Raw genomic sequence first — 139,390 nt, 5'->3', positions numbered from 1 at the left:
GTGTTTGAGTTCTGGATATATCCCAAACAACTGGTATCAGAGCTTGTTCTTGACAAAGAGGGTGTTTGATCCAAACTCAAAAATCAATGTTCTCAAAACGTGTTTTTGACCATACCACCGTGTAGAGGACAACCGGACGAATCCACTGGTGAAACTCCGGCGAAGAACCGACGTCGTGCATGCCCGCACAGACTGTCCACGCGCATCAACGCGCCTCACGCGCGACACGCTCCTTCTTCACCCGTTTCTCTGCAAAACGGGTCGGGTCTGACCCGCCACGTCGGCAAAGTCAGCCGGTCAGCGTCCACGTCATCTGCCACGTCATCTGCCACGTCATCCTATCTGGGGTTTGATCCAGTGCACCGCAGACGGTAATCGTCTGACACGTGGCTACATCATCACCGTTGAGGGGTTTTAATCTGGTGTGACGCAGGAACTAATCATCTGACACGTGGCTGAATCAAGACCGTTTCTGAGTTTTGATCTGGTGCGACTCAGGCTCTAATCTTGTGACACGTGGCTGAATCTACACCGTTACTAAGTTCTGATCAGGTCTGACGCAGGCTCTAATCTGCGGACACGTGGCTTAATCTGCACCGTTAGTGAGTTTTGATCCGGTGTGACGCAGGCTGTAATCTACTGACACGTGTCTTCATCAGAACCGTTTTTGAGTTTTTATCCGGTGTGACGCAGGCGGTACTCTGTCTGACACGCGGCTGCATCTGAACCGTCCGTTAATCCAAAACTTTAATTGCTAAAATCTGATCCATCCGAAGTCCGATTGGGGTGATCTCAGTGTCATTTCCAAGGTTTGTGGCCGTTCCGGACACATCTGTAAGGTCAGATTTGGGAAATTCGAATCGGAAAATTCGTAAAAATGACAGATGAAATAAAGGCTGCTGGAATTGAAAAATTTGACGGAACAGATTTTGGATACTGGAAAATGCAAATTGAGGATTATTTATATGGGAAGAAACTTCATCTTCCGTTATTGGGAAGCAAACCAGAAAAGATGGAAGCAGAAGAATGGCAACTTCTTGATAGACAAGTTCTGGGCATTATCCGGCTATCGTTATCAAGAAGAGTTGCTCACAATGTTACGAAAGAAAAATCCACTGCAAAATTGATGGAAGCCTTATCTGGGATGTATGAGAAGCCATCAGCAAATAATAAAGTGCACCTGATGAAAAAGTTGTTCAACTTGAAGATGGTTGAAAACACTTCTGTGACACAACACCTCAACAACTTTAATACCATCACAAATCAATTGTCATCTGTTGAAATTGAGTTTGATGATGAGATTCGTGCACTCATCTTGCTAGCTTCACTTCCAAGCAGTTGGGAAGGCATGAGGACAGCCGTGAGCAATTCAGCTGGAAAATCCAAACTAAAGTATGATGACATTCGAGACTTGATTTTGGCTGAAGAAATGCGAAGGAAAGACTCGGGTGAAAGTTCAAGCTCAGGATCAGCTCTCAACATCAACACTCGAGGGAGGAGACACGATAGAGGCTCATCCAGAGGCAGATCAAAATCCAGATACAGAAGTAAAAGCAAGTTTGGATCCAGAAAGCAGGTTGAATGTTGGAATTGTGGCAAACCTGGTCATTTCAGTAGGAATTGCACAAAACCGAAGAAACCTGAAGCTGACTCTGCAAACGCTACCACAGATGATGTACAAGATGCTTTAATTCTTGCTGTGCAAAGTCAAATTGATGAGTGGATTCTTGATTCTGGTGCTTCATTCCACTGTACACCACACAATGAAATGCTGTAAAATTATGTTGGAGGAGATCATGGTGTAGTCTATCTGGCCGATGGAACACCACTGAAGATTGTGGGTATAGGAGATGTGCAAATCAAGACTATGAATGGATCTATATGGACCTTGCAGAATGTAAGGCATGTTCCTGAATTGAAGAAAAAGTTGATCTCTGTCGGACAACTTGATGATAGTGGTCATTCAATACTTTTTGCTGGAGGAATGTGGAAAGTATCAAAGGGAGCAATGGTTTTAGCTCGTGGAAAGAAAACCGGCACCCTGTATATGACCACAAGATTTGCAGACATCATTGCCTCAACTGAAGCAGAAAATCAAGCACATCTATGGCATTGTAGACTTGGCCATATGAGTCAAAAGGGGATGAAGATACTTCAGTCGAAAGGAAAGCTGTCAGAGTTAAAAAATGTCGATCTAGACATTTGTGAAAGCTGTGTTCTTGGAAAACAGAAGAAGGTCAGTTTCTTGAAGGTTGGCAGGACCTTAAGACCAAGCAAGCTAGAACTGGTACACACAGATTTATGGGGACCGTCTCCAGTAGCATCTCTTGGAGGTTCTCGATATTATGTGACTTTTATTGATGATTTCAGCAGGAAGGTATGGGTTTACTTTCTGAAAAATAAATCTGATGTGTTTGAAACATTCAAGAAATGGAAGGCTATGGTTGAGACTGAATCAGGTCTAAAGTTGAAATGCTTGAGATCTGATAATGGAGGAGAATACATTGATGGAGGTTTCAAGGAGTATTGTGCTGTCAATGGTATCAGAATGGAGAAGACCGTTCCAGGCACACCGCAACAGAATGGCGTTGCTGAACGGATGAACAGGACCATCAATGAACGAGCTAGAAGCATGAGGTTGCATTCTGGGTTACCTCAAACATTCTGGGCTGATGCAGTTCATACCGCAGTTTACTTGATCAACCGTGGACCATCAGTTCCTTTGGAATTCAGACTGCCCGAGGAAGTATGGAGAGGAAAAGAGGTACAACTCTCTCATTTGAAGGTCTTTGGGTGTGTTTCCTATGTTCACATAGATTCTGATGCTCGCAACAAGTTAGAAGCCAAATCCAAGAAATGTTTCTTCATTGGCTATGGAGATGAAGAATTTGGATTTCGGTTCTGGGATGATCAGAACAGAAAGATTATCAGAAGCAGGAACGTGATCTTCAATGAGAAAGTTATGTATAAAGACAGATCAAGTGGAGAAACAGAGATGGCTAATTCAGATACAAGTCCACCAAGATCTGAATTCATAAGATTAGAAGGGCTTCCCGATGTTACTAAGGAGAACAACAATCAAGAGTCTTTACAAGAAGACTCAAGCACATTTGTGCCCACTTCCACACAAGAAGATGCTGAGCAACTTGAACCAGCTGTTCGCAGGTCTTCGAGGACGATAAAGCCCCCGCAACGGTTCACACTTTTACTGAATTATATTTTGTTGACAGATGGTGGTGAACCGTTATCGTATAAAGAATCCTTACAAGATGGAAACTCAAGCAAGTGGGAGTTAGCCATGAAGGATGAGATGAGTTCGTTGTTGAAGAACAAGACTTGGGAGCTAACAACATTACCTGAAGGAAAGAAGGCCTTGCAAAATAAGTGGGTCTACAGAGTGAAGACTGAGCATGACGGAAGCAAACGGTTCAAGGCAAGACTTGTTGTCAAAGGGTTTCAACAGAAGAAAGGCATTGACTACTCTGAGATTTTTTCTCCAGTTGTGAAGCTCACAACAATCAGAGTTGTTCTGGGGATAGTAGCTGCAGAAAATTTACATCTGGAACAGTTAGATGTAAAAACAGCATTCCTTCATGGTGACTTGGAGGAAGATATTTACATGCAACAGCCAGAGGGGTTTGAAATGCAAGGAAAGGAGAATCAAGTTTGCAAGCTACAGAAAAGCCTATACGGTTTGAAGCAAGCTCCAAGACAATGGTACAAGAAGTTTGACAACTTCATGTGCAGTTCCGGGTATACAAGATGCCAAGCTGATCATTGTTGCTATGTCAAACATTTTGACAACTCCTACATCATTCTACTATTATATGTAGATGATATGTTGATTGCAGGATCCAGCATTGAGGAGATTGATAAGCTGAAACAGCAGTTGTCGAAGCAGTTTGAAATGAAGGATCTGGGAGCTGCTAAACAAATACTTGGCATGAGAATCATCAGAGATAAAGACAAAGGCATACTAAAGCTCTCACAAACAGAGTATGTCAAGAAGGTTCTCAGCAGGTTTAGTATGGATAATGCTAAACCAGTAAGTACACCACTGGGGAATCATTTCAAGCTCAGCAAAGATCAGTCACCAAGAACTGAGCTAGAAAGTGGATACATGGATAAGATTCCATACGCCTCAGCTATCGGCTCTTTGATGTATGCTATGGTCTGTACCAGACCAGACATTGCCCATGCAGTGGGAGTTGTAAGCCGATATATGAGCAATCCTGGAAAGCAGCATTGGGAGGCGGTGAAATGGATCATGAGGTACTTAAAAGGTTCATCGGAAACTTGTCTCAGTTTCACAGCTGGTGGTTTGAAACTTGAAGGTTTTGTAGATGCTGATCTAGCAGGAGATGTTGATAGCAGAAAGAGCACTACAGGATATGTTTATACTCTAGGAGGTACTGCTGTTTCCTGGAGTTCTACCTTGCAAAAGATTGTTGCTCTTTCAACAACAGAAGCTGAATATGTTGCAGTCTCAGAATCTGCAAAAGAGATAGTATGGTTGCAGAGTTTCTTGAAAGAATTGGGCAAGTTGAATGGAAAAGGTACTTTGTATAGCGACAGTCAGAGTGCAATCTTCCTTGCCAAGAATCCAGCATTTCACTCGAGGACGAAGCATATTCAGATCAAATATCACTTCATCCGACAACTGCTGGACGACGAGCAACTAATGCTAGAAAAGATCTGTGGAAGCAAGAATCCAGCTGACATGTTAACCAAAGGAGTTACACTTGAGAAACTGAAGTTGTGCAAAACTTCAGTTGGTCTTCAAGGATAAAAAAGGATTTCATTGTTTGTCTCCAAGTGGGAGATTGTTAGCATTATGGAGACAAACAAACCCCACCATGTGCAAGTGGAATTCTAGTCTCCCACTTAGCACATGGTGGAGGACACCCCCCACTCCCACCTTGTATAATTATATGTGTTCTGTGTAGTGTAGTGAGTGAACTGAAGCTGCGAGAGAAACACAGAGAGAGTTGTTTGAAACACAGAGAGAAGAGAGAGCTTGAGTGTAGAGTTGAGTTGAGAACATTCTCCTCCTCTTGTTGTTGTATTATTTCTTTGTAAGCTTGATTAATACAACTAGTAGCTCCGTGGAGTAGGCAAGTTGCCGAACCACGTAAATTGTGTGTGTTTGAGTTCTGGATATATCCCAAACAGTAACTACTATACAATCAACTAGTTTTAACTCTTATTAATTATTATTTTTTCTTCAATCTCTTTAAGCCTTCAATTTTAGTTGTTAACGATACATTTATACGAGTTTATGTATAGCATAAACTTGAAAGCAAATCTAAGTTTTAGACACTTCTTTGCTGGGTCACCATGTACTAGTTTTTAGAGATTTGACATGTCAAATACTTGAAACCTGTACCTAAGCCCAAGCAACAAACACCTGAGCCGCATTTTGTGCTTGAACGCCAAGAGCTCCCATGTAGAATGTAAGCATGACCTTACCAGGACTGTAAATGCAATAAGCAGGACAATGCCATTTGGTACTACAATTTCTAAGCAAAGAACAAGGGGCTTTGCCTGGACAAGAACTAATTACAAGCAGACTCTAACGTTCAACTGTTGGTCTCGTATTGGTAATCAGGCAAACGCCACTCCAGATTAGGCAACAGGGTTTCCCTCCTCCATTTCACGAACTTTTTCATGTTATTTCTAATGCGATTCGGATCTAACTCTTCCAAATTGGACTCACCAGGGTTGTCTCCAGAGATATTCCTGATAAACAATCGTTTGATCTCATCAAGTGTGTCTACTACTACTTTCATATTTAACCTCTCAACGGGTGACTCTGAAGTGCACATCAGAGCCAATCTCATAATATCCGATGAACATGTGGTTTTAGCATGGAAGTATTCTTCCTCATTCTGTAATAAACAAGGATCAACTACTCTTTCTATTTCACTGGGTAATGTCTCCATGATCCAACTTCTCAAGCTCATTTCTCCTCCAAACATTTCATCCGTCGGCTTCTTCCCTGTGAAAGTTTCCATCAACAAAATACCAAAACTGTACACATCTGTTTCTGTCGAAACAATTCCATGAATACCATATTCTGCATTTAAATAGAGTTAATCATAAGAAGGAGCCCATAAGCTAGCAGCATAAACACGGAAGATGATTCATGAAGCAGAAGCATTACCTGGTGCCACATATCCAATTGTGCCAAGAAAGAGGCTTGGTCCTGAAGAATTATGTTGACCATCTCGTTTTAAGAACTGGGAAATGCTAAAATCACTCAAACGTGAAATCATATCTTCATCTAGGAGAATGTTGCTGGGCTTTAAATCACCATGAATAATAATCCTTGAACAACCAGAATGAAGGTATTCTAAGGCTGATGCCGTGTTTATCATTATGTCGAGTCTTTGTAGGATATCCAGACTGTAGTTGTGAGTATAAAGCCACTTGTCGAGGCTCCCGTTAACCATGTACTCTATTACTAAGGCTTTAAAATTAACAGCATTAGAGCTGCAAAAAATTGTGATGATATTGGGATGACAGGCATTGCACATCACTTCACGCTCAACTTCAAAACTCCTACAACAAACTTCATTTTCAGCATCGAAAACCTTTATTGCGACAATCTTCCCATCACGAAGTGTTCCTTTGTATACTGAGCCAAAACTCCCCCTCCCAAGGAGATTGCCTTCACCAAATCTATCTGTTGCTTGCTCAAGGTCTCGGTATGTAAACCTTGTATTGACCAGGTTCGGACGGACATTCTTGTTTGGGCATCTTAACCATATGAATATAAATAATGCTGCCATTGTAGCTGCAATTAATGGTAAAATCAATTCCAGAAGGAACACGAGGGTTACTGTTGATCCTCGGAGAGCATAAGTTTTGCAAGGTGGAACATGTAGGCGTGGTGAACCGCAAAGTCCATTGTTCATCACGTATGACTGAGCTGAGAACTTTCTGAAAGGTCCCTCACTAGGAATTTCTCCCTGTAGTACATTGAAAGACACATTAAAATATTTGAGATGCAAGAGTGTCTCTAAGGACTTGGGAATAAGTCCAGAAAGACTGTTAAGAGAGAGATCCAAGAACTCCAAGCTTACTGCAAAACTAAGTGACCCAGGAATAGGACCTTGCAATCTATTTGTAGCCAAGGAGAGATAAGCTAGATTCTTAAGGTCCCATGTGCTGTTTGGAATTTGACCTGATAACTGATTCCTTGACAAATCAATTTCTACCGCGACCATCAGTTGTCTGAATACTAACGGGAGAGACCCGCTGAGAAAGTTTGACGACAGGTTGAGAACCAGAATACCTGCAAGGTTCCCCAAGGACAAGGGTATTGTGGAAGTGAAGTTATTGGAGCTTAAGTTGAGATGTCTTAAAGTTGTCAGATTACCCAAGCATTCAGGGATAGATCCGGAAAGCTTATTACCACCCAAGGATAAGTGAAACAAGCTGTCCGAGTGGCAAAGGTTATCTGTGATATTTCCCTCTAGTTGATTACCTTGGAGATTCAAAAGTTGGAGATTTGTCAATCTTTCAGTTGCAGTTGGAACTACACTGGTCAGTTCGTTGTTCGCCAAGCTCAAAGCTATCAGGCTGCTTAAATTGCCGATTGTATTAGGAATGTTGCCCTTAAGGTTGCATTCGTCTGCCCAAAACTGTTCAAGTGAGGAAGAGAGATTTCCAAAGGAAATTGGAAGGGTGGTATTGAGGGGATTAACTGACAAATATATCCTTCTCAGATTCTTGCAATTTTCCAATGCAGAGAGAATACTTAACTGTGGTGTAGAAGACTCGCTCGTCAAATGGTTATTGGCTAGATTGAGCACTTGAAGTTGTCTCAGGTTACCAAGTGTCCCAGGAATAAGACCAGTAAATGAATTGTTGGACAAGTCCACGACAGCGAGAGTAGATGCATTGGAGATGGAGCTAGGAATTGTTCCCTCGAGTTCATTTCCCCCTAGACGAAGCTCCCTTAGGTTAGGCATGAAAAGGCCCATGGTTGGAGGAAGACTCCCTGAAAGCAAATTTGCATACATCCCAATAACTTCAATTGCCGATATATTGAAGAGCGCGGATGGAACATTGCCAATTAAAGCATTGTCGTCGATTCTCAATGTTTTCAGGTTGGAAAGGCCACCCAATTCAGGTGGTAATACACCTGCCATAATCAGAATATCAAGGCACAATATCAAGTTTTTTTCACTGAAACTCAATAGAACTAATCAAAACAAGTTAAGTTAGAAAGGGCCAGTTTGGCTTGATCTCACCTGTCAAGTTGTTTTCACTGAGATTTATCTCCTCAATCATTGTACAGTTTCCAATAGTTCTTGGAATGCTTCCTGCAAATTCACCAAATCCATCTTTCTCAAGCACTAGAAGAAAATTTCTGGATAAATAAATGATGAGAGCCTATTAATCAAAGATCAGTATATAGAAGATGCCGGTGAATTTGCAGACATTTTGAGTTTCATAATAATGTTCTGTTTCTAAAGACTAGTCTTATTAACAATGTCCACGGTCATAATCCAGATACAAAAGCTAAAGTACCCTACCAAGTCCAGAATGGAAACAAGCACTGCACCTAGAGTTGGTAGAATAACTGTTGAAGATATTTTCAGAGATAAATTCTAATAGGTTCGTAGGCAAGTCCCTTGATAAGAAACAGATTATGGATACCATTTGGCTAGAATCAGGTATGGCCAATGTGAATAATAAGATCAAACCTTGACATATCATTTTGTAGTGCACTTTAGTGCATCTACTTAAAGGCACAAATATCTCAATAATAGATGTTGAAAGAAGAATTCTGAATTCTGAATTCTGTAAAAGGTTACGAGTCCTATAGTCCTCTTGCAAAGTATTTGACATGAAACACCTTCTGGAGCATAGTTACATAGGATGCATAATGCATCTACTGCAGAATCTATGGCAATGTCTATATCCAACACAATTAAGGACATGCTTAAAAATTAAAAAAGAAATGGCAGGAGCATACCACTGAGTCGATTCCTGGAGAAATAGATCCCTCGTAATTCAGGGAGATGATTGAAAATATCCGTTGGGATTTCACCCGATAGCTCATTGAATCTTAGATCAATTGTATACAGTGAAGATCTGCTGAAGATGCTGGAGGGCATGAAACCATGAAGCTGGTTGTAACTGATATTGATTGTTTGCAATGAGGATATATTCAATAATGATAAAGGTAAATTGCCTGAGAAAAAGTTGGCTTCTAGCAGCAAGCTTTTGAGTTCAGGCAAGGAACCTAAGCTTGGAGGAATGTCTCCGGTGAATGAGTTGAATCCGAAGTCAAGATACTCCAGGTGAAGCAAGTTAGCTAACTCATTAGGCAGGGATCCTTGGAAAGTGTTGTTTCTAATGGATAGGAAAGCAAGGAATGAAAGGTTTCCAATCTCTGAGGGGATGTAGCCAGAAAGACTCATGTGAGAAAGATTCAAGCCACTCACTCGGTAGCGCGGAGCACCACAAGCGACACCAATCCAGCTGCATACAGAGGCAGTGGTGGACCAGTTGTTTGCCAAGACGTTATGAGGGTCAGTAAGATGGGCTTTAAGAGCTAGAAGAGCAGTTTGATCGGCTGTAATATTAGTTACTTCCATTGCACTGTAAGCCATGGTAACTAGCAACAAGAAAGATGTAATGAAATTAAGAAAGCAAGTTCCCTTCATGGATTTGAGGATGGAATTAGGACAGGAAGGAAAAAAAGATGTTGAAAGTAATTGACAGGTCTTGAATAGCGATTTATATAGCAAGAGTTGGGAAGGAAACTGTCGGGGAAGGTTCATCCTGAAGGCCTTTAACCTATATATGCTATTATTACATTTCTCTTGGGAAGAAGTTAGAAGCAACAGGAAAAGGTTAAGAGCAGGGGAAGAAAGTTCATGGAAGGCGAGCAAGAAATTCTTGTCCATCATTTAAAACGTCATGGTCCTTCCACGCAGAAAATTTTCGAATACCATAACCTAAGCCTAACTTTTCTATGTGCCTGCTTACTATTGTGTTTTTAATTGTGTTTAAAAGTATTTTATGTTTTTCTTAAAAAATATATTAAATTAATTTTTTAGTATGTTTTTGATGGTTTTAATGTATTGATATTAAAAATTAAAAAAATATATAATATTAAAAATACTGTGCATTACATTAATGAAGCCGCCTTGCTTTTATGCAACCAATCTACAAGAAATAAAGCTAACATAACCGCGTTGATTTATGTAGCCAAACTAATGCAATGGGGACGACGAAAAAGCAAAGTCTTCGCTTCATGACATTGACTTTAATTTATGTTGAAATCCATTTCAATGGAAATTCTAAAAAAGACCTTGTGGAGATTTGAATTTCATCTGTTTAATTTTGATAAATCTCATTATAATAAGTAGACCTATTCAAGATTTCATTATTTTAATTTTAATTTTCATCTTTATTTTTTATTTTAGATTTTTTGTGCAAATATTTTTTTTCCTTTTATTATTTAGTATTTAATTTGCTAAAAATCATGCTTTATTATTTTTTCATATATGATACTTATGGTTTAATAAATTGGATCACGAATTTAAAATTTTAATATAAATTAATATTTTTTATTTTATTTTATTGTTCAATATTTTTTTAAAACAATTATCTTTGTGGTTTTCTTTATTTTTTTGTTAAATTATCTTAATTTTATAATCTAAACCATAAATTTTTTAAATTAGTCTAAATTGAATTACCATTTATTATCTAAGTTACATATCTATTAAACTATTTTAGGTTAACTTAAAATGTTTTTTATTTAATTTATATTTTTATATAAAAAAATTATTAAGATATCACGATTTAGAAAATATCTTTATTATCTATTTTATTTTTTAATTAAAATAAAATAAAGTTAAAAAAAACCTCACAGAGATTTTTGAATATATATTTGAAAATATATTAAACTAAAATATATTTTAATATTAATATATTAAAACAATTAAAAAAAAAAAAGAGTATGAATTTTTTTTAAAAGACCACCAAAAAAAAAAAAACTTTGCCGTGTCTGAGCCCAATTCTTCTAAGATAATGAAGCCGCGTTGCTTTATAGTTTATGCAACCAAACGACAAGACAAATTAAAGTTCAAATAATTGCGTTGATTTACGTGCCAAACAAATGTCATGGGCTGAGTAATAGCGTGTTTCACAAAACATTATGATAGCGATTTTTTAAAAATATATTAAAATAATATTTTTATTTTAAAATTTATTTTTTATATTGAATATTAAAATGATTTAAAAATATTAAAAAATTAATTTAAATTTATTGAATTTTTAATAGAGGAAAAAGAAATCACATAATTACTTAGTATTTTCACAAACTAAAATTAATTGGCTATTTGTTGATGTATTAAGGACTTAATCAAAATAAAAATAAAGATGGAGGATCTAATCAAGATTGCCCTTATAAGATTATTACTTTTTAATTGAGGGTTTCCTTAAAAAAAATGGTTTGTTTTTTACTATTATTATTTTTTTCATTAAAAAAAGGGCAGTGAAGAGTTTAGTTTTAATGTCTAGTGGAAATATGATTATGATTATTTTTTAAAATATTTTTTTATTTAGAAAAATATATTTGTAATATTTTTTATTTTTTTAAAAATTATTTTTAATATTAATATATTAAAAAAAATTAAAATAAAAAAAAATCAAAACCTTATAGAAACGCTTTTCAAACACACAAGCACCTTTTATTGTCGTCGGAGCCAGAGGTGCCAGGAATAAGCAAGAAAAACTGATAGGCTTATCCAAAAGAGAGAGAAAAGGAAAGTAAGAGAGAGGGAGAGAGAGAGAGGTTGAAGAAGGAAGAAGAAGCATCATATGGCTGAAGCTGCCGTTTCCTTTTTACTTGAAAGGCTTGCTGATCTGTTTGATGAACTTGAATTTCACACCGACGTCCATAAAGAAGTTGAGCGGTTACAAGATGAACTCAGGAGGATCCGTTGCTTCTTAAGAGATGCCGACGCAAAGCAAGATGAAGATGAAAGAGTGCGTAATTGGGTGTCTGATATCAGAGACGTGGCTTATGATGCTGAAGATCTCATAGACAGGTTTATCATGAACAATGATCCTCTGAAGAAGAAGAAGAATCATTTTATCAAGAAATGCACTTCCTATGTCAAAGGATGGAAACAGAGGTCCAAGATTGCTGAGGATCTTATGGCCATCCGTTCAAGACTTCAAGACATCTCAGCCAGCCGTGAAACTTATGGCATCCAAAATGTTGGAGAGGGGACTACTGCAGCAGGTGAGACTCTGAGGAAGTTGAGAAGATCGTCTCCTCGCGGTGAGGAAAGGGATATTGTTGGCTTGGAGGATGACACGGCTAAACTGGTGGACCAACTTCTTCAGATGGGGGATCATTGGAGTGCTGTTTCGATAGTTGGAATGGGCGGTATTGGTAAAACCACTCTTGGTATAAAGATATATAATCATAGTGGTGTCAGGGCTCGCTTTCCTTCCCGTGCTTGGATATGTGTATCACAGGAGTTTAGTGCAAGAGATGTTCTGCAGCGAGTCATAAGACAAATTGCATCGCCGAGAGAAAGGCTTGAAACTTTGACAGATGAAGAGTTGGAGGACTTGGTGTATGAAAATTTACGGAGGAAACGCTATCTGGTTGTTTTGGATGATATCTGGAGCACCAATGCCTGGGATTGCCTTAAAAAGGCCTTTCCTGTAGACAGAAGTAACGGTAGCAGATTGTTGCTCACGACTCGGAACAAGAATGTCGCTCTTCATGTAGATCCTCAAACTACTCCCTACGATTTGGGATTTCTAAGCAAGCAGAATAGCTGGGAGTTGTTCTGCAAGAAAACATTTATTGATGGCACAGACACAAGTTGCTCTCCAATATTGGAGGAAATCGGGAGAGAGATTGTGGAGAGATGTGCTGGTTTACCACTTGCCATCATTGTAATTGGAGGCTTACTTTCAAGAAAAAAGAGGCCGAATGAATGGGAAAGAATTCTTAACAACATGGACTCTCATTTTGCTCGACACCCAAATGGCGTTGCGGCAATACTTGCTTTGAGTTACAACGACTTGCCATATTACTTGAAATCTTGTTTTCTTTATTTAGGCCTTTTCCCAGAAGATTGTACTATTCAGGCACACAAATTGTTTCGGCTATGGGTGGCAGAGGGTTTGATTCCACATCAAGAACTAAGAGGGGAGGATGTAGCAGAGGATTACTTGAATGAGCTAATTGAGAGAAACATGGTTCAGATGGAAGGAATGAGTGTCAATGGGAGGGTCAAGCAATGCCGTTTGCACGATCTGCTGCGAGACCTCTCCATCTCCAAGGCAAAGACGGAGAATTTTCTCCAGATTCCTGGTAATGAAAATATCCCATCTTTGACTAGATGTCGTCGCCATCCTATCTATTCTGATTCTCATTTATCTTGTGTGGAACGTCTTAGTCCACATCTTCGTTCACTCCTGTTCTTTAGAGTTGTTAGTCGTGTTCGTTACAGATATTTTATCGGCAGAAACGTCTATGGTTTCTGCGAATTATCGGGTGTCAAATTCGATTATATTACCAGGAATTTCAAACTGCTAAGAATTCTTGAGTTGGAGGGTATATCATGTAGCAGCATCCCAAGTACAATTGGTGAACTGATACATTTGAGTTACCTGGGATTGAAGGAGACTAACATACAAGTGCTTCCATCAACATTAGGCTCTCTGTGCAACCTGCAGACTCTTGATATTGCTGGGAATCTCCATCTTAGGATAATTCCTGATGTCATTTGCAACATGAAAAATTTGAGACATCTTTACATGTGTGGGCATTCTGGTGGGCACCTGAGGATAGACACCCTCAAGCATTTACAGACACTGACAGAGATAGATGTCAGCAGATGGAAGCAGAACAACACTGCAGATCTAGTCAGTCTTCGAAAATTAGGAATAAGAGGAAACCTGTGCTCAGACACCATTAAGATATTTGATTCCATTTCGGCACTCTTGCAACTTCGATCTCTCTATCTTCGTGCTGAAGGTGCTGAATTTCCATCACTTGTTCAACTCGGTTCTCTTCGCTCTCTCATCAAGCTGCATTTGAGAGGGGGGATATCACAGCTGCCCAGCCAGCAAGATTTTCCACCAAATCTCTCCCAGTTAACATTAGAACACACCCAGCTTGAACAAGAATCAATAGAGATACTAGAGAAGCTGCCAAAATTATCAATTCTCAGGTTTAAAGCAGAGTCTTATAGCAAAGAAAAACTAACAATCTCTGCCGATGGGTTTCCTCAACTGGAGTTCCTAGAGTTTAACAGCTTGGAATCCCTGCATGAATTCAAAATAGAAGAAAATGCAGTGCCAAGGCTTGAAAGCTTCCTAATTGTCAACTGCAAGGGGCTAAGGATGCTCCCTGAAGAGATGACATTTGTGGCCACTCTCCATAAGTTGGTTATTGAAGAGATGCCCAAAGTCTTTGTAGATAGGCTTCAAGGAGAAGATCTTCATAAAGTGCAGCACATTCCTTTGATCAAATTTATATGAATAGGCTGTTAGCAGGGTATCTGATGACATTATTGGTTTCTCGGCAGCAATGTCATAACTTCGCTTTGCAATATACTAAGGGGCGTTGGTTACCCGTTGAGGTCCTCGACTTCCACAACTTAGTTTTTCAGTTTTCCAGATGATTCATCTAGACCTGCCAGCATGTCTATAGCATACACATTTTCTCTCATTTTAATCTGTAGGTAGACTATGCATGCTACCTTTTTCATCCATTTTCTGCTTCTTTGGTTGTAGGAATTAACAATGCATGCATTCTCACTAATGTCTTAGCACTTAAACATCATAATTACACGAGGGGCAGGCATTTTTCTTACAGCAGGTAAATCCAATTTCTTTAAGGAAAAGGGCTCACAACCCAGAAATGTCAAGAGGCATTAAGCCTAATACATTTCAGTGCTCGCTCCTTTTGGCATGGAAATAACACAACAGCCTCACTATTCTTCCTCCACTGTGTATCTTCATGTCCAAATGCAGATCACTGCCATGTAAAATTAATCACAAAAGGCTATTATGCTTTTGAAAGCATCCAACTTCACTACTTATGTTGAGTTTTTTTCTTCCTCAACATGATATATGTTGACAACATACAATTGTTTAAAACTTAAAAGGTAGCCCGAGGATATCACCAAACCGTCAAATCACAAAAAAGAACAATTTTTAACAATTTTTTGTTAATCAAAATTGCACCGACCGTAAAATGCCAGCCTTAAGACCAAGAAAAGCCATCATAATAAAACCCCTTCCGCCATTGACAGACCCTCCAGAAGTTGGAATAGCAGAAGCAGGATTGTTGCTCTTTGAAGAAGATCGAGGAAGAGTCCCCCTGGCTGTGCTTTGGGAGCGCTGACATGCAAATGAGCAAGGAAGATTTTGACAGCTGCAACACGACCAGTGTTGTGAGGACATTTGGGACAAGGTACTTTCTCTTTGGGGTAAGAGGTTACTTTGTCTAGGAGGAGTGAAGCTTCAGGTAAATTTAGAAGGCAAAGCTATAGCCATTCAATTTTTTTACAAGGAAACATTAATTCATTATGCCAAAAACAAATACCAAAATGTAAAAACACCCAGAAAATCCCCGACCACAAATTTCTCGTCATGTGCCCATATATCAAGGTCAGTACTTATGTCCAAGCCTCATCACCTATCATGAGATGGCCCAAAATAAACAAAGAGAAGAGAGGGAAAAAAGGCCCAACTAGGCCCAGAACAAAGGGAGGAGAGAAGGGGAGAGGAGAAAGCGAAAAGGAATAGGATCAACCGGTCCAAACAAAAAAAAAAAAAAAAAAAAGAGAGAGAGAGGAAAGAAGTAGAGGGAGAGAGGAAAAAAACAAAAAGTCCAACCGGACTCAACACCCCAAGCCCAATGTAGCCCAACAACCAGGAAAGGAAAGATAAAAAAAAGGAAGGAGAAGCACGGGTGGAAACTGAGAAAAAGAGAGAGGAAAATAAAAAGAGAAAAGAAAAACGGGTTATTGGAGCCTCACAATAACTTTTTATTATTATTACAAGCATTATTTTAATATAAAATAAGTATTCTTGTGAAGGCAAAACCAACTACACAAAAAAATATCAAATGAAGAATGAAGCGAAGCTCACGTGTCACCTAAATATTGAGCATTCATTGATGGTTGGAATACACAAATCAAACCCAATTTCTTCCTTTTTTTTCATTTCAATTCTTGATTCTTTAATAATTCTTCATTGCTTTTTTTTTTAACCCAAACAAATCCAACAAAAGAGAGAAGAAGAAAAGAAAGCCAACCTTGGAAAATGACAATAGCTCGCACCTCTTTTTTTTTCTTTTTTTTTTTGTTGTCTTCAACAAGTCTTTTTTTTCCCTTAAACTCATAAACTAAAATGTAAATAAAATAAAATTTTGAACTAAAATATATAATCGTTACACTAAAAGGACCTAAAAGGATTTTGGACAAGTCTTAAGGCTAGAAGGCGCTAACCAAATTTATTTTTTAAAAATAAAAATTGTTATTTTCCTTTTTTTTAATTAATTTTTGGTCCTTTAATTTTAAATCTCTTACAAAAAAACAAAGTCATTTTTTTTTTGCACAAAAATGAGCACAAATTCAAAATTAGAATATTTTTTGAGACCATAGTAACTTTAAAGAAATCAAATAAAAATAAATTATGAATTTCAGACTCAAATAAATACAATATCAAGAACTAAAAAAATGAAAGTAAAAATAAATTAAAGAACCAAAAAAAAAAAGCAAGCCATCGAGCAAAACATAAGAGACTTCGCGAGGGGATCAACAGTAAAACAAGGAGAAATTGATATCTTCTTAATTATTATTATTTCCCTAAAAAATAATGATATTTGGTTTTATCACATTCTTAAAAAAAAAAAAAAAAAACATCACACTCATAACATCTAATATATTCTTTACTTAAATTGGTACGTGTAAAATAAATTTATTTTTCTATCTAATTAAAGGAACAAAACTCAGACATCGTTTTACTTGACTCGTGGCACTTAATTTTATGAATAAAATAAATAACAATTAAACATAGAAATACATATATCTTGGTGGAATGCTATCATCACATAGTCGTAGATGCTCTTAACATTTGGCGGAATGATAACAATCCATGTATTTCTATATTTCTTTATATATATATAGCATAGTATTCGGTGCCAAGGGGCGGACCTACGACAAACTTTGTGGGTGAGCTTGGCACCCCCAAGCTTGCTGGAGGGCATGTACCTAATACCTAAGCATAATACAACTACCGGTGATCATTACGATTGTGTATATTCTTGACTTTGAAGCATTAACTCTCATTCGTTAACTTCCAGAACATTAAAAGAAGTGGAGTTTTGTTGATTTCTGGGAACATTCTCTAACTCTAAACGTGGAAACTAGCCAGGTGCGTTGTAGACGGTCCAAGTTCACGAAGATGCATAGAATTTCCGCTATATATATAAATTTTGTCTTCAGAGTTTTCAAAAGTCTTAATTTTAGTCTTTAAATCTTCAATTTCTCATTAAAAGCATGCATTTAGCCCCTCTAAAAATGAATCACCCATTCAAACATATTTAACACGGAAGCACTGACTCCCTCCCTCTTTCTGCTCTGGAAAATTGTACAACGCCGAGGAAGGAAGTATGATTCGTATCGATGTTCCTTTCAGACCAGTCATCAGCAGGGGAGACTAGTCTAGGTTTGGGGTGGGTTGGTCCAATGGGCTAATGCTCTGGCACCCACCTGTCTTAAAATGATAGGAGAAAAGGTCCATGGCTGTTGGCCTGTAGTTTGACAATCGTACCACTGTATAGACTTGAGGTGTGGACGTCTTTTTCGCTGGAACAACACAAGCCCACCACGAGCCTTATAATCTTGCCGCCGGCTGACACAAACCGGGCCTTTTCTCTCTGCGATCTACACAGTCAATATAACGTTAGACCGTAAGTGTTGACTATTTCTTTTCTGGCATGGAATTAGCGACCGCTACAGCCCAAAATTGGGGTCTAAATGGGCTGGAATTTGACAAAAAATGGATAACGCTTTCCAATTGAAGCGATGTTGTCTGGGCTTTCTTCATCGTTGTTGAATATCAAACCAAATTATCGCAGCCATGGTTTGAAAACTTACCTCCATCATTGTCGTTTTGTCAATGAGATTGTAGAATCTAATAAAAATAAAAATAAAAGTAAAAAAAGAGAGGTTATATTCCGAATATGAACTGATTAATTGGATTAAAATGTATACAGTCAAAGTGAAGAATCCAACTAAGAAATTAAAGATTATTGAGGAATGTGATGTACAAAAAAATAGGTTAGGATTGCATCAGATAAGATAAATACACAATAAAATAATATCATAAAGAAAATGATCATATGATAGAAAAAATTTTGTTGCCTAATCCTGTTTTGTTTTATATGCCAAATTAACAATTGAAAATGACTTGAAATTAGGAAAACTGAAGAAATGATTAACAAATCAATTGGTTTTTAAGTGAGAATTAATGCATCTTTTATTTGGTCAAGCTAGCCATTGAAATGCTTGTTGCTGTTGTTATGGAAAGAATATATTTCTCCAAAACCAGAGTGTGAGCACGGTTTCACGAAGAATCTTATAAAGACCTTACATTGCCAAGTATATATATATTTGAAGGGAAATTAGTTTATTTATTTTCCTTTTTTATTTAATTCCACTCCTGATAACCATTTTTCCTGCAAAACTTCCTCTAAGAGGACATCATCTCATGTCCATGTTGCTTGTAGTAATGGTATAGGACGACCAGGAATTTAATGGCAAAGGATGATATAATTATGGCTCTGAAAAATATACTTGGAAAATAGTATAATCTCGTGACTAATAAAAAAATTTGAACTGTGGTTTTTCCTCGTCTTTTCTAGAGAAGTTTATAATAAATTATTTCTTAATTGAAAATCTGGTGCTCCTCATGGCCTTTTTTTACTCTTTCCTCGCATGTAATGAGTGGAATTTCTCCAAAACCTCCCCCCACTTGCTAGATTTTTTATAGCCAAAATGGGATCTTACTAAGCCCATCGTTGCTACGTGATGACATGCTCGCACCATTGATCAATGCCTAACTTTTTAATCCAAGCACACCAAGCTTGTACATAATTGAAATTTGAAATTTATCATATTCCACAAGTCTTCCACCTTTTAGATTGAAGCCTATTTGGGTGAATGGAAGACACTTTATTATTTAAAATACATCAATCTGCTTTATAGCCATACAAATTCAATTTTTAAATGATGGTAATATTGTGATCACGTTACACATGGTAGTGGTTTTATCTTATAATGAACTTTTCTCCATCCATCAAAGCATTCTAGTCAAATTTAAAGATCATTCTTGTGTTTTTAAGCCATATAATGATAGTTCAATTGATAATCAACAATATCCTGACTAATAAAAAAAGCTCTTTTCTTTTAAATTTCCTTGAGTAATTACTAAATAGGTCAGAACAATAACAATAACCCTAACTGATAAAATCGTAAAAAATTTAAGGTTGAATTGAGTTTTTCATGGATGTATTTGGATTAAAGTGTATGGGCTTGAAAGTAGATTTTATCTTTAAATTTGATTATTTATGTAAAAACAAGTTTTTCTTCTAAATATGAGACTTTTTAATATTTAAGTTAGTAAATATAAGAGGAGATAATAATGTAAAAAAAGAAAAACATAGAGAAAATATATTTGCTAAATAAATTGGAGTGAGATCCTTGGACGAGTTTGAATACTTGAATGTTTTACTTGGTAACTACTGATATTTATAGATCCTAGTCACGTAGTGCTCACTGTAGATTTGTGGTGCTCGTTGTGTCTTTGACAAAGAGGTTAAAGTTAGTGGGTAGTTTACTCTGACTTGTTAGAAATTAAAAAACACAAAAAGATGCATGCCTCATATTGCATTGGACATCTGATCATGTAGTGAGTCGACGTGGGTTAAGCCATCTGAGTCAAGCCCGAACAACTAAAAAGCTAGCGATTATCGACCACACAGCTAAGTTATTTCTTTTATAAAAACAAGTGTGGACTATCGCCAACTATATTTATGAAAAGGCGTTTCTACAAGACCTAAGGGAAATTCCAAAGGTCAATATTAGCCTTGCAATAATACGTACCCTTTGAACAATAATACTGTATATTTTTAAGATAAAAAGCAATAATATCTATCTATCCCTACCTCTGTATCTAATTTGGCCCTCAACTGTAAGAACTCATGTTCGTTCACAACTCTCTCTCTCTCTCTCTCTCTCTCTCTCTCTCTCTCTCTCTCATTTTCAGGATAATTGCATGGAACCTTCCTGCACTGCACAGCAGAGACTTAGCTTCCTTTCAAAAAATATCTTAATTTCCACAGCTTTCCAAGTTACTTCTGGTCTTAATGCCAAGATTAATTAGTTAGGCCTCTTAACATTTATATGTTCGGTCCCTCACGAAAGACCCGTCGACGTTCTTACAGATAAACTTTCCTTAAATTACCAAATAAACACAGATTAAGCAGCTTAATTTCGTACAAATTAAACACGAACAGAAACCTCGATGGTCATAAAAGTCAGCATGAACCCTTGATTTCATATTGTTGACTGGCGTTGTGCTGTCTTTCATGAACACGTGGTCTCTCCTCCTCCACCATTCACATTTTCCAGCAACTAGAAATAGCATGGCATCTTCCAAAGAAGAACCCTGTTGCCAATCAAGATCCATTTTCCTCTTCCTTTCATCTCTTCTCATCCCTAATATTAGCGTAGATAAATCTTAGTACATGATACATATATAGGAAATCGTTGATCAATGTAAATTATATGTATGTTTTCAATCAAATAATATTTGCATTAAATTACATCAATCAAATTCTTTATTTAACTGGAGACCTTGACGGTATAAATTTTATCATGAAATAATAAATAAAATGTTTCTAGTTTAGGAGCCTGTGAATATTTCTCTTTTGTACATCTCTTAATATTTTGATTTCTAGTTTTTTAATGATAAATAAACTGGTTTTATTAATAATAATTAAAAAATCAACCACTGCTTATTAAATAATAAATATTTATTTCTCCTAGCTAGCTAGCTATGTGGCGGCCACGCTACAAAAACCATATTTTTCTCAGGTCAGACGAGAAGGCATGGTGCGAGCCATGCATCTATTTTTCTTAATCTGTTTTGTTTTTTGTGAACTGATTAATTGTCATTATTTAAAATTTTTCATATAAAAGAAAGGCGTCGTTGTAGAAGCCATCAAGGAATAATTAATTGCTAATGTGTTCTTAGCATAAATATATATAATTGATTCCGTGAGCCAAGAGAACTCCCCAGCCTATATGTGCCATGCCCACACTCAATAAGCTTCAGTGTCCTTTAGTGCATGCAAATTGCCACCAAGGAAATTAACGATGCAAACAAGGGAAAATATCAAGGGCGGGGGAGCAAGCCAAGAGAAATATTAACAAGGCAAAGCTTTCTTGTCCTTTATGCTGCTGCCATTTTTCTGATGCTTATTTTGTAATTAATAATCAGTTTTTTTAATACTGAGGCCGCCGACGTCGATCGAGCCCTATTTATGACGTTTTTGAATGGAAAATCACAAGAGTCAAGACAATACGAATCCTCATTGAATATTAATTATAGCAGTCACAGACTCGCATTTTCCAGTGGGTGCAATGGAAGATTCAATGAAATGGGAGAGCTCTGAAGTTGCACAATGAGAATGTGATGACAAATTGGGGTAGATTTTCTAGAAGTTCGGCCTAGTTTTTTAAAGTTAAAATAATAATATTAATGTATCAAAACGATTTAATAATATAATTATTTTTTTAAAAAAATTAAAATTTTAGGAGATGCTATTTTAATGACATTCTCAACCATATCTTTTTAGAATGTTTTTGTTTTTGTGGTGGCTTCTACTTATAGGATAGATTTAAAAAAAAAAAGTGCGTTCACAGAAGCACAATTGAAAAACTAACTTCATATAGTAATTTATTGAGAGAAACCTTGGATTCCACAAATTAATGATATGAATCTCCTGCATCTAATATTTTTAGGGGAAAGGCAATGATGTCACGAGGATATTCATTAAGAAGTTCGTTATTGGTTGCGATACTAATTAATGAAATTTTAATTTTAATTAAACCACTATTAACTAGTTTTGTATATTAACTATTGGATTTGTGATGTGATTAGATGATATGTTTTAAGTTTAAAATTATATATAATTATCATAAGATTTTATTATCATGAACCAACAATAACTAATCCTTTAACAAGGTTTTTTTTATATATATAATAAAAATATCTATTAATCGAATCTTTATTTTTACGGGATTGGCTAATTGTTTGCTTTTCATATTAATTATATTTCATTTAGAACTCGAATTTAAAAAATTATTATAAAAAATAATTGATTTCTCATGAATATATCAATTATTATTTTTTAAAAGTGGAATGGAAAGAGAGTTGATTGTGATACAAGAAAGTTGATTTGGCAAATCTTTGATGACTTAGATAATGTTGTAGTTAGAAAATGTTTTTGAAAAATTTTAAATTTTTTTATTTTTATTTTAAATTAATATGTTTTTAAAGTTTTTATATCATTTTAATATGTTGATGTTAAAAATAATTTTTAAAAAATAAAAAATATATTATTTTAATATAAAAAAATATTTTAAAAAATAATCATTATTATATTTTTCCGCACCCAGTTAGCATCCACAAACGTCCATATTTATAAATGAATTGATATGTAAAGCCATTTCTCACTTAGCAAAAAAACCAAAATGGGAAACGCCCATTTTGTCAAACAATTAGCATCTTGTGGATGACTTCGTCGCCATTTTCATATTCTTGTTAGCAGATACTTTTCAAGATGAGCACATCAAGATCGTTTTTCTCTCTAGTCATAAGATATGATCAATATTGATCTCCGGTCACCTTTTAATTATTTTTGGTATAATTAATATTTTTAAAATTTATTTCTTAGCTGTTAAGATAATTAATGTTTAGATTTTAAAGAGTTCTTGGACAAGTCCAATGTGCAATATGACGAAAACAAGCATAAGAGCTAGAGTCTACAGAGCCTTCAAATTAGGACCATAAAATGCTACTTTTGTTGTTTTAATTGTTTTCCAATTTTAATTTTAATTTTAATTAATTTTTCTACTTAGCCCATTTTCTACATTCGTGATGTTACGTAAAAAGGAATACAAAATCACTAATATTCTTTCACAAGAAATAATCACCAAATAGTTGCTTTCTTCTACCATTCAAAGATATTGACTTGGACCAAAATTCTCTTTTCACACCCTATAAGAAGGTTACATAACAAGCACAATCGAATGATGAAGTACATATATTGAGTTATCGGAAGGGAAATGGAGTTGGATAGGTTGATTACTACTTCAAATGATTTTGAAGCAGATGATGATGATGATGATATCATGGCCCCTGGGTTTCGGTTTCATCCGACGGACGAAGAGCTTGTAGGATTTTATCTTAAAAGGAAAGTAGAGAAGAAACTTATCAGGATTGATCTCATCAAACACATTGATGTCTACAAATACGAGCCGTGGGATCTTCCAAGTATGCATTCTCTTGCACTCTTGCTCCTTCGTTCACTGATTCAACTATTTATTAATTTGTAACTATTTGTATGAAATGCAAAACTGTTATTTGAACACCATTAAATTCATTAGTAGAACTGTAATTTTGCAGTTTTGGTCTCAAAGATGCACATAAAATCTGCAGTTGTTCTTTAATGATGAAATTGTTCTTAACTCTATGAAGTTTATCATCTCATTCTGTACAATTGTTGCAGAAGACAAGCAATTCATGTCATTAAACTGCAACAATTTCCTTGATGAATTTACTCATTGCCCTTATTTTTGTGAACGTACAGAAGAGGCTAGCTTTAGTGCTGGAGAAAGGGAGTGGTACTTCTTCTGTAGAAGAGGAAGAAAGTACAAGAACAGCGTAAGACCTAATAGGGTCACAAATTCTGGATTTTGGAAAGCTACAGGTATCGACAAGCCAATATATTCTGTCGGGAAACTCCATTACTGCATTGGCCTGAAAAAATCTCTAGTCTATTACCGAGGAAGTGCCGGAAAAGGCACGAAAACAGACTGGATGATGCACGAATTTCGCCTTCCTGCTAGTGAAAATACTGCCAATCTCACCAATCCTGACGACTGTAATATTCATGAAGCAGTAAGATTCATTATTCATTCTTGTATATTTTACTATTTAAAAATTGGAGATGCTTAGTTCATTCGGTTTTTGATGGTTTTTATTCCTGTTTCTTGATGTTACAGGAAGTCTGGACTCTTTGTCGAATATTCCAGCGAGAAACTCCCTTTAACAAAAAATACTTCTCATCAAAACAGAAGTATGTTAGTGATTCAAGTTCTAGCCCTTGTGAATCAGACAATCATAGGCACGCTGATGAAAGCTTCGAGGTCTCAGCAGTTGATAATAATGTGAACATTGAAAGTAGAGCTACCAGTGATCAATATACCTGCGGAAATAATAACCAGTTGTTTGCGGCCCAGCTGAGTTTAAGAAACCAAGTTCCATTTACAACACCATATCTAAGCTTTTCCGATCAAAACAGAGACCAACTTTTTGGAGATGATAACTGGGATGAGCTCAGACCAATGGTTGAGTTTGCTCTTGACCCATCAATGCTATATAGTATTAATTAGATATATAGACGTAGGGTAGACTATATTGCTGGTCCTATTTCCTTTCTCTTGCAAAGAAAAGTCAGTCATGGTTTTGGTTTTTGAAACACAGTGTGGGGAAGGGAAGGGGTGGGGTGGGATTCGACGAACGTACATAGGGTGGCGCACCCCAATGATCCTCCGTTTGTACCGAGACGATCAGGCTGCTTCTTTTTATACTCCTATCTCTTTTAATTTGCTTGCTAGTGTAATTTCCCTTCAGTTTTCTTCATTCCCCACCACACCCTCATCACTCTCGCTCTCTCTTTTTAATCTGGATTCGTATTCATATATATATAATGGGAAAAGCTAAAGCTGTAGAGTTGCAGCTCCTCTTTGTAAATGGAAGACTCGTTTGTTGGAAGGGATGAATGGAAGGAAGGAAGGATGGGAAGAGAAGAGGATGTATAAACTACTATCTATTTAATTATTTGGTTAACAGGGGGGGAAAAAAATTTGAAAATCAAGCGTTAAGAATATAGGATGAGAACAGATCCATCCAAATTGAGAGAGTTGATAAATGTAAGGTAAATTAAAAGTATTAAGAATTACATGTAATTAAAGATAAAATTGAAAATATCCTTCGAATCATCACTGAAAGTTTCTATCCTTCTTTCCAATCAAAATAGACAACTCGATGACTACAAATAAACACAACGTGTATTGTTACCAATTTTCTTCCTTTTCTTTTAGAAAACATACCAGTGAAGAAGCCGCAATTATCTCGTAATCATGTGACTTTTACAAAATACTTGGAATCATTAAGCTATATTGATTCATGAAGGAAACCAAGAGATTTATCAAGTATCATACAAATCAATCATAATCATGGTAATAGATCATGAAAATTTAGTATGACGAGTCATGCAAGTTCACATTGAGCATGCTACTATCTTAGATTAAGGTAAAATATTAGATTGCTTTGAGAATAAAAACAATAAATAAATTATGTCATGGATCTTCGGGTAAGCACATAGCAGAGCTGCCACCAAAGGGGGGAGCAAAGTCGAGAACTTCGAGGTTTATCAAGTTAAATTACATTCTCTTTTCCGACTCAATTAGGCACCATCAAGTTGCTTTACAAAACAATAATATATATTGTTGGGATAGGAAGGAAAATCCAGTCACTCATTTTGCTTAAACAAAACAGAGAGTAAACAAAAACCAGCTCCCAACAAAGCAAAACTGGGGGCAGCATAAACAATTAAATCTATAACCTAAAACCATTGACAAACCCAATTCTTTTCTTAACCATAATACGTGAGAATATTTGCTTAAAGCACTAATCTGTCACCCTCTGAAACTTCATGCTTCCTTCATCCAACATTGTGATATCCTTCCTCTTTTTGGATAACTTGGCTGGATTCTCGAAACCATTTTGCTCGTCAGTAAACTGAGCAGCTGTGCGAGCCCGTAATTCTTCCAAGCTCTCACCTTCCTTCGCTCTCTCCAAAACCTGAAAATTTGAGCGGTAGTGATATATGTTTGCTCCTTGTGTTTGGATAAAAAACATAGTTTACTACATTTTCAGACAACTCTTACCAGGTGCCGACCATACAGATGGGTGCTTGAGAGTGCTTGAAGTGCGTTCTGTGCCTCTTGCTTTGTGACGTATTCCACAAATGCAAAGCCTCTGTGGTTTCCAAACTTCATTGGCAACCTTAAGCTCTTAATCTGCACTTTACCCAACTTGAATTAAAAATCAACATCAACATAATCTAATTGGGATAAGAAAGATGATTCATTGCCTGGTGCACATAAAATCAGCATGAAGGAAGAAATCCTAAATGCTACTTATTTGTATGTACAATTTGATATAAGCGTACTTTGTTCTATCATACAATATCCCTTCACTCTTTGTTGCACTGTGTTCATAAGGAGGCAAATGAAGGAAACTGAAACAACCAAAAACTAATGCAAAAGCCGTTGAATAAAAGCACAAGCTACCACCAAATATCCAAACACAGTTTGACAATGATTTGTTTAAATAGTAGAGCTTCTCCCCTAATATTACTTAACCTTGGTCCTAGACTGGCACTACATGCATTGGAGTCATGTGCACGCATTCTAATTTTCTGAAACAAAATAATCACCTGGCCAAATGGGCCAAATAGCTGTCTCAGATCTTTCTCTGTTGCCTCAAAAGCTACATTTCTCACAAGTAGTTTTGTGGAACTCTTATCCTTTCCAGCCTTTTTCACTGCATGCTCATCCTTCTTCGCATGGCAGAGTTGCAAAATAAGAGCATGGCCATCCAAAACAGTTCCCTGAACAAGAGATTGGAAAAACAAAGGTGAGCAAAAACAGCAGTAGATTTCAACAAATATATGCTATGTCTGGATTTGTTATTACCTGTAGATCTCTGCAGATATTTGTAGCTGTTTCCACGGAATCAAACTCTATAAAGCCAAAGCCCATTGAAACATTCTTCCCTTTTTTCATGTGCTTCTTTATCTGCAAATGAAATGAAATCCAGCATAAGAGTGACATAGAATTTACTGTACATGCAAGGTTACTAGGATCTAGATTGTTACCCTGACACTTTGGATTCTCCCTTCTTTCATGTGTTCACTAAAGTGCTTTTTCAAACTTTCATCAGCCGTCTTGAAATTCAGGTTCTTGACAAATAAAGATCGTGACTGAAGCAAAACAGGCAACAAAACAAAGAATGATAAATATTGAATAAAGTTGGAAGTTGAAACCACAGAAACAATAATCAACGTAGAATCCATAATTTTTGTGTTATTTATATAATTCACAACCTTGCAGTAGTATAATTCCTAAATTGAATGAGAATGATTTGCAGTATCTATAATTATGGAAAAAGAAAAGAAAGGAAAAGAAAACAAATGCAGAGGAGAAACATTAAATGCCTCACCTCGATTCTGTCAGGATCAATATCCATTTCAGATATTCCTTCCACACTTTGCTCCAGTATCACCCTCTTGGCATCATGTTCACCCACAGCTGCATCACTTTTTTCATCACTCTTGGAGGTTGAGCTTTGACTAAGGATATTGGCAGGAGCCCACTCCAAATATAATGGAACACCCCTATATCATAACAAAGAAGTGAGAGTTACATTTCCAACTTAAACTGCAAACCTGGAGAAACAGCTTTTGAAAGTTCCAACAAGTCTTCTTTTCAACAACTTCAAAGTAGACAAGATATACTCACTTGTACTGCTTGTATGCTAAACCTTTGAAAGCAGCACGGGCTTCAGATGGTTCAAGGAACACAACCTGAAATATCATGGCATGGAAAAATGATAAAAGGACAAACAAAAACAAGCCTAACTAAGACTTAATTAATTCCAATAGTTTTTTTTATATTTAATTTTAAGCTCATGCACTGAATTTTTTTAAAAAAATTCTTCTAACAACAAAAGAGAGGGAAAGGCTTAACCAAATTAAACCAAGCCAAACAAAGTACCAACAGTATCAAAAAGTGCTTCCAAACTTTTTTAAGCACTATTATTAACTCTTCTACTACCCCAGAATTTGTTCCTGTCATCCCTAAAAGCGTCATCCACCCAAGAAAATTCAGCAGTATAGAACATGGCCAGACAAAGTAAAATGACAACTCAAAATCATCAAGTCAACTGATGAGAACTTAACAGAACGTTTGCAATTTAATCACTGTGCTTGATATCCATCCCAATACTATGCCATTATCTTAGCACAACCAACTTCCCCAACAGTGTTTCCATCCAGCAGTATCTCCAAACCACAAAGCAATAACCTGGATGTATAAAAAAACAAAAGGTTTTGCAAAACAGAAAACCAAGTCTTGCATTGCCTTACTTCTTTCCATCCAACTGCTAGTTGCTTAATATCCTCATTTTATAGCAGAATACATTAGAAACACCATGCGCGCGCACAAAATGAAAGAGGCATGGCCCAATATACACATGCACATGTAATATCTACACTTCAAGCCTATAGAAATCCTAGCATTGATCTTGTAAGAATGAAGAAGAGTAAGATAAAATGTGGTTCATTAAAACCTATAGGAAAATGTGAAATTCAGAAAAATGTACCAGGGCCAATGTTTTTGTTGGAGGGAGAATAATTTTGTCCAAACTCCCGAATTTCCCAAATTTCTCAGCTAGTTCAACCTCAGAAGAGCCATATGGCAAGTTCTTTACTAAAAGAACATGGTTACTTCTTTTCGTGCCATCTTTTTTCCCTGCAGCAATTTCCTCTAAAGCTGCAATGTTGACACCAGCATTTGTGAGCGCCTTTTTGGTCTCTGCAATCACTTGAGTTTCTCCCAAAGCAACACGTACAGCAAGATCATCAGCTTCGCGGTCAAGTAAGTCACTCTTACTCACACCATGTCTCCTAGCAATGTTTTCAATGACCTGTTTACAGCAGAAGAGGAAAAAACAAGGCGAATTTACATTTATCTCACCCTTTGCCAGTGATAAACCAGGGGAAAAATATACCCTGTCAGATATAACATACTGTATCATGGTGGAAGAAAAAACTATTCCATGCTCTTGTATCTCCGCTGGCTTCAGCTGCCTTCTTTTCTTCCTGTCTCCGCTGTTTCAAAGTTTTTGAACCTTGGCTCAGGAGATCGCTGGTCCTACAATGTAAGAGAGTACGCAGTGCCGACTCAAGCCAATTAATTGGAAAGCAAATTGGTGGTCACAAGAGACAAACAAACATTAATGCTTCTTACTCTTGCTTGTTTGATAGTTTTTGTTTTGCAGGCATGACATGCAATAATCTGCCCTGAAAAATTGAATTGTCTAATTCTTCCAATGCCCTGCATAAGAATATGGATTTATTGATCCAAAAAACTTACCCTCAGGCCACAAGTACGAACCAGATACAGCTTTAAAACAAAGTACCTTGCTGCAGACTCTGGAAGTGTGTAGTGAATGTATGCGAGTCCCTTGGAACGTTTTGTATCTTTATCAACAACAAGATGGACCTGTGAAATGTTACCAAATTTGCTGAAATGCTCTTCCAGCTCATCCTCACTGTTATAGTAAACACATGATAAAACTTAAAAAGCAGCAAATAAAAACTAGCACACTTTGAACAGAAATGGAACCTTAGCTACTCACAAACAGTGATTTACATGCCCTCTAAAGGAAATTAGTAGTCAAATGCACATGTAAAAAAGGCACTAGCATGCTTACATTGCTGTATATGGCAGATTGCGGACAAAAAGACGACAAGTCTCAAGAATTTCCTCTTTCTCATCTTTTAAAGTTGAAGATGGGTTCTCATGGTCTTCAGCACAGGTATCTTCAGCAACCTCTGCTTGTGCTACATTCCCCCTCTGAAGGCTTTCATTAGAGAAATCACTGTCTACATCTTTGTCATTACTGTTGTTGTTGTCGTCGTCGTCGTCACTTCCACCACTTTCACTTTCAGAATCTGACAATTCTTTCTTCACTCTACTCCTGAAGTAATCCATATCTGAAACAGCCTCATCACGTGCAGGATCATTTGACTCTTCATCTGTATCACTATTGCCTTCATCTATCTCAACTTCCACTGGAACCGACTTCTCCTTGCCTTCTTTCTTTCCTTGACTTCCCTTCTTGCCAACTTCACCATTTATATCAGCCGTGTGAGAAACTATAGAGTCATTTTCCCATAATTTCGACTTGGCACGTGGCTGCATGACCTGAAGAAATTCTTGTAATCGAGGATCATCAATCTCATTGCCCTTTCCATTCTCCTTCTTCTTCTTCTTCTCATCTCCAGCTCCCTTGACGTCTAAGCTTTTGGAACCAGTAACATTATTCTCATCTTCACTCAATTTCTCTTCTTTCTTTTTAGAATACCTACTCCATGGTCGAGGAATATCCGCGTCCCCAACTTTACGAGCAATCTATAACCAAAACAAAAAAAAGGGTTTATTCTAACTCAAATTCTACTCAATTGGACTACTCCTACATCAATAATTCAGCCAAATTTGCGCTCTAATTAAACTTCAAATGCTAAAGCTACAAACTTTACAGTGAACAACTGAACACATCCAAATAAAACACAGAAAAAAAAAACCCACCTCACAAACAATTCTACAAGTATCAAGGTAAGATTTATTGAAGTATTTGATAGCGTCTTCAGCTTCACGGTCTGTCCGGAACCCAACAAAAGCAAATTGCCTGCTCTTACCATCTCTAAAACCCCAAAAATAAAATAAAACCCAACATTAAAAAACAATCATCTACAAAACAGTATTATCATTACCATTATTATTCAAAAAACAAAAACTAACATCAAAAAATTGAAAAAAAAAAGAGGCGTGATAATAACAAATCATTACGCAGTTCTCATAAGCTTAGCATCAGTAACTTCTCCTTTCTGTGAAAAAAATTCTCTCAATCTATCCTCTGCTACATATTTTGGTAAGTTCTTCACGCATATTCTTGACCTAAATAAACAAATTCAATCAGAAAAATTTCAAATTTAAATTCAATTATCAACAAAATTATAAGCTGAGAAACTGAATCAAAATCTACCATAAAAAAAGAAGAAGAAAAAATGCGAATTATAACAGAAAGAACAGTGCCTACATGCTTCCTTTTCTTTCTAAAGCTCAGGTTTTGAAAAATAGGCGTTCTTTTGGTTGCTAGAGAGCAGCAGCGAAAGAGTGAGAGAAAGAGATGCCGGTGGTTTTGTAATTTAAGGTACGGAAACGGGGCGGGTTATGTTTGTGCGGGTATGAGTCGACCGGGTCTACAATATAATCACTTGTTGAAAACTACATTTTACTCCCTATAGATTTTCAGATGATCTACTTTGTCCTGTATTTTTTTATTTTTTTAATATTAATCCTAATGTTTTTGAAAATTTTCAATACGATTTTTGTTTTTTAATTTTGTTTTTTAAAGGAGGGGCATAAATCCTACGAGCTAGAAGCTAGCTATTGCATTGAAAAAAAAGGTAGACCAGTGCAGCTTAGATTGTTAAGCTACCAATATATATATATAGACTAAAAAAATCATTCCAAAAATCAAAAATCAACTTGAAATAAAAAATTAACTCAAGCTCAAATTTATTTTTTTATAAATTTTAAAGTTAAAAAAAATACATAATATGAGCTCTCCTCATCAAAAAACTACTTAATATAAATATTGTTTGTTTTAATAGTCTAAATACGATATTAATACTCTTTTTTTTCTTCGCTCGGAATTCCAACAATCTCTCTTTTCCTCTCTCAATCAAGAAGTAAAAAATAACAAAAATAAAAGTTTTATATCAAAATTGAATTACAAAAATATTGATATGTTGAAATTATATAATTTGTATGATTTTTAAAGTTCAAGGATCAAAGTGTATCTTTGTAAAATTTATAACACTACTCATGTTTGGTGTCATTTTTATTTCGGTCCTTTTTTTTAATCCCTCCCTTTCATAAGAAATTAAAATCAATTAATTTTTATTTGGGATTAAATCATTGAAAAAAAAATCAAATTAAAAAAAAAAATAAAAAAATCCTGCACAATTAATCTTCTACAACAATACATGAGAGACAGTACTAAAGCCTTGCATCATGAAAAACTCAGGCTTTGAGAGTTATATTTAATAATTATAATGCTGTTTTCTTGGGGTCAAACGGCAAGAAAACGGTAATGATAAGACTCTTCTCCTCACATTGAGCATTGTAACTTCAGGAAAGAAGCATAGAATACTATGAAATATTATGTAGACTTTCTTTCCATAAAATTAGGAACACTCATTTTAATTTTCAGGTTTAATAACTAGCTAAACATTAATTTTATTCTTGATAAAAAAAATAAATATTAAAGAAACCACTGATTTTATTGATGAGACGAAAATTCTTTACATGGTAGAGAGGAGGTACGAAAAACAAATAATGATATATTGTGTACCTAATGTGACTATTCATCACTAAAATCGAGACCATCTTTTGTTAATAACATATTCAGAAACTATTTCAGAAGTGCAGCTGCATCAAGCTCATTCCCTTGTTGTAGTGTCCTCAAGCAAGAATTCGCCCATGTCATTTCCATCTTCACAGCAGTATAAGGTACCAGCTCAATTTCAAGCACACTTCCAATCGATTCTACGCTCTGAGGATTCCCCCCGAACGCATCAGAATAGAAGTCATAACGTAGATATTTTTCATTTTGTGGCTGAACCATGCTTGTCCATTGTGTAATATCTTGTTGAGGCTGTGGATTTCCATAGAACACGTCAGAACTGAAGTCATTGTATGGATACTGATTTTTTAGTGGCTGAACCGTGCTCATCCTTTCTGTAAACTCTTGTTGAGAACACTGTAGATTTCCCCGGAATGCTTCAGAACTGAAGCCATTGCATGTATACTGATTATTTTGTGGCTGAACCGTGCTCATCACTTCTGTAAACTCTTGTTGAGAGCACTGTGGATTTCCCCAGGATGCTTCAGAACTGAAGCCATTGCATGTATACTGATTATTTTGTGGCTGAACCGTGCTCATCTCTTCTGTAAACTCTTGTTGAGAGCACTGTGGATTTCCCCAGGATGCTTCAGAACTGAAGCCATTGCATGTATACTGATTATTTTGTGGCTGAACCGTGCTCATTACTTCTGTAAACTCTTGTTGAGAGTACTGTGGATTTCTCCAGGATGCTGCAGAACTGAAGCCATTGCATGTATACTGATTATTTTGTGGCTGAACCATGCTCATCACTTGTGGAAGATCTTGTTGAGACTGTGGATTTCCAGAGAATGAGTCATAATTGAAGCCATTGCATGTATACTGATTATTTTGTGGCTGAACCATGCTCATCACTTGTGGAAGATCTTGTTGAGACTGTGGATTTCCAGAGAATGCGTCAGAATTGAAGCCATTGCATGTATACTGATTATTTTGTGGCTGAACCATGCTCATCACTTGTGGAAGATCTTGTTGAGACTGTGGATTTCCAGAGAATGCGTCAGAATTGAAGCCATTGCATTTATACTGATTATTTTGTGGCTGAACCATGCTCATCACTTGTGGAAGATCTTGTTGAGGCTCTGTGAGATCATTATGACCCCCTGGTAGATTCCTTGTAGTTACAGATGCTGAGGAGACTAGTACTGCCGGAACTGTAAAAGTAGATGCTGAGGAGACTAGTACTGCCGGAACTGTAAAAGTAGATGCTGAGGAGATTAGTGCGGGAACGGAAGGAGGAGATGCCGAGGAGATCAATGATGGAACTGAAGGAGACGCCGCAGAGAGCAGTGCTGGTACGGAAGGAGGAGGCGATACCGAAGAGACCAGTGCCGGCAGAGCTGAAGTAGTAGAATGCTTTTCATACTTTATGTGAGAAACAACATAATCTTGATCCTGTAAGAGCATAATTAAGGAACAAATTAAGAACGAGATTTTATAATTGATCACCTATCATTACTATGTGTTTCCATTATCTCTATTGAATCTAAAATCAAAGTAAGGGTGCGCATGCATACATGTTCAATCCTGTGGCCTAATAGACATACGATTAATTTCAATACCAACACGTACACTGCTACGAAGTTCAACACGTGAGCAATGCAACATGCAAATCTTTTCTAATGCAGCTGATCTATATATATATATGGTTTAGTACTCGAACTTTTTACTAGAAGTTTATGGATCTTGAAACCCTAGAAAGGATTTGAGTGGGGATTTATACCCCGATTTAAGTACATCTTGTTGAAGGATAACAATAACCAAGGATAGAGCATGCTTTGATTGTCCTCGATCGGTAGTTAATTAATTTTCCATGCCATACCATTAAGAACCCTAGGCTGGCGAGTTTCAAATATATACCAGTAAGCAACAAATTAATTAAACGCGTGTATGCATGTTTAACAAGGCTAAACAGAACCGTAGCAAAAACAACTTGACAAGATTAATAAAGAAAGAGAAATCTTACTGGTGATTCGATGCCGTGAAGAAGGTCAGAAGCAAGTTGATATTCATCCATAAGCACTTTGCCATTGATCTCAAAGCCAATGCTGCTCTTCGGAATGAACCTAAAAGCTCTCTTAGAGCCAACCTGCATGTCGTGTCCATTGCTGCGAACGTAAATCTCTTTCGTCTTCTGGGTTCCTTTCCACGTACCGCTCTTTGAAACTCTATCTTTATTTGATCCTCCATGCCCTTTTTTCTTCAACTTTGTGAAGCAATAAATATCGTGTTCTTCGCTTTTTTTCAACATTTCCCACCATTCCTCTGCGTTGTTATTATAAAGATCACATTCGATGATTGAATCGCAGGGAAGGGGTTTGCTTTTCACTTTCTTCAACAGATAATGAATAAGCAACTCTATGGAACTGGGTTTAAATCTATACCCTACTGCGGTTCTAGTACTTTCCATCGTGAAGCGCTTTCGCCTTGTGAAAGTTATTTTTTCTTCTTCTTCTTTACTGAGTAGCGGTGTTTATATATGAAAAAAGAGTTCTATTCCAGTTACGATAAGGAATCCCTTTATAAATGGATCGCAAAGGCCAACTTCATGATGCAGACTCATAAGATTCTCCACTCCTTATTGGGCTGGGTCTTAACAAGTTTCACATGTTAAAAATAATAATAATAGTAATTATGACTGAGCCCTTGTAGTTTAAGGAGGTTAATTAATTAGTCCATGTAGTATATGTTGACTATAGTTTAATAGTTCTTTGTTTAAAAAATGTGCTCTTTCCCAATCAAATTCCCCTCCTCAGCTACTTATCTTTCATTTTTGCGAACCTTCATAAAGAAAAAAAAAACAAATGAATTGATGAAATAGAATTGATGAAAGGATTAAGTTATTAAAGGACGTCACAACATACTTGGTTTAACTTCAAGGACTAAATTAATTAACTATAAAATAAAATTTGATTTCTTAATTCCAGCAAGATATTAATGATAAAGAAAACCAATTTACAATAACTATTGAATCTCTCTAGCTCAATATGTTATCAACGTACTGTTAATTTTTTATTCATCAAATAAAAAGTTTTTTTCTTTTTTTTGGGTTCAATTCAAAATTCGGTTGGGAAGTTTTCAAGGGCGTTAGGTTGTTGCGAGATTCCTGATGATAAATCCAGAAGTCGGCATCAATTCAATAAATGTTAATATGTATTATTATAATGCTATTTTTTAGTAATAATTAGAGAATAAAGTATAATAGATGGAGATAGTCATATATTAATTAATGACAAAAAAAAAATTATTATGACTGAGCTCTTGTAGTTTAACGAAATTAATTAATTAGTCCATATAGTATATGTTGACTATTTATAGTTTAATAGTTCATTTGCGAACCTTGATATAAAAAAAACAAATAAATTAATAAAATAGAATTGATGAAAGGATTAAGTTATTAAAGGGCATAACAACATACTTGGTTTAACTTCAAGGACTAAATTAATTAAATATAAAATAAAATTTGATTTCTTAATTCCAGTAAGGTATTGAATGATAAAGAAAACCAATTTGTAATAACTATTGAATCTCTCTAGCTCAATATGTTATCAACGTACTCTTATTTTTTTATTCATCAAATAAAAAGTTTTTTTTTTTTTTTTTTTTTTTTTGGGTTCAATTCAAATAACGTTGTTGCGAGATTCCTGATGACAAATCCAGATACCACGGGGGTTAAAAGTTTATTCATCAAATAATAGATGGAGATAGTCATGTATTAATTAATGAGATAGTCATGTATTAATTAATGAGATAGGAGATAGTCATGTATTAATTAATGAGATAGTCATGTATTAATTTTTTTTTTCATGTATTAATTAATGAGATGGTCATGTATTAATTAATTATGTTTCTATTTTTTTTAAAATCAAGATTTATTTGGGGTTGAAAATAAAAATTAAAAGAACAAGAATCATATTTATTAAAGAACAAAACCACATGCCCCGTTTAGAATTTGGCGTGGAAATATCCAGTTCTCAACATTCAATTTTTCTATGTTTTTGGTTACTATTATTTTATTCGCATCGATCCCAAACATTATTTTCAACTTAAAATTGCTAAATACCCCCTCAGGGGTCTGATTTTTTAAACTACTTTGTTAAACTCTTTCTAAAATAGTGAATGGCCCTTTTAAAAAAAAATTATAATGCCTCAAAGAAAGTATTATAATTTTTTTTTCTTATATTTTATATAGAGACATATTTATATAAATTTTTTTTTTATTAGCAATAAGAATTAAATTTTAATATAAATAAATAAAAACATTTAAGAATATAAATATTTGTTTCTATCTTTTGAATTTACTAGAAAGATTGCTTCCTATTATTTTTTATTGTTAATATTTTTTTTAGAATTATGCTTTTTTTTTTTTTTTATTTTAACTTTATTTTTTTAAGCATTGAATAATATATTTTTTTAAATAAAAAATATATAACAATATTAAAATTTTATTTTTCATATCAAAAATTCAAAATTATTAAAAAAATTAATTTGAAAAAAACAAATTAAATTTTAAAAAAAAAAACATATTTAGAACACAAAAACTTATACACTTCGAACTTGCAACACTTTTTTTCCAAATTAGATCTCCAACCTATAACACGTCTTTCAATTGGGTCTCCAAATTATATTTTTAAACCAACCCAACAATATGATATCATTCTCTCACTTACATTATGAGATTATTTGAAAACGCGATTAATATTATGTTTTTTCAAAAAAAATTATTTTTTTAATTATATATTTTATGTTTTTAGATCATTTTGATGTATTGATTTTAAAAATAATTTTTTATACAAATTATTATTTTAAAATATTTTAAAATAAAAAATATTTTAAACTATAACCACTATCAACCTTAAACATAATCTATATAACATGTTGCATTTGTCTTGCAATTTAAAGGAATCGAAATCACCTTAAATTTGAAAGTGAAGGACTTGATTTTATCCAATTTAACGTAGAGGTTTATAGTTTAAACACCAAGCATCTTTTTATTTTTATATTTTAAATTTTAAAAAATTATATTTTTTATTTTAAATTAATTTTTAAATTATTTTAATATGTTGATATTAAAAATAATTTTTAAAACATAAAAATATATTATTTTAATATATTATCAAAAAAAACTTTAAAAAACAATATTTACTCCATTTACAAACATTCTTTAAATCACTCAAATTGAGTTCGGTGAAAAATGATATTTTCATTTTCAACCCATTGAATAACACAAAATTTATACTTGGATCATAACACAAATATCTATTGAGTATAATACGATATAACTTGTGGTTTTTTTAAATAGAAAAGAAAAGGGCATGTATAACCTTAAATATGATATATAAATAAATAAGTTATTTGATGAAAAAAAAATTTGTAATTGGGGCGGATGCTGGAATAAATGCAAAGTCTACACACACACGTAGTATGTACATGTATAGACAAGGGATCACTATTTTACAGATCTAATGAATTGTAACAGTATTCGGATTTTGGGGTCTTTACTTCTAATAAAATGCACTAGATTAGTATGAGTTGACAATCTATATATATATAAAACGGGGTATCGAAAAATAAGTAATTTCTGCTGGGCCATTATACATTTGTTTTAGTTTCATTGAGGTTTTTATTAACTGAAATTTATCTGACTCAGGCCCACATGACCGGTCAATTGAAATACTCCCAACACTCTACCTTAGTCATATATTCCATACATCACAGGCAGTCGTTCTTGTAAGTACACAGCAACTAACGTTCAGGCACGGACAGCAGAAAGTCAATGTCTTCCTCGTTCTTGCCATCGACATCTTTTGCAACTCAAAGACGAACATCCCAGAAATTAGGAAACCCAATAACTGCCGGACCCCTTGATCCGTGTATAACTCCTGCTCCAAGTCCCAGACCCATCTTTCAGTTTCTAGCTTTTGGATTGATTATATTCCTCGCCTTGCTTCAGTTACTACCCGCCACTCATTTTCGAGACCCTTTCGACCCTTTTAGAAACTGGGCTCCTCTCCATTCTAATCCTTCTTCTCCAGTTAAGTTTAGTTTATACTCATTTTTTTTATATAGTTGGAAACTTTTTTTGTACCTGTGTAGTGATCATGATTGATGCTTTATTGTGTGTGTACTTGTGACTAAATAGTTCTGTTTTTTACTTTTACATTTTTTATGGTTATAGTTGAGAGAATTAAGGGATGCAAGAAATGCTGATGGAGGTGGAGATGATGGAATGGTGCATGTTGTTTCATGGATGGATTGTTTAGACCTCAGAGCTCTTGCAGTTCTGGCAAATTCAACTCTGTCAAGCTCAAGGTTTGTTTCAACTTATGGAAGATGATCCTTCCATTGCTGTCAATTTAGTAACTGATTTATGGATAATCCTTGTATTGTTAGTGTTGAAAAAGGGCTTAATCTAGCTACTGCAAATTTTCAACACGGGATGTTATATCCTTTGCATGTTTATTGTCTGTATCAATATTTTAATTTCATACTGTGTATTAGAGTTAATTGTTTTACCTTTTTCATTGGCTTATTCAATTGCTTGTTATTCTTTCTAGTGGGAGTTTAAACTTGGTGCAAAAGGCTTGTTATTATGTTTTGTTGATCTCGTTTCTCTTTTCTTGTTGATGATGATCAGCCATCCAGATTTGGTTTTCTTTCATTTCTTTATTCCCGGAGGGAATGAAGACAAAGTGTCTTTCTATAAGTTGAAGGTCTTGTTTCCACATTCAAACCTTGAAATTCATGGGTAAGTACGTCTATTACTATTATATTTTAAAACTTAACAATTCACTCGGAGAGGGTGTAATCTGTTCAATTGTAATGATGTTGTGGTGAAATATTGTAGGCAAGAGCAGATTAAAGAAATAATGAGGACTGTTTTTTCTGGGGGACAATATGCTGAACCCAGTTATGAGGAAATAGTACCTTTTATCATACCCACTGTGCACAATTTCTTGAGAAAATTCATATATGTCTCTGCGAATGTAATTATGAAGGTTAGCTCTATACGTTTAGTAGTCGCCTCTTGTTTTCTGTATTGCTAGTGTTTATAGTGTTTTTTCCCTGCTTTGTTTATCTTTTTGATGAAATGGGGTATTCTTTTGAAATGTAGAAATGAGCGCAAATGAAGCTGTAGAAAAAAATAATCTAAACTGGTTGTGATTTTCACTAGGATAAGTGGCATCAAGATTTAGGCTTTTTTTTTGTCAGAGGATAATTCATGATATTATAAGCGGCAACAGAGTATTTATCCAGATGATATTTGTCCTGAAAGATCAGTGTCATCAAGTTCCTTTACTTCTAATGCAGGCTAGAGTTGAAGAACTAATTGGAGTTGACTTGAACAACTATGCCATAGCAACAGCTGAAGACTGCTCCCAAAGATTAAAAAATTATGTGAATTTAGATGTGTTGCATGCTATTCAGAGATCGGCTTCAAAGGCATGGGTATCTGAGACACCTTATGCTAAGGATTCTTGTTTGCCAGACTTTAGCGTACTAGTTATTAATGCGAGGAAATTAGAAAAAGATTTTGTCGAGATCGTCTTATGGTGGAGCAAAGCTCTGAATTTGAGGGAAAGGTTTCAAATTCTCCTCTATTTCAGATTTCCTTTCTACATTTATGAATCTGACATGGTACCAGTTCACCTTTGTCTATTTAGGAGACTGTTGACTTGGTGAATAAAATTTTTTGAGCAATGTGTTTTTTTACCAGTAGGAATCTGAATGTTTAAGGGTTTGTGATTATTTCATCAGTTTGTCGAGTGGTGAGATTGAACAATTGCAATATAAAAGGAATTCAGGATTAACTTTAACATTCTATGGAGTGTTGATGCACTTTTAAGTTTCATTTATGAAAACAACAGGGCCATTTTGGCAGGGTGGTACATAAAATGTCAAACGAAAACAGTGGATAAAGCTTCTAAATGCTGTTATGTTTCGTACTTTATTATCACCTGGCCTCATACTGTTTCATTTGTTTCTGATTGCTAGAGAACATCTATTATTTTATGGAATCACTCATCACTCATCACTCCCCCCCCCCCTTTTTTTTCTTTTTTTTTTGGTCTTGGGTTATTTGCAGGACCAGTAAAAAAAATTTAGCCGTTGCATTAGCACTCTACAATAGTTATCTCAAGCTTTCTTCATCTTGGCTGGTCAAGGATTTCTCATCATCCCAAGTTAACAACAGTATGATTATCCACTACGATGGGCCCAAGACTAGTTGTAAGGAATCCATCAATGGCACTGCCTCGGAATACAGTCATGGCGCTGTCTGGACTCAGTACCTTCCTTCAACCTCAGATCGAATCTTGGGCAGCTAGGATATGTACCTCTGTAACAATGCAGAAGTAGGGCATGGGATGAAATTCGCCTTGAGATGTATCATAAGGCACTTGATGTTGTAAGTCAGATTGAACATGAAAATGTACGTCTTTGAGATAATTGAACATTTAATTTTTTTTCTTTGCTCTGATGTAATTGATACATATCTAATATGAATGGAAATTTTCTCCACAGTAAAATCGTTCTTTTGTTGTAGAAATTAGCCATTTTATGAAGGAATTTGGTTACAAGTTTCTCTCATAGGAGCAGGTTAGAAGCATAACTGTTGTATACTTTGGCTCTTATCTACTAGTATCAATTTTGACTTGAGCTGTTGAAGATTATTTGAGATTAAGAATCCTGTTAGTAGCACAGCATGATAGGTCTGAAGTTTCTGGAAAAATACATGTTCATCTGATGGGATGAGATTCTTGTGTTTAGGTAGCTAAATCATTGTGCACCTGGATAATTTAATGCTCGGTTCACTAGAGAAAACTATCTGTCATCTGATTTTCTGATGGTTATCTTTCATGATGCTTGAAACATCATGTGGAGTTTCCTTGAGGTCAAACAGTAAAAATCAAGACAAGAAAACAGTTAGTCCGAGATAGTCGAGATAAATCCAGGAAAGGAAGCATAGACTGCCATGCAATGTGTTTAGTGCAGTAAGAACTTCAGCCTGATTCTTCTGGATTTTTATTTGAGCTTAGGGATTGTTTAAAAAAAAATTTAAATAAAAGGAAGTAGCCGTTGGTTCCAAGGTCCTGTCTTCAATTGTTTTTATTTCCCTACAAGCTTCGCAAGTTTTATCCATTTTGTCTTCTCTTAGTCCCATTGGAATCCATTTCACAGCCGGTAAGCGTGGCCGCAATCAAATCATATTATAATCATTAAAGTCCCATCTGCTCTGCTGATTTTCGTAATTCTGGGGGAGATACTTCTTCATCTTCGGTTGATGCTTACCTATTATGTCGTAACCAGAGCCCATACTATAGTGGCATTAAAATAATTCTTAAACAGATATCTAAAGAAAGTGCAATGGAATGGTAGAAAGAAATGTTTTTATTCAAGGACATAAATAGCAAAATGATGAAAACACTAAAAACATATTATTTGATGCTGACCTGCAGACTTACTGTCCTTCTACACCCGGCACCATTGACTACAATGTTAAGCTTTGTTTAATAATGCAGCAGCCATGAAATTTGAGGATTTATGATGGCTAAATTACTAAACATATCTTGTATTTTGTATTTTGAGCAAGATAATACTTTATACATATAAAAGCATGAAATATTACAAGTTTGTCATCCAACATGTGTTATGATATTATCCAAAACGCTCTTGTTTTATAATAAAAAGCCACTTTATTTCAACAGAATTTCTTAGCAGGGGGTGATAGGATCGATGAACTTCCACATGTGGACGTTTATACCGCGAGTTCAACATCTCAGATTCGGAGGAAAGTTTACAAGATCTGGCTCGCAGATCTAGAGGGAGTTCACAGTATACTAAATTAACTAACTTGCCGTTTTTTGATACAGACGCTAGCTTACTTTATTTTGCAGTAACCGTGTGTCTTTCTTAGTATTTTCACGTTGTGTTGATCGACTTCGAAAATTTCGAAGGCATGCATAAACAAAGCTGACATTTATTATATTCAGATGAGAGAGTTACGCCGCATGTGTGAAGCCCAGTCAAAGGCCTGCAAGCTCCAACAAAGTTCTGAATTTTGAGTTGGTGTTGTCTTTCTCAGAAAAGATTAGTGATGGTGAAAGTTTAAAAATTGATAAAAGTATGGAAAATCTCAATAAGCAAAGAAATGGTTAATTTAAAAGGCAGACATTTCCAATTTGATGTGGGATGTTATCAGCACCCACTGTTTCATGTTAGAGTTCTGACAAAGTTTGGATGGAGACAAGTTGCACTCACTTGGCTATTAAAATCATTAGGGCTGGTCTTGAAAATTCTGGTTTTGGTGATGGTGAAATGAAAAGGCACTTTATATTTTCTTATAGTTGAAGTTCTGTTTTCTATATCATTCTGCGTTAACAGAAATTTGTGTAGCGAGAATGATGCGGGAATCATGTAGGAGACCAAAGGGGAAGGTAAGATGGAGCAAACTGTATTCATTTTCATGCTTTAGACCGCAAACATTCGATTCTGATCTGCTCAGGAGTTCATTGGTCAGCCAGGATTTTCTCGGGTGATTTTCTGCAATGAACCTCAACTGCACAAGAGAAAACCTTACAAGTACACAAACAACTCGGTATCCACAAGAAAGTACAATGCTGTCACTTTTCTACCCAAAGCACTTTTAGAGTTCCGCAGAGTTGCCAATTTGTCTTTTCTTTTGACAGCAGCGTTGTCTTTCACTTCTTTGGATCCTGTTAAACCTGTAAATTTTGATTGCTCCATTGGTATTTATGGTGGGAATCAGCATGCTCAAAGAGGCTGTTGAAGATTGTTATAGGTTTCCGCAGGTAACTTGAAGCAAAACATAGCATGAATTCTGATTTTCTACTCGTATCATTTGACAGTTCTCATTTCTCATCAATTATTATCTGTCACTTTATTTTCCATCACCCTGACATTTCAGAATTTTTATATTCTTACTTTAAAGTGAAATTTAGATAGATTTTCATGCTCTGTTGTGCTATCATTAATTCTCCGCAGGACTTGAACGTGAACACTCGAACTGTAAAGGCTCGTGCAGGAAATGGCTTGTTTGTGGATAAATTGTGGAGTGGACTTTCGGTAGGAGATGTTGTTAAGGTTAACAAGGATGAATACTTCCCGAGTGATCTTCTTTTGCTGTCTTCAAGCTATGAAGATGGTGTTTGTTATGTGGAGACTATGAACCTTGATGGAGAAACGAATCTGAAAGTCAAGAGATGTTTAGAGGTCACACTTGATCTGAATGAGGATGCCAAGTTCAGTGAACTCAAAGCTACTATCCGTTGTGAGGATCCCAATCCAAGCCTTTACAATTTCGTGGGGGAATTTAGAGTTTGATAACAAAAAGTACCCCTTGAGCCCTTCTCAAGTACTTCTAAGAGATTCAAAACTTCGAAACACCGATTATGTATATGGAGTTGTGATCTTCAGCTGGCATGATACAAAAGTGGTAAGGAATTCCACAACGGTGGTACCTTCTTTTGGAAGATTCTGATCCTCTCTTCAATTCGTCAAAGCCCGTGAAATCAGGTTTTCTACAGTTCACAAGGGCTCTCATATTTCTCTGTATGTCTCCATCGAAGCTGTCAAAAGTTCTAGAAGCTATGTTCATTAACAAGGATCTACAAATGTATGATGAAGCAACCTGTAAGTCTGTCCAAGCTTGAACTTCAAAATTGATTAAAGAACTTCGGTCAATTAGAAATCATTGTGTCAGATAAAACCGGAACTTTGACTTGTAATCACATGGAACTTCAAATTTGATTGAAGAACTTCGATAGGCTTGCAGAAAATGGTAGGGCATAGCAAGAATCAACAACTTCACACCTTTCAAATTATGCAGAAGATGGATTTCGAACTCTAGCATTTGCTTACCGAACACTTGAGCATGCCGAGTACGAACATTGAAACTCACTATTTACGCAGGCAAAGACGACAATAGGTCCTGAGAGAAGAATTACTGGATCAAGCAACCGAAAAAAATAGAAAAATAACTAATTCTGTTGGGGGTTGCTTCTGTCAAAGACAAGTTGCAGAAAGAGGTTAGCTTTCTCTCTTTCTGAGTGAGTACATGCGAGGGATTGAAAGTTAAACATTTTGTTTTAAGGAACTGATGCATCATTCTTGACTTCTACATTAGGTTCCAGGATGCATAGATAAACTTGATCAAGCGGGGATGAAAATATGGCTGCTCACTGGTGACACGAAGGAAACTGCAATAACTATCGGGCGAGGTTTATGAACGTTTCTTAAGAGAGAAAAGTCCCTAAAGGAAAAGAGAAGAAACGTGGAGATCATCCTAAAGTGTATCATTTTTTCCCTGTTCTGCAGATTTTCTCGCAGCTTGCATCTGCAGAACATGAAACAGTTCCATGTATGTTTGAGCAAAGAAGCTGAGTCTAACAACTTCAAAGAGAGATGCTATTAACAGCTTTTTTCCATTTGTGCACCATCTCAAAACTGAGAAATCAGTGGAAAAGATAACATAATGGTCATGCAAACTCCAAATACAATTAATGAGGAGCTCTTCTTTTCCTTGCCGTGTCTTCCTGTGAACTTGGTTGGTAATTGCAGATTTTCTTTGGTACTAATAGATTGCCTTCTCCTTGTATTTCAGGCTATGAAAGAGGATATTGTGCATCAGATTGAAAGTTCTTGCCAAGAAACCGATACAGATTCACCCTTTGCTTTGGTGGTGGATGGAAGAGCTCTCGAAATTGCTTTGAAACTCGATGAGAAGGACCAGTCCTTCATTTCTTTTTAAATTTATTTTCAAAATTCAATTATACACCATGTTTTAGCCAAGATAGGAAACTATTTTTTCTTCCTTGTAAGAAATAAAGGAAAACCTTGGTATAATCACTAACCTATATGTCTCCATCCTTAACGGAGTCCCAAAATAAAATATTTTATCAATTTAGTCCCGAATCTTTCAGACATTTCTCAATTGGAATTTTCTATCAATGTTTACTTGACATGTCTATGCACATTATGCTATAAAACGATGCTGTTTGAAAAACTTGTCCAAGAAAATGATAGATATTGATAAAAGGATCCAATTGAGAAATGTCCAAGACGTTTATCGGAGCTAATTGATACATTAGTTTGTTTAGGGACTCAGATGATAATAAAGTGGCTAATTTTAGGTTTTAATAAAATGATTTTAAGGAGAGAAAAAATATATATTCTAATTTAACGGGCTGCAACTGTCTAGCTGCCATAACCTAAACGCCTATGTTTCCTCTCTTCCCAGCTCCTTAGGGTTTGCTCGCTACCTCAGAACCACCCCACCGCCATCTCCTCCACCCGCGGAAGCATCCGGAGCTAAACAATCACAAACCCTCTCACATGGATAACAGAGGAGAAACTTTGGTTGATAACAGTCCCGAAGACATACGCTGGCTCTGTAACCTGTCAGAATCGGAGCTTGTAAGTTAAACATGGATTTTCTCATTTATTTCTTGCTCGTATAATTCATGATGAATTAAATAGCTTTATTTTTTTAATTTCTGCTCGCAGGATATGCTTATTAGGTTAAAATCATTAGTTCTTCATCGGGCAAAGGTACTCGGTCATGATGAACTTGCCAAGAAATTCGATTCGCCGACGCTTCGAGCCGTCGGTATTTTTTATGCTCTTTTTTTCTTTTGTTTTTAATTAATTTTTATCGATTGTAAATTGATATGGAGTTATGGTGAACTGTTGAAAGTTTAATTCAGAAAATAATTTATGTGACGGGAAGTTGCGCTGAGCCAGCTAAGTGTCTGTCCGGGTTTTATTTGACCTGCGCCAGAGTTTCTCACCATAAAAAAAAAAAAAAAATCATGCATGCTGTGCAATTGTTGCATTTCAGTCGTGTGTGTGAAACATCTGTGCTGAAAATTTGATTCTAACTCACCACGCATGTATTGTATCCATGGCTGGAATGCGATGCTCATGATATGTGTGACTATTGCTATTGTTGCTCTGAGGTCTTTCTTGTTAGGTTGTCTTATTCATTTGTTTGTTTGGTGTACAGGATTCATTTTTATTAGCGTTTGTACTCTGTTTGACTTGTTCTCAATGGCAATTGACATTAGAACTGGAGTAAAATGTTGTGAGATTAATTTGATGGCCACATTGTTAGAGCTTGAGATGCTTAATGTTATGTGGCCCTAACTTGCATTCTAGTGTCATTTATGACCTCTGCTACATCCTCCAAACCCAATTAGTAGTTGAGAATCCACTGAATCTTCTAGCCCTTTAGGGATTACATTGCGGTGCTCGTCTCTATAAGCTTGTGAACACAAAAATGATGTCCAGATTCCAATAAAAAAATTGATTATTGTGACCCTCTGATTGTGTTAGGTGTTTGATATGATTAAAAATGAAGGGTAACTAAGTATGATGAAAATTGGTCACTGAGTGTTGCAGTTGTAAATTTTTCAGGCTGCCAAGAAACTGCATGGCTCAAGTCCTAAAACTGCAATTGCGAATCACTCTTGATCATTTGCTTAGAATTCTTCTTTGGCAGCTCCAACACTAAAAAAATGTCCTTACATGCCAAATATAATGACAGAATGTCTGCATCATTCCCCTGGATGAATGCACCTTCCTTGTAACTTGAATCAATTCTGTGAAGTTTTCAACTTTTATAGTGGCTAAGAAAGGTTTTCTCTGAGCCATGTGCAGGGCTCTTTTTGATGGAATATCTGAAAGGAAAGGTTAAAGATTTATCACATGTTCAAGGCTTGACTAAGCTTGCTGCATTCTCGGATTGTTGCAATCTATTAGAAGGTAATCCTGGGGATGACTCCAGCATTGAAGAGCTGAAGGCTTCCATCGCTATTAATGAAAGAAGGAGACCAATCAAAAGGTATGAAGTATCTCAAAGTGCAGTTGTTAATGACTTTCTGTTAAGTTATGATTTATTTTGGTTAGATGCTTGGACCTTACTGATAGTTCTAGAATTATTTTTTTATCAATTCATTTACCTACCTTCATTGGAAAGTTGGAATTCTATTGGTGGTGATGCTTTAAAGGAAACAAGTTATGATTTTGTGCAAGATTTGTACTAAGAACACCATGATTATCATTCTAGATTTAGTATCTAGTTTTTGTCGAAGATTTGATCTCTGTCTTTCCTTGTGCTTTTATTCATCTAAAACTACATCCAATTGATCAGCATCTGGTTCATTTTGTTACTTTGATTTTCCTGAAGGATGATTAATACTTGTTCATTAGTTTAGAGAAAATGCTTGAGGGGTTATGTACTTGCTGAGAGATTTTGTCATTTATTTCTGTGTGGTCAACTGATACTGGTTCCTGCAGATTTTGAGTTAAAATTAAAGGTGATGTTTGTGTTTCTTTGGCAAACTATGGATTTTTTTGCTGCCCTATTATCACTTCCCTTACAACCAAAGTCTACATCCTTGAAAACATACCCAACCACAACCATGCAGGCTATGTAGTCATTGTCATTCATGTTTCCTAGATTGCAAAATCCATCTTGGACAATGAATCCGTTTCCTGCCAATTGAATATGTGAAAAGGTTTTTCTGGACACCAGTGCAATTGAGTATACGTGGCATACATTTTTGTTTCTCAGCTGATTGTTTGGTTGGTGGTTCCTTGCTGAAATTTGTGGCTATTAAAACAAATGGTATTGATGAAGTTCTACTGTCTTCCCATGATTTCTGATACATTTTGTTAATCTTTCTGTTAATCGATTTTTCACAGAGCAGGTGAAGAGGCAACCAAACAGAAGAAACAGAGATTATGACATTATGTCAGCATATCAAGGCAACACTGTTGACTAACAGCAGCTAACCAATTTGTCACGGGAAGGCAGGCTTTTTGCTGATGTTGGCTCCAAAGATGCAAAACTGTATCATATATTTTTGCCACAAACTAGTCTTTCTACCCTCCTTTGTGGATCTTGTATGTGAACATGGGAAGATCTATATATAAAGCAATCTTAAAAAAAAAAAAAAAAAAAAAAAATCTCCGATAGATTGTTATTAATTGAGATATTGACCTGTTCAATTTAGAAATGCAATCTTAATTTCGGTGCAGAGCTTGTTCATTGTTTTCAAGCCAATATACGTATTTTAGAAGCCATTTATCTGAGAATCCTGGTGCAATAAGCTTTGTGCAAACCATTTATCTGAGATGCAAATCAATTTGGATTGTAAGCCATATGAGCAACTATGGAAGCCATTCGGGTGAAAAAGCAAACACAAAACGCAAGACAAATGCCGAATTCAAGATAACCATGGAAGTCCAGTTATGGTCCGAGTTCTTCAGGGAAGGCCACCTGCTGTCCGAGTTCTGGTGTGAAACTGAGATCGGATTTTGAGCTGCATGGCTTGATGAGCTATTTCATAATGGGGATTCATGGGATTCTCTGGGTTGGGAGGGGACAAGAGTGGGGATGTGATGGAAGAAGCCACTGAAATACATCGAACAGCCTTTTGAGGGAGTGGGCTTTAGTCATTTCTTCATTCTTTTTCCTGTTGCGACCAAAGCATGATTTTCTTGTTGGCCGTGCTTTGTTTTTTTTTGTACCAACAAACGCATGGCAACAAGGGGCCATGAGGGCCCTCTTGCTCTTTAAAGATCTTGAAAGGAAATGTCAATTTCTCCTTTCACGTACAACAACATTTTGTTTTTTTGTTTTTCTTGTCGAATTATAAAACATTATTTGATATCCCAATTCCTAATCCAATAAACTGCTTCACCTAAAGAAGCAGTTCATAAGATAAAGAAGTGTTTCCGGCCAACCCTAAGGGACACACACTCTGCTTCAACAAGTTAATTAGAGACATTAATGGAGAGCCTCTCTTGTGGAATTTCCATTTGGAAGGGAGTTAGCTCCCTGAGCCGGAAGAATCAATTTCTTCTCTCCAAAGTCAAACTCTCCATCCCCTTTATCAAAATAACCCCCATGCTTTGTAACATCAGAAGACAATATCATAAATTAGCGCCATTCATCCAAAGTTTGTTCGAGGCCAAAAGAAATGATTAAAGATACATCACACTGTCCCCCCTCGCTCTCCATATCTTTCTTTTTTCCTACCTTTCCTCCTCGTTTATTCCAAAATTTCACCTGCAAGCTTCCATATATATATATATATAAATGGAGACAATCACCGAGCAAATAGACGCCCGAGACAATTACTTGAACGGTGTTGTGTGGTGCCATCAGGGGAAAAAAAGAGTGGATAAAAAGCTGGGTAGGTCTACAAGCCATGCGAAGGGATCTTATCGTATCATAACCTTGTACAAGATTATAACATGGTGTCGGTTTAAAAACGAATAAACGTACGCTAATCACTTTTAATTAGTGGATAATGGACAGTACTGGACCTAAAAAAGATTTACTTAAGCATCAAGGCACCCTCTCCCAATGATGTTATCCTCCTATAAAATTTATTCCCCGCTCCATGAGTTCACCCAAGACAAGAAGATGGCTACTGTCTCGGATGGAAAAGCAATTCCACCAATGAAAACGAGACTCAAATTCAACTTTGAAAATTATTCCTCCATAGTATTATTAACTGATTAACAAACAAACACGGCCTTATGACTCTTGGCTGATTAGCAGAGGGAGGTATGTTTTACAGGTCAATGTCACCACATCATTTCTGTGATTTTGTTCATGTTAAGCTCCAGGCAGAATCTTTCAAATGAAATCAATCAAGGGAAAATCTTGGTGACAGTGCTAATTCGACCACTCCTATTTCTTTCTTTTTTAATATGAAGCGAAAGGGCAATGGGATCCCGTCTCTTTCCTGCTATGATTCAAAAGAAAAGTGTAAAGTATCTCTGATTATATATATTACCATTATTTATATATTATTTTCTCCCTGTAAATATTTATCAGTAATTTCCTGCCGGCCGATGGAATAAGTTGTATGATTGTATTTTATTGTACAAGTAAAATTGATTTCCAGTAACAAAATTATTAGAGGCCTGTCATTATCCTTATCCTCAGTACAAAAGGTAAGAACATGCCAACATAACTTTTTTATTTGTCTGTTTCATTTTTCTTACCTTCCTGTTTTATATTTCTTCGTGGTCAATTTTTGTTACCTCGTTATGGATGACAAAGAACCTCTTTAGAGTGTGTATATTTTTGTTTTATGATTTTTGATTGTTTTGATGTGTTGTTCTTAAAAATAAATAAATAAAAAATATTAATTTAATATATTTTAAAAAATAATTATCACTGTAATATTGAACATTACCTTAGTTTTTTAGTAAGAAAAACTGTGCTTCGTCTTTCTTTTGATAGGGCTTCAAACTTACAGGTGTTGCTTGTTTGTTAATCTGTATCACCGATAACTGAATGTTGCTGTATACTAATCCCAAGGATTTCTCTATTAATGTATTGACAAAAGATGTATAGTTTTGGTTTCAGGACAGAAGAAGAGACAAGGACAAAACAGTAAATTTCCTTATTCTTCTTTGAAAGCATAAATTTAACCGCACAAAATTGTTCAAAGACAAATTTATAATAAAAAGAAACAAATTTATTATTGAAGAAATTTAAAACAAAATTCTTGAACGGATTTAATAATATTATAATAAAAAACTCTATATTCTTAACTTTTTTATATAAGTTTTGAAAAAAATTAGTCTCACTCGCAATGGAGTGGAGCGCAGGAAAATAAATAAATATATATATGTCGATCACATGGGTTTGAACTAAAGCAAATTCAGAACTGGAATCGATTTCTCACGACAAAAACCACTGTTATGCATGGGTTTAAATTTTCTGGATTGCGAGCATGATATTATTTATTTTTATGTTTTAATTTTTTTTTATTTTTTTTACTCTAAATTAACATTTTTTTCAGTTTTTTCATATCTTTTTAGCATGTTAATGTTAAAAATAATTTTTATTTTGATACATTTTAAATAAAAAAACACTTTAAAAAACAACTAAAACTCCACTCTCAATCACTTAGTAAATAATATCATGATTTGGAGAAGATCTGTATCTACTCACTATAAATGTAAATATAACTTGATATACTATTAAAAAGATAATTAATACGTGGATTAAATCATAAACCCGATCAAGTCTTCGTGAGAAATTAATAAATTATATATAAGTGTTGGGAATATTTTGGTAAGATGAATATTATTCCAAACATAAATAATTAAAAAAAAAAAAAGAAGAAGAAGAAGAAAGGGAAACGACTAAGAATTAAACTCTCAGCATTTCTTTTTTATACAAATCCTTGGATCCTAAAAAGTAAAGAGCTCCAGCCCTCGTGTTTCATGTCATGCAGTCACTTGGCTACATATCTATCTACTCAAGATCAGCCCTCGTGTTTTATACAATTATTTGTAGAAATTTGTCATTCATGTTACACGATCTTAGACTATATATCTAACATCCTCTCACCATGCCTTTTGTTTCAATGAGAAGACTTTAAGCATCCTTGAGTCTTTTTTTCTTTTTCTTTTTTTTACCTTAACTAAGAACATACATGCTGGTGTAGGAGTCCTCGACCTTGAAGCTTTATTGGGTGGATTAGTCAAATATTTACTTACAAATTTGCATGAAAGGTCAATTGTACGTTCCCACCCACGAGGAATTTAACCTCTTTTTTGTTAGTTTTGTGTTTTCTCCCGTTAATTATCTTGAGAAACTTATTTTAATAAAAAAAAAATTGTTCCTTTATGATTATTTTTTTTGTTTTTGAAAACAGTTGATTAATTAAAACAATACAAGATTAAAAATAAGGTATTCATTTACCATTGAAAAGATTGATGAAAGAAAAGTATGGCGATGATTACTCTCTTATTTAGAATTGCAGTTTAAATAAGAGATGAACTAAAATTAAATTTTATTTTTTTTGTTTAAAATTAAAGGTTTTTTATGTTTTTGAATCGTTTTGATGCGTTGATGTCAAAAATAAATTTTAAAAATAAATAAAAAATTATTTTGATATATTTATAAGTAAAAAATACTTTGAACAATAATTGTTACTACACTACAAAACACCTCTGGAAGAATTTTATATCAGTGAGGGTTGTTTTGGGGCTAAAATAAGAGTATCATTTCTTCTATATTGGGACCCTCTTTGCTTTGAATTCCATGCCTTTTATTGTTTCTAAAAATTTGAAATTCTTGTTGCTGCCTCTCCTTTTCTTTATACCAACCGAAAGAGATTGTCGTTTTTTTTCCCCCTCTTCCAACGCCAGAAAGGATATATATCTCTATATGGGTTGACTAAAACGACTATGCATTTCAAGGAGCATCACAACAACATCATCACCAATATGCAATATTTCCATTGCTTTGACCAGAAAAACACCTAATTAAATTGTCTCTAAGCGGCGGGTTCTGGATTTCTTCCTCCATGATAGAATAATTGTTTCACCTAATTTACCTGCCTAGGTGAATTTCTGCTGTTCCTCCAAGGGATGCAAAGCAGTGTAATTGCTCCATCATCCAATTGCGTTCTTGGATGGTGAGAGTTAGTTGAGTGATTGAAGACACGGCTTTGAAATCACACAAGACAATTGAACAATGCCTTGTAAACCAACGTTGTCGGATTGACATCAAATTAATTAAGACCACTTAATTAGTTCTTGGGAATTTTGTGTCTGTTCTTTTTTCTCGAAATTAACCCCCCTTTGTCATAGCCAAATCAACTCTCTGTTTGCTAAATTTTAGGCTAAATTTGTATTTTAACATCCTTGATGATGAAAACGATGTTTTGCCAAGGAGAAAATGACATGGCGGAAAAACCCCATGTTCTTAAAGTATAAATTTTAATTTAACTTAAACCCGAGGTTACATTATGACGATTAGTAAAAATTTATGAATCTTCAAATGTTTTATACGAACTGTTTCTATTATTCATCAAGCGAACTTAATTTCGACCTATAATGAACAGTCATCTCCACATAATTAAAATAATTAATTAAAACATCGTTATTCAAATAATTATACCATGAACACCATAAAAGATACAACATCAACAGTTATTCAAATAAAAATTCCTTGATTTAAATCACCACAGTGTTCTCAAGCAAGCAAGACAGTAAAAAGGTAACATTTAATAATCAGCCTCAGTAATAGGTACAAAACTAGAATCCATGATGGTAACTCGATTGATTTTGATTAAGTGTGAAAACAATCATATCAAAACCTAATGATGACGAACATTGAGATCATCAAATTGAAGACATTAATTATGAGTTAGTTAGGAAATTATGGAATCCTGAAGTAACCATCAACTTTTAGAAATGCAAGACCGTTTACTACTTTCTAGGGCTTGATTAAAAATGATAAATCACCATGGTTTAATTAATCCTTTGGTACCACCTAGCTAGCACTGGAGCCCTACATCGATCCTTTCCATGATAGGGATCATGCAGCGCCCAGCGTTTTGCGTTGCCTTTTCAAAAGCATACCGTAAGGTAGAGGTTGGTTGCATCTTTAGTTAGTTCTTGTCACCTCCAGTACTGATCTCTAATGCCAATCAACTTTTTTTAATTATTAATTAGCTAGGGTTCAGCATCTTTAGTAAATAGTTCGGTTTCTGTTTCTAAATTTTTCAAAAACGGGAAAAAAAAAAAAAAAAAAAACTTGTTGGTTTTCCATTATTTTGTTGAAAGAAGGCAAAATCAACAACCATCATCACGATTTTTTAAAATCATTTTGTTTGATTTTAAGAATTTTCGATGACTGGTTGTATGCTGTTTAATAAGTAAGAGAAAAAATAAATAAATAAAAATATTCTTATTATTTTTAATAAGTCATAAATCTTATTTTTTTTAATGGGTCATTATATTTGTATCTATATCTTTTTTACATAAATTTCATAAAATAATTAATATGACATAACTAATTATTTCATATCCATCATAAAATTTTTTTTCCCAAATTATCATTTGAAGTTGTAACCTATATAATAAAATTGTTACGTGGTGCCTGCATGTTTGAGAGTGTGGTTGTAATTTTTTTTTTCAAAGTATTTTTTACTTGGGAATATATCAAAATAATATTTTTTATTTTTTAAAAATTATTTTTAACATCAGCACATTAAAATAATTGAAAAAACCCTAAAAAAATAAATATTAATTTGAAACAAAAAATAATAAATTTTTTTCAAATTTCATGAGATTACCAAGAGACGATTCAATTTCTTGTAGTGTAACTATCCAACCGTCAACCTTTAAGGGGGGAAAATCCAGTTGAAGAAATCTCTATTTTAAAAAAACAAAAGTTCTTCCAGGGAAGTTACTATTCATTAATTGATTATGCCAAAATAAGCAAGCAACACACTAAGCTAGCAGTGCCTGGCCTTTATTAAGCAATAAAAGGAAAAGCAGGATTTGTATTCCAAATTAAGACATGTTGTTACACTGTTCTCAAATATGTTTTTAGGGTTAGTGGGAGATGTAATTAGTGTGTTCTTGAAGCATATTCATTGACCAAATGCTTGGAAACCCCACCGTTGACTAACACACAATTATTGTCTCCATTAACCCAAAAGATTATGCAATTGAGCACTTCATTATGAGTTAGCTTAAACAGGGCCACCTGAGATTGATTTAACGCACATACACATATGGTTAGTTTATAAAAAAAATAAAAAGATTTAATTGGACCATTTAATTTGTTGTTTTTACTCTCCTCTTTTTTGTCACTGTAGAAGGACATGGAGACTTGCATGCGCGCGCTACCTAAAGCTGAAGCAATTAAGTTCTTGATTTAATTAATCAGATTTTGATCTCCAAGTTTCGTAATCATTGCTTTGATTTAATTTAATTAATTAGCAATGGCTTCTCTTTAATGATATATATAGCTGACTTTTGAAGAAGAACAACATGCCTTGCTCATATTCATAATTATTCTTGACATGATATTGCTACATGCCATGCTTGTTGGAAATATTTAAAATGCGTGCGTTGCTATATTTGATAAGCAACGCTTCATAGTATTAATTCTATATTAGCTTGACTTTGATATTTGTCGACTGTGCTTTTATTTCATGGTGTTTTGTATTTATATATCCTTCTGAAGATAACTACTTGTATGGATTGATCAAATTGACACGCCTACTTGCAAAATGAGCCACCGACAGCACTCGTGTCCTCTTCCTCATTCTACATATTTTATTAGTTTCCAACTACAAAGTGAGGACCCCCCTTGTTGTGTATTGTTGTGGATAAGTTCTCAGTAAGGTTATTAGCTAGACTCAATTCGTGAGTCAACAACGTGATTTGTAATTAAATTGAATTGTTGGATAGGTTCAAATTTTAAAATTGATATATATACAGCGTGCCTAGAGTACTTAAGTACATAAAAGTTGATCTAGCTTGATATAAATAAAAATTAATCTAGCTTGATCTAAATAACTTGAAGAATTATCTACAAGTCAGTTAATCTAGTAAAACCTTGTTTGGATATATTATATATATCCAAAAATAACATAGATTATAAGATCGAGATAAATTTATAGAAAAACTTTGAAGAAAATTACAAAACTAATATTAAAAAAAAAAAAACTAATGCATAACAATATAAATATCGTACAAAGACGAATTCCAAAAAAACATTAATTACACAAAAGGATAAAAAGATATGAGGGTGAGAAAAAACATTAATTATAGGTATAAAAATTTTAATTCAATTGAAAATAGCTTTAATAAAAGGAAAAAAAATGTAGATTTAAACTGAAAAATATAGATTAAAGAATGAAATTGAAAGAAATAAAATTCAACAAAAGTGCCAAGAACAAAATTAAAAATTAAAAAAAAAAAACTAGAATGAAAAGTCAAACATATGAGAAATTGTAACTGAAGGACTAAATGAAAAAGAATAAAAACATCTATAAATAGAAAAAGAACAAAATAAGAAATTAATAGAATGAAAATTAAAATTGAAAAGTAAAAAACAAAAAAGATAATAATATATATTACTTGTCAAAATAGATAAAAGAAAGCGAATAAAAAAAAAAACCAAACAATCACTTGTGCCAATCCGATAACCGTCAGCTGTCATACGTTACTCTAGATAGAAGAAGATACGACGATGTATCTTGGGAGACGACGGAAGAAATTACGGGAGAAGATTTTGATAAGAGTACTACATGTAAAAGTTCTTATAAAGAGACTCTGATTAGTACAGACCTTGATATTCCTGTGGAAATGGAGCACGAAGTTATTTGGTTTTAGGAGGAATCCGATGATGATGAGGATGATCGTGAAGAATGTCCTACTATTCGTGTATCGTCTAGCCATATGAAACGAAAAGGAAAACCTTAATTAGGAACCAACCCTCATAGTCAAAAATAGGGTACAAATTCTTAGTGTCTAATATATATTAATAAATCAATGGAATCTCAAGAAGGATGTTGTCCTTGTCGATTTGTGTAACCAGTACTACCTTGCTTAGTATCTTTATGATGAGGATTATAATGACCCCGAATGGTGTCTGATCATATCTTAACGGTCCTGGAACGGCATCCAAATTTCGATCCTCGTAAAACTTCCATTGATAAAGATATGGCGTGGCTCAGAATTCCCAGGGTCCTGGTGTAATATTATGACAAGTTAATCCTCACACACTTGAGGAACAAGCTAAGGTGTGGAATTCTGGTCGACGAGAACAATGAACTTAGCACTAGAGCAAGATTTGCTAGGGTTAGTGTTGCAATCAATCTGGATGAACTTGTGAGATCTACGATTAGAATATTGAGGCGTTGAATTTGGAAGCCTAAGAAAGGCACAAACCACAGCCCATAAGGACACATGTAAACAGTTATACGAAGGGTACGTACTTTATGTGAGGACATTATTGTGTCTATATATTATAGCTGAAACTAAAAATTGTTCTTCAGGAGTGTCACTCCATTTTAGGGTTTCTATGAAGACATGTAGTTATATTGTAGATAAGGTGCACCGGAGACTTATCGGCCGGAATATTGATAAGCTTTCTCTAGCAGGTTGAATAACGACTATTTGTCAATCAGTGTTGACTTCCTTAGCTATGTATACCATGAATGCTGCTTCTTGTGAAGCTTTGATGGGGTTTTTATCTGGTCAAAATCATTCATAAATTAAAAACAAAATATATTTGGGAGGATGGTATGCCTGTTAGCATAGCTGCTGCTTCACCATTATGCATGGATCAGGGCAATCTGCAAGATCTTATCTTTAGTTTTGAGTAGTGGCGCTTGACTTTCGATTATGGATGACGATTTGAGAGCAGGGTTTGATTCTAAGCTGGTAGATTGTGATGTTGGTATTATTTCTGAGGAACAGCGCTTAGTTGGACTGTTAGCCGGTTTATTGATGTTTATGGACGGTGGAATTGGTCACTGTTTGATCACTTACTTCCGATTGTGGTGTTGTTAAGGGTGGCAGCTAGCTACTTTCCTTCCTCGTCGTGATCGTTCAAATATGTTTCAGAACCCAAAGCTCCATCTTTAATCTTCATTTTTTTTTTTATTGCATGGTCGGTTTGTTTGGAGGGAACTGGTAATCAGGTATCTTTTAATGCTGGATATTTTGATAGATGGATTTACATGAATCTCACCGGTGATTATGGTAACTAAGATGTGGGTTTGGAATTTCAGTTTGGAAACTTTAGAAACGGAAAAAAATTAATATAAAAAAATAGGTTGTAATAAAAAATGGATAGTTTTGTTTATTTAATCTTCAAAAAAAAATTAAACCAAAACATAAATATTAAAAGATTAAGTGTTGGGGTAGCCTATTTGTAATGATAAATCTTTAATTTGTGACAAAATAAAAAAAATGTTGTTTTTTGTATAAAATAAAAAGATAGAAAAAGATGAAAATGAAAAGGGAGAGAGTGTCCTCTGACATGTTATAACTTAAATATTGTTGATAGAGTCCCTAATAAAAATTGACAACGATACTTTTTTATCGATAATATTAACATGTTAGATTTATTGACAAAAATATCAAGGAAACACCTATTCAGTTTTTTTCATAACTTGAATTCTACGGGTAATTTATTCTGTATTCACCAATGAAAATTTTTTCAGTGATAAATACCGAAAAAAATAATAATGTCATGTTTCATCGGTAAATCTCATTGTAATTTAATAATGATATTTTTTTATTAATATTTTTATTTTTATTTTTATTTAATAATTTTTTGATAGTTTAAAGCCCTCACAGATGTTTCTCGTCATGATAATCTTGGTTGTGCAGTCGCAAAATGTTTGATTCATGACGGTGTTATTCTTAAATGAGTCTTGTCGAAATACATATGTTTGATTAAAGGAAATGGCACAAAAAAAAAAAATATAACAAGTATAATCAACACAAATTCTATTAAAATAGGATCATTATACAAACATTTTAATTCAAAAAATTTATTATTAAATATTTTATCTACAAATAATTTGCTAAAATACAAGCTATAAAAATTTATTTGTACTAGTACTAGGTCTATCTTTAAGAGGAAAAAAATCCTAATAAATAATTATAGAGTTATTCTATTATTTCTAAACTCAAAAGGAAAAATAAAATTATAAAGAATAATATTTTTTTCTAAACTAAATAGGAAACAAAATAAAAACACCATAAATGAAAATATTTTCTAAACTAAATAGTAATGAAAATAATTAAAGAAATAAATGATGTATCCTAAGAATCCTCCAACAATAGTCTCCTTATAGAGAATTTGTCATTGATCTTCTTTCAATCTTGTGGATATTTAATTAAGACTTTTCCATCCCTGTTCTTTATTTAATATAACAATTTTATATATAAACTTTATTCTTTTCATGTTGAAATTTGTATAAGAAATAATAATTAACAAATTATTTCTCTTTCAATAAATTCTAAAGTAATGAATTGCAAATCTTAAATTTGCTTAATTAACATTTGTTGTATACACATAATCCTTGAACAAAGCTATCTATGTAATAATAGTAAGTTTCTAATAAAAAAAATTTAACATATCCTAAATCGATAATTTTTTTATTAAGCACTTTTTTATGTTTTTATTGCACTTAACCTCTAACTTATTAACGATAACATTATTGATGACATCATCACTGCTATTAATATCATTATTTATGTTAATCATTATTAATATAATTATCATCAAAATAAATATTATAAATTGATGAATAATATTAATACATATATAACTCATTATAAATAATATCATTAAAATTTTCACGATATTTATCTTGATCAAAAGGCCACCCGCTCTACTCTTGTCCTTAAAATAGGTTTTTAAAGTTGGTCAAAAATTAAATTAATTAATCTTCCACCATAAAATTTCCAAATAGGAGATCCTCCTCCAAAAAAAAAAAAGCATATAAAAAAAATATATATTTTATTTTCTTATTGGGCACCAATAATACTATAAATTAATAATACACTAAAACATGTGGGGTTTTTACTGTAGCAAATTTCAATGTGCTTTTTTTAGCTTAGATTTGTATTCAATTGTATTTTTTTTTTAAATTATCCCTATAAATTTAATTGATCTGTATAAATTAACCTAAGTGAATCAAATGTTTTTTTATCTAAATATTACACAAAATATCATTCTTTTATTTATTGAGAAAATGATGTGATTATGTGTTATATTTGTTTTCTTTTACCATGGAATTAACCCAAGAATGGGATGATACTTGAATGAATCTTGTTTTTCTATGAAATAATTTAAAGATCAAATTGTGCTTGTAAGAGTGTTTTTTTTTTATAAAAAAAAAACTGTAATAAATTAAGAAAGTAAGATGAGGTGTGTCGTACATTATATAGTCCAAAGACCAACAGCGCTTTGATGGAAAACAAAGATAAAGAACAGACACATCCCATTCGCTAGCTGCATCATGGTGATTCGTGAATCTATTCAAATACGTGATAGGGCCCACCAGGAAAAACATCATTGCATATCTTTAACTGTCAAAAGCATGCCTTTAACCATTCCATTTTCTTCCGTATTATAATTACTCATGCGATCACCAAGCTGCTGTGTTACAATTTCTCACTAACTAGTTACGATTTTTAAAAGTATTTAAAAAATAAAATTATTTTTTTTACTTTCTTCAAATTAATATATTTTTAGATTATTTTTATATACTGATTTCAAAAATAATTTTTAAAAAGTAAATAAAATATTATTTTAATATTTTTAAATAAAAAATACTTTCAATCACTCATTAAAATACTTTCCAAGCTTAATCAGAGATAATAAATATATAACTTATTAATTTTTTATTTTTTTAATAAAAAAATGTTATGAATATATCGATCTAATAAAAGAGATTTAGACATCATCTTCGTATATAAAAAATTGATTTAAAATAAAAAACCAAAAAAAGAAAAAGAAAGCGCCAAGGGATGTCACAATTCAAGAGATGTTTCTTGTCGACCAAAAAATCACCGCTTCCTTTCATGGGACCCATCTCAGATGGACTGGCTTTGCTTATAAAACCACCGCTCCCTCCCCTCTACTAGACCCCTCCCTCCCCTCCTCCCCTCTACTCTCTTATCCTTATCAGAGCTCTCTTTTGCTAACTTTTTTTTAGCCCCTACCTCTTCTACTATATAGCATATATCCTTGTCTTTTAACCATCTAGCTTGACCTCCTTGTCCTTTCTCTGAGGCCAAAGTACCTCATGCGAGTTTGCTCACAACAGTAAAGATTGTTGGGTTTAGTGTTAACTTGGAAAGGACCTTTGGCACCATGAAGGAGGGTGGCAGGAAACAAGGTGCACCCTCACCATGTGCAGCATGCAAGCTTCTAAGGAGGAGGTGTGCCCAGGATTGTGTGTTTGCCCCTTATTTTCCGGCAGATGAGCCCCAGAAATTTGCTAATGTGCACAAGGTTTTCGGTGCTAGTAATGTCAACAAGATGTTACAGGTTGGTTCCTGTCTAGCTTTACTCTTTATAGCACTTTTAAAGTCTTTTATCTTGCAGAAAATGAACTTAAGGGTGTGTTTGGAAGCAACATCTTGGTCTCAGAAAATGACTTCATTACACTTCGATTGAAGAACTTGAAACCAAACTCTTGAACTATCTAATAAGAAGTCATTTTTTACATAATTTTGGGGTACCCATTTTCTGCTGAAGTTGCTTCCTTAATTTGATGCCCAGATTGGTGGTCGTTTGTTGATTTTTCAAGTGTGCACAATAAATACTCGTGAATTAGTAATTAGGCTTTTATGTCGATTCTTGTAATTTAAGGAAAGAGTTTAATTTTATAGCGATTGAGAGATGCACTTCTTTGATGGAATTAGAAGAAATCTAGAAAAAAAAAAAGAGGCTAAATGATCACTAATTACAATGACGTGGGTAATCCATCTACATGATAAATGTGGTTACCCTCCTGATTCTTCATTGGAAGGGTTAGAGGTAATGGTTTTCCTCCTTCCACCTCTCAAATTATTAGTTTCAACTTGGGTTGTAAGAATATGGGAGCACAGGCAGGTTCTCGCAAAACCATGTTAGAGGTGGTTTTGCTTTCTACAAGTGGTTGGTTCCATGTGGTTTTTTTCCAAATCAAGACTGTTTCTTTGATTTCTAATGGCACTCGGTAATCTTGATAATTGAGGGATGACTAGAATCTGGGATTTCTCAAAATGACCCCCAGGATCTCAAACGCATATTATCATCTACAAGGAGAGGGGTACCAATGCCATTTCCTTAAAGAGATTGGAAAATATTTTTTTATTAAGGCAAAGATTTTTATAAACATAAATATTAAAAAAAATCGGTGCACGGAGGAAGCTTGTAATCCCAATAAGAAATGGCACAAAAGTGACAGAGACGGGCACCCAGAAAGAATCCAAAATAGAGAAGACTGGAGCACCTTGTAATTGACTGGATGAAAAACCATGAGAGAAATATACATATATTTATTAATTTCTATGCATACGGCAGTATAAATGACTCCTGCATAATGTAATCATGATATCATGTGCACTTGTCCAATGTTTATTTTATTTTCTTGGTGCAAGAGGGAAGAAAGCCATGGCCTTAGGAAGGCCACTCTGACAACAGTCAGCCGGCAACAATGACGAATACCCGGAGGGGAGGGAAGCCTGTCAAATCAAATTAACAAGGGCATTATTCAATTGTAAATCGCGTCTACCTCTGTTTTACCAAGTCAATAAGTTCATTGAATGATAACAGAGAATGAAGAAATAATTGCATGAGAAATGGTCATCATGACTTTATAACACAAGATAGTGGATCTTGCAGTCATTTCACAGTGAGTCAGCATGTTTATGTTGATATATAATTTAACTTCATGCATGGCAAGGCAGGCTCCGTTGATATATCTGCACTGAAATGACTGAGGTTATACCCGTTCTCTTTCCAGGAGAGAAGTAAATGGTCTTCCTTTTCATTTTCCAGGAACTACCAGTGCACCAACGAGGAGATGCGGTTAGCAGCATGGTGTATGAGGCGAATGCCAGGGTGCGTGACCCCGTCTATGGCTGTGTGGGTGCTATATCGTCTTTGCAGCAGCAAATTGATGCCCTGCAGACCCAGTTGGCACTGGCTCAGGCAGAGGTGGTGCACCTTCGAGTGAGGCAGACAGCAACTCTATCGAACCATGGGCCAGCTCCTGCTAGCCCTGGCAATAGCGGGTCGCCTTCCTCGAGGCTCATGGGGTCCCAAATGAAGCCCATTTTTGACATGGAAATGGTGGACCACACCAGCTTGGGAGAGTCAATGTGGTCATGCTAGGGTCTGCATGCTGCCTTTTTATGTCATGCCTAGCCTTCCTGCTACTATATCTAGGTTGATTTTGTCTCCTGTGTTTTCAATCACCCCTTTCTCTTTTCCTTTTTTTAATCTTGATATCCTCCTCACTATATGTCAATATGGGTAAAGAGGTATAGACACTAGTAGTGGCGGTGGTGGTGGTAAGTACTATTGTGGCGACGGTGATAGTAATAGCAATGTGGCAGTTGCTTTCAATATAGGCTCTCCTTGCTTTCGGATTAACTATAATGTACATATAATTTAACTATATTTATACAGTGAGTAATTAATTACATGCTGGTTGATTGTGGACTTTGTGGCTACACATTGGATGGAATTTCCATGTAAGCTCTGCGATATATTGACTTTGGCTCTGCTTTTCTTCCATGGTGCAATGTTCTTTACTCAGTTAGACTCTTAAATGATTTTGATTTGTGATAATGTGTTTTATAGCTTGTTGATACAGAGACTTGAAAACGACTCAAGCATTGTTGATACAGACAGAGACTTGCTTTATCAAATCACGCTATTAGTAATTTGTGCAATTTGTCTTCGTCCTCTGGATTGTTTGCTTTTAACTACTGTGTGTAATCCATCCTTGTTTACCAGTGAAGAAGGCGTCTAGAAGCTACAAAGGCTATAGATGGGCCTCACATTTTATCTAGGGCTTTGGCCCACAGAAGATTTGTCGAACTGCAAGCTTTTGCTGTCGTGGGTTTCCATTGCTCGTAGAAGCAAGCCCTGGACTTGTATAATCCTGTTGTCCAATTTTACCCAAACTGCAGGTTGTTTTTCAATTTCTCTAAATGAAAAAAATAGACTTGGTTCATCAAATTTTTTATATCCTTTTCTTTTGTTGTTTTCAATGTAAGTCAAATAAGCTTGTTGGTTTCTGTTCTTATGAATTTATATTTAATGAAAGTATTTTCTTAATTTCACAAGAAAAAACCCTTTTGAAATAATAAAAACAATTGAAATAGAAATTGAAAAACAATTTTAGGTTTTTTCTGTTTAGATCACCAACAAAATTTTGTAAAGTTTAGCTGCTCAATGAAGTTGCTTTCATGACAACTTTCCCAGTGAACTAGACGTTTCTACATCCTTCTTACCAAACGAAAAAAACAGAAAACACAATCTAAAGATTCCAAACAATGTCTCAGTGTCCAACATAAGCATTAGATACATACAAGTAAATTGTTCACAAATAAAATACAAGAAACTCCCCCTCCTCATCAACACACTCCCAACAAAACCAACATAACCTGGGTGGTTATTTAAACATCCTTGACAACAAGATCACCATTGACTAACTCTCTGTAGGCAGAAACAGGCCAAGAAAAGCTTCTAAAGACCAAGCTAGTAGCCGAAGGAACATCAATAATGATCTCCTTCATTGCTGGCTTCTTCTCATCACTTATAGCAATCAAGTAACTCCTACCAACCCATCCAATCCATCCAGCAATGTATAAGAACAAAACCCCCGGTGTAATAAACTCTCCCCAATGCCTTTGGTCACCGCTCACTATCAAATGAGGCAGCCCGTCTGACCCGCATAGCAACCCTTGCTTCCCATAGTTGTCAAATCTTCTTTTTGTCTTCTCAATTGTAGCTTTGATAGCCAAAGCAGGTGCACTGTCAGGTGCTTAAAGTTTGAGAGAAGATTCTAGCTTTTTAATCTGCTGTTTCTCACGTTTGGCAAATTGTTTGGACTCTTTGCATGGGGTTAGGCCGGAGATATCAGCAACAGCTGGCAGGGGAGCTGATAAGAGGATGGAAGAGAGCGCGAGTGCAGCAGAGAATGCTTGGAGTGGTGGTGATGATTTCCCTTCTGTTGATGGAGTTTGTGACGCTGAACATACAATCATGGATCTTGGTTTTGTTGGGGTCACCTGAGAAACCCCAAGTTTTGGCTTCAACATGGAGAGGTTGTTTGGTATTAGTGTAAGAGACATTTTTTATGTCCTTTTTTTTCCCCGCTTTCTTTCTTAGGGATCTAGTGCGTTAGACCAGAAAGAAAGAAAGATGGTTGAAACAAGGAGCATTGAATGAAGAGTGTGGAGAGTTAGTTTTTTTAAAAAAAGAGATTACTGGAAGGAGGGATTGGTGGTGGAAATGGGGATAGGGGGATGGGGAGGAGTAAGGAGGGTGAGGTGGACAGTTGTCATTGGTTAGGAGTGTTTTGCTGTGGGTATCAGATTCTCTGGCTATCTATCCTTCAAATAACTTTTGGATAAGAGATTTGCCAACATGGCTAGAGTATTCGCGTGGTTACCATGAACTCACTTTCACCTACATATCCGTGCAGCAGCTGATAGGCACATGCTCTTATTTCACCAGTCAATCGTGAGTTACATCGGCTTCTGAGACGAGTTCAAATCAACCCTCACAATTATTATTTTTAAATTGTTAGTAAACAATGCTAAAGCTAATTTTATTAATATCTAATTCGATATCCCTTTAATGAAATTTTCTGGGAAGCCGTTCAGGGAAAAATCTTCCTGTAAAATTAACATCGATAAATTTATTTAATTCGTCTACACTGAGTAGGCAGGACACCTATTTAAGGTTACCACGGCTTTCATTTCTGCCATTTTAGATATGAAAAATATGACAGCTTTCATTTCTTTCTTTTTCCTTTCCTTTCCTCTTCTTTTTTTTTTTTTTTTTTTTGGGAGGCTCTGCCATTTTCAAAATTTGAAGCGTCCCGTTCATTATCATGTATGAAGACATATGCCATACAGGCAATCCAAAATCAAACTCATACAAAGCAGTGTTCAGCCAAGATCAAGCCGATCACATAACCAAAATACAAAGGGAGCCTTAACATTTACCTCACAAGTGATTATCTTGAGAATGCCTTCTGTGCTCCCTGTCCACATAACCACTTTTGCCCATCTTGTGTCCATCTTCTATGGTATCGCGGTTGTGATTCGGTATATAATCATGCCGCCTCTTTCCCTCTGGCTGCCTTTCTGCTGGGCTCCCTTTTCTTTTTCGGCCATTCAGCACGGGAGAAGCATCATCTAACATTTCCCCTTCTTCTACATATTCTGCTTCCAATCCCCGTGATGACTGCCCTTTCATGATCACGTGGTTTCCATCCCCAGTTTCTGCATGATCATTATTAGACCAGCTCTGTCTTCTCTCTCGTTTGATTTTCTCATCCTCAGCTGCCAACTCAACCCCATCTTCTAGTTCCCTTTCAATAAGATCATCCTCATCCATAATATCCTTTTTTCTTGTCGTCTCCCCTCGAGATTTCTTCCTCTTCTCAAGTGCTGCCTTCACCTTGTCCTTGTCTATCATCTTAATAGCATCTTTAGGGGACTGGTTAACTGGGCCTTCTCGGTGATCCAAATTTCTACCAACCATGCTGCTGGACTTGCGCGATACAGCATCATCCCTCCACTCTCCAGCTTCTGCACCCTTGTTTCTCCCTACAGTTCTTTTCTGGTCTTCTTCCCCTATTTGCTCTGCCTCATACCTGACCTTACTGGGGTCCTCTCTAGTGATTTCCTTGTGGGAGACATGCTCATGGTGCTGATTGTCTCTAGTTTCTACCTCAACCTTGTGATCGGTGATAACACTCTCAGTTTCTCCACTCCCATTTTCATTATTTTGAGCATGGGTGTTTCTTGGTGGTGCCACGTTGATATCTTGGCACGCAGGTTCAGGGGCTGCTCGTGACGATGTCTGCTTTGAAACATGGTCCTCACTTACAGCTGGAGTTCTAGTCAGCAGTCGATGCCCTGACCCACCTCCAGCACTTCCTTCTACCTCACTCCCCTGTGATTGGGGCACTCTGTTTTGCTCATATAACTCCAACATTTGATTGCTAACCTCTGCAAACAAATCAACCTTAATGATACAACAAAATATCCAAATGCATATTGAGTAAATAAAAGACTCAAGAGGACAGCCAATCAACACTAGCAATGACCATGGTGGGTAAATGGGCAGCCTCCCTATAGCCTGCCCAAACTCCTGACCCTCATAAGAGCAGCCCATAGTCTCTTCTGGTTGCCAACAAAGTAATTGCATAAAAAGATACCTAAAATCATCTCATCAGGGTCAAAGCTAGAATCATCCAATCAGGATCAGTTCTAGCAAAATATCATGGGTCAAAGTGCTGCTATGATTTTGTGCAGCACTAGTAGTGTCATGAGGTTATTTGAAGACTGTCCAATTGAGTCCATACAAGTCTTACAACACAATTAAGGGGAGGGAACCAACCCTCTAACTGGCGCGGGGTGACATCAAATTCTTGCCACCAGACCTTCTCACCATCCGATGGAAGCTTCACTTTGAGGAACTTGGCAGCAAGGAAAATGGCACCCGCTGCAATGTGATGGGGCTTAAATTGCAGGCAGAGCGAAGTCCTCAGCCTGCAAGCCGCTTTCCAGAGTGTGAAGAAAAGAGGAGAAAGCATTGCATTTGATTATTAAGAGCTCAAAAAGGACATTATGCATACCCGTCATTGACAAAATTCCATGCAACTTGAGCAAGGGCATTTTGTGCAACCTTAAATTTCTTTATTGCTTCAACTAGAGGTTTGTAAGGGTGATGAACATTGAAGTCAAAACCCAACGTGGCAAGTACAACCCTCTCCCCAATTAAAATAAGCTCTTTCTGTTGCTCATATACTTCCTGCATGATAAACGTTGATCAATGGGTAAGCCTTAGAAATTCCATAGTTACTGAAACCAAGAAGGAAAAATTCAAGGAGCATCCAAGGCAGCAGGGAGATTATTTGCCAATGCTCGGCAAATGAAAAAAAGAGGATTCTGAGAAAGGTTTTTAATTCAAGAGAAGCACGGTGATAAAATTCTGAAAAAGTGAAAAAGATCTGTACAACACCCGCTAAGCAACTTTTGCCAAGTAATTCCATGTACTTTGGCAATATATATCACCATGTGTCATACATGATAAACCAGTCTTTCAAATGCGAACTACAATGTCAAGGTACTGCTCACTCACAACCATGTTTGGTTATCTTATATAAAGTATGAAGTAGAATTAGTGGGGTGAAAATTTATGTTCTAGAGATGGGGGTGAGGGGGGTGGACAGCAACAACTAAGATATGCGCAAAAAATGCAGTGAAGAGAGACTGGGGTTGTTCAGAAACATAGTAATACTCCAATAAAAAAAAGAAAAACTTTTCCAGTATTTCAAATTTCTACTAAGTTTGGAAAACACATTTTAGAGGTTCTCTGCAGTTTTCCTTTACAAGTTTTCCACTGTTTTCCAAATAAAGAAAAAACACGAACAATACAATTGTTCTTTTATATACAAGCACTTTTTTGCAATGTAAGAGATTCAAAATATTAGTTTTTTTTAATTTTCATATATTTTTATTATAAATCTAGTATGATTTTCTTTTCTTTTTTAGTTTACAATATAACTTTTCATGATAATTTTTAATTTGAATGAAATAAAATTAATATTCTACAATTAGATTATCACAAATACAAAATATTAAGATGACTATTATAAATTATTATTTTATTTTTTATGAAAAATGAGAAATGAAGATGTTTTCCATTATTATAAATGAAAACTAGAATAGGAAAAGAAAAATGAAAAAGGAAAAGGAAAATGACAATAACACCACAACTTGGTAAGAATCAGAATGATGCAGTGCACAAATAAGCTGGTCAAAACACCATTAAAATAAAGAAAACCTTTTGTTTGATCCTCTGGGCTGCAGCGGGATCTTTTTTGTGCATTATCTCATAGGAAACTACAATAACATCCTTTAGTGGACGAGGAGTCTCTTCCACCTTCCCAGCAAGGAACATGCACACAGTTGCTACGGTCTGCAAAGTAAAAACAACAAAAAAAAAAGAGAGATGGATGGAGCATGAGAACAAATCAGTATGAATTTCAATTCACCGAATCTTTTTTTTTTCCAGTCATTTTCCTTGAACTGGATTGATCTTTTTTTTCTTAAATTATTTTACAACCTACATGCGCATCCAAAGGATCATTTGCAAGTCTCCATAGGTCCGCATCTATCACATAAGAAAATGACCTAAAGTATTACCAACAATTTTCTAGTGACCAGCTTCTATTTCAAAAGATATTCTCACAACATTACTTTATGAGTCTCTATGACCTAAATCTATCACCCTTAAATTTCTGTAAAGACATACAATTCATATAGAGGTACAAAAATATCAGATTCAACAATTGATTCAATGCAAGCATTAAAGGTTCAAATGGCTTAGAAAGCATAAGCAATGTTAGTTTGAGAATCAATTGACTCACCCTTCTATCATTATTTGCATGTGATTGGCGAATAAAGAATCTGTGACAAAATATTATTGCTGTGGCTATGGTTACCTGGGGCCTGCACAAAAACAAAATGTTAGTTTCATTTTCCAATTGTTGTCTAGATCTCTTGTGCTCAAAAAATACATGCGAAACAGGTATGCCGGACACAAAGTGGAAACCCCCCCCCCCCAAGAAAAGGAAAGAACAAATGAAAGAAACACAGTTCAGCTAGGTAATCAATCAATTTCATAAGACAATGCCCCACCCTAAGAAACAGATGAAAACATTCATTTTGCAGCATAAGTATTAAGTGGTTTTATTTGTGCACGCTGCTGTCAGCTTTCCTTTTTTTAGAAAAAATAAGAAACATAATTATTATAAGAATAAAAAAAAAAAAGAGCATGTAGTTACAAATTTGGGGAGCACGTCATTCTCAAAAGTAGCATGAACAAGACAATAACCAAATTCAATTATTAAAAAGAAACAGCCACAGTTACAAATTCAGGAAACAATTCAATTCATTCTCCAAAACAAATACAGTAACCAAGTTCAAAAATGGAAGTGCACTCCTTACCTAGGAATATCAGTCCCCTAAAAACACCCACCAAAATGCTTTCAAGATAAACAAGAAAATGCTTCACTTTCATAACACTAATTCTAAAATTCTAAGGATAACATCAATGCACAACTTGGTTTGCAAGCACATAAATATACAACCCTTGACAGATCAGAGATAGCATTTCAATCTATCAAGAAAGCAGTTGATGGATCCATTATATAAAGCAATAATTGAGATTATCAACAGCATGGATGAGTTCTCCAAATTCTATTCTCCTAAGTCCTTTCAACAACATCCCTCCATGCAGACAAAATGAGAGTTCACTGATGAAATCATTGGAAGCAAGCAATGGCATCAATAATGGAAGTGACAGGCAGGAGCATGCAAAGGAAGGTGGTGTAGGTGTTTGAAAGATCACATTGCATCAGAAAGGCCATGATTTCCCATTCAAAATTGTAGGGGTCATGATTATTGATTCAAACTTATTCACTACCACAGCCAATGCAATATTGTAATGACATCATACTACATTGATCAATTAACTACCAAATGGCCCTCAGTCGTGTCTGAGTGCACATGCATGCACACACTTGCCCTTCATTGTTTCAGTAATCCATCACACTCTCTCCCCAACAAATTTGCAATTGAAGCCTAGTTCTTGTTGTATCACATCCTCTCTCTCTCTCTCTCAATAAAGTATGTCATAAATAAGAGTTGATATTTCAATTGTCTATCACATTCTTTAATTGCAAAAGATTTCTAGCATCTTTAACAGGGAAAAAAAAAGAACAAAGAAAATTTTCTCCCATGGATCTTCCTAACAGCACCCTACACCAATACATCAAATATTACCCCATGCATCACTTTCCAAAACATATTTCCATAACCTCAACAAATTGGTGTGACAGGATTTCATTCCTAAAAAAACCTTCACCAACACGTCCCACATAAAGTCCAATGATTATTGAGTGATGGATAAGATGCAGATCATTAGAATTCCACTTCCCCCTATATTTCTAAATGATAACCATCTCTCAAAGCATTGCTTCTTTGTAGAATGCTCAAGTGACATGTTACAGTCTAAACCTGAAGAGCGCTCATATGCCTTGTTATTATATACATTAATTAAAATTAAAGGATATAAATATAGTGCTTGAGATAGAAATCCTTGAACCATGATAGAGCTCTAAGATTAACCATGATGAGAATTTCCCTATGCACATCTGCATCAAAAGTATCCTACAAAGTATAAATTTACAATTTAAAAATTCGTTTTATTTTAAGAAAGCTAACCAATTAACCATTTTAAATAAACAAAATCATTAAAAAAATTCAAAGGATTCATCTATTCTTAATAATCATGCATCAACAATCTAGAAGCACCAGGATTTACACTTGAGCTACCATATAAAATCATCAAACATGATAATACCCTGCATATGGTCAGAGCTAGTGCTGCTAAGAAATATCAAGTGAATACTTATAAGAACTAATATCCATTTGCGTTATCGAATTCCAAGTTTTTTATTTAATTTTATGTATAGTAAGCAAAACAGAACACTTTGCATCTCCCTCAATGTAAATGATGGTGCAAAAAGAAAAATGGAATGTATATATGTACAACAATATACATATATACATGAACTCACACTTTCAATCTCATGCCAAGATCCTGCAAAAACGTGCAATATGATTTCCGTAGATAAGTCTCTTTCTTCAAGTCAATATTATCTCTTCTTGATGGGGAATTCTCTTCTATTTCTTTCCTTGAAAAATACCAACGATCCCCTTCCTCTGGCCTTTCTTGAGAACTCCTGGACGGCCCACCCTCAGAACTCCCATAATGTGAAGATTCCCCAGGTAACAATAATCCAGCCATAGTTTTCCAATATCAGGATAAGACAAACAAGATTCGACTGCTATGTCGAGAACTAGTCTTCTATCACTTCATCACCAGCAAGCATTTTATAATTAAAACCTTCACAGAAATTAAATCAGTTCCAACCCCATGAGACAGATACACAACCAATACCAAAAAAAAAATTGAAATTTTTCTTGAGCTAAGCTACGTAAATAAATAGCACTTAATAAACCATATAAAAATGCCTCATTTCGTATTTGTGGAAATTTTATGTCTTCTATCCTTCTACTTTCTCTTCCATTTAACCTGTTGAGAAGTCCATGTGTAATAACAAAGAGAGAAATTTTGCACGCGATTTGTATTCTGACTTCTTTTTTTATCAATTAATTCAACATACATTGTGACAGAGACAACAGATTGAAGAAGGCAATGTCGCCTATAAACAGTGTAATTATTCTTACTTTTTTTTTATCCATTCATTCAGCGGGTTGTGACAGAGACAGCAGATTGAAAAAGACAATTTCGCTAATAAACAGTGTAATAGACACATAGCAACCCCAAAACCTAAAAATTGAATATTTTATTGAGTTTAGCAAAGTAGACAAGTGACACTTGATGAAACAAATAACAGCGACCCAATATGAGCTTTAACAGCAAGAGATTTCATAGCTGATCCAAGTTAGGGTTTGTTGATCCATTTTAGGTGAGCCCTAAAAAATTCAACAGATTTGACCTCAACACTTCATTTTGAAAAACGTAATCGTAATTTCTTCAAAAAGAAAAGACGAGGCAAATCAAGATCGAACTAATAATTTCTAGGGTTTGAAGAAGGAGAGAAGAAAAGGGAAATAAATAGATAAGATACAGAAATCCGACTGACCTGCGAGAGGGAGAGGGAGGGGAAAAGAAAGCCTTGCTTGCTGGAGCGGCGTCGTTGGTGGCGTTCTTCGTCTTCCTGGCTTCGCGGCTTAGGCTTTTTGAGGGTTTGCTTGTGTTGTGTGTGCGCGTCTAGTACTGTAAAACGTGGGAGAGCTTGGGGAGGGGCTAAATGATGGGATTTTTTATTTTGGGATATGGATCTAAGTGCATTTGTTTATTTTAAATTTAGTCCCTATACTTGTTTTCCTTTCGAAAAAAGAACGTTCGTTATTTCCATTATAGTCCTTGTAGTTTTTCCTTATAAGAATACATGCTCTGTTCCTTTTTAACCGGATCATCATATCCACAGTGGCTTTACTGATACAGTAGCAGTGATGCATCTTTTAGTATTCTTTTAAGCTTTTTTTCTGGTAGAAAATACTTTTTTATGTTCAAGAAAATATTAGTTTTTTTTCCTCTGATAAAAAAACCAAACCTAAGTCGTCTTCACAGTTCTGATTAAATACAAACGAGGATTCTAATCAATTTTTAGAAAACAATTTTCAACTATTTAAGATTTTAAGCACTATTTAAGAAAACAATGCAATCACAGATCATGTTTTTAAAAACTTTAAATTTTAGTATAATAATCTGTTTTTAAAAGTATTTTTTATTTGAAAATATATTAAAATAATATTTTTTTTAAAAATAATTTTAGCATTTTAACATTAAAACGATTCATAAACATAAAAAGTTAAAAATGCGTTCCAGGACCTCTTCAAAGGCCTTCCAATTCCAAAGGCAGGGTAACAGTAAGCACACTTAAAACTATGAATACAGTGGACAACCGTGAGATGTAATTCAATGGAATTTCTCAAATTTCAAAACAATCTCGGCTCTAACCAGCAGGCAGATACGAGGAGATCAGTAAGAAAATATAGTGACATCAACAAAGTACACGAAGAGCAATTTATTACAACAAGGTTAACCAAACCACTCATTTTATGAAAATTGGAGACCACCTACCTTTAACTACCAGGGAGTCTATATAGAGCTCTCCATTAGGCAAACTACAAATGAGCTTCATCGTTACCTACTTCCTTTACCAGGAACGAGGTTTTGTAGTTCAAAGAGCATATTCCTCCTGTACGAGAAAGCTCCCCACTCCTCAACCCAAAATGAAGGGAGAAGAAAAGGAGCAGCTGCAATGACATCTGTGTCTCAAGTCAGTAAGCATGACTGTCATGAACAGACACCACCTTCGTAAACCATCTTTCTATTCTGATACACAAACCATTTCTAGATTAGCGTGTCACAAGCCAACCTGGCTTGATCAGTGGATCTCGCTTGAAGTCATGACCTGTGACAGAAGTGGACTCTCCCAGACGACGGAAACACTGCAAATATAGCATGTAGATTATAGGTTATGTTATCTTGCTTCCCCCATGGAGCTTTTGTTAATGAAAAATATAACAATGACCAACCTTGTAACAAACAACAGTGTCATCTGGGTACATTGCAAACAGTTTGGTTCCTAACCGGGCATGACAAGAATCACAAAGGCTCTCATCATTTATCTGCACATGCCGCGATCTTTCCTCCAATCTTGCAAGTTTTGCATCAACATTTAGAGCACGGGACAGGTTATGAACAATCTGAAATGTTAAAGAGAAGTTTAGACAATATAGACAATGGAATGTAGAACAAACCACAAAACGTTGTTCTATTCTTTTCTGAGACATGTTCTAAAGGGGGGTTCAGTAGAATATAACACAGTGCGGTATGCTATAGTGCTATTTGACCCTCTGCATGACTATGAGCATTACATGTTTTCAGATGGGAGTGGTTCAACCAAGCTAATAGATCCAATAAAGCAACTACGAGGGGGCAAAAAAGAGCCTGAAGGCTCATGTTGGAAAAGGCTATTTGAATAGGTTTTTCAGTAACTTTTAAGTAAAAAATCTTACTTGTCCTTGGCGATGATGGTGAAGCCGAGCCCTCAACATTCTTAGTATTGTATCTGAGGCAAGTTGGAGGGGCATATCTGGGGACAATGTCTGCAACAAAAATTAATCTCTCAACAAGAGAAAACAATGAAACAAGAACTTTACAATCAATCCTACAATTCCAGCCAAGGAAATGGGTATCACATAATGCCATGTTGCAGCATCTCTCCATAAAAGGGAATAATATCAGTAGATCCTGAATAGTATTGATTATGATTTCATTGTGGATCAATAGGTCTTTAGTTAACACAGGCTTGGAGACCAGAGGAGGTCAGAGAGACAACCCAACAGGAGCAACTAAATTAGTATGACAACAAATTAGAGTTCACTTTTGTTATTTTAAATATATCCAGACTAGATGTCATTCATTCCCGCATTTAATGGTAGCTGAGCTATATATGTATATATATATATATATATAGCTCTGATGGAATTCTTACACGTGGAGGCAAATAACAGATATAAAATATATAAGAAAATGCGAACATCTTAAGTATAATGTTGGCTTTTCTCCCTGCTAGAGTTTCAAAATATTGAGAATAGCTTGCTTAAATTTTTAAACTCGAACACAAGCCATTAAGTAAAAGTTGTCCTAGAATGCATGTGCTGCAAGAGAAAGGAATGAGGATGGGTGGATTTTCTACCTCTAGAACTTGCAAAGGATCTAGTAATTCTCCATGATTATGCAGAAGTCGAACAGCAGCATTAAACATGGGCTCTTTACCATTTTGTGGGTCCAAATACATATCAAGTAACCTGAAGAGATCACATCACAGAAAGTAAAAGGCCAGTAGTAAGAATACTAATGTGTATCTGTTGGGGAAAGAGGAGAAAATAAGGAAAATAGAGAAGAGCAAAAGGAAACTAACTGCATATAGGCATCTGGTCTTCCAATCTCTGCACAATATTGTTCAGCAGCTTCACTGTCCTCCAGCTTCCTGAGAGGGCAATGAACGTTATTTAAAATACACACAATTTACGATCAACCAAAGCAGCAAGGAGACAGAGAGAGGTATCTGTGAAACAACAGCCTCTTTAATTCAATTTAGTAATGAGCGGCTAATAACCAATAAAAACCACGAGAACCATGATATATATTACACATTTTTCTTGCACAAGAATATTTGAATAGCAGAGAAATATATAATGAAACCACTATTAGTGAATGGAATGATGAAGTTTTCTCAAAGCCAATACATATATGTCAGCTGAAAACCCTCTGATTCTTCCCTAGCCACATAAATTAAGATTTGAAAAAGCTGGCAAACAGTTCCTCCTAGTAATATTCAGAAAGTAATGTGCAGGCTTACAAGGCCAAAATTTGCAGCACCAAAGTCTCTTGCCCTAATTTTCTGTATAGAATCGCCTGTCAAAAAAATCAAAACTTAAATCAGCAACTGATAAGCAAAACTTGCTCTTTCTGCCATATAAAAGTATTGATGCCATTCATACTTTCCTTTTTGGCAGAAAGATATAAATGGCACAAATACTGATGGGGGGGGGGGGGTGCTTGACAATGATCAATTAAGTACAATTAAAAACCGCGTGACAAAAGAGATCCACCAACCTTTTCCAGCCAAAGCTCTGATCCCTCAATCAAGTCAAGAACCTCTTCCGGATCATACAAGTCTGATGACTGTAAGAATATCTGCAACCTTTCTCGTACAGGACTTTGAAAGATTGAGTTTCCTCCAGGATCAGAAATTTTTGTTTCCTCCAGCTTTCCATCATCAGGTTCCTGGGAGGTACTTTGCACTTCAAAGGTTTCAATTGCTGACTTTGCAAGTGAGAGCGCGTATAGCGTGTGGAACTGCGTGTCACAAGAGGCTTGATCTTCAATCAACCATTGGAGATACCTGCAGAACACAATCCAAAGGCAATTGCAGGTCATATGACCTACCAAAAACCTATCATTTGCATAGCTCTGGAGCTGTAATTTATGGAGTATGTGGTGGGCATACCTTTGGAGAATTTCAACCTTTTTTGGATCAATAGCAGCAATTATTTCATCTGCAATGAAAGAATTGAAAGGGCGGATTCACTTTAGGAAATATAAAAAAAAAATAGTAACTATCATGAACTTTCTTGGCAGCATAAAACTTATCAGCTTCATATCAAGTTAAATGGCATAATATACACTGATCCATGCCATTGCAAATTTACAAGATGTTAAATCTATTCATTTTACAAAATGTTTTCACTTATTGCAAGACAGAAAATAAATTGAGTAGCATCACAAACTAAGTGGACTGCAAGAGCTACCTAGTATATGAATAAAACCTAGAAATTTGCTAAAATTCAATTAAACTTCAAAGCTTAGAATACATTCATGATGGTAGTAGATTCATCAGTGAGATGCCATAGAGTAAAATAAGCAAAATTCTTAACTAGCAAGTAGTAAAGACCCAAAACTCACAGTGAGAGTATTCTCTGAAAACCAAGGCCTACCTGGTGAAAGCTGATCTACTCTTTTCTCTGATGTCAAAACTTGAACTGTGAGTAATGGGTTAACATCTGCAATCTAATAAGATTTCACCGAATTGTGAATTTAACCGTCAGCTTCAAAATTCTGTAAAAACATAAAAACACCAACTTCAAATGCTACATACCCATCCAAGATGTTGCAAAACCAAATCCTGATCAGACAGCTCCTCAAGAATTTTTGATGCCTCAGTTGCAGCAACCTCTCTGCCAGAAATAACATTTGTATTGTCATCCAGTAACTCATGCTCCCGAGCAGGATCTTTCCATAGACCAGAAGAATAATTTTTTGCCAAAATGCGCCATATGGTAAGAGCCTTTGAGCTCATCCCTTTACTTGCATACAAGAAGGCGAGAGTCCGTAAATGCCCAGATTCATCTAACAGGGTTTCTAACTCCTCCTGCACTGCCCATGGAAGTTGTACGGTCATCCTTCAAGCAAGCTCCTGACAACAGCCCCTCTGTTTTGCAATGCATTGGAATACTAAGATTCCGCAGACTACTATTGACTTGAGGCTTATGAACTATTTAGTTTTGACTTCTAGCTACCAGTTATAGAATTTAAAACCCAAAGCAACAGGCTGGTTTGACTGTTGCCATCAATAGGCTGCTCCTTTAACAAGTTTTATATAGTTCCAAAATATCTTCTGTAAAATACACCTTCAGTGTAATCTATAAAAATCAACCAACATTGACAAAAACAAGACATGAGACTGTCTACTTTGAGAGATGAATTGCACCTGACTTCATCTAACAAGTAAACTTCAGAACAAAGAAAAAAAGCAAATATTTTCTTCACTTAACATTTTGTTAAAAGGATCAACATTGAACTGCATTGAGGAGACATACATGATCCAACCAGCTAACTGGAACTGATGCTTATTTGAGTTTAAATGAATTCAGCTGAGAGATAGGCCATGCTTAAAGAGAATAGAGGGAAAATAAAGTAAAGAAGAATGGATCACGTGCAACACCATAAAGTTTTTTTTAAGATTCTTAATATCGATTCAAATTATGACTTCTTCTACCTTAATTATACATCATAGGAGTAACCGCGAACCTTAAAGCCAAGTGGTAACTCTCTTCATTGATTTAAAACTTGGTTTATGCACATGACAGTAACTGATTCATCTGATCATTTAAAAACCCATTACCAGTATATAAAAAAAAGTAAAAACTTTGTAGGGCAAAATTATTTTATCAACTCCAGCAAAGAGAAAGTGGAGCATACCACGATACAGCTGTTTCCAGAAGATGCAAGCTTTTCCATATCATCAATGCGGTTTAGGGCTCTATAGAGGTACATTAGAAGTGTGTCAACTCCCTCTTTCACTGACAAAGTCAATTCTTTTTCACGAGAAACCTCAAGATATCTGTAGTTACAATAGGAGGGAGCAGAAATTGAAAGTTACAAGCTAAAGACAGAATGCAAAAGCTATAACATGTAAACCTTTCAAAGCAAAGTCGTAAACACCTGCTCATATTTTTTATTGCCAACTCAAGTAAATCAGCTCTAGTTGGTGGATTCATAAGAAAATCTTCATCGACTGTAGTATCTACACCTGCCTTTTTAAGGAAAATAGCTCTTTGGATAGCCATCAACCCATCATCTACAACATCTTCAAGAGGAGCAGGGGGAGGATGCAAACCCCAGTATCGATTCCTAGGAACCTGAAAGGGTGAGTTCAATGTTATGATTTCAAAAATGCAGACAATTCAACATAAGTTTAACATACTCTGCTCAAACAAAAACACAATAAAACAGGACATATACACAAATATACAGTCTTTGAATCTATTGCAAATCCATACACAATCTTAGAAACAATTGTTTATTCATTTAATATCACAATCAAATGATAGCATGTCACCATCCTGATCAGGTATACCCAGTCACCAGCTAACCAACAAGTGTATGGTTCCACAAATGCAAACAAATATTGCACCATTTCAAGATTCCACTTCCAATCCTTTTCAATCAGTATGCTATTTCTTTGGCTTTAGAGGTTATGGTATATATGGTTCCTAAATTCAAATTCAGTGAACTACTTAAGGCACAGTTACCCTATTACCATCAATATTCATTTTTTGCTTGTGGCTACTCATATAAAAGAGTGGAAGGGAAGAGGACGAAGTTCAAGAGTTTGGCATCTGTAGAATGCATAGTATGCTAAAGGAAATGAAGAAAGATCCCATGGCTGATAAATGATTTATCCTTGGGGCCATGGAAATTAATGAAACTAAAGGTAAACATATGATCCATCTCTTGTCAAATAAAAAATACTGACAAGGGAATAGGTCGTGCAAAATGAAACTGTAAACACATACCAGAAGTGACCAGCGATTTGGGTCTCGCATTATAAATGGAAAAACTTCAGAAGGTTGCATTGTCTCTGACTGCAGAAAGTGGTTAACAGCTTCCTCGAAATGCAAGTCAAAAAGCAGCAGGAACCCTATTTGAGCATGAACGAAGGATAGCATTTCATTAGATATTTCACCATCGCTCTTAAGCTCCTCCACCAAGGAGACGGCTTCCTTAAAGTTTTTCTTTCTCAATAGATCTTTGATTTGTTCTTCAGTAGGTACTCTCCTGTAGAAAATAACCTGGCAGTATTCAAGATGAACGAGCAAAATCAATAAAATTTCTTTTTAAATAAACTTACATCCAGAGGCATATGGATTGTTCCCAATCAGGACACAAAATCTTAAACAAGTATTTTATGCCACCGATTTCATAAATCTCTTAACAATCAGCTTGAAATCTAAACAACTTGCATCTTAAAAATGTACTAGGTATGCAAGAACAACATCGCTTACAAGAAAAGAAAGCCTCGGGGTTACTTTTGAAGATGCTTTCTGTCCTAAGGTCCAAATGATCAGCTAAGCATTTAACTCTGAAACTCAGCTCAACACAATTAATCTATATGAGCACAATGATTAACAGTCCACGGTTCAGCTTAAATAATTAACAAGTAAACCTGCCAAAGAACTAAGAAGCAACATGCATAAAACTAAGGTTTGTGTCCAGACATCAATAAAGATGCAGTGATACAATATAATCAAAGAGATAACAAGTTTACACACCTTGGTGGGCGTCGCAACAGCAACAAGTTTCCCATTTCCACTTTCCTCATCCGCAACAATACATGGCCCAAATCCTTCACTACCAAAACTAACAGTCTGTACACAACCACCCAATTTCTTATGATACAACTCCATCTTCCCATCCCTCACAACCATTACATAAGAAGCCAACTCCCCAACAGAATCTGGACCTTTACGAAACACCAAACTCCCTCCAACTGGCTGCCCATGCGCATCAACAACAATCCCAACATTATCCACCAACAACAACACCTTCTTTTCTTTCCACAACAACTTGAGCAATGGCGAACTAGACACATCAGGCAATGTAAAAATCACCCCACTTTGGCCCGTAATGCACGAAAACAAACTATACCCGATGACAGTGCCAACAATTATGGAATCATTGATCCAAACTAATGTCTTAACCCCGTCAATACACTGCATTTCTTTCAAAACCATCAGATCAACTTCCTTGTCATTCTTGCCAACTCTAAGCTCTATTAACATCAATTTTTTACCAACCACAGCAGCAAAAACATAATCACCCTCACTTTTTTGCACAAAATCTTTAACCCCATTAACTCTAACTCCACCTCCTAATCTGCTCAAAATTCGAGAACTCGTACCCGCACCCTCCAAACTACTAAAATCGAGTAAATCACTACACTCCGATTCACTACTCTTAACTCTTTTAGTGATAAAAGAAACCCCTTTCAAAAACCCCAGTTTCCTAACGGGTTGAACCAAGCCCGAATCCGTCAAGAACAAAAATCCATCAGAGAGAATAATAACCTTTCCAATCTCATCAAGCAAAAGAACCGTTTCTACAGCCGAGTCACCAACAGAAACGGATTTTATGAGCAAAACGTTTCGAGAAGGAACATCAAAATCCAAAGTCGAATTCGGATCTTTGGTGGAGGGGTTTTTGTCATTTGGGGTATCTGGGTTTATGGAGAGCAAGAGAAGGGAACCAGAAGAAGTGCCTAGGTAAATGAAAGATTGAGAATTCGTTGCAATGGATTTTATTGAAGTATGAGAGTGAAGGGTGGGATCGAAGGTGAGAAGTGGTTCAATGACAATTCGGGTGGTCGTAGGATCGTTGTTAGTAGTAGTAGCCATGGAAATGGAGGAGGAGGAGGGCCGATCTGTTTTTACATTTACAGAAAGGAGTTGATATTCTTACAAGTTTGTTTGTTGACTACCTAGCAAGCACGCCATAGGCCATACCATCCAGGAGACATAGAGCACGTCTGGTTTAAAGTTTCAAGAAAGAAATTGATTTTTTTTAAAAATTATATTTTTTTATTTTTAAATTATTTTAATGTATTAATACTGAAATAAATTTTAAAAAATAAAATAATATTATTTTAATATATTTTTAAAGTAAAAATCACTTAAAAAAATAATCATTGTCACAATACTAATGGGCTTTCATGTTTTAAAGCACAATAATTATTTTTTTATATTGATGTTAATACATCAAATAAAACTATAAAAATTCATAGATTCATAAATTTTGGAAACTATAACAATATATCACAATATCAAATGGTCAGTTGTTAGAGGTGTTTAGCAAAGTTTTTATTTTTATTTTTACATGCTTTTTAAAATTATTTTAGTTTTGAAAAAATATTAAATTGATATTGATATTAAAAATATATATATAAAAAAAAATTAAATGCATATTAAAGCCTCAAATCCATACATCACTTATATTGTTACCTTCCTTTTTTGGTAATGTAGTGCAAAGAGTTTTTACAATTAATTAAAAATATATTAATATTGATGTTATTTGAAAGTTATTCTAGTTAAAAAAAATAAAAAATCTTTTTAAAAAATAGTAACATGGAAAATAAACATCCACCTCATCACAATAAACTTCCGAGTTGTTTCCTTATTTTAATTTTATTTTTCCCTTTATAGCAAAATATTTTTTTTGAATGAATCAAACATTAGAAATAATAAAATATTTTACAAAATTATTTTTTTCATAGAAATGGGGATAAAATTTGATTGCAAAAAAAATAAAAAATTATGAAATCTGAAGAAAAAAAAAGATCCCAAACAAAATAAATAACAATCAAAAAATAAATATCAAATTTAAAATATCAAAAAAGTCACGGAGGGTGAGATTGAAAACTATTTGTAATTTAATAAATTATTTATAGATCAAAAAAATAACAGTGGAGTTTAATTAAAAAAAAACATATGTAATCTTATAGCTTATTATAAAATAAAAGGTATTAATTAAAAGGATAGCGACCAAATGTGAAGGAAAAAGAAAATTGAAGAGGTTAACGTAAAATTCAAGGGACTAACATAAAATCCAAGGAAAAAAAAAGGAAGAAAGAAAAAAAAATGGTTACAAACATCAAATCATAAAAGGACTATGGTACAATACATTATATCATCATGTAAAGGACACTGAGATTTTGCAAACACCATCTTAGAAGGTGATATTTGGTACCCAGATAACTCCACACACGTTACCTAAACAATGCAAGATCCATCCACAATAATATTCTCAAGGAACGTTTAAATGTATTGTAAAATCAATGTAAAATGTCTAAGAAGCTTCTATAAAAAAGGAATATTGTTTTTGTTTATAGGAGTATCAAGGTAATTATATTATTTTGAAAAAAAATAAAAAGACTGCAACACCATGAGTGAAAGACATTAGTATTTTTTTTTTTATCTCAAGACTAAAACTGTAATTTCTACTAATAAAAAAAATAATGAATCTAACCCCATACAATACAATAAAGATAATTGTTTAGTGGTAAAAAGACAATCTTGTTTTCGATGCATAGTTCAATACTTTTTTTTTTCAATGGCAAATATGTATTTACAGTATTGTAGTGAACAATATTCAGAGTCTTGCTATAGAATAACTTTTTAAAGAGAATTATTGTTTTTTTTTCATTAAGAACATCAAAATAATTATACTATTTTAAAAAAATAAAAATACTAAGACCCGGGACATTCCTTTTTTTTTTTTAAAGAAAAAAAAATACTAAGACCTAGGCATTTTTTTTTTTAAAGCTAAAATAATAATTTTATTATCTAACCTTGTCCTGTCTCGAGTACTTGGTTTTTTTTTTTTCCAGGGGCAACTATGTATTTATATTATTGAAAAAAAAATTAAAAATAATCCTAAATAAAATAAATAGCAATTAACCTTATTTGTTTGCTGGAAAGTTGTTTTCTTTTAAAAAATAAATTCCAGGAAAAGGGAAAATGAATTCCGATAAAGTATTTTTCGATATTTGGTAGTGTAATGGAAAATAAGTTGGAACTTTCCAGTGTTTGGTTATGTCATGAAAAATGAGTTGGAAAATAACTTATTAATATTTTATTTTTCTCAAATTTACTAAATAATGAGAATAAATCTTACAAATTAAAAAGTTGAATGGGAATAAAATTAAAAAAATATAATTTCATAAATTATCTCAAATAAAATAAATAATAATCAAAATAATAGAGATCAAATCTAAAAAATAAAATAAAAAATTGAAAGATGAAGAAATTAAAATAATAATAGTTAACGTTTCATAAATTATTTCAAATAAAATAAGTAACAATCAAAGAGAATGAGGACCAAATTTGATAGATAAAAAACTTTAATTAAAAAATAATAAGGAAAAATCAGATAATAATTATAAAAATGAGGACCAAAGTTAATATAAAAATTAAATTATAATGGATGAAATTAAAAAACAAATTTTCAAAAGCAAAATATATATAGCAATCAAAAGTTTAAGGATCAAATTTGATATAATCAACAAATAATATGACATTTCTAAATTTTTTACAACTTTCGGAAAGTGTTTTCTGTCAAAAATAAAAGGAAAAATACTTTCCTGGAAACCAACCAAATTTTTCTTTGACTGAAAAGTGTTTTTCTGTTGACCAACTTTTCCAATGACAAACAAACATACAGGAAAGTTTGGAAAGTGATTTTTCAAAAACCACTTTCCAAGAAACAAATCAAATTTAAAATATTAAAAAAGTTACAGGGGATGAGATTGAAAAATATTTGTAATTTAATAAATTATTTACAGATCAAAAAATAGCAAGGAGTTAAATTAAAAAAATATTTGTAATGATATAACTTATTATAAATAAAAAGTAGTAACCAAGAGGATAACGATCAAATGTGAAGGAAAAAGAAAATCGAAGAAATTGACATCAAATTCAAGGAAAGAAAAAGAAGTTGAAAGAAAAAAAAAATGGTTCCAAACATCAAATCATAAAATGACTATGGTACATGTATCATATTATTGTGTAAATGACATCGAAGATCTTACAAATACCACCTAGAAGGCGACACTTGGTGCCTAAATGACTCCACATATGATATCTAAATAGCCCAAGATCCGCCCATTAATATTCTTGAGCAACCTTTAAATGTATTGTAAAATCAATGTAAAATTACCAAGAAACTTCTATAATAAAGGAATATTGTTTTTGTTTATGGAAGTATCAAGGTAATTATATATTTTTTTTTTAAATAAAAAGGACCAGAACACCATGAGTGAAAGACATTATTATTTTTTTTTTTTTTATCTTAAGACTAAAATACTAATTTTAATAATAAAAAAAAACTAATTTAACCCCATACAATACAATAAAAGATAATTATTTAGTGGTAAAAAGACAATCATAGTTCAATTATTTTTTTTTCAATGGCAAATATGTATTTACAGTATCATAGTGAATAGTAATCCAAGTTTTGTTGTATAATAACTTTTTAAAGAGAATTATTCTTTTCGTCATTTAAAAACATCAAAATAATTATACTATTTTGAAAAAAAGTAAAAAGTCTAAGATCCGGGCATTCTATTTTTTTATTTTAAAGCTAAAATAATAATTTTATAATTTAACCTTCTCCTGTCCCGAGTACTTAGTTTTTTTTTTCTTTCAAGGGCAACTATGTATTTATACTATTACAATGAACTACTTCGAGTCTTGTTGCACATTATTTCTCGAGGAGAATTATTTTTTTTTTTTTAATGTTTTTAATTTTCATTGACAGACACGTAATTTTTTTTTTTTTTTTTTAACTAGAGAAACGCAATTGATAGAAAATGAAGTTAAATTACTCAATTATATAAAAAAAAGACGCTTAAATATTCTTTATCTCAAAGTGAAGGAAAAATAGTAAGCAAGAAAGCAACACAGCCAGTCTCTAAAACCCAAACAATAAATACAAGGTACGAACCCCTCTAGCTCTCTATCAGGACTTCCTTTTTTCTCTCTACACTGAATTGATACTAAGATTCCAAATCCATTCCAATAATCTATTTCTCAGATTCTTAGATTTCCAGGGTTCAGGGAAGATTAGGGTTTTAGCTTGGTGGTTAGAATGGATATAGACTGGTCTGAATCTAGGCACGAGCGACGGGAGGAGAGGGATGATGTGGAGGACGAGGATATGGCGGTGAATGGAGTTGAATAATCGAGTAAGCATTCTAGGAAGAAGAGCAGCAGAGGAGATGAGAGGGAGAGGGATCATAGGAGTAAAGACAGATGAACGGTCGAAGAAAACCAGCGGCAATGATGGGAGTAGGGACAGTAAGGCGAAGGATAAAGAACGTGATCGAGAGAAGGCTAGAGATAGGAAATTGCGGGGGAAGGAGAAGGAACGGCAGAGGGAGAAGGAGATGGAAAGAGAAAGAGCGAAGAAGAAGGACAAGTATAAGGATAAAGAGAAGGACAGGGAAAATGATAAAGATAGGGAAAGGGGAAGAGAGAAGACTTAGGAGAGGGAGAGAGACAGGGAAGTGGATCAGGATAAAGAGAGGTCCAGAGAGAAGGTCGGGGCAAACAGAAAGCCATGACGAAGATTATGATAGGAGCAGGGATGACAACGATTATGAACAAGTCTAATTGAGATTAGAGGTAAAGTGTGGAGTGTGGAATGACCCCAATGTTACATGTCGCTAATTGAGATTTTCCTGGTTTTGCTTTTTTGTTGGTGTCCTCCATTGCTGTATTGGGGTTAAATTGTGTTACATCTTGGCGTTTTCTTGATTTTGATGATGTTCTTCTTGTTTTTCTGATATTATTCCATTTATAAGTTCATCCAGCTTCGTGTTATTTTTATGTCCTATTTATCTTTTTAGTTTTTTGGCTCAGGATGAAGGAAGAAAGAAGAAAGAACAATGAAGAAGGCTGAAGTTGGTTCTGATGTCTTAGCATGGGTCAGTAAGAGTCGTCAGATTGAAGAGAACAAAAATGCTGCAAAGGAGAGGGCCAGTCACCTCTCAGAGATTTTTGAGGAGCAGGTTCCATTCTTTACTATGTTTCCTGTATTCTTACTATCATGATTTTTTCCATGCTATTTTGATTGTTAATACTATTATGGTTTAAATTTCCCCGGGACAATATTGGTCAAGGTGATGTGAAGATGAGGAAGCAGACCAGCATAATGCTTGTATGATCCTTTCTGCATATTTTTGTCCTCTATCAATGACTAGTCATTTAAAAACAAGTCTAGACTGGATGATACATTTGTTTCAACTTGGTAGTTTTCATAATCATCAGAGCGAATGAGTTGGTTATGGTCTTATTTGTTCATCAAAAATTTCATTAAGAAATGAGATATTCAAACTCCATCCGAGCTCATTTGACAGCTAGGTTTGTTATTATAACCCACTAGTTTAATTTCTTGGAATTGTAATTGGCAAGTGCAAGGTCATTTTCGTGGAAGCCAAACCATAATGATTTGTATTTGAAATTTTGCGGGCTATATATTTCTGTTTCTGGCTGATTGAATCAGTTATATTTTAGCAAGGAGTTATGGTTTACACTGTAAGATTGTTTTATTTTTTATGGTGGCGCCTTTTGATAGATGTTCTTGCTGGAATTAAGGTTCTCCATGGCCTTGACAAGGTAATGGGAGGTGGAGCAGTTGTTTTGACACTCAAAGATCAGAATATACTCTCAGATGGTGACCTTAATGAAGGTATAAATAGTTGGGTGTTTCCTTCATATACTTTATGTCCAAGTTTCCTATAATGACGAAGCATTTTTGTGTGACAGAGATTTTTGATATGATATGGAGGAGGTAGGCCGGCTCTCTTTATAGAATAGATTCAGAAGATATAAGCGGTGTATGTTAGCATAACTCTGATGAAGTGAACATTCATTTATTTCTCCTTGTAATATGTCCAGCTCTGCAGAAGGCTACGAGGTGATTCCACAAGTAATCGCTTAGAAGATCTAACTCATCTGGAAAGAACTCATCAGATTACTATACTCATGAAGAGATGCTTCAGTTTAAAAAGCCAAAGAAAAAGAAATCATTGTGAAAGAAGGATAAGCAAGATATAGATGCCCTTGAAGTAGAAGCTGTGCCAGCAGGGTTGGGTATTGGAGATCTTGGTTCTAGGGAAGATGGGAGAAGGCAGGCCTTAGAGAGGAACAAGAGAGATCTGAGGCTGAAATGAGAAACAGTGCTAACTGATCAGCTTATGCTAAAGCAGATGAGGCATCAACATCACTTCGACTGCAGCAAACTCCTCAAACTAAAGAGGATGAAGAGGAAAGTCTAGTGTTTGCAGATGATGATGAAGATCTTTATAAGGCACTGGAAAGAACAAGGAAACAAGCTCTTAAAAAGCAAGAGGCAGAAGCATCTGGTTCTCAAGCAATTGCTCTCCTTGCCACCTCCACTTTGTGCAGTCAAATTGCAGATGATCAGAACCCTGAAATTGGAGTCACTAGAAAAAAAATTGTCTTCACTGAGATGGAAGAGTTTCTCTCAGCTATCCATCTTGCTGAAGGTACTTTTTTTATTATATGTTTTGTTTTAAAAAATATTACACAAAAAAGAAAGAGTTCTGATGGGATGGAAACTTGTGTTGCATTCAGATTGCTGATAGCATAATAGTACACGGACCAGAAAATCTTGCATATACTATATACTATGTTGAGCTGCATGACCATTTCTGACTGCTCAAGGTTTATGCTAGCTCTCGACCTTGTATTATTTGGTAAATCAATTTTTCTAGTTATCATAGTTATGCTATCGTGCTGCTGCTTTAGTCACCTATAATCTCCCATCCATTTTACTGTATTATTGTTAAATGTGAATGTGACCTATTTGATGCTCGAGATCAACGGGAAATCACACATTTGACCTGCTATGATGCCTGAGATCGGCCGGAAATCCTAGATCTTCTGCTTTAGTATGCACACACACACTCTATTTGTTACTGATTTTTCAGTCGTCCTTAATTTTCCATACCTAAAAAAATTACCATTGCTTGTGTTGAAAAATTCAAAGCAGTGCTTGTGCTATTTCAGAAGTTCAATAGACTGATAATGAAGATGTTTTCATGGACGAAGATGAACCGCCAAGAGCTTCTGATGAAGAACAAAAGGACGAGGCTGGTGGATGGATGGAAGTTCAAGACAGTGGTAAAGATGAAAACCCTGTTAATGAGGATAAGGAGTAGACAGTTCCTGATGAAACCATACATGAGGTTGCTGTTGGGAAAGGATTATCCGGTGCTTTGAAGTAACTCAAAGAGCGAGGTACACTTAAAGAAAGTATTGAATGGGGTGGCAGAAATATGGACAAGAAAAAGAGTAAGCTTGCTGGCATCATAGGCAATGATGCTGGTAATGATAATGACAAGAAGTTCAAGGATATCCGCATCGAGAGGACAGATAAATTTGGGTGAATTGTAAGCACTTCAGCTGATGATCCGATTAGTTTGTTTTACTGTTGAGTTAGAATTCCTTAGTTTTTATTGCTTTTTTTTTTTTTAACCATTATGCACATGGTGTGGAGATGGGACCTCCAATGGTGCAGGTTCGATAAAGGAGAGTTTGTAGGCCAAATTTCTATGCATATTATATCTCTTGATTCATTGCATGCTTGACCATTTTATTAGCCTACCCTGTAGTAATTGGAATAAGTTGGGCTTATGCTGTGGAATTTGTGCTCCACAGTCTGACTTGCCTCTGGATGCTAATCATTGAGCAGTGGCACTGTTTTGAGGAGTGTTTCATAGCTGCTACTGTGCAGTTGGTGGGTGGGTGTTTATTGTTTTTGTTTGGGGGGGGGTTCTTTCTGGACTGCTTGTTTCATAAACTAGGGTCTAGGGTCTGACCTCGTGGCAGAATCAAGATTGATTTTTATTCTCATCTGTTTAGTGTCCAAAATGAGAAGTGAAAGATTTAGTTATGCATCTGGTTATAAATTAGCGGAAGAGACCTCTGTGATGGCCTTGTACAATTGTGGAGTTTCTCTGAGGTAGCATGCCTCAGACCTACCATGACCTACTTTCTACTTGCGGACATGAGTGGCTGATGTAGCTCGCAGCAAAAGTTTTTATTCGCTGACTGATTATCTAGCAATTTTTTATATTTTGGGTTGTTTCCTATACTTAACAGATTACTCCGAAGGAAGCCTTGGTATGATTTCTCATAAATTCCATGGGAAGGGACCTGGCAAAATGAAGCAATACCAGGAAGAACTGAAGTTGAAGCAAATGAAAAATTCAGATACACCATCCCTGTCTGTGGAGCGGATGAGGGAGGCTCAAGCTCAGTTAAAGACATTAGACACCCTACCTTGTTCTCAGCAGTCATGTTAAACCAGGGTAAGATTTTTTTGTCTAATTTATATCTCAAATATAAGGTGTTACTAATTAAAGCGTAGGAAAATAGTTTGAAGTAGAAAAATGTTAATTATCAAGAACGAGTTATTCTCCAAAAAACATCTGTTAAGAGTATTAAAATGTTTTTGTTGATTTTGATGCAGTAGCCATTCATTTGAGTCTTTATGATTATTTTCTAGTGATAAATTCTTAGAGTTGAAAATATTTCTCTCTCTGCAGTTTAAACGAACTCAACACTGTAATTTTGTTGAAATCTTGGTTCGCATGATGCCTTGATACATTTCAAACTAAGACCTTGCTAGTTTTAGAAAGTGAAGGATTATAGAATAGCATTTGTTGTGCATTTATCTTTCTACAATTGGCTTGATCACCCTTTTTCATGAATTTCATTTGCAGGCAAACCAGTGATCCTAGAAGTGGCTTTGCTACTGTTGATAAGGATCTCCCTGGAGGCTTGACACCCATGCTTGGCGATAAAAAGGTCAGCCAGATTCTTACAACAGTTTACACTGGGATGGTGATAATGATGCAGAAAGGATGCTTTGTGCACGTTTCATTAGGCTGTGGATGCATCATGCAAGTTGTGAAAACTGACATGATTTCTCGTACAATTCGTGGTGGCTTTTTGATATGAACTCTAAATATTAGTATCTGGTGTATTAGTTTGGAAATTTTCATCTCGTAGATTGTTTCACTTTATAGGAACATTCCCTGTCCTTTCTGGAGCATCATTAGCCTTCTCCCTGATCGTATTGCTATAGTGGTTGCAAAGCAGCAGCCTTTTAGTGCTACTCATTTCTTGCATTGTTGTCTCTCTCTCTCTCTCTCTCCCACATGCACACACACCGTCACTGAAGAAAATGAAACTGCGTTATGGGACAATAATGAGTATCATGATTTGCTTCAGAAGCATGCATACCTGGAAGGACGCCTTTTCTTCTTCACAACCCCCTTTCCCCTGCCCCACAAAAAATCCATCTGATTCCCCGGTACCATTTCTGCCACTGCTGTGATTACAATCATTTTTAATCCCAAATGTTTTCCTAGCAACCACCAACCCCTAGCATCTTAAAATCATCTATAAATTCCTACATTTTTTTGCTTCCCAAAATCTCATAACACCAAAATCTTTGACTCCAGCAATCAAACAGCCGTTGTGACCTTAGCTCATTTACCATGTCGCCAGTGATACTTTGTCCAGACTCCAGGAAGGTTGGATTATTCTTGTGTCAAGGAAAGATTTAACTTTGATAAGAAAGTTGTCAGATCAGGTTCATCAGTTTATGTTGAGCGTCTTGTTCAGAATGGTTGTGGATGGCTAGTTGCACTGTTATGGCCCCTTAATATTCACAAGCCTCACCTATTTGTTCTTTTACCCTCCTCTGAGAGGGAAGGGTTTGCTGACTTTTAACACCCTTTCATTTTTATTCCATAATTTATGCCTGCTGATATATTGCTTTGCTTTTTTCCTCCCAGGTTGAGCACTTCTTGGGGATAAAGCGGAAGCTTGAGACTGAGAACTCGAGTGCGCACCAAAGAAGCCTAAAATTTGAAAGTGTCGTTGAAATTTTCTGCTGGAGGACGCATGGCTCAAAAAGAGATTCTGAAAATTTGCGAGCACATTATTCAGTTTCTTTGACGCTAAAAGGGACGCAGTCAGATGGGTATGGATATTTTTCCATTTGTTTTGGTACGGTATAAATGAAGATTCTCTCACATTCTCAGGTGTATGTTTAGTTTGAGCACCAGAACGTTGTCTCACTCTACCAAGCAGGTGGGATCAATTTTTTTAAAATGTAAAAAAAAAAGTCCAGGTGTAGTTTTCTTCGAGCATGCGAGGGTTAATTTAATGTGACCTATCTATCAATCTGAGGTTAAAAATCTATAAAAATATAATTTGATTAAATAAAAAAATTAAAATAATTTATTTAAAGTATTAAGATGTCAATGTATTAGATTAAATTGGATTAATTTGTTGAATTAATGATTATAAAAGTGTAATAACTTGAGAAAAAAAAATTAAAAAAAATTATGAAGTTTAATTTTTAATCAGTTAATGAAATTAAAAAAAAAATAATAAAAAATAAGTTTACCGTTATTAATTTGACTATCAATGACTTTTTGGATTATAGAACTAAAATAATTGTATAAAAAATAAATTATATGGTTTAATGAGAGATGAAATTGAAAAAAAGAAAAAAGAAAAAGAAAAAGAAAACTCGGTTAAATTTTAATGAACCTGTCTTGATTCATTAAACCAGGATGCCCTGTTTTAACAGTGCTTTTGTACTATTTACCTTTTCGCGTTTTTAATGCATGCTGTTTCGTCTCTCATCTATGCATAAAACATGGAGTTTTCCTGCGCCGATTATATCATCATTGCTCATATATATTTACACGTATAATTCACTGATTTGAGATACCCTAGCGTGATAACCTGATGGAGAATCAAACTCTGTTGCCCCCTATGGTTAGAACTTTGGTAACATTTTGCAAGAGATGTCTCGAGGCTTCAACTGGATCAAACTCTCTTGCAAGGAAAGCAAGTTATACTGTTCAAATGAACTGTCGTTGTCATTGGATTACAAAATCTCGTGCATTCGCAAAAAATAATGTCAAAACAACGTGGTTCTGTTCAACCAAACGTAACTTATCCTGTACTCCAGTATCCTATTCAAACAAAAACTAACGAAGCAATAAATCATGTACAAATTCCAATCCAATCCACACAATGATAAACCAAACAACAACAACAATAATGATAAAAAGAAAATTAGAGTTCAAATCCCTAAATTGATTTCATTAACCTACCAGAGTTTCTTCCTCGTGTTAGTAGTAGATGCAAATCAATGCTGATCATTCAAGCTGGAAGACTTTGTTAGGTTGTGGGTGCCAAAGCTACTCTCTGGGTGCTAAGTTGAGAATCTGTGACTTCAATACCATGCTTGTCATAGATGGTGTTTCATAGCTACTGGTAATACTCGTATCTGAGTTCCCACCTTGTGATAGAATTGTTGTGGAGTGACCCCTAGTTGCAGCCCTTTGCCATGAATGAGAACTCATTCCCGACAGAACATATGCGCGCCCCGACCGTTCATACAACTCCCTAGTTTCCATTCTCTCCCTGGTTTCTTTCAACTCAGCTTCGAGCTGATTACATAGATCATCTCCTGCTTGGGAAGAAGCTGTAGTTAGAAGAGTGGATAGTTGCTTTGCCAGCAGGGCCTGTGCACCCTTTAAATCTCCCTTTTCAGCCATCCTTTGTGTCTTGGCAATAGTTTCTGTCACTAGCAAACGATTTCTTTGCCTATCAACCTCCAAACACAGCACCTGATCAATTGGAGATAAAGTTGGAGGTCGTCGAATCTCAACTCTCTCACCTTCTACCTGGACTGTATCCACTGACACCGAACCTTTGTGGAAGCACGAAACTTCCACCAATGATGTGTTTTCCAATTTTTCCTCACCATCAACAGCTGAGGATACAGGAATTGAGAGGAACACCAAAAATTCCTTCTCCTCTTCTGCATACAAGTCTCCAATATCAATCACAGCTTGGTGTCCCTGGTCAAAAATCTTATTCTTGTGTCTCCCAGAAGGTGTTGACAGAATTTGCACTCCTGGTGATGCTGACCTAACTTTGAGTTGAACGTCCCGAGCCACAATACTTATAAGACCACCAATGCATCTTGCAAAAGCATCTTGTAAAATGTTAATTGACTCAATGAAGGAAAATGTGCCGCGGGATGCATCAGATATAGCATGCATTGCAGCAGAATCATGATCCGATCCAAACCCAAATGTGTAAACTGGGAAAGTTGGCTGCTTAGACTCCTCTCTAGATGTATTATTGCTAGGAAAAATTGAAGTTGGTAATAACTTTAGATAATCCAATCTATTCTGCGCATTGTGACTTTGTGTATCACAGCCATCAGATAAGAGGATAATGGTTGCAACTGAATTATGTTGACGCCGTTCTTCAAGAACCTGAACCCCTTTCTTGAGCCCTGCAACGATATTAGTTCCACCAACTGCAGAAATAGAGTCGACAACGCTTGTGGCATCTTCACGGCCACTTCCAGACATTCTCCTAAGTGGTAACATTCTTCGAGCTGATGAAGAGAAAGTCACGATCGAAAGTCGATCAGAAGGGCCCAAGTTCTGTATGATAAAGTTGACCGCACGCTTGAGAAGTATCAGCTTGCTTGCCATGCTACCGCTAACATCCAACACGGTTACAACATCAATTGGTGCCCGCGCACGGTGATGAGGGAGAGTATTATCAAGTGGTGGTGCGAGAATACGGACAAGAACACCAAACTTGGAGAAGGATTCTGATGCAGAAACAGCAGGATATTCTGCAAAAGTCTTCACAGTTATAGCATGGGGTCGAGACGAAAGGGATTGATCTGGAGAGACATCTGAGAGTACTTCATCATCTGAGAAGTGCTCCGCCTCAATTTGAACTGGTGGAACATTGTAAGGAGATACATGAGCATGCAATGAACCGGCACGTTGAAAATTGGGGGCAGTTCTTGGCGCTTGAAAAGGAACATCTTTCCATTTTGAGCGGCAAATAGGACATTTGAGATTTCCATGCTTGGTATTGTCAGCAATGCAATTGAAGTGGAAAGGGTGAGAACACTCAGCATAGAAGATGGCTTCGCCTTGCCCTTTTCTCAGACTCCTCAAGCAAATGGCACATTTTTTCTGCGATAAAATAATAAAATATTATAGCGAAAAAAAGGTACATTTCAACAACTTTCAATGGAGACCATCAAATCAAATGCATGCCAATTTTTTTCTTCTTCTTCTGCACAAGTTCCTCAACTTCGATTATGTAATATCCAACAAACCAAAGACAATAAACAGATAGGATTTTTCACAATATCTTTCTACTCTCACCAAGTCAAGAATAATGATGGCTATATTCAAAGGTGTTCAAAATACAAAGCCAAGCAGGCAACCAAGTTTATGGCATTTCAACACCACAATCAAAACTCGAAAGGCTCTTGAAGACATCCATCTATGAGCGAATGGAGACCGTCGACTATGCCTAAACTTTGAGATTCAAGTTTCTCACCAATTAATTCATGAACTAAAAGCAACCTAAGCATCTCAATTTACTATCACATCAAGAAAAGCAGAAATTAATCAAGCTACTTTCAATTTTTTTACGGAATAAAAAATCACAATCAGGAATGACATTATTGTGACTTTTCAACTAAAAACTTGCAAAGCTAACACAACATTCCACTAATTCTTTGTTGTATGTTCCCGTTTCCCACAAGAAAAAGACGGTTCCTTTCGAGCTTCAACAACAAAAGAATAGTATTACCCACAAAAATATGCTTTTTCGAAAGTCAAGCCTAACTTCCACGCGCGCGCGCACAAGAAAAGGAGAGGATTTGAATCCCGATACAAACAACAAACCCTAAGGAAACAACCGCATATTTTAACCTTCAAATCCCCACTTAATCCCCTACATTCTACAATAAACAGCAAGGCGTCATGTTGTTGCCTACAGCGATGACCTAACATATCATGTGCTTGCTATCCTAATTTTCACGCGAGACCCTCGCAATTGAGAAAACAACAAATTACTTTTTTATTACTTATTGGTTAGATTTATGATCTTAGTAAAAAACGAACAACAACCCGTTAATCAAATCGTTGGACCTCTTGAAGCCTGCTATAGCATAATCAAAATAAATGCAAATTTCAACAACCGCCAACAGCTCTACTTCAATGCTATTATTCCATTGCTCCATTAAATGCATCGCCTGATCTTTCAAGCAACCTTCATCCACTTTTACCAAAACACCCCTAGTCAAACCAAGAACAAGGAGAACACACAACGGCATTTTCGTGATTACAGTCGAACGATGCCGAACTCACAGGGATACCAAGTCAGGTTTTTACGCGTTAAGTAAAAAAATAAATAAAAACTCTGCTCGCCGGGCGGTTACAAAAATAAATCACAGCTATAAACAAAACAATGTAATTAAGATTTAAGAAAACATAAAAAAAAAAAAAGAGAGAGGGGGGGGGTGATTACAGAAGAAGAGTGGAGACTGAAGCTACGAGAGAGACGAGCACTGAACGAAGAAGATGATGATGCTGGGACTGGTGGTGGAGTGGCGGTGGTGAAGCGGGCATTTTCGGTGGTGAAGGTTGTGGGATTGGTGGGGGTGGGGGTGGGGGTCGGGGTACGGGTGGAGTTGGAGAGAAAAGAGAGCTTTGACTTGAGGACTTTTTTGAGCTTGCGCCATGCACTAGAAGCCATTGCTTTGGATTCAGAAATGAAACGGACAAAAGGGCATAAAAGTTTAGTGGGGAGAGAGGAAATGTTAGGTTTATTAGCATGAAGTCCTTTTTTGTAGGAGAGAGAAAAGATGGGATGCCTGCGAGCCAGATTTTGCAAATCAAAAGGAAGTTATTTTTTACGTGTGAGAGTTTAGTCAAAACCACGTTATTTGATACTATTCTCTCTTTTTCTATTTTGGCACCTTTAGGTAATTGAATCTAGATTGTCTTTGATACTGTGTTACTGGTTTTTTTAAAAATATATTTTTATTTAAAAAATAAATTAAAATAAATTATCAAACATATTTCCTAATCAAACCAGTATTAATAAATAATTTTTTTTAAAAAAATTCAATTAGAAAAAAGAGATAATAATTAAAATTAACCGAGTTAAATTATCAAATCCAAAGTCTGGATAATGAAACTAAAATAACCTCATAAAAAATAAATTGAAAAAAAAATCATGAAGCGCAATCCCTAGTAAATTTAATGTCAAAATATGAAATTGAAACTAAACAATCAATTAAAAAAATATAAAAAAAACTCAAGAATATAAAATTGAAACTAAACAATCAATTAAAAAAATATATAAAAAAGACTCGAGTCAACCTGAGTTAATCTGTTAAATTTATAAACCTGATTTATAAGATAAGGATAACCTTATTAAAACAAACTAAAATAAATCATGAAATCTAATTTCCAATCCATTTAATGTTGAGAGATAAAATTAAAAAAAAAATCAATTAAAAAACAAAGAACAAATAAAACTCAAGTAAATCGAGTTAATCTATTAAACTTGTAATTTGAATCATGAGACCAAGATCACCTTAAAAAAATTAATTTTTTTTAAGTTCAATTCACACATAAATCTAATATTTAAAAATGTTATAAAAAAGGTAAAAAAAAATATATTATTATATAATTAGTATGTCGTGGGAGAGTTACAACAAATCTCTCTCTCTCTCTCTTTGTTAATTAATTAATGTTAATTAAGACTGCTGCTTTCCATCCCATTGCATCAATCACTTGGAACGTCGATGAACCACAATTGAATGATAGTGTCATTCGTCAATAGACGTGGATCATTCATGATCCAAAATACAATTTTCATATCTATTTTTTATTTAAAGGGAAGATTATTTCATTTCTAACATGCAAGTAGAGAGACGATTCACTGACTAAGATTTTTGATTCAGTATAAAAATTTATATTAAATTTGAAAATGGATGGAAAAGTCGGAATAACTGTTCAATCAATAGGGTATTTGTTTTTATTTTTCTATTTCTAAATTCGAATTTTAATATTGATATTTAAAGAATTTATTTTTAATATATATTATACATGGAAAAAAATATATTTTCAAGATTGCATGGAAAAATAGTTTTGATTGATACAAAGCTGATCTTGGAATATCCTGCCAATAGAGGAGAAAATCTCAAAGATTTTGAAAAAAATAATTACTGCTAGGTACCAATACAATGATCAAGGAACTTTGTGGTATATCTTAAAACTTAATCCGGGATAAAGTTTGAGTTATGTATAGGAGAGTTAATTCAAGTTAATTTTTTAAAATATTTATTAATTTTTTTTTAAATGATGATATTTTGATTAAAAAAATCAATTAAATTAATAATTAATTTTTAAACAAGAGGTCATGATGGGTTAAAAAGTGAATTAAGTTTTTTAAGGGGATCATTTGTTTTTTTTTTTCTTTAACTTGGACGTCTAAATTGAGTAGGCCAGCATTACAACACACACTCTAGTAGGTTTGGATCATAAATAATTGCAAAATGCTTACGTGTCAATATTTTGTTCGTTCAATTAAACCCCCTTTTTCCGGGTCAATTTAAAGAAATTTATTGAATTTGGTGCAATCTTATTCTAATTACACTATTGAATAAAAAAAGAAATAAAGAAACTTGCGATTCATGTATTATTATAAAACCGCAAGGAAGGGAAAAGACAGGGTGCAGTTTTATTTGAACATCTTTTAAATGTTGCTTTTTACATGTTATGAACTCGGTTGACTGAGCCTACCATCTTTGACTTTGTTTTATTTTTCTATTTAATTTTGATGACCGGATTCATTCTTTCAAAATACAATCCCTACCGAATCCCATGAGAAATCAAATTTTATTTTGAACTCTATTTTGTCAAATCTTATTTGATATTATTTCCGATTTCGATTTCCTAGATAATTAACCACTTAGATTTATTGTATAGATACTAGGCCTCTGCCTGATGGACTGTAATCCACTATTATTATTTTATTGTCGTTGTGCTTGATTGTGGCCGGTTGCTATTAAATTTTATTTTTTATTTTTTCTAAAAGAAACGAGTGATAGTTGAAAAACATCACAAAAATTAATAATAGGTCGACACATGGACCGGCACCGTATGGTACAGTTAACGGGACATGGGCCTGGATTTATGCTGGGCAAGCATATGACTGGCCATGAATCGATACAACATTATATATCTGGTTCATTATACATGATGAACCTGTTTTTTTTTTAATTAATTATTTTTTGTTTTTTAAAAAGAAAACTCGAATATCCATAATCTAGAATTAATCTTCAGGATTTAACGTAACCTAATAATTTAAGAAATAAATGGTCTTATTGTTTAGAGCAATAAATATACATACGATCGATATTTTTTATTTATTCTTAATAAATCCAATGAATCTTAAATTAATAAATAGACATACACGGATAAATACAAGTATTTTTTTTTAATAAAAAAAACAAATCCTATTCAAACAGTATTTATATATCTAGAGAGCCGAGACGTCTAATTACCATGAATGATCAAATAATTAATTAGTTAAGCAAGCAGCAGTTATAGCACATGTGCATCAGTTTTCTTGAAATATCATGGGCTGTGCAAAAGGGAAAGCACGCGTTCTCTTTCCCTAATAGTCTTGAAAATCTCGAGCTAACTTTTGTTTGCTATAATTAAATTAATCCATCACCGATCATATCTCTGGCTTGTTTGAAGATATATTAGGGTTGGTCGCACCCCAATTCACAGGTATCATCAATCTTCATGTCTGGTTAATTGATCTCCTTCGCATGTCTTTTATTTTGTTTTCCGGCGGCTATAGAATTACTTAATTGTTAGGGTTTCTTTTGAGGTAACTGCTATGCTTTTCTCTTTTTACTGTAAGATTCATCCTCCGATTTATGATTTTTAAGTTTAAGAAACTATGCCATGATTTGCTTCGTATGACCATGAAGAAAAATATATATATGTCTATGTCTATATATATATAGAGAGAGGGAGGGAGGGAGGGAGAGGGGAGGGAGAGGGAGAGGGAGAGGGAGAGCTTGTGAGTTGATGGAAACAGTAGAAATTAGTTTCTGCAGTTCCTTTACTCAAAACCTGTCTTTATGTTATATGCTGCTTAAGAATGAATTTGAGAGTTCAGTGCTTGCAGTTGTTTTTGGATCAAGGCTTGCGATTCAATCACTTTACGAAGCAACAACACCAATTCATATGCTTCTCATTAGTCTTGCCTCGCTCTAGATTTAATTGCATATTAAGTAGGGAACCAATCGAATGAAAAAGAAAAACCTCTAATTTTTCCTGGCAATCAGACAAAAGCCATCATCACAAGGAATGCAATATTTAGTTTACGGACATTGCATTATCTATCATCCCAAGATTATGAAACGAGATTTTGAACTTGTTATGAAATTCTAGTTTTTTCCTATTTGGCTTGATTATTTAAGATGTAGATTCTACGCTGTGGGATTGAGATATAGATTGGACTCTAGTCATTGAGTTTTATTAGGTTCAGAACGTTCTCTTTTTCTCAGTATGCCCTTCTTGTTTGTAAGACCAGGAATTTTAGGTCCCTTTGCTCCACACCATGGATTTACTGGAGAATTTTGACAGCAACATGGTTTTTATGGAGAAAGCAGAAAACACTATGGATTTACTGGGGAGTGTGGATCTTCTGGTTGAAAATTTGTGGGAAGCCGAGAGAAGTTACTATCAGCACTTTGATCTCAACTTTCCAGTTCCTGTTGAGAACAATATACCTCCCTGTGGCCTGTGGTTCCCTGCCCAACCACAGATTTCTCAAGCTGAAGCATATGGATTGACACGACAACATCAAACTGCACGAGATGTTGAGGTCATTGATGATGATATTGCTATAATCTCTCCCAACACATTTGATCGAGTATGTCACTTGACACAATGTTTATGGTTGTTTGGCATGTCTTCTTCAATTATCCGATTCTATATAATTAAAATAATCCTCCTTTTACCAGGCCAGGAAGAAAGCTAGGAGAAATCCTGATGCAGAAGTAAGGGAAAATATAAATATGGCCAATCAGGTTCATGCTGTAATTCACTGCTATATCTTCTGTTTCATGTTCCTTTAGTTTAGCTAAACCTTCACCTTTGTGTCTAGTCCTTTATGCAATCAAACTTCTAGTAATCATAAGAAAACTTAAATTCTTACCAACGTCATTTGCTTTGGCAGGCTGGGAGTGTGCCCCAACTCCCTGGATCATCCCAGGCTGTGCCACCATCCCAGTTCCCTGGACCGTCCCAGACTGTGCCACCGCCCCAACTTTCTGGATTGTCCCTGACAGTGCCACCGCCCCATTTTTCAGGATTGTCCCAAACAGCGCCGCCGCCACCAGCACCAGGGTTTTGTTGCCCAATTTGTATGGACGAGATGAAAGAAGCAACATCAACAAAATGTGGTCATGTTTTCTGCAAGAGCTGCATTGAAAAAGCACTAGCTGTTCAGAAGAAGTGCCCTACTTGCAGGATGAAATGTTTAGCGAAATCCATCTTCAGGATCTTTCTTCCGGCATTTCTTTAAAAATTCCTTTATTTGTAATCGTAGACTTTGATTTAACTTAATTTAAAAGACTGCTAAATATCTTATTTTTTTTTTTTATCGTAATATCATAGTCCTAAGCAGTTTTAACAGAGGCTTTCACTTAATTTATCTCAGGAAGGCCCGAAATCATTCTGTTAACTGCATCATGAACTCTGTTATTGACATCAAATTTATTTGATTCTGGAATGTTGACTTTGTAAAGTCTCTGCAATTTGCAGAATTCGAATGCTCAATTTAAAGACTCGGTATGATTTTTCTCAATTCTAGGAGGTGCCTATATTTTTATTATCTGTCAGAGAGTATTAAAGAATTGATTTTTCTCAATCCTGTAGAACGATTCTTGTAAATAATTTATTTTTCTATGACATAATCAAATACTAGAAAGTCTTTTTTAATTTTTTTTTTATTATATTATCAAATATTATAAAAATAATTTACTTTTTAAATTTTTTTTTAAAATCAATTTTTAGCTAACAAATACCTTAGTGAGTGTAAATATTGGAAGTCTCGGAGTAGTTTATGTATATAGTGTTGGGCTGGTGGCCCATTTTTGTATTTAGGAAAGCATTATAGATGTTGCCCCATCTAGCTCTCCGTCTCTGCCAATCCAGAGATCAGCGCAGAGATGAAACGACTGGTTAATAATAAGAAACACACAATTAAGCGCCGGGGAGAAGGAGCAAGGACAAAAACTGCTTTCTCTGCGGATACCAACGACATCTGGGCACTATTCACGTTGTCTCTCTCTTTTTTTGGTTTACTCGTGATCAATATTCTCCCTGAGCCCAGATTTTTGCAGAAGATTATACCCATTTGATTTGTTAAAACAAGTTATTCACGTCAAAACTTTGTTTTTTCACAATCTGGTGATTAAGGGGACAATATATAAGATATTTTAATTAACAAACCAACTCCCTTGTGTTACAATCCACACGGCATCGGATATGATCCAAATGTTCACCAAGGAGCTGAAGAGCAGCGAATCTGTATCCAAGCAGTGAATCTAAGCACTTGTTGTTAGAGATGCACTGTGGGCCATCATGATTGTTGCCACCGTCAACAATTAATTTTAAATTATTATTATTTTAGTATTTTTAAATCATTTTAATATTCTATATAAAAATAAATTTTAAAAATAAAAAATATTATTTTAATATATTTTTTAAAAACACATTTAAAAACTAATTACCATCACATTTACTAGCATTATCGTTATACATTACATGGACAAATATCTTCGATGGCTTTCTACGTCAAGAGAAGCGTGCACATGAAAAACTCAAACCAGCATTTTCAACAAAGAAAACTGAATCTGACCTTCATAATTAAAAAAAAATAGAAAAGAAAAAAAAATGTGTGTGCTGCCAATGAAGAAGGGCCAGAGAGCATCTCAAGTTGCAGAACTTACATCTCATGTCAATTTCTTAATGATGCCCTCCTCTTTTCTTTTCGTGCTTGGTCCTTGAAATTTTACTCTGATTCTTGTATTTTATTTTCTTGCAAATAAGTTTTTAATTGAATTTTTTTATCCTCGTATTTTACAACGAAATTCAGTCCCTTAATGATATTTTTTTTTCAATTAAGTCCCTGCATGTCAAATCTTAAACTCGATCAAGATTAGTCAAACGATTTTAAATGGGTTAAAGGACAAGATACGAGCTGAGGAGATTTAAGAAGTTATATATGTTTAAAAAATTAAAATTCTTATTTCCTACGATATTATCATATATTTATTGTCATTTAAAAAAAAATATATTTTCAAAGATATTAGATTAAAAAAGCAATTAGACATGATATGCGAAAATGATTTTTTAAAAAAAAGAAAAATACTCTCATAATATTTATACGACATTACAGGGAAAAACAAATCTTTATTGAAATTGAAATTTAAATTATAAATACGAAAATGTACATTGATAAATATTCATGTTGTGGGGAGCCAACACGTGGCTTTAACAACGTTAATGATAATAATAGATAGAAAAATTATAAATACCACCCATAGGCCATGAGTAAGACTTAAGAAGGTTGATTTTATATGATTAAATGCAAGTTTAAGTTTTATTTTATTTTAGTTGGAATGCAATAATCTTAGATCAACCTGCATCTTGTAAGCAAGATTTTTAATTACAAAAATATCCAAATCTAATTGTTTGCATGCGTCTAAGAAAGTTTTTGAAACTTTTCTTTTATAAATATTCCAAAATTAGATATATGTATTACTATATGGTCAAATTTTTTCTAACATAAAAAAAATTTAGATAATAATAATAACTTAAGTCAACATAAATTAACTTGATTAATATATGATTAGGATATGAGATCGAGATAACATATATAGAGAAAAATGAAAAAAATATTGTAAAGCTCAAGATCCAATAACCTAGTGTTAAATGATGAAACTAAAAAAAATAGTTTTTTTTTTTAAAGCAATGTCAAAGAAAAAAAAATCGAGTAAACTCAAGTTAACTTGACTAACATGACACTTTTGATATGAGATTGAGATAAAAAATTAGATAAAGCAAAAAAGACTTTTAAAAACTATAAACCCGAGTTAGCAAAAAAAAACTAAACTTAAATAAAAAAAAATACTATAAAAGATGAGCCTGAAAACAAAAATTTATTTTTTAACAAAGGACCTAAAGAAAATATCGAATTTAAACTAAGTTTGGATTATGAAACCGTGATTATCTTATAGAAAGATAAACACGTAAAAAACCACAAAGTAAAAATTCCAATCATAAAAAATTTTTTAAAAATAAAATAAATAAAAATAAAAATAACCAGGATTGGATCTAGTATAAAAAACTAAACGAAAAAAATAATAATTATGGGCTAAATTGAAAAATAAAATAAATTAAAAAAATGATAAAACGATAGCAATAAAAAAACAGGACCAAAGTTGGAAAAAAGGTTAATGAAATAAAATGTTGAGAAATACAATTGATTTTTTTTAATAAAAAAAGTAAAAAAATATTAATCAAAAGAATAAGGATTAAAATATGATAAAAAAAAAAAATGATGAGGGATAAAATTAAAAAAAATCAAGAAAACAATAAAATAAATAAAAACAATTAAAAGAATGAGGTTTAAATTGGATAATAAAATAAAATAAAATAAAATGTTAAGGGATGAATTTGAAAAAAGATTCAAAAAAACTAATAAAATCAAAACTAATAAAAATACAAAGAAAAACATATTTGATTTTAGAAAGGATTGACGCTAATTTCTAGGTTAGGAGAGAGAAAACAATAATAAAAAAATCATTAGACATGTGCACGTGACTCACCAACACAAAAAAAATGTGCATGCTAATGATATTTTTTTTTATTTTTTAAAAATTATTTTTGATACCAGTACATCAAAATGATTTGAAAACACTAAAAAATATATTAATTTGAAGTTAATAAAAAAAAAAAAAACTTAAATTTTTTTTCAAAAATACTTTTAAAATTAAAGTTTTGAATTATAAATTTAAGTAACTGAAGAGCTCTCTAAGCGCCATTACCAAAGGGCATGAAAGCTATCACGCGCTGAAACTTGTGTTGTAAGCATTGATAATTTTTTAAATAATATTTAATTTTTAAAAATTACCAAAATTAATCTAAAAATAACAAAAAAAAAAGTCACAACAAAAAGGCTAAAACATCCTAGAAACCAATCCTATAGTTTTTTTTAATCTATTTTAATAGCGATCCTGTCTCTTCATTGTTAAAAAAAAAAATTAAAAGACAAAAATGCCTCTTTGTGCGAGTTTAATGTTTTTTTTATTTAATTTCTGAAACCTGGGAGCCGTTATTTGAACTGTTTCACTTTCAATAAGAAACAACCTAAAATGAAAATCAACTAACAAAAAATGAAAGGAGAAAATTTTCTCAACAAAAAATAGACATTTTGGCGCCATTTAAGAAAATTCCACCGACCTTCCTGGCCAAGTGTTCTTTGGCTTTTTTTAAAATCTTTGACTTTGTTTTAAAATATTAATTTTTTTTAATATAATAATATTAAAAATAAAAAAAAATATAATTTTAATATATCTTCAAATAAAAAAAATATTTTAAAAAACCATTTACACTGTACTTCGAAGTAAACAGAATATATATCTTTGAAGGATCCTTTTTTGACTCTTTTCTCTCTCTAGAAAGCATCCAATTTTGACTCTCTTTTCTCTCTAGAAACTTGAAACTACACACACTTCTCTACTCCTAGCACCATTTAATAGCAACTTTATTGTTACCCGGAAAGGGGAAAACAATAAAACCATCTGTAAATTATCTTCCTCTTTCTCTTTATGGACTCTAAAGAAAACCCATTTCAGCTTAGGATTCTTGAAGTTTTGTTGGGGTTTCAGTTATTTTATTACTGAAACACAGAAAATAAATGGAACTTGAATCCGGTTCCACGAACCGGCAATCTAGATTGGTAAATTAATGTTTTTTTCACTGCAACGTATGCTTTTTTTGGTTGCTTTCTTCTTTCTTTTCGGTATTGCAATGTTGGGTTTTAAGTTTGTTGTGTATTTGCTGTTTAGTTGCCAAGAAAATGTAGCAGAATGAAGGAAAATTTCATGGTTGGAAACTTTTCTTTGGTTTTTTTGACACTCATTTGAGTGATTGGTCCTTTTTATGTGGCATCTGTTTGGTTCCCAAGAAAATGCTGCAGAACGAAGGAAAATTTTCCTGGTCAATGCAAATTTAGAAGCTCTTCTTGATTTTGTTTGACACCCTTTTGTCCGATTAGTCTATCTTGTTAAAATCCGCCCCTTCTCTTTTAGTTGGTTATTTTTATACTGTTTCATTCACGTTTAGTCGAGTGAGTAAATTTAGAAACTTGCTGCGATTTTCTTGACACCCTTTTAGTTGCTTGAGCTAATTCTGTTCAAATTTGCCGTTTCTTTCATTGGTGAATACTTTCTTTAAACATGTTAATTATCGTTTCATTCACGAATTATTTGAAAAATAGTAGTGATGGTATTGAATTGAGGAAAAAGGTGTGATTTTTTGGTGTTTGTTAATCTATTTGCAGAAACTTTATAAAAGTACTTTGATTCTAGCGTACCAGAGTTTTGGTGTGGTATATGGTGACCTTAGCACATCACCAATTTATGTCTACACAAGTACCTTTTCGGGGAGATTGAGACTTCACGAGGACGACGATGAAATTCTCGGGGTACTTTCTTTGGTTTTCTGGACTTTGACTTTAATCCCTCTCTGCAAGTACATTGTATTTGTATTAGGGGCTGATGATAATGGCGAAGGTGCTTTCAAAGACCTGCCTTTGTGTTTGTTTGCCTTTCTAATTTAGAGATGTTTCCGTACTTTTTCTGTGGATTGTTGAAGGAGCCTCAATGTTACAGGAGGGACATTTGCCTTGTATTCATTACTTTGTCGCCGTGCAAAGTTAGGACTTTTGCGTCCTTCTCATTCGACAGACGATGACATATCTTCTCAAGACTCTTGTCTATTGATCAAAGAGACTAGGGCTAGTTCTCTTCTGAAGGAGTTCTTTGATAAGCATCATAGTTCTCGTGTTGTACTGCTGCTTATTGTGATTTTAGGGACTAGCATGGTTATAGCTGATGGTATCTTGACCCCATCAATGTCAGGTATGTTTCTTTCCTAGTTTGCTAGTAACATAGATTGACTTCAGTTTGTAAAGATGTAGAAGTATGGCCATTGTTGGTACACAGTTTTGGGTTGTCGCTAATCAAACAAGACCACTGGAATGGTGGCCATTCAAAAGGTAGATTAAGGATTCGTACTCTTTTGACGTAAATTGCATTCAAGCAATGGCCATCCAAAAGGTCTACCTCTGGTAGATCGAGGATTGGTAATCTTTGCATCTAAATTACTCAGTCAAGCCATCGCTGATTGTGTTGTAAAAGACACCTCATACATAGACCAGTTGTCCCAAATAGAATATAGTGCTCAACGTTTTGGTCTGTCAATTAATTCAAGAAGGGCTTGTCACTTTTATATTCTCTTAGTGATTAATGAAAGATGATTTTATGGTTCTGCTACTATCTTGCCATACAAATATTTTTTAAAAACACCCAATATTTTTTAAAAATGCCGTCTACTTCTTTAATTATCAATGAGATGTAACCATTGAGTAATCTTTTTTTTTTTCCCAGTCCTTTCGGCTGTATATGGCATCAAAACTAAGGCTGGAAGTCTGCATGACAGTAAGTAATGTATCATTTCTTGTTTGTCCTTTCTGACAAAACATAAGTAGAACTTGTTTCTCTCATTATAATGGTGTAACAGACTTGCTTTGCGTAATATATGCCTACATACTTTGTTCCCAGGATTTAAATTCTCATATGATTGTTATAACATTAGCTAGAAGGCTCAGAAGAAAAGTTGAATATAATTACCTTTGGAATGAACGAGCAAGATATGGAGCATTTGTAGTATCTTTTAGTGATATATACTTCTACAATTTTCTGTGCAGGTTATGCTGTTTTGATAACTTGTCTGATTTTGGTGGGCCTCTTTGCACTTCAGCATATTGGGACACATAGGGTTGGCTTCCTTTTTGCTCCTATCATCTTATTGTGGCTATTATCCATTAGCGGGGTTGGTATTTACAACATAATTCAGTGGAATCCTCGTGTTGTGAGTGCTCTGTCACCATATTACGTGTACAAGCTGTTCAAATTGACAGGAAAGGATGGGTGGACTTCTCTTGGAGGCATTGTCCTTTGCATTACAGGTTTGTTGGTTCCCCTTCATTTTCCCCTTTTCTGCCGAAGATTATTCTTGTGAGAATGGCTGAAAAAATGAACTTCTTAATAAGGTGCGGAGGCTATGTTTGCTGACCTTGGTCATTTCTCTCAGCTTTCAATCAGGGTAAGTTTCCACTCTTGTTTTATGAGTATGGCCAAATTTCATGACTATGTTTGTGCCTGTATGCTAGGCAGTTGTTTTGTGGTCATTTTGTTTGTTTAATGATCTAAATTAAACTTTTCCAGGTCATGTACATTGATTTTTCACATCATCAATTTATTTCCCTTTTGACTTTTTATTTTTATTTTACTTACAAGAGCAGATTGCATTCACCGCAATTATTTATCCTAGCTTGATTCTGGCTTATATGGGTGAAGCTGCTTATCTCTCTAAGCACAAAGAGGACCTTCAAAGAAGCTTCTACAGAGCAATCCCTGGTAAGATCTTTTTTTAATTTCTTCTCCCAAATCCTATTTATTTGTTTGTAATTCTATCTGCAATTCTGCATATACTAGATCCTAGAATATTAATCTGGGAACATAGATACTGGAAATAACTAGATTTTAATTATTTTGAGTCTAGAGGGTGTCAGATGTGATTTCATATAATTGTGAGGTTGTTCCTTGTCTTTCTTGATGTCAAATGAGATTGTATGGTCATATCATGAAAGGCTTGTGTTTTCTTTTGTCTGCTGCTAATATGAAATGTCAAGTTTTGAACTTCCAATTTTTTGCTCCTGAATGGCAGAGACCTTCTGTTTCTTCTTAATATGATATTCAACATGCATTTTATTTTCTGATTTTGCTAGAATTTTTTGGATTCTGTGTACAAAATTTTGCTTCAAGTGCAAGTTATTTGTCACGAGGATCAGCTCTATCTTACACAAAATATTAAACTTTATCTGTAAGTTGTTAATGGTTCTTTAAAGCACAATTTTCAGGCTGGGACCTTTGATAGGGCTGGCCAATGTTTACGTTCTCATCACCAATCTTTTCTATTGTGCATGATTTACCATTATTTTGGGAAGAGGAAGCATGGTGCTGTTTAATTTTGCAGTTTGGCTCACCTTGCTAGCTATCTGCAAAGTGTTTTTCCTGCTTAGCTATATCTAATTTTTGATTGCAGCATTGTCTTGGAGCATACTCTTATGGGATTTTTTTAATTCCTTTTCCATTCAGAGGTTGTATTTTGGCCAGTATTTATCATTGCAACTCTTGCAACAGTGGTGGCAAGTCAGGCAGTCATTTCTGCCACCTTCTCGATTATCAGCCAGTGTTGGGCACTGAAGTGCTTCCCTCGTGTTAAGATAATACACACATCAAATCAAATGCATGGGCAGATATACATACCGGAGGTGAACTGGATGTTGATGGTTTTTTGCCTTCTTGTTGTGATCGGCTTTAGGGACACAGATATGATAGCCAATGCATATGGTACTTGCCTCTCCCTCCCGTCCTCCCTTCCTCTCCATCTCCGTCTCTCTCTCAATTAAGTTAGCAATTTGATCAGTTTATCTCTTTGTACCAGGTCTCACAGTTATCATTGTAATGTTTGTTACCACCTGCTTGATGTTTCTTGTCATTGTTATGGTCTGGAAGCGGAATATTCTGGCTGCATTTATTTTTGTAACTGTTTTTGGATTTGTAGAGTTGCTCTACTTGTCTTCTTGCCTGGCCAAAGTGGCCAAAGGTGGCTGGATCCCACTCATTTTCTCCCTAATAGTTTTGTCTGTGATGTACATCTGGCACTATGGGACGTTACAGAAACAATCATTCGAGTCACATAACAGAACATCTTTGGATATGCTTCTTAGTCTGGGCCCAAATGTTGGTTTAAATCGTGTTCGTGGCATTGGCCTAATCTATACAAATGTGCTCTCAGGGATCCCGCCAATGTTTTCACATTTTGTCACCAACTTTCCCGCCTTCCACCAAGTCCTCATATTTGTAACATTTCAATTCCTGACAACTCCAAGAGTTTCTGCCAATCAGCGTTTTATTGTAAGCCGCATTGGTCCCGCAGAGTTCCGTCTCTATCGGTGCATTGTCAGGTTTGGTTATAAGGATGCAAGGAAGGAAAGTTATGCTTTCGAGACCGACCTGATTGAAACTGTGAGAGAGTTCTTGCAGCATGAGAGTGATGATGGTGATGCTCGAGACTCAGTAAGTGCAATGCCTGTAAATCAGCCTGAATCAGACTGTCTACGGGATGAGGTTAGCATGAGAGTTGAGAATTGTTCTGGGGTTGGGTTGACTAGATACAAGAGAGTAAGATTCCGTGGTGTCGACAATAGTAAGGAATTGGATGACCTGGAGGATGCCCGGGAAGCTGGTCTGGCATATATGATGGGCAATACTTGTGTCTTGGCAAGGGAAACATCATCATTTGTGAAGAAATTTGCCATTAACATTGTATATGGTTTCTTGAGACGGAACTGTCGGAGGCCATCAACAGCACTAGGGGTTCCTCATACATCTTTGATTGAAGTAGGAATGGCTTATCGTGTTTAACATCAGTGATTGATTGATATTCTGAGTAGGGGGTGGGGTATTATTGGGATTAGGAGGTAACAGACAAAATGGAGGTGGCATCATCAGTCCATCTGGCTGGCTTCTGCAGCTAAAATGAAGCATTGATGAGGAAGCCATCTTGACATGGTTTCTGGAAAGGATTGCGGAAGGGTTTACCACTGTAAACTAAATGTAACAAATAGAGGCTCAAAGAATCTGAAGTGGCTGATTCAATTACACTGTTATAGCTTACATAAAGAGATTCCTCAGATTTAGAGATAAGTTTCAGAGTACACAGGACTGACTCTTGTAGTCAATTCTTTTGTATAATAGCATAATTTTCTTTTCATAGTTATTTTAAAGTGTCTTGTTTCCCCAGGGGGGCGCTTCTTCTCAATCTCCCCCGCTAGCATGAAAGGAAACCTGTCTTTTTTCTCTTCTTCTCTTGGAGGCGTCATTTGGAAAGATGCCAAGCACTTTGTGGAACAAAATGAGCAGAGGCTAACAAATTGCATTCCAGAAGAAATAAATCAACCAAAAAGTAAAAATACAAATCTTTATCAGTTTCATTCATATGACAACCAATATACAATCGCCAACCCATATATTACAGCTCAATTCAGTACGTCAAAATTCATAGACAAATAATGCTCAACAACCATACCACACATCTCAACAGCATAAAAAATCACTCTCTACACCCCATATAAGAAAGTGAAAAGTAAAGCAATAAAGGGGAAGAAAAAAAGTCTAAACATTTTCCAAGTTTCCTGGCTTGGAATAAGGTGGAGGAGGTGGTTTACTAGCAGTACCAGGTGGTGGAATAGGTACCCCAAAAACTTGAGCATTTGTACGGACATCTTGTCTTCCTTTGTATCTCCCCAAGTAGTAGCATCCAAAACCAAGAAGTAAGCAGAAGATTATCAAAGGCAAAGAGATCACCACTACCATACCCATTTTCCAATATTCCCTTCAAGGCTGTTTAGAGAGAGAGAGAGAGAGAGAGAGAGAGAGAGAGGAGACTCGAAGCAGGTTTATGCACTAGATGAGAGGGAAGAGAGACACTGCAGGAAGGTTTTCCTACGTTTCTTTGGTGGTCTTATGAATGAACTGGAGGATTCGGACAGGGGATTTTAAAGAACTTGGTTTCTAACGGTAGGCTTAACGTTCAAGCTTCTAACGGTTACTTTTTTTGGTGGGCCAACGTCATGCTCCATGTTACATTCACATGGATGGATTATTAAAAGCCCAGAATTAATTGTTATAAATTATGTACGATGTTGAGCTGTCTTGTCTTGGAATTTTAGCTTTTGTGTTAAAAAAATTAAAATGGACAAATTTCCATGGGCAGGTCAAAGACGTTGCCATTGAATCGAAGTTTTGCAAAGTTTTGGATTTTTTACTTTTGTATGAAAAAGTAAAAAATAATTTTAAAAAATATGAGAGAGGATATTAATTTAAATGAAAATAAAAAAGATTAATGTAAAGTAAACCACATATAAAAAGAAGATTATTAATTAATTTTTTTAAATAATCAAAATTAGAACAAAAATACAAAAAATAAAAGAGGTCAAGCCGATACTTCTAACCTGCTGCCTAGAAAGCCAAGCATGCCTGACCTATATGCCTGAGTTTTTTTTTTTTTCAACTCATCCTACTCTTTCTTTATATATATATATATATGTGTGTGTGTGTTTTGGATGACAAAGGCAGGTGACATGTCATTATTTATAATATTTTTTATAATTTTTGATGATTGAAATATTAGGTTCTTTAAAAACTTATTTTTAATTTATTTTTATTTTGAAAAATCTAAATAAATATTCTTAAAACTTTAACAAACTGATTTCTCAACTTAAAACATTTATAAATTCGTTCAAAAACATAAAATTAAATCAATTTTTTCCTCAACTTAGATCTATTTTGAATAGCCAAATAAAAGATAAAAAATATTTCAATAAAACTTATCTCATTGAATAAAATTTATTAATATAAAAAAATATATTTTTTTTTATTTTTAAAATATGAATAACTAATAACTTTCTCTCTACTTTTTAAATTTTTGGTGACTTTCCTTTTCCTTTCTTAGACTAGGAACTTAACCGTTAACAAAATAAAAAATCTAGACCGAACCACATAATTTTCAAACTAAAAATTTAAAAATAGAAATTGAGAAAAACCTCAATGCATTTCCCCCCAAAAAGCTTTAAATGAATAATGCTGAGTTAAAAAAGGGTATTATTTTTCCATTATTTTTAATTTTGATCCTCTTAATTTTTGTAAAAAAATAATTTTTTTTATAAAATCAAGTATCAATCCAATACAAGATTTTTTTACAGCATATTAACTTCTTAGAAAAAAAAATTAAAACAAATTATCAAGTCCAATTACTAATGAATGCAACTTAAAAAGATGAAATAAAAAGGTTTAGATCTTATTAATTTAGTTTCCATACTTCCTCTGAATGTTATGAGATAATCTATAGTCATCTCAATATTTTATATTTTCTAATAATTTAATTATAGAATATTAATTTTATTTCATTTAAATTAAAAGTTATCATGAAAAAATTATATTATTAACTTCAAATATTTACACTTAATTTATAATAAAAATTAAATTTATGATACCAACTAAATATGAAAATGTAAAAAATAATTTTAATCTTTTACATTACTAAAAAGTGGTTATATAAATATATAATTATTATTCATGTCTTCTTTCATTTAAAAAAACAATGAAAACTTGTAAAAGAAAACTATGAAAAATCTTTAAAATATGTTTTTTCAAACTTAATATAAATTTTAAAATTGGAGTATCACTTAGTACAAATTTTAGATAAAAAAATATTCTATTTAAATATAAAATATTATTTTTCTGACTATTTTTTTTTTAAAAACTAGAATATTACCTTGTTTATGAATACTTTTAATGCTTTTTTTTTCCTTGGAGGCAATAAAGTAATAGAATATAAAGATAATTTAGGAAATACTTGTGTCGTGGTACTTATGAAAATACAAATCATCTGGACCATTGAAAGTTTTTTCTTACTACGTGTCATCTATAGAGAACAAAAGGTATTCTAAGGCGAGCCTTCATAACAAAGGCACTCTTGAAGCCACCGTCTAATGTTGGCTTATAGTTAATCAAGGCGGAGTTGTATTAAGCGTTCGTCGCAAGCACATTTTACTTGGACGGTGGGCAAGAGGAACACTTCAGGTATTGTTTGCTTGAAACTTTGTTTATAGTCTGTAAATATAATATATAATGTTCTTCCACAAGTGTCAGTGCTTGGCAAGAGCTATGACAGGATGAAATCAATTTTTTTTTTTTTTTTTCATTTTCTGATGACAATATCATTTCACATATATAGTGCCGCAGATTCCTTGTACATTTTTTGTACAAATGTTAGTGTTTAAAGCTTGTCATGTCTACAACTAATCATACAACTGGCTAGAAAAAGAAGGCATAAAGTGCTATATATACTCTATTTGGCTGCAAACTATGCAGCTCTGTAGCAATAACTAACCCCTTACCTTCCATCCCCAATAAGGTCACTCAGCCTTGGTTCAGTGATATTTAGTGGGGAGTGTATTTGATCACCTCCTGGACTAAGATCAATTGAATTATGATGCTGGCTTTTATTCTTGCTCTTGCTATCACCAGTTGAAGCAGATGCTGGGGTGTTTTCAGTTGAAAAGCTGCTAGTTATATCCTTAAAGTCTATATCAGTCAAGTAGCTTGGCTTTGATGTAACAGTGCTCACTTCGATATCTCCGTTAAACATTGCCACAACTCTTGACATTGTCGGCCTCATTGCTGGTGAGGCTTGAGTGCACAAGAGAGCTACTCCTATAACTCGAAGAGCTTCATTTTCATCAAATTCTGTTACACTTGGATCCATCAGTAGCAAACTTTGTCTACTTTCGTACAGAGTCCATGCCTAAAAACATTATACGATCAATTCACAATGAGAAGGATTAATTTTGTTAGCAAAGATACGCCTGCCAAAAAAAAAAGGTGTTGTTTTCTTTACCCATTCAAGAAGATAGACTCTTTTATCATCTAAGCTATAGTCAGAATTTGCTCTCCCGCTTATGATCTCCAAAGCAACCACACCAAAACCAAAAACATCAGCCTTCTCAGTCAGATGTCCACGCATTGCATACTCCGGTGCCAAATAGCCACTATAAGAAAATTAATGTTCTTGGTGAAAAGGTTTATTGGGAATACATTCAAATAATCTCCATTGTTTTCACATATGGCTTCTATATGCCGCACTGTGGTATAGAGCATAGCACAGTTCATGGTCAGCAAATTACAAATGCTCCGATGAAAAGGTTGAAGGAGATCTTACATGGTTCCTGCAACTCGAGTGCTGATGTGAGTTTTCTTGTCGTCGTATAGTTTTGCCAATCCAAAATCTGATATTTTAGGGCAGAGTTCTGCATCAAGCAAAATGTTACTTGCCTTGACATCTCTATGTATAATCCTTGGACTTGACTCCTCGTGGAGGTAAGCTAATCCTCTAGCAGTTCCCAGGCATATATTGAAGCGGGTAGGCCAATCAAGATGCATTCCATCTTTTTCTGCATAATAAGTAGATGCATGCTTAGTACATAATCTATTCCATAACCAAAATGGAGTTTGAAATCTGAACATGTATCTTATTGAAGTATAGTTATTTGGCCATCCACGATGCCCTTTTTTTCATGTACTTCAACCACCAAAAGTAACTTGTGTCTGTATATTTTGATCATCTGGATGGGTATGAAGAATCAAGTTTCTATGGTTACTTAAGGGAAGTAAGCAAAGTATTTTGGGCATCTTCATACCAAAGAGATTCTTATCAAGGCTTTTGTTTTCAAGGTATTCATAAACCAGGAGGCGTCTATTCCCTTCGATGCAGCATCCGTACAGTTTCACAAGATTACAATGTTGAACTGCCGATATGGTGGCGATCTCAGTTATAAAGTGGCTCATGCCCTGGTTGGATGCAACTGAAAGTTGCTTTACAGCCACTGCCCTCCCATCAGAAAGCAAACCCTGAAAGGTACCAGAATTTAGTAACATAAAGCATACCTCTTGCAAGGTAAACTAAAAAATCTTGAATCACAAGCTTGTCATTTTTTAAAAATAAAATTTAGAGCAGTCATCTTGCGTTTCTTACCTTGTATACAACTCCAAATCCCCCTTCCCCAAGCATATTTGAAGGATTGAAGTCATCTGTGGCTTCTCTCAGCTGGGTATAACTAAAAGTGTTTGGTCTAGGGCCCATCCCAGGAAACACTGCATATTCAAGTAGAAAAATTGAAGTGATTACTTAGGATACCTTTCTTTGTCTAACATATACATTTCTATGTAGGAAATGGTGAATCATTCAAGTACAATCAACCTACTCTAAGGAAATTACATCTCAGATTCGAGGCATAAAATCATTTTAGGTTGCTACAAGAAAATCAAGGAAATTTTGAAGGCCCTTGGCAGCATATCAAGATCAAGCAAGTTGCATCATTATTGTGATGATCTTACCTTCCTCATCTTCGCTGTCTTTTTTCCTCATGATGTAAACAACTGCAAATATCAGGGTCAGGCACACAACTCCAGCAGAAACTGAAATACCAACAACCATCCCGGTCCTGCTCTTCTCTTTCCGAGTACTGGGTGGTATCCCACTAACAGTTGGTGTAAAACCTGTGCAGTAAATACGGTTATAAACAGCAGTGAGAACTAGAGAAGGAAAACCTGGACATACTAAGTTCGATTGGTGAGTTATCACATGTTACCTGGAACAACATTAAGGGCTGAGATGATTGGTCCATAGTAGCCTTGTACAGGGGTACAGCAGGTCCCCTTACCAGCCCAAAACAAATGAATTTCCAGATGATTTTCTGACACAGTAACATTAAAAGTCCTTGTAATTGATCTCTCAACCCCACCTGCCTCCTTTGATATGTCAAAGTCTTTCAATTGGCGACTTCCCTATAAAACACATGAACGCATAGAGAATGGAGTTATAATTATAGAAGTTCTGTACTATATGTATTTGGTTTCAAACATTTTCTACCTGAATATAGATATCAAAAACGCGCCGTCCTAAACTCTCCCAAGTTTGTGAGCTTCGATCTGCAAATGCAGTTTCGGCAAATAACAAATGTACAGTATAAAGCCCATTCTCTAGACCCAGGCCGAAGTACCTAAGTGAACCAGGAGATATCCTTGAAGTCTGATAGAGCTCTGGGGTATTAGTGCTGAGAACTTGTGTCAAGGTATTTTCAACATACTCAGGACTTCGTCTATCAGCAAACAAGCCCACATTGCTCACTGCCCATTTTTCGGTACTAGTTACACTGAATGATGCTGCACTGAGAGATGAGTTTTCAGCTTCATAAATTGTGCCATCAGCGGTTCTCATCTCTGGACCACCACACTTGATTGCGAAATTTGCATCTACAACAGATAAAAAGAAAGGAACTGAAATCAATTACTCTCTACCACATTGATGAACACATGAAGACATTTTCACCTATACATGTAACCAAGTCCTTAAAGCCTAGACATATGCTGTACAGTACTAGGATGATTATCGGAAGGGTCTAGGAAGGCGCATTTCATATTGAATCAGACAGTGAAAAGTTATGTCTGGAACTAAATTACTGGATGAAGAAGCGTACAACGTGGAGTATCCCGATTGCATGGGTAATTTCTCTGTAGACAGTTCAATCCTGGCAGAACACTACATAAGAAAACAACTCTTATTGCTTATCAAAATTGGAAAATAAGAAAGAAAAAAGGGAGGAAAGAACTGGTTCCACATGCAGGTAATATGTTGCACCAGTTTTGCTCACTGTGCACACTATTAATTACAATGGCTTTGAAAGGACATGTCACTTCACCTTATATTTGAGTTGTCAAAAGTGAAGTTGTTGGCCACTAAATTCCTGCATAGTTCCACAAAGATTACCGGTAAAACTTAGTAAAGATTCATGATGACAGAATACAACGACATTGCATCTTATGAGGTAGTAATTTATTTGGAGTTTAATAATATTAATTTAGTGACAAACTCAGAATAATGATGGATGAAGAAAGTGCCCTGATCGGGAACACATACAATTGTACATTTGAGGCTACCCATGAAGGAAAAGTTCCGGACAGATAATTGTAAGATAAATCTCTGCATACAAAAATATATCAAAGGGGGTTAGTAAGCACATGATAAAAAATGAGTTGGAATAAGATGAGATTCTGACTAAATTCAGATATGAAAAGAAAGGAAATAATGATGGCTTCAGAGTATAGTCCAAAGAAGAAAATGGAAGCATGATACGATCTAACACCTACTTCAGAAGCTGTTATGTAATCGCTGCTTGGGAAGTGCCACCAGATTCAATTTATAATATGCTTTGTATGAGGACTTACATTGTCTGAAGTGTATTGCTTTTCTGTTCAGGGAGGGTTCCAGATAGACTATTGTTTCCAAGAAACCTGGCCATTACAATAGCATAGAAGAGAAAATAACAAGGTGAAGATTTCACCAAGAGTCTCCGAACTAAAAAAAAAAAAAGACAAAGAAATTGATCAAAACACTACAATTGAAAGGTTAAGTGATATTTACAAGTATTCAAGAGAACTCATCCTGAATAAAGCACTTGGAACTTGGCCTGTTAAGTTGTTAAAACTTAAATCCCTGAAAAAATTGATGAAAAAATCACAAAAGAAACATACAGGCATAATTAGATTTCATGGACGGCTTTGGCATTTCAAGTTGAATGTATTGAGATCTTACAGTCTATTTAAAGTTGGGAGCTCTCCAATATCAGATGGAATACTACCATTGATCAATGCATTCCTCAGATTCCTTCCAAGAGAAAAATCAAGTAGCTAGTGCAAATTCATATGCATATAAAAAGAATGGATAGACTAATCAACTACTTACAAGTCGGTCAAGTTCTTCAAGTTCTTGATAAAATCCAAGGTAGAGCTCATGTTGCTTAAATCGCTGATTCGCCTGTATAGTTATGTGAATTTATTACTGAAACTAGTTTTCTTTTGTATGCGGATAAGCATATGAATGACAGAGAGATAATTATATATATAAATAAACAAACTCACAGAGAGTTTAATGAGGTCAAGTTGGAGAAACTGAGTGGTATAGGACCTTCAAAATAATTCCCTTGAAATCTCCTGGAGAAGCATTCCATAAACCAATCAAATAAATCATTCTTCTCTGTAGCTGTAAACATACTACTGTCGCATCTAACAAATGAAAATATCAGAAGATTCTATGATTTACAATGATGTAAGCCCTGTCCAGTTGCCTATGAAGTCAGGTATGTTGCCTGTGAAAGGATCATCCGATGCCCACCTGAACATATACAAGCCAAGGTAAGCCATGCTGGGGTATAGTAACCTTGGATTTTAAGAGGAACAAACTGCAATAAGCTTATAGAATGTGATTTCCTTACAAGACTCTCAATCTTTGAAGGTTGGCAAATGTTGAGGGAATTTCACCACCCAATCCACAACTATTAATATAACTGCAAAACACACATATATGTCAAAATCTTGTTGACAACATGTGGTACAAATCCTTACAGAGCGGAGATTGTTTACATTAGAGGGAACATGTTGCTACAACTTACAGTTCCTCAAGATTGACAAGATCACCCAGTTCTGGGGGAAGTGTGCCTGAGAAATTATTTACACCAAAAGACCTGTTGAAAATGCAAACACATAGGGCATTTTTCAGAAGATATCATCCGAACAAGCTTTCCCTATTTGCATAAAAGTTGTATAATACTTCTATCTTATAATCTGTCCATAACTTAAAGAGTACCAGAAAGAGGATGTTTGTGGAAGATATCTTTAACAAAGTAAAATTTAATTCAAAAGAAGGCCAATCTTACAGCAAAGTGAGCTCCTTAAGATTGCCAAGCTCCTTAGGAATGGTCCCAGAAAATGCATTGTGGGCAATTGACCTAGTCACATAAACAAAGGAAGGTCACTGAGACGCCATACTTAAATTTTCTAGTAACAGAAATTTTCAAACGTAACAAAAGTTCTGACAAGAAGTACTTCTTTACTTACAAACCCTTCAATGCTGATAAATTTCCAATAAACGCAGGCAATGGACCAGTGAAGTAATTTTGATCAATTTTTCTACAAAATTCCATCAGCAATGTGAGCTAGAAAGAAGCCTTGAATCTTTCAACAAAAAATTTATAACTTGGGCGTGTTTCCTTACAGAAAGGTAAGATACTTCAAAGCTGTAAGTACTTCTGGAATCACCCCTTTTTTGTTCAAAGCATAAACTCTCCTGAAAACAGTTTGAGAGTTAAATGCAAATTAAAATATAGGAAAACAGCCCGTGGATTTTTTGTAGTTTCATGCTAAAAGTCAAAATTATAAGAAAAGAAAAACGAGAAAGAGAGACATACAGTTGGGTAATGTGACATGTAGTTTGAGTACATTCACATTTGATGGCAGGGTTGTTGTCAGGGTCTTCAAAATCAGTTTGGTCAATGGCAGATCCGCTGCATGGCTCTCCACTCAAGTTCCATAACCCCACAGCTTGTGCGTCCCATTGCTCAAATAGCGAGTTCAATGCACTCACTGTCTCACCATCACAAAAACAACTTTTAGAAGCAGTGCTACTTCTTATCCTCATTAAGATGCTTACACATGCTCATTTGATGGAGAAATCATTTTCACTCAATGATGATTATAGGTAGACTTCCAAACAAATTGCCTTAAAATAGTATATTTTACTTGAGATTATTTTTTATATATATATATATATATATATTTTTTTTTTTAAAAATTTGTTTTTAACATTATTAAATTTTAAGATGCTTTTAGAAAGTAAAAATAAATAGACTGTAAAACTGAATCTTAGCCAAATTACTGGACTGGACATAATACCATATATAGCACTGCTCTCATGGCCTGCAAAAAATTGAGCCAGGAATACTATAGCTTTTCAACCCACAGTAAAAAGTTGCCCATGTTCTTCTTTTTTCCTAAAATTTTTTTTTTTTATGTATATAATTAGGATATCAATCAGCTAAAATCCATCGTCTGATTAACTAAAACTTTATAATTAACAACATATTAGTGAATAGTGATGTTCATGTTCTTGTTCTTGGCTAGTAAAAAAATCCACACTATGATTACCCTTTTCTTCAGTAATTTTTGAATTGAAAAGCTTATGTAATCCACTACGAAGATATGGGCAGGGACACCACATTAAATCTACACTTCACACTTCTTCTTATGTTATCTAAAAGAGAATCTTTGAAAAAATCATACTACTCATTTACATATGTTTTTAAGAAAGTGTTTTTAAGGTAGTGATATATATATATATATATGATGATGATGATGATGATGATGGTGATGTAACAGTTCAGGAAATGTAATTGAAGAACCACATGCGGGCGACCACAAATAAAGTGGGCATTGATCGTGAGCTGACCCTCTGCAGACCACACGCATCCACAATCTCTTTCAGATTGCTATCATTCCAAGAAAATATCTGGAAGGTTAGCCATCGGTACGAGCATTGGTAAAAAAGATCACATTATTCTTTGGCTACCAGCTTGTGATATTAAGGTCTTAGCTACTTAACGAAAACATCATTAAATACACAGGTAGCTTCTTTAGTTTTCTTCTTCTGCTGAAAAAGCAATTCCGATCAGCATAAATATGAACCAAAAACAAACCCAGAAATAAAAACAAGACTTTCTGTCTGGTTTTTCATGTCGTACAGTCTATATATATATTCTACAAACAAGATATATTTTCTAGCTAAGAAACAAAGATAAAATTTAAAAATCCCTTTGTGTGACTATATAGTTTAAAAACTCTCATAGCTAAAGCTAACGATGCCATGTACACGCAAAGATTTCAAACTAAGAGAAAAACAAATTAAGATGCAAGAAAAACCGATATACATGGTTTATTTTGGTACAGTTTGGACCTCAAGAGGATTCATACTTGTACTGTAGAATTCAAGGGATCAGAGAGAGGTACCTTCAGATGGATCAGTGGTGGCGTTTTGAGCACTGGACAGGTGAAAGGTTGAAAGAAGAACGAAGAAGGGAAGAAGGCAAAAGCAGTAAGCAAGTGCTGAAGAACAGAGCAACTTTACACTCAATTCCATCTTCTCTCTCACAGTGAGAAACAGAATGCTTCCCTTCAGACCTATACAACGTAAAATAAAAGCTTGTTTATAAATACAGAGAGAGAGAGTGAAGAGGACTCTTAGCTGGTGAGGTTTCTTTCTTTCTTTCTTTCTATTTGGCATAATATTTGAAGTTCAATCTTGAAAAGTCAAGGAACTGTAAAATCCTGTCCATTTCAATTATTTATTTATTTATTTACTGTGTGATACGGTATCCTCGTACCTTCTTCCGCATACTTGAAAAAAACTCAGCCTTTTAATTTGACTGAAATCAAATATTCAAAGCCAGCCAAAGACAAGAAAATTCATGAGAATTTATCTCACCTCCTCTCCCAGGGCTTAAATTCAACTTTTTTAGGCTCTTTGGCTGCAAACCTTTATAGCATCGACCTAGACTGATGGAGTTTCTTCCAACGTTCAAAAAAAAAAAAATGTTAACGAGACATAAGTATTCTAAAAATAATAAAATAAAATTATAAAGTCTAATCTAATAAAATCTTAAAAGAATCAATTAAAAAAAATTTAACTTGCAAAATTTGTCATTTAAATGATAAGAGCATAATAATTTAATGGAAATTAAATTAAATAATTATAAAATTTAATTTTTAATTAATTTAATATTAAAAGATGTGAAGTTAAAACTCATATGCACATATCAAGCATCAGTACATATTTCAACCCTTTTCTAATTTCATGGCCTTCAATATTTCAAGTAAAACTCATATGCACATATCATCAGTACTCACACTCTCTCGACACTAACAAGCCCAGAAAACACTACTCATTTGACAAAACAAAAATCAAGAAGATAATTGAGAGTCATTGCAGATTAAGAGAGCACAAAAAACTAATCAAACACAAAGGGAAGTGAAAAATAATTAATTACGAAACGATAAGATTAGTGGATCTGATGGGGCTTTTTTGTTTCAGTAGAATCCTTCGCTGTGCCTTTTGACACTCCAACTTTGTGCCCCGATGCTTGTTTTTGGACCCTATTGCTCGAACCACTCTAGGGAATTCGACAAACCCCTTCATCCCTCTCTTGATGTGAGGATTCTCAGGTTCTGGTGATTCTCTACTTCTCTGAATTACCATTGATGAAATGCTACGAGTGTTATCATTAAATGATGACTTTTCACTCAAGATCGCCCTTGTTGATTCACTGTTGTCATAACAGGATTTCTCACTCAAAACTATCCTGTTTAACTTGCCCGACAAAATAGCTGTAGTCTTTAATGGAGTTGCGATTTCAGGTTCTTTATCTTCTTCACTCTTCTGTTCCATTCTGGAAGTTGAATTCTGGTGAGGCTCTGCCTGTGTAGTTGTTCCTACCAATTCTAACAACTTCTCTTCAAAGAGCATTTTCGCCTCTGCAAGCTTCATTTGAACTCTTTCTTCTCTTAAGACCTCAGCCATTCTTATCATCTCTCTTTCCTCTCCCATTTCTCTTTTCATGTGATCAATCTCATCTCTATCAGAAGAGATTTCTCTAGCAAGCTCTTCACAAACTCTCTCAAGCGCTTCCCTTCCTCTTCTCTCTTCAGCCGATTCCTTGGCTAGTCTTTTTCTCATAGTCTCCAACTTCTTTCGTGCCTTACGTTCATATTCAAGTTCAGCTATCAATTCCAGGATCTGGGCTCGAGCGAAATCTAGCTCAGTGTCCATGATAGGTGTAAGAAAGGTGAGATCCCAGAAAGAAGCTGCGATCTTGCGAGCTGAAAGAGGAAGGTGTAGGTGTCGAAGATGTTTTTTACTTTGAAAATGTTGTTGATGATGGATATTTATTATGTTGTGAATTATAAAATGGTTCTCGTACAATTTCCAGCTTGTGCCGGTGGTGGTGGTGGGGTCTCGAGGATTGGATTCACTCGTGGAATTGTCTAGGCTGTTGATTGATCATCATCACCTTCACTTCTCGAGATATATTAAAATTAAAATGTTACGACACGTTCTGTTATTTATTAATTATTTGACAATGATATATTCTATATATGATCTAACTGGCTACATGCTGGATATGTTTACACTCGTAGAAGCTCTTCTTCGAGTCCCATTCTTGCCTTTACTGTCCTAGGAACTAAAAGAGAGGGAAGAGAAGAAATGAATCTGGCTCTTTCACTGAAGAAAAAACAAAGTGAGAGATGAAGATGGCTTTTTCTTAATTTTTGAAAAAACAAAAAAGGTTGCCGCCTTTACTTTAATCTATTCGGACAGAGATTGAGCTAACGAGGTAAATCACCATAATCTGATCTAGGAATCCACAAAAGAAAAGAAAAATAATAAAAGCAGGCTTCTGTTGATGGCAGAGCAGTGAAAAATTGATGCCACAAAAGAGTGCTATAAATAACAGATGTATATGAACTTCTACTGATCATCCGAATAAAACCAAATACAATAATAAATCGTATTACAAAAAGCTCTCTAAATATATGAACTTCTACTGATCATAAAACTCAAGTTCTCTAGATATATGAACTCCGACTGATCATAAAAGTTCACCCTGATATATGAAAGACTTGACATATTAAGATCATTCATTATATTAGAAAGTTGAAACAATATTTAAAATAAATTCAAACATAAATGCATCATTAACTTCTTGCCAAAAACAACTTTCAAAATCTTACAAATCATGTTTTTATTCTTGATAATAAATAAAGATTCAATAACTTGATTATTAGATATTCAGATGCCACCAGCCCATTTAGTTGACTAGTCTAAACAATTATTTCCGTCATTTATCATACAGACACCACTAGTTTCAACTAATCCAGCTAGTCTCAATTGGTCTAGATAATCATCCATGACATAGATGCTACATCATATTTAAACAATTTTTCTTTTTGTTTTTTTTTTCTTCCATAAAATATATTACAAGGAATAATACACATTTAACAAATTTGCAGATAAGTAAACAATTAATTCCTATAAATATTTAGGTGTTGAACATATATAGCATAAATAAATCAATTTTCCAGCACCACTGGATGAAAACATGTATAGCATGAAAGAATAATACCATCGTAATCGTACTCAAGCGGGGTACAAATTTCTCCATGGGAGAGTTTAGAGACCATAAAAACTAATGATCTTAGTCGTTGACAAAGATCAAATGACAATTGCATCCCACTGTTATAATATCCATTCAATCAGACTAAATGAGTTTTTTTTAAATAAATACCTTACCTAATAATTAATAAATAATATATAAATATTGTAAATCTATTCTGCTTTGAATAATAAATAATATTTTTTGAATAATAAATAATATTTATATGATTTGTTATCTGATGAGTGGAGTAATAAATAAAGATATAAATATAAAAAAACCTTTTGGCAGATAGCAGAAAAAAATTATGGAAAATTGTATACAGTTTAGCCTTTCCAATGGCGCAAGTTCGGAAAAACATGAAAAAATTGGAGAAACCACAAGAGATCCAAATCTCTTCAAAGTAATCTTAAGCTCTTAGCAGAAGCTCTAGAAATCATGTAACCCACACCCAAACACATGACCCAAACCCCAACATCAATAGCCCATCTGACAACCTCCACTTCCATCTCAACCTCTGCACAATCTCGCTCACACCCCTCTTCCAAATCTCCACCGTACGAGAACCCCCTCCCGTCACAACCACAACAACATCCACCATCCGATTCATCCGAAACGACCTCTCTCTCCTCTGGAATCACATCCAGCCTATCACAGCCTCTTTTGCTCTTCCTTTTCCTCGTCACCACCTTCTCAACCAAGACTACCTGTCCCTCCGCCGCCACACGAACCTCCACCATCCTAGCGTCATCACCGCCAACGCCGCCACAACACTCCAACTTCCACCTTTCCAAGTCAGCATCTCTTCTAAAAATCCCCTCCAGCACCCTCTCTTCTCTTAAATAAACCTCAAACCGAACCCCTTCGTTGACCCGAACCCGTTCTCTTGATCCGAACATAACCTCTCCATCTCCTTCCTTTTTATCCACATCAACAATCCTATGAAGACCTAAGAACGCTTTAGCCACGGGTCGAAACTTGTACCCATCACTGACAAGATCATGAGCACGAGGGAGATAAACAAGAGTGAGTGACTCGGGTACCGGTTTGCTATTGGGTCTAAGACCAGTGAACCGGACGTAAAAAGATTTAATCTTCAAGTGCTTTTCTCGGGTTCTTGGTTGTAGCCCATGAAAGTCCGTGGTTCTACACATTGTAGACTTGCAGCAAACTACAAGAATTAAATGAAGTTGCGGGGTTGTTCAAAGAAAGATTTTTATGGCTTTAATAGGGGGGGGGGGGGGTTGTTAACGGCAGCTATGAGAGGACGCGGTTTTTATGTTGTTGAATGACAAAATCTTTTTCTTTCCTGCAAGCGATGGACTTGCTACGTGAGAGGAAGCTGCTTGTTTTGGTGTGTTGTATTGGAGGAGGGGAGTTGGTGGACAGCCGGGTTTTAATCACCCGTTGATCTTGTAGAAGATGTGTGACGTGTGGTGATTTTTTGGATGTCTAAAGTACTCCATTAATTTTATATATTTTAAAGTTAATATCTATATAAACTTTTATAGTCTAAAATTTATAGAATTTAAATTAATAATTTCTAAAAAATAAATTTATAATATTTAAAAAATAAACCTATGCTAGATTCTTCGTTAACTTTTTCGTTTAGTACTTTTATAGAGTTGTAAACATCAATACCAATATAGAATCTAAATCTTTTGGATTTTTTTTTTAATTTTTTTTATTCATTGTCAAATTAGATTATAAGTTTTTATCAAATAAATCTTGGCTTTATTAATTAAAATCAATTTGACATATATAATTCTTTATTATTAGATTTCAATCGTAACAGATATAATTTCTTAATTGTGTATTATGAAATTATTTTGATAAAAACATATTACAAAGAAAGAAAACCTATTCTAGTCACGAGGCCCGGCATGAATCTTGATGGCTCGACAATACCCGAGTTGATCTAAGCTATGTACAGAAATGAGAGAGAAGAGAACGCTACCCCCAACCTAATAACTCTTGGACACTATTTGGAATACAGCTGCTCCAACATGCATATAATTCTGAATGAAAGAAAAATACTCTAACAGAGGATGATCATCACGACGACCATTCTCCGGCCCTTGACAATGGAAGAACCAGTACGCAGAATAGTCAACATCTCACACCAGCATGCATCTTGATAGCAAGAAGCTTACCGACGATTCTACAATGACATTACATGGCAGGCATATTCTAAATAAGAATTCCAAGTGTATATATCAACATCAAGATTCCCGTGTTATAAACTAGCCTACACGGTAACATTCAAAACAAGAGGTGACTACCTCTCTTCGAATTGTCTATATAGTAAGAGCATGATGAAATTCCCAAATAGTAAAACATAAAAAGCATTATAAGCAACAAACCATGGCAACCATTTCGCTATGGATCAATCTAACAGAAATGCACTGAGATTGTCCAAGTAACTAAGTCCAGCAAACCATTACCACCGATCTTGCCAATGATGAAAGAAACAAGAATTCATGGATCAATTCAAGATTGAAGGATTGTACAATTGTTTTTGTCAACAGGAAACAGAAAGTAAATCAAATAGCTACTTGGCATGAACACAGGCTCCTATGATAACTTTATTATGAAACAAGTTTTCTATTACACTAACCAAGATATCATTCTCTGCCACTCAGAATTCAAAGATAAGCATGCATCTAGCTGAACACCCACCAAAATACTATGTGCAAGACAAATCAGACTCAGAAACTGGTGTTGCGTATTTCCCTTAAATCCACCAAGATTCTATCATGTACGAAAAATCAATCTCCAATTTTCAATTCCAAAGTGCACAGATTCACCTAAACTCAACACTTGTATGCTACTTAACGCAAGAACACACACAAAGGAATCAAACATGAAACATTGTCAGAACAGTGGCCAATTTACTTCAAGAGCTTGTACATATTGTTGAATATCCACTTTCACGGAGATACATGAAATTTATAAAACTATTCTACTAACCCAAAAACCAAAATAAAGCACATCAACAAGAAATTAAGAAAACCACACAGTAAACCATCCCATGTAAGCAAAGTTACTGTGGCAATGTTCAAGTATCTACCTCGAATTCTTGACATGTCCATCTTCTTCGAACTCCAAAGTTACAGCTCAAACTCATCTTCTAGCTTCAAGGCCTCAGCCGCAGCCTCTTCCTCTTCATCATCCACAACAAAATAAGGATTATGAGCTTCTGGCTTAAACTTATACCCAGTAAAGACATAAAATGCCAAAGTAGCCAATTCTCCAGCCACCACGCTCGTCCATAAATACTTATAAGAAGTAATTGTCTCCAACGCATAAACCACAACCCTTGTAAAGTAAATATAACAAATCACCACAATATAATACTGCCTAAACAGAGTCAGCTTCATCAAATTCACCGCCGCCTTTCCATCCGTCCTTGCAGCCTCCCTCAAATTCTTAATGGACCAAACAATCGGAAACAAAACAGCGCAACAACAAACAACATCAACCAGCAAGAACACTTGTTTCCATGTAATCCAATCCTGCCCATACGGTCCAGTCTCATCAATAACAACTTGGGCAATATTGGCAACAACTTGTAATGGAATCACAATCATCAAAACCTTCTTTTCTTTATCTTGTAAATACGGTTTCAAAAACGACCACCCAGTACCAATCAAAACAATCAAAGTAAACAACGTAATCCCCTTCAAAAAACTGAAAATGTAAAACAAAACATCCCATCCATGGGCATAACCCGTTCTCTTAATGTAACTCTTATCCTCAGCTTCGCATAACAAATTCACTGTCTTTAAGATTACCACAGCAAGCATGAAGAAATGAATTCGATAAACAGTAAGCCGTTTCCTATATAAAACATAAATCCAAACACCAACTAAACCGAAATAAACCAGCGACAATAAGTAATAAACCCGCGGCAAAATAGTTTTTCCAGCCGACAAATAGTCACGAACTTTACCGCCTCTATCGAGATTATACATGACCGACTTGACGTCCATGGAGACTTTCAACGACGTCAAGCAATTGGCGAATACAAGCGTGTACTGATCGGCGTCGTTTTGAGATACAATTTTGGAGAGGCCGTTTTGGCCTTTCTTGAGGTCGTTGAAAGTGAAAACGGGCTTGATAAGATCTGATTGTAGAGCGCACGTGATTTCACCATCTTCGAGTTGGTTAATAACGTGAAGCCAGGAATCACGAGTGCAGAGAAAGAATCCGATCTTGGATCGGTCGAGATCGGGGTTAGGGTTGGAGAGGTGGATGTTTGTGACGTTGAGTTCGAGTCGGCCGAAGTTGGTGAACCCGAATTCATCGAAAGGGATAATTTGACGGTCATCGGATCGGATATCGGAGAAACGGATCTCGGCTAGGGAAAGGGAGAGTAGAAGAGAAGTGAAAAGGGAGAAGAGGATGAAGCGAGGAGCCATTGATCTGAGAAAGAGGGAATTCGATTCTCAGATCTGTTGGAATCTGAATTGATTAGATCTGTATTTTATTTATCGTTTGCGTCGTGTCGGTCAATGCTTGAAGCTGAAGGAAAGAATACATACATATACATACATACATACATACATACATATACATATACGTATACATATATTTATATTTAGGTGTGAGTTGCTATATTAATCTTTGTTTGGTACTCGTTACGGCCTGCCACCTCCTTTCTTTTCTACCTTCTAGACTGTTACACCAAATCTTTTTATCATATATTTTTCTAATATTACGTTCTTAAAGTTCGAATTCACAAACCCAAAAAATCACACAAATTTTATTTTCTTAAGCACCAAACATCTCGAAGGGTTTCGAATTTTTTTATTCTTCGGCCTTGATTGATATCCAATAAGATAAATAGAAGTCCAGATCTGAATAAATTGGAATAAGATATAACTTCGTCGCGAAGAAGAAAAGGGGAGAGAGAGAGCATGAGGAATCTGGGATCTAAAGAAAGAAAATGACGGAATCACAAACAATTATTAAGATGGAAAGTCTTGAGTGAGATTAGGATTTTGGGTTGGGGTTTTCTTGTAATTACCAATTTGACATCCAAGAAGGTTGCGTGAAAGGAACGGAAAAGCCTGGGGTGGTGATAATTCAACGGAGTTTCTTAAGAGATAATTTCTCGATTTGATTTATGAAACAAGTCAACTATATGCAAAATTTGTTTTTTATTTTTTTTTTATTTTTAAATTTTAAATGTATAGTTTTTAAACTTGGCTTGATGTGCAGCTCAATTCAAAGTCCTGATTCTGAATTTTAATTGGGTTACTAGTAAATAAATTTTTTTTAAAAAAAAATTAAAATGATATCGTTTTAATAAAAAAAATAATAAATTATAACTAAATTTTTTATAATTTTATCAGGTCAATTAGGTTATTAAATTAACCTACTAGGATTTATCAAGGTTTTTTTTTATTATTTTATTTTAACCCAGTTCAATTCTAGCTTCAAATTAATCAAATCTTGAGATTTCACAACTATATTGGAAAGTTTCAAAAAGAGATGTACAGAGAACATGAGAAAATTCAAGTATTGTCGGCTATATTTGGGCCTTGGTTTAGATGTGGATTCCTAGGTTGAAATTAAAGGTGTTGGTTATTATTTTAATGTAGGTCCTGTTGTTTTTTTAAAAAATAAATTTTAAAAAAATAAAGTATTTTTTGATATTTAGTAGTTTAATAAAAAAAATTAGAAAATACTTTTTAGTATTTGATTATATCATAGAAAATGAGTTAGAAAATATTTTTTTAATGTTTAATTTTTTTCAAGTTTATTAAAATAATGAGAAATAAATCTTACAAATTAAAAAAGTTGAATGAGAATGAAATTGAAAAAAATATAAATTATGTCAAATAAAATAAATAATAATTAAAATAATAGAGATCAAATCTAAAAATAAAAAATTAAAAGATGAAGAAATTAAAATAATAATAATAATTAACATTTCATAAATTATTTTTAAAAAAATAAGTAACAATCAAAAGAATGAGAACCAAATTTGATAAATAAAAAAATTCAATTGAAAAATAATAAGGGAAAAACAAATAAAAATTATAAAAATAAAGACCAAAATTAATATAAAAATTAAATTCTAAGGGATGAAATTGAAAAATAAATATTCAAAACAAATTATATATAACAATCAAAAGTTTAAGGATCAAATTTAAATTGATCAGCAAATAATATGATATTTCTAAATTTTTCACAACTTCTGGAAATTATTTTTCGTCTAAAATAAAAGAAAAACGCTTTCCTGAAAACCAAATCAATTTTTTCTTTGACTGGAAAGTGTTTTTTGTTGATCAGAAAGTGTTTTTCGTTGACCAACTTTTTTAATGATAAATAAATACAAGAAAGTTTAGAAAATAGTTTTCCAGAAACCAATTTCCAAAAAACAAACGCAGCCATAATTTTGTTTATTGTTCCCAGCTCCAGATCTCTCCGCGTTATCCGATTAGCTAATGATTTTCTTTTTTTATAATTCCAAAAATATTTCATCTAAATTTTATTTTTTCTTTGTATTTTTATAAAATACATTATATATTCTAAATTAATAACACATCCAAATATAATTTATAAAAATATAAAGAAAAAGTAAAATTCTAATCAAAGAAGATTTTTGTAATTATTATTTTTTCTCTGTAATTTTAGATTAGCGAATGATTTTTTTTTAATCATCATTAGCAAGGTTTTTTTATGTTCCTCTTTTATCATCACAGTTGGATTTTAAGTAATTTCGTTTGTCGGTCCTAATAAAATGTACTTTCATATGTGCAACATGAGAGCTATGAGCATGTTCTAGAGAAATGTAACAAAAGAAACAGTTAAAAAGGCTTTGTTTTTCTTTGAAAACAAAATCTCAAATCAGTCCTTAAACTACTATCAATCTCTAGAAAAACAATTTTTTCAATGTTCAATTTTCTTTCTTTATCTAAGTAAAAATCGCTAATTTCTTTCTTTATTCTAATTAGAAATTTTTATTTTCTTTTTTCATCATACAATTATAATCCCCTGTTTGATTATTTATCTGATTGTCTCCAAGTTTTTGATAGCTTTTGCAATTGATTTTATAATTTGGTTTTGATTTATTTTGTGAAATCTTTCATTTCTCTCTTTCTGTTTATTTGATTTTTGGGCGGTTTATCATGGTATTAATGTCTGAATCTCTGATCTTTGCGGGTCCTTTTCCTTTATAAATAGTTTATCAATAATATTTTTTTTCAAGCACTAAATTGATAATTGTTTCATAGTTAAGAGACTAATTTGAGGTTTTTGTCTGTTTGTTTTTGGCATTTCTCAGTAATTAATGGCGATTTCAAAAGCTTATATTGTTAATCATCCCGTAAATCTCGTATCAACAAACAATTTTCGATATTGACAATGACTTGTTGCTCCTCCTGTTTTAGTGCCAAATGATCCTAGCAACAGTTCAGTGCCATCAAAACCCAAACCCGACTCTAAAAACTTTGCCGGCTGGGGTACTTATTATTGGAAGATGCGTCTTCTTCCTTCTCAGATGGCCTTAGCTTAGCGTCAGAAAGCAGCTCGGGAGAGCTTGGGGATCAGAAAGCTGGCTTGCTATGCCCTTTTTCAAAGAGAAACAGGACCGTCCGCTGCTAGTTCACAGGAGCTCGCTAGGGCTATTTGAACTAATAAGAATCTGTTAGAGTGGGCAAGCAAAGAAGAATCGGAATCATTGCAAAGCAAGGGAATCAACGATCTACGGTGAATTCGATTTCACGATGAGAGAGATTGTCTTTGATGGGGAAAATAGGATTAGGAAGAAGTATACAAGGCCACTGAATGAAGATCGGAGGAAATAGATTAATGGAAAGTAAAATGAACGGAGGTTTCTCATTGCTCTTGCCTCCTGGTGTGGTCTCGTCACAAACTGGGATGACCCTCAACTCAGAAAGTTGCTTACTAGTTTCCAATCCTGCTTACCCTATCTTGTTAAATATTCTCATGAAGTTCTAGGTAAAGTATGCAGCAGTTTCTGATGGATTTAGCAGGTAAGCAGTTGCCTCAGCTTCTTAAAAGATCACGAGGAAATTAAATGAGCAAATCTAGGATTCAATTCGGTATGTGGCTGTTCCGGAACTGAACTGGCAAGCATGATACCGCATCTCAAATACACTAAATTTCTCTCTAACAGCTTTCTTGTGAGAATGTCTTTTCCGACATTACATCTATAGATACTACTAATATGTTGATAGTAGAACTGCTATTAGTTTTTGGCTGAGAAGAAAGCAAGAGCGCCAACAAATGGTGCATTGATATAAGTAGCTGGCTCGGATTGCTGATAGTTGTTTCGATCATCAGCGAAATGGTCTCTGTTATCAGGACCGCCTACTATGGCTCCAACAAGGACATTCGGATTGGGAGAGCTAGAGTAGAGGTACTGAAACCCATCGTTACAGGAAATGCGGTTCGGGTGTGCATGTATTGATGGCACCGAGGAACCCCTGTGATGCACATGTTGTGGATACTTGTTACCGAATCCAACCATGTAAGACATCTTTGCTGGATTATCACCTAAGATATAGTCCACTTGCTTCTTCGCCTGAGCGATGAGTGACTCTGCTGTCACGGTTGAGCCACCGCATTTGGCAACTCCTCCATTTGAGCCAAGATACTTTGCATACGTCAATAGAAGGAAAGTTGTGGAGGTTACATATTGCAAATTGCTTTCAGTTGCTTTATAAAAAAGCCCCCCTGCAAAGCACATGGAAATGCTGTCATATTCACTAGCGTTAAGTTTTCTTGTTAGTATCACAAAAATAATGAAAAAATTGCCCACCAGGAGTGTATTGGGCCTGGAAACTAGAAGAGCCTGGCATTAGAGAGCATATGTAGTTGTCTGAATGCGATTTATATATCTGAAATTCTTCAGTAGTTTTGTCCAAGAATTCCTGTTGAACCACAAAGTTCAAGCTTTATGTGGTTTCTAATATTTAAGCAGGTGAAGCAGGAGATCTGTATACAATAGAACCTTAGAAAGGAGAATCTTAGTCCCGGGTCGCTTGTCATCCCAGCTAAAGGAGTAGTCATCATCATCGGAACCCATTGTGTGACCATTTGACTGGATGTAAGCCAAGTATGTTCCATTCAGCGAGGCTTTATGAAGCCACGAGGCACCCCAGAGAAGCTCATCCTGAATCGACAAACTTAGGTTAAGATCTATGATTGACTTCAGAAAGCCAAGAACTGAAGACAATCTTACTTGGTATCCAGAGTACGAGCAGTAAAATGGGCAGACTGCGGAACTGAGAGAGTCGCTGTAAGATCCTCTATGCCTGTCTGCAAAATCGAAAACCTGCATAATCACAATTAGATATTTCTTGCAAGTGCAGAACCTGACAACTAGTGAACAGTCGATTTAGTTACAATGGATGCTTACTTTCGTTGCTGCATGAAGCAATTCGGTGGAGTAAGAAGGGTCAGACTCTTTGAACACAATTGAAGCTGCAGCCAAGGCGGCAGCTGTCTCAGCAGCCACGTCGGATCCTGGGTTCTGCGCGGTTACTTTGTACACATTGCGTGGTGTGTCCATGTCTTCTGGCCTCTCCCAGCACCGGTGATCCATGTTCGGATCTCCAACCTGCACCATCCAGTGTACACCTAAGTCTCATTTCAAATTATCAAGTAACGCAGAAACCTATTGTGCCTACTGGCCCCTGCTGTCATCCAAGAGTTCAATTTTCCAGCTGCTGTAACGCCATTTCGCAAAATTCTTAATTTATTAATTTGAGGGTAGTGCGCATTTCTCTTGATGAATATGGTTTTATGTGCAAAATTTACAGAATTTCATTATGCATGCTCACTTGAACATATAGTGTGTCAGGGGTGGCAGTGGCCGCTTTTAAAAGGTAGTCAGTGCTCCATCGAATGGCTGCTTCGGCATTCGTAATCTGATTCTGCATCGAGCTACCGAATTCAATGACACTCCATGCCAACAATGTAGTGGTGAAGGCCATTGGAAGGCCAAACTTGACATTATCACCTGCATCGTAGTATCCACCAACCAGGTTCACCTGAAATCCACAAAATAGTAAAACCAGGATAGTCAGTCCCGCTATCTTCATTTTATTATATTCATGAACAGGAAGTTAATTTATAGCAGAAATTGAAATAGTACGTGATAAGCAGAGCCATCAGACAACCCAGAGTCCCCCCTCCATGTTTGCCGTTGGTTCAGTGGCAGTTTTCCCGACCTCTGACCCTCAAAGAAGAGGATGGATATTTCAAGAGCATCAGCATAATCTTGAGAAGTAAAGGCAGTGCTGAAATAGCTACGACAACAAAAAATGATGAACAGAATCTGCAACTTCAGTGAAAATGCAGTAGCAATAGCCATTTTCTCACAAGGCTCCACACTATTGAGTCTGTGATATACTTACTGCAATGTATAGGATTCTAGAGCTTGTGGGTCTGAGCTATATTGAAGAGGAGCTGCCATTTTATAGACAGGAGTTGCAGGAAGTTTGAGAGTTCGTTGGTCGTTAAGAGAGAGATTCATGCTAGTCACGGGATCAACTGCGCAAAATTTGGACATTTTGCTGTAGAGACAACAGCATCCGCAAAACTTATCCAAAATGCTTAATACAGTAAACCTGCAAGTCGTAGACATGATATTCAAAAGAACACAACAAAAGGAAAAAAATTCATATTTCATACCTTAAATGACAGTTCTCGTGCATTAAAATAGTGGGGTTATCTAGAAGAAGAGAGTAGATAAATATAAATCATGCCAAGGTCTTACAGACTGCTCGGATTTTTGTGACCTTGGATACCGTAATTAATGGCCGGAGGGTGGAGTGCGGTACTGGATTTTGGTGGACATGTATCTTGTCTTTAGCAATGAAGTCACGGATACGTATAGAGTCAAAATCACATGAGACTCAACAGAGCCAAGGTGAGGCTTATCAGTTATCACACACAGGTTGGTTACCAGCCATCTGTATGAACAATTTTATTAGTTAAAGTTCAATCTAGTCCAACAATAATTCCATAACTGATCTGATTGGCCTTACTGTCCGGTTAGAGTGGGGTGAATATTGATTTTTCAAGTAGTTTTTTTATTTTTTAAAATTTATTTTTAACATTAAAATGATTTAAAAAATAAAATAAAATTCATTTATGATCAAAATTTAACATAGTTGGTCAAAGATTTTACAATATTGTGGGTAGGAATCACCATCTTGTTTGCAATATTAGCGGCTTGATTTGTGAAGTCCTGAGAGGACAGGAGCCTAAAGATTGGACTCGTTCAGAGGAAAACTTTTTGAGTTAGGAATTTGTGGAATTCGAGGGTCATCTTTAGATAAAGAGACAACATTCTCTGAGTAACTGCTGTTGCTCGAAACTAAATGTTGGTTCCAGAAAACGTTTTGAGGCACCGATTGAAGATTCACATGGAAACCATGTAAAGTATAAAAAAGAAAGGGAAAGGTGCAGAAACACTAAATCGTACCATAGTTAGCTCTGTCAAGTGGATAAAAGCGAGAGGTTTTCTTAAAATATTTGCAAAGACTACTCAAATCAACCTGTACTTTTATTCTTTGTTCTTCGTTATGTAATTATTTTGAACACTTAGCTTGTTAGCGTTTGCCTTCATTCATTCAAGATCTTCTGTTAGAAACTACGTGATCAACAGAATATCTGCAAGGCAAGGCTGTTTTCTACTGGATCCTCTTCAAATGGGGGTGGAACTTGTCCATAAACCATTTCGAAACCCATGTGTCTTCAAGATCTGGTAGTAAAACAAATCCATAAACATGATACAGAGTTTAGTGTTTGCTTCGAAGTCACCACTGTTTCAATTGATAATGTGCACAAATCTCAGTTTGAACGGGCTAAACAATGACTTACTAGGAATCATAGTTAATGGAAGCCCAAATTCATTAGCGAAGAAGTCTTGAGCAGGAATCTTGCACATGTTCAAGCACTTTCCTACACGTCCACTATTCTCAAAGCTCTGTGGTGAGTTTAATTCTTGGATTTTCACTAATGTTCTTATGAGTTTTATTTCTTTTTCGTCTATATTAATGTTGGGATTTCAGAAGGAAGGATGTGTGAAGGTTAGAGGAGGGTGTGGTTGGCTGTTGTGTCCTATTTGATCATGAGCTAAAGGCTGTTGTATCATGAGCTAAAGGCTGTTGTGTCCTATTTGATCATGAGCTAAATATGAAATAGCTATAACACAAAATCTAGAATAAATACGGAATTAAGGGAAAATAGCTCAAATCTCGAGCAATCTGGAGTGGTTCTATAAAAATAAATTATAAAAGATTAAGAAATAGATCTTTTAAATGGATTTTGATCTTGAAAACTTTACCATCTTTATTTTTATATCAACTTTTTAAAATTATAAAAAATATAATTTAATTCATCAGGTTTTATATTTATTTTCTAAAAATCACCGGTTCAAATCTCACAAATTTTAGAGTTATTAAAAATTTATATAGTTATTAATTTTAGAACTTATAAAATTAATCGAGATACATATAAACTAACATGTGCATTTATATTCATGAAAAAAAAATTAACTTTTCAAATTAATAATATTAACTATGTTAATCGACACTCATGGCCCATCAAAACAACAATTGCTCATTTATCGATCATTTATCCTTCGAAGGTATTTCTAGTGGACTTCCATTATCATAACATGATGTAAGACAATAAAATTTCTTAGATCGATCACTAATTTAAGCTTGAATCATCAACAGCAGAATTCAATAAAATATACAAAATAATTGAAAAATAAAAATACATAGATAGGTAGCGTAGGCCCTCAATGAAGAGGATGCTCGTCGTGTTGATACAAGTGGGCCATTGGATTCCAGACAAAAAGGACAGCAATTGCATTACGGATAAAAAGAACTTATCAAAGAAAAGATAACAAAAAAACCAAAACAAAAAACAAAAAATCTGCTTTTCTATGGATAAAAAAGTTAAAGAGCCCTAAATAAACATAAATAAACAAAATGTATAATAAATAAATAAATAAATAACTAAATAAAAAGAAAGAAGAGAAAAGAGAGTCGAAATGTTACCTGACTTTGTTAAAAATGCTAAATCTTATAAAAAAGATATCATGTACCGAAGAATATCGTTCATTGAACGAGAGGTCTACTGATAAACTTCAAGTTGAGATTTGTCGAAGAAGTAACCTCGAGAAATTATTATTATTATTTTGTAAGATTAGCAATATCAAGGAAGAGTTTCATCACGAGATCATCTTCTTCGGAAGGGATAGTATTGGATATGTTTGTGGGCCAGTGAGCCCAATATCCAATGACCTAACAACCAAGTAGCCCAGCACAAAATCTCATCTTGATAAGAATCTGGCCTACAAACATTAACACAAAGACCCACAGGCAAGATCCATTCAAAATTGCTGTTCCATGCTTTCTGATAATAATTAAAAAAATAATCATGAAAACATTAATTAATCACTGTCTGGGTTTGCAATCGATGAAATTCTGCTAAATACCAACTTCTTAGTGGAACTGTTTGTTGATATTAGCATTAAACAAATAAAAGGGAAGGAAAAATGACATGTTTATGATCATCCAGGTAGATAGAATTAGATTTGAAATGAAATTTGTGAAGAAATCTGGATGTCTTAGATATGAAACTTGATGAAAATCCGATAATATCAATTTTGATTGTTAAATCGTGTTTAAATAAACTAATTGTTTTTTAATAAATTCTAATATCAGTTTTCCCATTAATAACCTGTTGGGTCTCCTAAAATCTTAATTAGACTCTAGTTTTGTTTGTTTTAATTATTTTTTTTAGTTAATTATTTTTAAATTTTAATTAGCTTTTTTTTTCCTAGTGTTTTTAGTTATTATTCATACTTTTATAAAATATCGGATATTATTAAAGCTTTGACTTTGAGGCTTAGTTTTTTTCTTTGCTCTATTTGCCCACATGCCAATCTCCTGGCTGCTGCATATTCCTGGCTACCTGCTAACCACGAGATGCAAAAAAAAAAAAGCACAGGGTGTGACAGCTCACAAGAGGCAAAGCATTACAGATCGCATGCAAAGATTAAGAAAGTAGATGCATCTCACATGGTAATGGCTCAAAATTCAACACTGACTTGGGTCTTAATTTTACAGAAATCCATATCCTGTTGTAGGGGACTTAACCCCATATATACATTGTTTCTTTTAACACTCAACATCTCATCTTTGCTTTCAGTTCTTTCAATGGAAGGAAGTCAACGTTGGAACTCGAGGGATTCCAAAGAAGAGAGGGACAAATCAATAAATAAGAAGCTTCGGGAATGCAGTATTATGACAGGCTTGATAGTTATGGGTCATCAGAACAAACTTGAGTCTGGCTTTTGACTTTTGGTCTCTCTTGCACTCAACTCCACTCAGGACTTGTAGTAATAGCTGTCATGTGATGGTGGTAGTTTATATATAAAGAGAATATCGAAGTCAATTGCAGAGAGTAGTGCTAGTGATCATCTTTGTTTTCTTATAGGGAAATATAGTTGGCATAGAAGGATGAATTCATTGATTCTGTGACTCTTTATTACAGCAAGACAACCAGCCATTGCAGGGATGACCTGCAGGTTGAG

General features: G+C 34.8%; 18 protein-coding genes and 3 pseudogenes across 28 annotated transcripts; 9 read left to right on the top strand and 12 right to left on the bottom strand.

The window, feature by feature from the left end:
- Positions 1 to 5,445: 5,445 nt before the first annotated feature.
- On the bottom strand, positions 5,446 to 9,833 carry LOC118049106 (uncharacterized). Its single transcript, XM_035058991.2, has 4 exons — positions 8,987 to 9,833; positions 8,259 to 8,330; positions 6,164 to 8,149; positions 5,446 to 6,076 (listed from the first exon to the last, which is right to left on the bottom strand). The coding sequence occupies exons 1-4, from the start codon at positions 9,795 to 9,797 to the stop codon at positions 5,580 to 5,582; spliced, it is 3,366 nt and encodes a 1,121-aa protein (XP_034914882.1). The 5' UTR covers positions 9,798 to 9,833; the 3' UTR covers positions 5,446 to 5,579.
- A 1,884-nt stretch (positions 9,834 to 11,717) lies between these two features.
- LOC118049108 (putative disease resistance RPP13-like protein 3) lies at positions 11,718 to 14,868 on the top strand. Its single transcript, XM_035058993.2, has one exon. It carries the CDS (start codon positions 11,845 to 11,847, stop codon positions 14,530 to 14,532), a length of 2,688 nt encoding a protein of 895 aa, XP_034914884.1. The 5' UTR covers positions 11,718 to 11,844; the 3' UTR covers positions 14,533 to 14,868.
- Positions 14,869 to 23,286: 8,418 nt separating this feature from the next.
- LOC118049104 (transcription factor JUNGBRUNNEN 1) lies at positions 23,287 to 24,991 on the top strand. The gene is made up of 3 exons (XM_035058990.2): positions 23,287 to 23,625; positions 23,942 to 24,252; positions 24,357 to 24,991. The coding sequence occupies exons 1-3, from the start codon at positions 23,418 to 23,420 to the stop codon at positions 24,744 to 24,746; spliced, it is 909 nt and encodes a 302-aa protein (XP_034914881.1). The 5' UTR covers positions 23,287 to 23,417; the 3' UTR covers positions 24,747 to 24,991.
- Positions 24,992 to 25,841: 850 nt separating this feature from the next.
- Positions 25,842 to 31,452, bottom strand: LOC118049103 (multiple RNA-binding domain-containing protein 1). Its single transcript, XM_035058989.2, has 15 exons — positions 31,306 to 31,452; positions 31,056 to 31,163; positions 30,795 to 30,909; positions 29,917 to 30,617; positions 29,623 to 29,754; positions 29,451 to 29,537; positions 29,231 to 29,354; positions 28,804 to 29,127; positions 27,942 to 28,006; positions 27,643 to 27,817; positions 27,299 to 27,403; positions 27,117 to 27,218; positions 26,858 to 27,031; positions 26,307 to 26,438; positions 25,842 to 26,220 (listed from the first exon to the last, which is right to left on the bottom strand). Coding segments are annotated over exons 1-15 (2,520 nt in total). The 5' UTR covers positions 31,308 to 31,452; the 3' UTR covers positions 25,842 to 26,046.
- A 6,932-nt stretch (positions 31,453 to 38,384) lies between these two features.
- Positions 38,385 to 41,144, top strand: LOC118049102 (uncharacterized). The gene is made up of 6 exons (XM_035058987.2): positions 38,385 to 38,710; positions 38,855 to 38,988; positions 39,314 to 39,424; positions 39,524 to 39,674; positions 39,988 to 40,259; positions 40,763 to 41,144. Exons 1-6 carry the CDS (start codon positions 38,453 to 38,455, stop codon positions 41,001 to 41,003), a joined length of 1,167 nt encoding a protein of 388 aa, XP_034914878.1. The 5' UTR covers positions 38,385 to 38,452; the 3' UTR covers positions 41,004 to 41,144.
- A 1,932-nt stretch (positions 41,145 to 43,076) lies between these two features.
- On the top strand, positions 43,077 to 45,445 carry LOC118049134 (probable phospholipid-transporting ATPase 5; annotated as a pseudogene).
- Positions 45,446 to 45,868: 423 nt separating this feature from the next.
- On the top strand, positions 45,869 to 49,331 carry LOC118049101 (uncharacterized). Of its 2 annotated transcripts, none has more exons than XM_035058986.2 (4): positions 45,869 to 46,110; positions 46,201 to 46,303; positions 47,353 to 47,536; positions 48,405 to 49,331. In XM_035058986.2, the coding sequence occupies exons 1-4, from the start codon at positions 46,030 to 46,032 to the stop codon at positions 48,406 to 48,408; spliced, it is 372 nt and encodes a 123-aa protein (XP_034914877.1). In that variant the 5' UTR covers positions 45,869 to 46,029; the 3' UTR covers positions 48,409 to 49,331. The 2 variants fall into 2 exon arrangements, with proteins under 2 accessions (XP_034914877.1, XP_034914876.1); XM_035058985.2 differs by having other exon boundaries at positions 45,872 to 46,110; positions 48,400 to 49,305.
- Positions 49,332 to 61,154: 11,823 nt separating this feature from the next.
- LOC118049100 (LOB domain-containing protein 4) lies at positions 61,155 to 63,690 on the top strand. Its single transcript, XM_035058984.2, has 2 exons — positions 61,155 to 61,546; positions 63,044 to 63,690. Exons 1-2 carry the CDS (start codon positions 61,370 to 61,372, stop codon positions 63,377 to 63,379), a joined length of 513 nt encoding a protein of 170 aa, XP_034914875.1. The 5' UTR covers positions 61,155 to 61,369; the 3' UTR covers positions 63,380 to 63,690.
- An 827-nt stretch (positions 63,691 to 64,517) lies between these two features.
- On the bottom strand, positions 64,518 to 65,483 carry LOC118049099 (photosystem I reaction center subunit III, chloroplastic-like; annotated as a pseudogene).
- Positions 65,484 to 66,081: 598 nt separating this feature from the next.
- On the bottom strand, positions 66,082 to 73,134 carry LOC118049098 (cyclin-T1-4). Of its 2 annotated transcripts, none has more exons than XM_035058981.2 (7): positions 72,972 to 73,134; positions 71,880 to 72,208; positions 69,666 to 69,747; positions 69,080 to 69,214; positions 67,869 to 68,044; positions 67,631 to 67,782; positions 66,082 to 67,239 (listed from the first exon to the last, which is right to left on the bottom strand). In XM_035058981.2, the coding sequence occupies exons 2-7, from the start codon at positions 72,107 to 72,109 to the stop codon at positions 66,230 to 66,232; spliced, it is 1,785 nt and encodes a 594-aa protein (XP_034914872.1). In that variant the 5' UTR covers positions 72,110 to 72,208; positions 72,972 to 73,134; the 3' UTR covers positions 66,082 to 66,229. The 2 variants fall into 2 exon arrangements, with proteins under 2 accessions (XP_034914872.1, XP_034914873.1); XM_035058982.2 differs by having other exon boundaries at positions 71,880 to 72,175.
- Positions 73,135 to 73,801: 667 nt separating this feature from the next.
- On the bottom strand, positions 73,802 to 81,769 carry LOC118049097 (vacuolar sorting protein 3). The gene is made up of 14 exons (XM_035058980.2): positions 80,521 to 81,769; positions 79,765 to 80,040; positions 78,911 to 79,107; positions 78,668 to 78,809; positions 77,565 to 77,837; positions 77,404 to 77,476; positions 76,917 to 76,965; positions 76,523 to 76,811; positions 76,266 to 76,321; positions 75,825 to 75,893; positions 75,600 to 75,711; positions 74,917 to 75,006; positions 74,434 to 74,604; positions 73,802 to 74,346 (listed from the first exon to the last, which is right to left on the bottom strand). The coding sequence occupies exons 1-14, from the start codon at positions 81,640 to 81,642 to the stop codon at positions 74,254 to 74,256; spliced, it is 3,012 nt and encodes a 1,003-aa protein (XP_034914871.1). The 5' UTR covers positions 81,643 to 81,769; the 3' UTR covers positions 73,802 to 74,253.
- A 3,973-nt stretch (positions 81,770 to 85,742) lies between these two features.
- On the top strand, positions 85,743 to 92,199 carry LOC118049095 (SART-1 family protein DOT2-like; annotated as a pseudogene).
- Positions 92,200 to 92,397: 198 nt separating this feature from the next.
- On the bottom strand, positions 92,398 to 96,585 carry LOC118049094 (E3 ubiquitin-protein ligase WAV3). The gene is made up of 2 exons (XM_035058979.2): positions 96,214 to 96,585; positions 92,398 to 94,865 (listed from the first exon to the last, which is right to left on the bottom strand). Exons 1-2 carry the CDS (start codon positions 96,439 to 96,441, stop codon positions 93,054 to 93,056), a joined length of 2,040 nt encoding a protein of 679 aa, XP_034914870.1. The 5' UTR covers positions 96,442 to 96,585; the 3' UTR covers positions 92,398 to 93,053.
- A 2,675-nt stretch (positions 96,586 to 99,260) lies between these two features.
- LOC118049093 (uncharacterized) lies at positions 99,261 to 101,382 on the top strand. Of its 6 annotated transcripts, none has more exons than XM_035058978.2 (4): positions 99,261 to 99,494; positions 100,309 to 100,650; positions 100,742 to 100,777; positions 100,957 to 101,382. In XM_035058978.2, exons 2-4 carry the CDS (start codon positions 100,336 to 100,338, stop codon positions 101,302 to 101,304), a joined length of 699 nt encoding a protein of 232 aa, XP_034914869.1. In that variant the 5' UTR covers positions 99,261 to 99,494; positions 100,309 to 100,335; the 3' UTR covers positions 101,305 to 101,382. The 6 variants fall into 6 exon arrangements, with proteins under 6 accessions (XP_034914869.1, XP_034914864.1, XP_034914867.1 ...); XM_035058973.2 differs by having other exon boundaries at positions 100,742 to 100,816; XM_035058976.2 differs by having other exon boundaries at positions 100,304 to 100,650; positions 100,742 to 100,816.
- A 4,066-nt stretch (positions 101,383 to 105,448) lies between these two features.
- Positions 105,449 to 110,918, top strand: LOC118049091 (probable potassium transporter 13). Of its 4 annotated transcripts, none has more exons than XM_035058968.2 (9): positions 105,449 to 105,747; positions 106,351 to 106,582; positions 106,682 to 106,930; positions 107,459 to 107,509; positions 107,779 to 108,039; positions 108,124 to 108,176; positions 108,376 to 108,490; positions 109,232 to 109,486; positions 109,581 to 110,918. In XM_035058968.2, exons 1-9 carry the CDS (start codon positions 105,706 to 105,708, stop codon positions 110,561 to 110,563), a joined length of 2,241 nt encoding a protein of 746 aa, XP_034914859.1. In that variant the 5' UTR covers positions 105,449 to 105,705; the 3' UTR covers positions 110,564 to 110,918. The 4 variants fall into 4 exon arrangements, with proteins under 4 accessions (XP_034914859.1, XP_034914858.1, XP_034914860.1 ...); XM_035058967.2 differs by having other exon boundaries at positions 109,563 to 110,918; XM_035058969.2 differs by lacking the exon at positions 107,459 to 107,509 and having other exon boundaries at positions 109,563 to 110,918.
- A 187-nt stretch (positions 110,919 to 111,105) lies between these two features.
- Positions 111,106 to 111,683, bottom strand: LOC118049092 (uncharacterized). The gene has a single exon (XM_035058972.2). It carries the CDS (start codon positions 111,518 to 111,520, stop codon positions 111,314 to 111,316), a length of 207 nt encoding a protein of 68 aa, XP_034914863.1. The 5' UTR covers positions 111,521 to 111,683; the 3' UTR covers positions 111,106 to 111,313.
- Positions 111,684 to 113,566: 1,883 nt separating this feature from the next.
- Positions 113,567 to 121,768, bottom strand: LOC118049089 (probable LRR receptor-like serine/threonine-protein kinase At1g56140). Its single transcript, XM_035058966.2, has 24 exons — positions 121,598 to 121,768; positions 120,004 to 120,178; positions 119,811 to 119,882; positions 119,654 to 119,725; positions 119,473 to 119,544; positions 119,209 to 119,280; positions 119,032 to 119,103; positions 118,860 to 118,931; positions 118,679 to 118,750; positions 118,503 to 118,574; positions 118,353 to 118,424; positions 118,182 to 118,253; positions 117,986 to 118,051; positions 117,678 to 117,740; positions 117,460 to 117,504; positions 117,238 to 117,299; positions 116,631 to 117,013; positions 116,350 to 116,545; positions 116,096 to 116,257; positions 115,734 to 115,852; positions 115,399 to 115,609; positions 114,921 to 115,152; positions 114,600 to 114,750; positions 113,567 to 114,506 (listed from the first exon to the last, which is right to left on the bottom strand). The coding sequence occupies exons 1-24, from the start codon at positions 121,725 to 121,727 to the stop codon at positions 114,096 to 114,098; spliced, it is 3,126 nt and encodes a 1,041-aa protein (XP_034914857.2). The 5' UTR covers positions 121,728 to 121,768; the 3' UTR covers positions 113,567 to 114,095.
- An 862-nt stretch (positions 121,769 to 122,630) lies between these two features.
- LOC118049131 (protein BRANCHLESS TRICHOME-like) lies at positions 122,631 to 123,413 on the bottom strand. The gene has a single exon (XM_035059029.1). It carries the CDS (start codon positions 123,411 to 123,413, stop codon positions 122,631 to 122,633), a length of 783 nt encoding a protein of 260 aa, XP_034914920.1.
- Positions 123,414 to 125,087: 1,674 nt separating this feature from the next.
- Positions 125,088 to 127,522, bottom strand: LOC118049088 (uncharacterized). The gene has a single exon (XM_035058965.2). It carries the CDS (start codon positions 125,949 to 125,951, stop codon positions 125,196 to 125,198), a length of 756 nt encoding a protein of 251 aa, XP_034914856.1. The 5' UTR covers positions 125,952 to 127,522; the 3' UTR covers positions 125,088 to 125,195.
- Positions 127,523 to 127,668: 146 nt separating this feature from the next.
- On the bottom strand, positions 127,669 to 129,297 carry LOC118049087 (protein CANDIDATE G-PROTEIN COUPLED RECEPTOR 7). Its single transcript, XM_035058964.2, has one exon. The coding sequence runs from the start codon at positions 129,216 to 129,218 to the stop codon at positions 127,908 to 127,910; it is 1,311 nt and encodes a 436-aa protein (XP_034914855.1). The 5' UTR covers positions 129,219 to 129,297; the 3' UTR covers positions 127,669 to 127,907.
- Positions 129,298 to 132,840: 3,543 nt separating this feature from the next.
- Positions 132,841 to 135,379, bottom strand: LOC118049132 (endoglucanase 1). The gene is made up of 7 exons (XM_073407911.1): positions 134,930 to 135,379; positions 134,616 to 134,825; positions 134,192 to 134,392; positions 134,015 to 134,107; positions 133,784 to 133,945; positions 133,592 to 133,703; positions 132,841 to 133,506 (listed from the first exon to the last, which is right to left on the bottom strand). Exons 1-7 carry the CDS (start codon positions 135,146 to 135,148, stop codon positions 133,019 to 133,021), a joined length of 1,485 nt encoding a protein of 494 aa, XP_073264012.1. The 5' UTR covers positions 135,149 to 135,379; the 3' UTR covers positions 132,841 to 133,018.
- Between the last annotated feature and the right edge of the window lie 4,011 nt (positions 135,380 to 139,390).

This window comes from Populus alba, chromosome 3, assembly GCF_005239225.2.
Source record: "Populus alba chromosome 3, ASM523922v2, whole genome shotgun sequence".
Taxonomy (NCBI): domain Eukaryota; kingdom Viridiplantae; phylum Streptophyta; class Magnoliopsida; order Malpighiales; family Salicaceae; genus Populus; species Populus alba.
This window is presented reverse-complemented; position numbering and strand designations above follow the sequence as displayed.

Bases quoted from the DNA above. Each gene is read 5' to 3' on its own strand.
- LOC118049098 (XM_035058981.2), bottom strand. From the start codon at position 72,109: ATGGCTGGATTATTGTTACCTGGGGAATCTTCACATTATGGGAGTTCT. The intron at 67,783-67,868 runs GTATGCATAATG...AGCGGCTTGCAG, and splicing joins TGGAATTTTGTCAATGACGG to GCTGAGGACTTCGCTCTGCC. The intron at 67,240-67,630 runs GTTGGTTCCCTC...ATTTGTTTGCAG, and splicing joins CACCCCGCGCCAGTTAGAGG to AGGTTAGCAATCAAATGTTG.
- LOC118049088 (XM_035058965.2), bottom strand. From the start codon at position 125,951: ATGTGTAGAACCACGGACTTTCATGGGCTACAACCAAGAACCCGAGAA.
- LOC118049100 (XM_035058984.2), top strand. From the start codon at position 61,370: ATGAAGGAGGGTGGCAGGAAACAAGGTGCACCCTCACCATGTGCAGCA. The intron at 61,547-63,043 runs GTTGGTTCCTGT...TTCATTTTCCAG, and splicing joins ATGTCAACAAGATGTTACAG to GAACTACCAGTGCACCAACG.
- LOC118049089 (XM_035058966.2), bottom strand. From the start codon at position 121,727: ATGGAATTGAGTGTAAAGTTGCTCTGTTCTTCAGCACTTGCTTACTGC. The intron at 119,104-119,208 runs GTAAGTTGTAGC...TGTGTTTTGCAG, and splicing joins CTTGTCAATCTTGAGGAACT to TTATATTAATAGTTGTGGAT. The intron at 114,751-114,920 runs GTAAGATCTCCT...ATTTTCTTATAG, and splicing joins ACTCGAGTTGCAGGAACCAT to TGGCTATTTGGCACCGGAGT.
- LOC118049093 (XM_035058973.2), top strand. From the start codon at position 100,336: ATGGATTTACTGGAGAATTTTGACAGCAACATGGTTTTTATGGAGAAA. The intron at 100,651-100,741 runs GTATGTCACTTG...TCCTTTTACCAG, and splicing joins CTCCCAACACATTTGATCGA to GCCAGGAAGAAAGCTAGGAG. The intron at 100,817-100,956 runs GTAATTCACTGC...TTGCTTTGGCAG, and splicing joins TGGCCAATCAGGTTCATGCT to GCTGGGAGTGTGCCCCAACT.
- LOC118049087 (XM_035058964.2), bottom strand. From the start codon at position 129,218: ATGGCTCCTCGCTTCATCCTCTTCTCCCTTTTCACTTCTCTTCTACTC.
- LOC118049131 (XM_035059029.1), bottom strand. From the start codon at position 123,413: ATGGACACTGAGCTAGATTTCGCTCGAGCCCAGATCCTGGAATTGATA.
- LOC118049108 (XM_035058993.2), top strand. From the start codon at position 11,845: ATGGCTGAAGCTGCCGTTTCCTTTTTACTTGAAAGGCTTGCTGATCTG.
- LOC118049132 (XM_073407911.1), bottom strand. From the start codon at position 135,148: ATGGCTATTGCTACTGCATTTTCACTGAAGTTGCAGATTCTGTTCATC. The intron at 134,108-134,191 runs GTAAGCATCCAT...GTGATTATGCAG, and splicing joins TGCTTCATGCAGCAACGAAA to GTTTTCGATTTTGCAGACAG. The intron at 133,507-133,591 runs GTGGGCAATTTT...TGTGCTTTGCAG, and splicing joins CCAGGCCCAATACACTCCTG to GGGGGCTTTTTTATAAAGCA.
- LOC118049104 (XM_035058990.2), top strand. From the start codon at position 23,418: ATGGAGTTGGATAGGTTGATTACTACTTCAAATGATTTTGAAGCAGAT. The intron at 23,626-23,941 runs GTATGCATTCTC...GTGAACGTACAG, and splicing joins CGAGCCGTGGGATCTTCCAA to AAGAGGCTAGCTTTAGTGCT. The intron at 24,253-24,356 runs GTAAGATTCATT...TTGATGTTACAG, and splicing joins ACTGTAATATTCATGAAGCA to GAAGTCTGGACTCTTTGTCG.
- LOC118049102 (XM_035058987.2), top strand. From the start codon at position 38,453: ATGTCTTCCTCGTTCTTGCCATCGACATCTTTTGCAACTCAAAGACGA. The intron at 38,989-39,313 runs GTTTGTTTCAAC...GATGATGATCAG, and splicing joins TCAACTCTGTCAAGCTCAAG to CCATCCAGATTTGGTTTTCT. The intron at 40,260-40,762 runs GTTTCAAATTCT...GGTTATTTGCAG, and splicing joins GCTCTGAATTTGAGGGAAAG to GACCAGTAAAAAAAATTTAG.
- LOC118049092 (XM_035058972.2), bottom strand. From the start codon at position 111,520: ATGGGTATGGTAGTGGTGATCTCTTTGCCTTTGATAATCTTCTGCTTA.
- LOC118049101 (XM_035058985.2), top strand. From the start codon at position 46,030: ATGGATAACAGAGGAGAAACTTTGGTTGATAACAGTCCCGAAGACATA. The intron at 46,111-46,200 runs GTAAGTTAAACA...TTCTGCTCGCAG, and splicing joins ACCTGTCAGAATCGGAGCTT to GATATGCTTATTAGGTTAAA. The intron at 47,537-48,399 runs GTATGAAGTATC...GATTTTTCACAG, and splicing joins AGAAGGAGACCAATCAAAAG to AGCAGGTGAAGAGGCAACCA.
- LOC118049103 (XM_035058989.2), bottom strand. The intron at 27,219-27,298 runs GTAACAATCTAG...TTTCATTTGCAG, and splicing joins GGAGAATCCAAAGTGTCAGG to ATAAAGAAGCACATGAAAAA. The intron at 26,439-26,857 runs GTGATTATTTTG...GGTAAAGTGCAG, and splicing joins TATTTGGCCCATTTGGCCAG to ATTAAGAGCTTAAGGTTGCC.
- LOC118049091 (XM_035058967.2), top strand. From the start codon at position 105,706: ATGGAACTTGAATCCGGTTCCACGAACCGGCAATCTAGATTG. The intron at 106,583-106,681 runs GTGCTTTCAAAG...TCAATGTTACAG, and splicing joins GGCTGATGATAATGGCGAAG to GAGGGACATTTGCCTTGTAT. The intron at 106,931-107,458 runs GTATGTTTCTTT...TTTTTTTCCCAG, and splicing joins CTTGACCCCATCAATGTCAG to TCCTTTCGGCTGTATATGGC.
- LOC118049097 (XM_035058980.2), bottom strand. From the start codon at position 81,642: ATGGCTACTACTACTAACAACGATCCTACGACCACCCGAATTGTCATT. The intron at 78,810-78,910 runs GTGTTTACGACT...TTGTAACTACAG, and splicing joins GCAATAAAAAATATGAGCAG to ATATCTTGAGGTTTCTCGTG. The intron at 76,322-76,522 runs GTTGGTGGATCT...TTTTTTTGACAG, and splicing joins CAGAGCTTTGGCTGGAAAAG to GCGATTCTATACAGAAAATT.
- LOC118049094 (XM_035058979.2), bottom strand. From the start codon at position 96,441: ATGGCTTCTAGTGCATGGCGCAAGCTCAAAAAAGTCCTCAAGTCAAAG. The intron at 94,866-96,213 runs GTAATCACCCCC...ATTTTATCGCAG, and splicing joins TCAGTCTCCACTCTTCTTCT to AAAAAATGTGCCATTTGCTT.
- LOC118049106 (XM_035058991.2), bottom strand. From the start codon at position 9,797: ATGAACCTTCCCCGACAGTTTCCTTCCCAACTCTTGCTATATAAATCG. The intron at 8,150-8,258 runs GTGAGATCAAGC...TGATTATGGCAG, and splicing joins CAGTGAAAACAACTTGACAG to GTGTATTACCACCTGAATTG. The intron at 6,077-6,163 runs GTAATGCTTCTG...ATTTAAATGCAG, and splicing joins AATTGGATATGTGGCACCAG to AATATGGTATTCATGGAATT.